Below are 140,293 nucleotides of genomic sequence, written 5' to 3' on the forward strand. Positions count from 1 at the left end.
TGTGAAAGTGGTTTGAAAACACATTATTTTGCATGTGCGGAAGGGGCCTTTGCTGCCAAGGAGGGTAGAGTAGATCAAACAGCTTCATGGAGGAGACGGACATCAAGGGCTGCTAGCCCTGATTTTTAAAGGGGAAATGCTTGTTCAGAAGGGGCAGCCTGGGTGGGCCACAGTGCCCCCCCCCCATGAATGAGGATGTCAAACTATGTGGTCTTCTGGTTTGAGCCAGCAGATGGTTCTCTCTGTCTCCCCTTTCTTTGAAAACAGTTTGGAGACCAGTGGCAACTTTAAGACCAAACCAAGTTTTATTCTTGGTTCATGTGCCTGCACCCTTGAATGCACACAAAAGCTTATGTCAAGAATACTTTGCAGGTCCAAAAGGTAGAAGAAGAAGAGTTTTGGATTTATACCCCACCTTTCTCTCCTGTCAGGGGATTCAAGGTGGCTTACAAACCCCTTTCCTCTCCCCACAACAGACATTTTGCGAGGTAGGTGGAGCTGAGAGAGTCCTGAGAGAACTGTGACTCGCCCAAAGTCACCCAGCAGGCTTCAAGTGGAGGAGGGTCTTCAAGTGGAGGAGGGGTCTTGATTTAGCCAAGGCCCAATCTGCCTGTGGATCCTAGTGGGATTCCAGGCTACGTGTGGGGTCTGGAGAGCTCCTGAAATTACGACAGATCTCCAGACTGCGGAGATCAAGTTCCCTGGAGAAAATGGCTATTTTAGAGTGTGGACTTTTGACATTATACCCCACAGAGATCCCTCCCCTTCCCAGGATCCACTCCCAAGTCTCCAGGAATTTCACAACCCAAAGTCAACCCCCCAAGTCCTGACTCACCCAGTAAACATCTCTAGAGATTATATTATTCCATAGCACTTCCACTCTGTAGTCCATCGTTTTGTTCCAGGTCCCAGTTGTGCAATCTGTTTACATCTGGTATTTCCCAATAATTTACCCAGGAAGGATACACTTTGTGAGCCAGAGCCACCATCTCCCAGCCTTCAAGGGGGGCATCTGGCTGACTTTTCTTGGAATCTCAACAAGGGGGTCTTTGCTGTGATCCAGCAAGCAGCATCAATCAGAACTGGGAAGACTCAAACTGACTGCTGTTATCCTCACACTTTTAAAAAATCATACACTCCCGGATCAGCTGCAAACCCTCACTGAGCCTCTGCATATCCCAGGCAAGTTGCCACAGCAAAATACATTTTAAATATTTACCCCGGCTGCAGCCAACTGACCTTCTCTCAAAACTGGGTCACGGGATAATCACATGGAGCTGGTGAGGTTATTTGACACGTTTCCCAGATCTTCTGTTTTGCTCTGTTTGCAATCAGGTTGTCCTACGGGAATTTGGGGTGGTGTGCGGGGGGGAGAGACTCCTGGCACCCCGGGGAAATGGCTTGAGCTTCGATAGAGACTGAAAAGCCACAATGCTTATAGTGAGAAGGAACGTTGAAGCAAGTTGCTGCAGTCTTAAGTGGTACGGTCTTAAGTGGTATAGTCCTGGGAACACCATACCCCATTCTTTCCCCTTGTGCATTTAAATCTGTTTGTACTGATAATACTAGAAACAATAACAGTGGTTAGGAAGCAGCCAGAGAGGGATCATTTCCATTGCTTCTCAGCTCCCTCCAACAACTGGCAATTGGAGAAAAGGCAGCAGCTGGATTCAAACTGGGTTTTTTGTTTTTTGAGGCTTTGTGTTTGTTTTTTATTTGATCGTTACTGGAGCAAAAAGAAAACTGTAAACAATAAAGCAGCGAGGCTCTAAACGCTCAGGAGAACAACATAGCCAGGAACCTAAAAAGAGAACCGATGAAGTGCTAGCTTTCTCTCTGAAAAAGGCACTTGGAATCAGGGGTGCCACCACAGAGAAGGCCTTGTTTCCCATTACTGCCCTCTTAGGCCTCTGAAGCTAGTCACAATCTGAAGCAAGGATTCGGGAGGTGATCTCAGGGAATGGCCAAAGTCTTATGTGAAAAGACATTCTTTCAGATAGCTGCTACTTGGAAATAGTTGTCTGTATTCACCTCAGGCAACTTGGAGCAGTAGGTATGAGGCCTCTACAGAATTTTGTCTGTCCCACTCCGAACCTAGAGCAAACTTGGAAGTAGGGTAGTGAGAGTTATCTTGGACTAATACATTTATATTTATTCCTTTTAAACCCCACTTTTCTCCACAATGGGGACCCAAAGTGGCTTACAGCATTTCCCCTTCTCCATTTTATCCCCACAACAATCCTGCAGGGTAGGATAGGCTAAGAGGTGATGGCCCGAGGTCACCCAATGGGGTTCCAAGGCAGAATAGGGGCTCAAACCCGGGTCTCCTAAACCCTAGTCTGACATGCTAACTACTGTGCCATGCCAAAACAAAGTTCAATAGCACTAAGGACTTTTTGGACCTTTGTGGAATTCCTTCCTAATAGATATAGGGATGGCGGCCACTTTTAGAAGAAGAGGAAGAAGAGTTTGGATTTATAACCCCCCTTTCTCTCCTGCAGGAGACTCAAAGGGGCTTACAATCTCCTTGCCCTTCCCCCCTCACAACAAACACCCTGTGAGGTAGGTGGGGCTGAGAGAGCTCCGAGAAGCTGTGACTAGCCCAAAGTCACCCAGCTGGCATGTGTGGGAGTGTACAGGCTAATCTGAATTCCCCAGATAAGCCTCCACAGCTCAGGCGGCAGAGCTGGGAATCAAACCCGGTTCCTCCAGATTAGATACACGAGCTCTTAACCTCCTACGCCACTGCTAGTCATATCGGAAGTGAAGGACTTTGCTCTGTCTCCTGCCTCAATGACAGAGGGGGACTGACCAGTGAGTCAGGTAGCTAGAGAGGGTCAAGGCACTGGACATTTTTTTCTCTACTGCCCAATCCCCTTGATATGTAGATTGCGGCTCGCAGGGAGCTTCCTTCCTTCCTGCTTCTCCTCCACACACACCCCTCCCATTCTTCCACAAACTCTTCCAATTTTGCGCCACTCGTGCTGAGAGATACAGACAGCATCCCTCACCATCCAGTTGGCTAGATTAGAACAGAGCCCCTGTCTTTCCCCTTTTCTATCCAGAGTGGAGTTCACTAATAAAGACTCCTCTTATTAGTTAGAAACCCTGAATTGGCTCTGAGCTTCTTTTGTTTCAGTGCACACGCATGCCTGGGTAAGATCCGCTGTGTTTTGCCTCTGTGCACTCTGCTGTGATGAAAAAATATCTCTTACCAGGGAGAGAATTACTAGCAAATCAGACAGCATGAAAGAGAGGTCCATCAAGGGCTCTAGCCATGGTGGCTAAAGGAAAGCTCCACATCCAGGGATTGCATACCAGTGTCAGAAGGCAACGTCAGAAGAAGTCTTGTCCTCTTATGTCTGCTTTCTAGAGAGCCAGTGTAGTGTAGTTGTTAAGAGTAGGTGGACTCTAATCTGGAGAAAAGGGTTTGATTCCAAACTCTTCCACACGTGTGGCGAACTGGATTTGTTTCCCATTCCTCTACATGAAGCCTGCTGTGTGACCTCTCTCTCAGCCCCACCTGCCTCTCAAAGTGTCTGTTGTGGGGAGGGGAAGGAAAAAAGGAGTTTGTAAGCAGCTTTGAGACTCCTTACAGGAGAGGAAGGGGGGTATAAATCCAAACTAAGAACATAAGAACTAGACTGCTGAATCAGACCAGAGTCCATCTAGTCCAGCACTCTGCTACTCGCAGTGGCCCACCAGGTGCCTGTGGGAGCTCACATGCAGGATGTGAAAGCAATGGCCTTCTGCGGCTGTTGCTCCCGAGCACCTGGACTGTTAAGGCATTTGCAATCTGAGATCAAGGAGGATCAAGATTGGTAGCCATAGATCGACTTCTCCATAAATCTATCCAAGCCCTTTTTAAAGCTATCCAGAGGTTAGTGGCCATCACCTCTACTTCTACTCTACTTCTACATCAACTCTTCTTCTATTCTTATTCTGAAGCCTTCTTGGTTGGCTAAGGAAATTCTGTAAACTGAGGCAGATCTTGAGAGGGAGGGCTCTGTTCTTGTGATTCTTTCTACATGCCCAGAATAATGTCCATTGCCTCTTGGGGGTCAGGAAAGAATTCTCCTCCAGGCCAGATCAGTAAGGGATCTTGGAGGGTTTTTTTGCCTTCCTCCGGGCATAGAGGTCACTGAGGGCAAGGCTAAGGGAGATAGTTATGAATTTCCTGCTTTGTGTAGGGGTTTAGATTGGATGACCCTCGAAGTCTTTTCTAGCTCTATGTTCCTATGCTGTGAAATGGGGTTGGGTCTGGCCAGCTTTTTCTCTTGTTCTCACGCGACTGTCCCCTAATTATACCTCCCAAGATCCCCAAGCATAGCCTTTCCTGGTGGTCAACAATGAGGCCTCTTTCTCTTTTCAACAGTAGAAAGTTCGTTGGATCCATTCTGGGGTATTGGATTGGCAGCACCCCCATTCTGATCCAGCAGGACCCCTGGCACGTTCTTCTATTCCACGAATGAAAAGGAAGGGTGTCGTGGCCCCATCTGGCAAGCTATCATTGTCCCAACTGATTTCATGAAATTCCACTGTCGGGGTGCATTTTCTTACAAAAGGACATTACGCACGAGGTCAAACAAACCATGGAATCCAATAGTTGTTTTTGGGGGTGGGGGGATGAGCCACACCAAGAATTTTATTGTAATTACAGAATTTGAGTCGTCTTGGCAGGGAGAAAGGGGTTTTTCTTGGCCTCCAGTGTCGGCAGCCTGGCCCCAAATCCGGGAGCCAAGACACATTTCCCTTCTTAATTCAAGCTATGCAAAGAGAATACATTCTCCAGTGTTCTGGTTCTACAAAGGGACGGAATGACTATATGAAAATACAATATAGGCTGGGCAGAGGTGCTGGGAGCGGGTAAGAGGCAAGTAGAAAGGTCAAGTGGGGACTGGAGGGAACTAGGCAGCAACATCTCCATTTGGGAAGGAGAAGAAGAGTTGCCTCCAGCACAGAGGAGCAACAGGCAGCCTCCAGAGGTCCCTTCCAGTCCTTAGGAGGACATGAAGTAACTTCAGGCAGCGGTAACATCATAGTTTCTGCAAAGCAATTGAACCGGGATTAGCCTGGCCTGCAAGAATATCTTGCGTGTTTATTATACTCTGTCTCAGAAAAAGATGCTACCCTGTTTCCCCGAATATAAGACATCCCCTGAAAACAAGACATAGTAGAGGTTTTCCTGAAGTGTGAAATATAAGGCATCCCCCGAAAGTAAGACGTAGCAAAGTTTTTGTTTGGAAGCATGCCTGACGAACAGAACACAGAAAAATAAGACACCCCCTGAAAATAAGACATAGCACATCTTTGGGAGCAAAAATTAATATAAGACACTGTCTTATTTTCGGGGAAACATGGTAGTACAGTCAGTTGATGTGCAGCAATTGATAAAATGGTATGCTTCCACATTGGAATATAGTCCCGAATGAATATGAGAATTATCGTTCATTTTTATGCGCTGCCTTTGTCAAAACCATTATGTTGTATAATTGAACTGAATGTCAAAACATATTTTAACTTTCAAAGTGGGGGAGCAGAGCTCGGTAGGCATTAAGACCCGGCTGGAGCATTCTACAACAAAGAAGGTCCAGCATGTTGAGTTCCGTGGCAGAGGAATATACAACCCTACTAACATCTTTCTTTGAAACAGACTAGGCACCTTTGTAGCCCTCCAGAAGAGCTGACGGTGGTTCTCCCCTCCTCCATTTTATCCTCACAACAACCCTTCAAAGAAGGTCAGGTTAGGCCCCAAGGTCCCCCTTTGATGATGGCTGAATCCAGGTATCCCTGGTCCCAGCCCAGCATGCTGACCACAACTTCACAGTAGTATAGGTTATCCCCTGTAGGTTGGCCTTTCTCGAGGAAGAAGGGTCTGGGGGAGAGGGGAACAGGATACCTGTGGTTTCATTCTCACCTGGTTCGCTTTTTCCTTCGGCATTGTAGGAGTTTCCCAGGTTTACCACCTGAAAGTGGAGTGAGAATGTAGAGGTTTACTGGCACATTCGCCCTCCTAGAATCAGAAACTTAACTAGGAGATCCCGGTCAGTGGTGGGATCCAAAAATTTTAATAACAGGTTCCCATGGTGGTGGGATTCAAACTGTGGCATAGTGCCAAAGGGGCTGGGCGTGGCACAACAGGGGCATGGCTGGGCATTCCTGGGCGGGGCTGTGGCAAGGACGCAGCCACTGCGCCGGTCCTTGGGCAGGAAACGGATGCACGCAGGCGCAGGCTGCCACGCATGCTGGTGCACCTCCTGCTAGACTGCTTCAAGTTCTGCACGCTACTGCTGAGAGGAGGGGCGTAACTAAGGCAAAAATCACGTGGCAAAATCACCAATTAGTAACCCCCTCTCGGCATACACAAATAATTAGTAACCTACTCTCGGGAACCTGTGAGAACCTGCTGGATCCCACCTCTGATCCCAGTTGTTGGCAATGTCAGATTTGAACTATTCTGCAGCCCCAGCCCACTTCTTGACGAGGTATATACAATCTACCAGTCCTCTGACACACCCTATCAGATCCACGTCTCTTAATTTACATTTTTGTGTTTCCCTTCTGTTTCCAGCCTCAAATGTAGTGATTGCAGTATGCAATACGTTTGGCTTCTTTACTTTGGAAGGCACTTAAAGAAAAGAAACTGTATTCCGCTTGAGATGCTCTTGGGGTGGAGTGGGGCATGAACTGATGAGCTGGGGCCCCAGACTTCCTTCCCAAAGTGTGGTCTTGAAAAGTCACGATGACCCTTTTTGCACAAACGTTTTAAAACGTTTTGAGGCAGGAAATAAAACGTTTCCTCCACGGAGTCCCACATTGTTTTTACCTCGAAATGTTTTATTTTCAGCCGCAAAGCGTTTTAAATGAATCCCCTTTTAAAAAGATTCTCTGGCTGAAACATTCTGAAAACGTCTTCAGTGGCTGTGTGATCAATTCACTACGTTTCCCATATTTCTCTGCTTTCCTGAGATTCCTCCTCTGCGCCATTTTCTGAGATCACTCCATTCCCCCGTGCCTGTTTTATTTCAGTCATTTCTGGGTGTTTTTTTTTAATTTTGGGGGACGGGGTAAAATCTTCGATGCTTCGAGTGTGCGAGGAATAGAGAATCACAGCGAGAAGATTTGAGGCACTGAAGCATCGATTCAACACAGAACGTTTTAAAAAAAGAGGGGAGGGGAAGAATCACGTAATGGTGGCCAGGAATTGTTTCTAGGGAATGAATGCGGAAATACATCATGGTGAAGGGGAGATTGAAAACATTTTCCAAACATTTTCAACGATTTATGCAGAAAGGGCCGATAATTCACAAAAACCTCTTTGCATATCCCAGCTGGGAGGCAGGGTTTAATTTGGCAAGCCCCATGATGCTCTCATTGACCATTTGGGAGTTTAACCACAAGGTATGCAACATACTGTGCTGATGGAGGAGGGAAGGATCAAGATTGGTAGCCATAGATCAACAGATTTATGGAGGAGAAGTCAATGTATGGCTACCAATCTTGATCCTCCTTGATCTGAGATTACAGATGCCTTAGCAGACCAGGTGCTCAGGAGCAGCAGCAGCAGAAGGCCATTGCTTTCACATCCTGCCTGTGAGCTCCCAAAGGCACCTGGTGGGCCACTACGAGTAGCAGAGGGCCGGACTAGATGGACTCTGGTCTGATCCAGCAGGCTTGTTCTTATGTTCTTAAAGGCCATCAAGTGACAGCTGATCTATAGCTACCCCATAGGGTTTTCAAGCTAAGGGAGGAACATACATGGTCTGCCATTGCCTGCCTCTGAATAGCAACCCTGGACTTCCTTGGTGGTCCCATCTCCAAACTCTAGCCAGGCCTAACCCTGCTTAGCTTCTGAGGCCTGATGAGATCGGACTAGCCATGTTAAACCATGTTTTAAGCATGACGTTTGCAGCAGGCTTGTAAGAAGGAAGGAGAGACCAAAAGGCTAGGATGGCCTGCCTCCCCTTTACAGTGTTCTCTACCTTTGAAACCTTTTCTTCATTAAAACAGCTCAAGCATTAAACCTATTGGTAGTTTTGTTGCCTTAGAGGACTGGCTCCCAACCTTTCTTCACTCACACACCCCTCGGCAACCCATTTCCCTAAAATTGTACCCCCATATTAGCAAACCCATTACATTTTTTTATGTATCCCCAGGGGTATGCATACCCCAGGTTGGGAACCACTGCCGTAGACTCTTTTTTAAAAGAGAGAGTGAGTGAGTTTTGGATTTATATCCCCCCTTTCTCTCCTGCAGGAGACTCAAAGGGGCTTACAATCTCCTTGCCCTTCCCCCCTCACAACAAACACCCTGTGAGGTGGGTGGGGCTGAGAGAGCTCCGAGAAGCTGTGACTAGCCCAAGGTCACCCAGCTGGCGTTTGTGGGAGTGTACAGGCTAATCTGAATTCCCCAGATAAGCCTCCACAGCTCAGGCGGCAGAGCTGGGAATCAAACCCGGTTCCTCCAGATTAGATACACGAGCTCTTAACCTCCTACGCCACTGCTGCTCCTTCTGCTAGCATCATTTCCCAGTTCTTCAATCCTGGCTCCCCGGCATTGTTTTTAAGGTCATAAACACAGCCACGCTGAATCAGACCAAAAGTCCATCAAGTCCAGCATCCTGTTTACATAGGGGCCAACCTGCTACTTTTAGGATGCCCACAAATAGGAAGACTATAACGGTATCTGCCCACCTGCACATCCCAGCTAGTGATATCGAGGTATACTAGAGGGAGTTGATATTTTGGTGTTTGCCTAAATTGGTTTTCATGTTTTGTAACCCACCCTGAGTCTAAGGCTCATTCCACACATGCAGAATAATGCACTTTCAAACTGCTTTCAGTGCTCTTTGAAGCTGTGTGGAATGGCAAAATCCACTTGCAAACAGTTGTGAAAGTGGTTTGAAAAGGCATTATTTTGCGTGTGCGGAAGGGGCCTCAGTGAGAAAGGCAGAATATTATTATTATTGTTGTTGTTGTTGTTGTTGTTGTTGTTGTTAATTGGGTTTATAAACCGCCTTCCCCCGAAGGGCTCAGGCTATGGTACTGATGAACTCTTTGGATGCTGCCCTGCCTTCTCACCCAGCTCTGTATAGGATGGAGCATGAGATCTCCAGTACCCAACCCACCCTGCCCGTGCCAGGAGCTCATGCTTACAGGTGAGAATCAGGATGCCCAGGATAAACAGGACGGCCGCCGCTATTAGACCCCATTTGCGCAAAGAGTAGTAATCTGGTAGAAGGGAAAGAGAAAAACATGTTGTAGGAACATCCAGTGACACGTAGGCGTGAGAGAACACTCGGGGCCAGTGGTGTACTGCCCATTGGGCAAATTGGGCAGCTGCCCAAGGTGCAGGAATTTAAAGTCACCATGGGGCGGCCTGATTTCTAGCCCCGCCCACTTTCTACGGTGGCCCACAAGCAAGGCAGGATGAGCAAGGAGTTTCCCTCCGTCGTGGATGACTCCCACAGTCGTGGAGGATGATCCCCCCCAGAGCAACCCAATCCCTGGAGGGCAGAGCAACCCCCAGCCAAGTGGGCAGGGCTACCTCCGCCCATTGCGGGGGGGGGGGGGGTGCATCAAACCAAGGTTTTTCTCAGGGCACCAGTTACCCTAGGTACACCACTGCTTGGGGCTGATAAACATCTGGGGCTGAAGAGAAACGTTGTGGAAGACGGAAAGAGGTTTGAAAAGGACATTGCTTCTCCTGGGATTCTATACATGCCCAAACATTTCTTCTGTTCTGCTGCTATCTCAGGTCACGCACATGCAGAGATTGGCTGAGGCCCAGTGGAAAAGTCCTTGCTTTGAATATAGATGGTCCCAGGCTCAGTGTCTCAAGCACTGGTGCTATCAGAAACTGCTCTCTGCCCCAAACTTGGAAGGGCTGCTGCCAGTCAGAGTAGACAATACTGAGCTATACTAGTCTCATAAAAAGACATTAGTATGGTCAGTTGAGGTGCAGCGGTCAAGAAAATGGTATGTTTCCGCATTAGAATATAGTCCCGAACGAATATGAGAATTACCATTTATTTTTATGCACTGCCTTTGTCAAAACTGTTACTTTGTGCATTATTGAACTTTGATATTTTTACTTTCAAACAGATTGGGGGGTGGGGGGAAGCAGGGCTAGTTTGGCACTTGGACCTAGATCAGTGATGGTGAGCCTTTTCGAGACCGATTGCCCAAATTACAACCCAAAACCCACATATTTATTGCAAAGTGCCAACATGGCAATTTAACCTGAATATCGAGATTGGCTCCAAGGCGTGTGTTATTCAGGAGTAAGCTTCGTGGTAGTCGGTGGCTCTGCTTTGAAGCAACTGCGCAACTCTTCCAACGGGTGAATCACAACCCTAGGAGGGTTTACTCAGAAGCAAGCCCCATTGCCAGCAACCGAGCTTACTCCCAGGTAAAGGATTGCGCTTTAGTTCTTTGCATGAAAATCAGTGGGGTTTAACAGTGCTTATCAGGGTTATCTACACTGCTTCCCCAAAACTAGGTCTTAGGTTTAATGCTAATAATCGAGCCCAGCGGCCCAGGCCAGCCTAAATATGGGGTGGGGGGACTCTGTTTGCGTGTGCCCACAGAGAGGGCTCTGAGTGCCACCTCTGGCACCCGTGCCATGGGTTCGCCACCACTGACCTAGATGGAGCAATCTACAACAGAAAAGTTCAGCATGTTGAGTTCTGTGATGGAGGAATATTTAATCCTACTGACATCTTTTTCTGAGAGAGCAGAACTCAGTATTGTCTACTCCGACTATGCAGACCAGTATGAAGCCTTTTTTGTAATGTTTGCCAGAGGCAAATAAAGGAAACCTGTTTGCCAGAGGCAAATAAAGGACACATCTCTTTCAAGGAACCCTTGACTCTCCCCCTCTCCAACCCCCCCCCCCCAAACCAAAACCTGTTTCCCATTTGGGACTCACCATATTTAAAAATTTCATCATGATATTCAGCAGCTGTGGAAAGAGAGAGGGGCCATTTTGTAGCATATATGCATTTTGAGGACACGACTTCATATCACTGTGAAGTGCTACCAGGAGGGGTATTGTTGCCCGTTGTTTTGGAGGCCATCCAAAGACTTGCAAAAGACTCCAAGCAAAATTAAACACCCCACCCCCACCCCACTTCAAAGCTTCTACTTACCTGCTTCTGTATCCTGGTTGGCAACTGAGGAACGTTCTGGGGATAAAAAAATAGAAGAGGCATCATACCCTTCATTTAGACCTGGGCCACAAAAGACTGTTTGCTTATTCAGCTTATTGATATGGGTGGCCCCAAGGCCAAAGGGCAGATTTGTATACTCACTTTTGGTATTTAAGAATCTCACGGTGCTTCGGGTACTACTAGTTGTTTCTTCCATTGTTTTCACTTCAACTGTAGATACCACTGCAGAGTTAAAGACAGATAATGTGATTGGTACGCACGGAAAGGCAGTGTAGTGGTGGAAAATGGCATCAAGTCACTGCTTGACTTGTGGCAACCCTGTAGGATTTTCAAGAAAAGAGATAAGTAGAGGTGGTTTGAGGTTATCTGCAAAGTTAGAGAATATGCTACAATGGCCAAATTAACAGATTTTGTAAACAGGTGATCAAAAAAAAAGTTTGATGAGAAATGGGAACTGTATTTATTATTTGAGGCTGAATCAATTATGTAGTAGTAGTAGTAGTAGCAGTAGCAGCAGTAGTAGTAAGATTATTAATTTGTTAATATCTTAATGATTAGTTTGTTACTATCTTAATGATTAAGATATAAGTAATTATTAGATGCTTAATAAGTGATTATTAAATGCTTATTGCTGTTTTGGAAGTAAAGGTTAGGTAACTATAAAACTATAGAATGTTCTCTCTAAATGATATTAGTGCCATAATTTTAAGATCCAAAGTATTAGAACATATTCAGCATATATTTCCTTTTTTGTGAATCATATTTGAGAAAATTAATAAAAATATTATTTTAAAAAGGAGCAAAAATTACCAAACCACAGCCACACAGCTGGAAAACCCGCAATAGCCAGACAAACAAACAAACAAAAAATGTCCAGTTGCCCTGTGGAAAGGGATGGTGTTATGAAATCTCCGCTGGCTGTCTGGAAACATTGTCATTGACTTGATTGCTCTGTAGAAAATGGTCTTGAACTAAGGATTCTGCTTGAGGTTGTTGTTGCAGAATCTGAAAAAGCCTACGCCAATAAACAGTCTGTGGCACACTTGCGAACGGACTGGTCAAATATCCTGACCCAGATGGCACAAACTAGCCCAATTTCATCAGATCTTGAGAAGCTAGAGGGGGAGGCCCCCATCAGTATATGGATGGCAAACCACCAAGTCCAGGGTGAGAGGCAGGAAAACCACCTCTGTTTGCATCTCACCCTGAAAACCCCACCAGGAGTCCCCACATATTGGTTGCGACAAGAAGAAGAAGAAGAAGAAGAAGAAGAAGAAGAAGAAGAAGAAGAAGAAGAAGAAGAAGAAGAAGAAGAAGAAGAAGAAGAAGAAGAAGAAGAAGAAGAAGAAGAAGAAGAAGAAGAAGAAGAAGAAGAAGAAGAAGAAGAAAGAGGAGGAGGAGGAGGAGGAGGAGGAGTTTGGATTTATATCCCCCCTTTCTCTTCTGTAGGAGACTCAAAGGGGCTTACAATCTCCTTGCCCTTCCCCCCTCACAACAAACACACTGTGAGGTAGGTGGGGCTGAGAGAGCTCCGAAGAACTGTGACTTGCCCAAGGTCACACAGCTGGCATGTGTGGGAGTGCATAGGCTAATCTGAATTCCCCAGATAAGCCTCCACAGCTCAGGCGGCAGAGCAGGGAATCAAACCCGGTTCCTCCAGATTAGATACACAAGCTCTTAACCTCCTATGCCACTGCTGCTCCTTTACAGCACTTTATAGACATGTATTGTTAAATATTTTTAAAAACCCAAGAATATCCATGCGTAGGTAGAAAAAATTGTTTCCATTTTATCAGGGTGTTATTCGCTAGCAACAGCTGTTTTTATTTTGATTTATTTCAAGTTTAATCTCATTTTCAAAATACGATGACTGGCTGGTGTAAACTTTTCAGTTACTCATTCACATTTATAAAAATCTAAATTGACATTAACACTCACATTTACTCATCTTAAAAAATAGTTTCACACTCATTGTTAACTAATTAGTCTTTTTAAAAAATTAGCTGAAGTCTCAAACCTGTTACTGATTTAAGTATCTTTTTACAGTTCTAATCGAGTAACTACTTTTTAAAAAATAGTATTTTCTTTTTGGCAATAACTGACAATATTTGACCTGTCAACAGACCAGATTTTTTTTTTTGGACTAACAGAAGTTGCAGCATGGAGTAGTGTTTAAGAGCAGTGGACCCTGATCTGGAGGATTGGGTTTGATTTCCCACTCCTGCACTTGAGTGGCAGAGGCTTATCTAGGGAACCAGATTTGTTTCCCCACTCCTACATTCCTGCTGGGTGACCTCGGGCTAGTCACAGTTCTTCAGAACTCTCTCAGCCCCACCTACCTCACAAGGTGTCTGTTGTGGGGAGAGAAAAGGAAAGGAGTTTGTAAGCCACCTTGAGTCCCTGTGGCAGCACGCCAGCCCCACCCAGCCTACACAATGAGTTACACTTTGTTCAGGTTTTCCAGTTCCTCCCCACCTTTCGCCAGAAAACAACAACTCTTCTGGCTGGGATCGAAAGCACTGGTTTACGAAATTTTCACGCTGCAGGTCTATCAATAACGCAATAGGCCCATGAAATTGACATGGTCTGCTGTACTATCAACAGACCCAATCCAGCACCAGAAAAAAAAAATGCGGAAGGAACCTCCCCAGAGAGAGGTGTCATAAAAACACAAAGGGAACAAAAAGCAAAATGGCCGATTGGATCAGCATGGCTGGGGATGCTTCGCAGCATGAGACTTCCCCTGCAAACAGAAAACAGCAAGAAAACCACACCGTGACACTAACAGCCACACTTCAACCAGTAAGCACACAAAAGGCATCTGTCATATACCTGTTGTTGTGCTGTCTTCTTCAGTTGGGAGGCTTCTGTCTCTTGGTGTTGTACTCATATCCTGTGAGTCTTCTGCTATATGAGGCCAGGAAACAAAGGAAAAAGATTAGGTTAGGATAGGCTGACCAGACGTCCCGCTTTAGGCGGGACAGTCCCGCCTTAAAACAATTTGTCCCGCGTCCCGTGGTTTTTTTCAAGTGCCCCGATTTTTGGAAGGCTGCCGCACTGCCTTCTGGGGCGCAAGGCAGTGTGCCAGCCTCCCACGCGCACGGCTACAGGAGCGCACGGCCTTCTGGTGCGCTCCTGTTTCTTGCCCTGTGACAGGGCGGGAAACGGGAGTGCCCCAGAAGGCCATGTGCTCCTGCAGCCACGTGCAGCCGCCCGCCTACCTGCCCGTCCCATTTCACGAAGGTGACCATCTGGTCACCTTAGGTTAGGAAGATGAGGTAGACTTCTCCATCCACAATCCAGGGATGCAGGGAGGGAAGGGAATATTCTAGAAATGTTAATAGTGGTGTAGCAGAGCGATTTTGGCCAAGGAAATTTGTCATTCAGAGTTAAAAGAAGTCATCCTTGCTGACATTCTCTCTTGTACACAGTGACTACATATGCCCGAGTGGAGCCTGCTTTTGTTTCCGGCTCCCCTACCGTGACTGTGCCACTGACTCGGATGGCCCATGGTGGCCTGATCTCTTCAGATCTCAGAAGCTAAGCAAGGTTAGCCCTGGTTAGTAATTGGATGGGAGACCACCAAGGATGTCTAGAGTTGTTATGCAGAGGCAGGAAAACCACTTCTGTTCATCCCTTGGCTTGAAAACCCTGTGGGGCCACTATAAGTTGTCCACGACTTGATGCCACTTCTTACCATCTTTCAAATGTTCCGAAGCAGACACAGTGGAATGAGGACAAGGAATAATGCATTCAAGGTGCAGGAAAAGAGAGTTCACCTAAACATTAGGAAGAACTTCCGGACGATAAGGGCTGTTTGACAGTGGAATACGCTGCCTCGGAATGTGGTGGAGTCTCCTCCTTTGGAAGTTTTGAAACAGAGGCTGGATGTCCATCAGTCAAGAGTGCTTTGATTGTGCATTCCTATATGGTAGGAGGTTTAACTTGATGGCCCTTGTGTGGTCTCCTCTAACTCTATGATTCCCACCCGGATGCAAATGGAGCAGTGAGGGAGGTAGGGGACAGCCCAGGTTTGGGAGGGATGCATATGGAGTGGTGAGAGGCGTAGGGGACACCCTGGCTTCAGGAGGCATGTACATGGAATGGTGAAGGAGGTAGGGGACACCCTCACCGCTCCATGTGCATTTCTCCCAAAGCTGTGTGCTCGGTGCAAGAGGACGACCATTCCAGGAGCATACTGTTCTTCTTCAACCTTAATTGATAGCCTGGTTACAGTTTTGTTGCTTGCAGTTTCCATCATATAGTGTATAATATACTGAATCAAACCGTTAGTCCATCAAGGTCAGTACTGTCTCCTCTGGCACCAACACTTCAAGGTCAGTACTGTCTCCTCTGGCACCAACACTTTAGGGTCTCAAGGAAAGGTCTACCCCATCACTTACTGCTGGGTCCTGGATACATTGGGGATTGAACCTGGAACCTTCCATATGCTGAACAGAGGCTCTTCCACTGAGCCACAGCCCCACCCCATGCTGGTTCTAGTTCCCATCTTATTTTAATTCTGATCCACTCTTGTGTTTGTAGTCAATACACTGCCTCCTCTGGGCAGTGCAGGAATTACAAGTCATATAACTTAACTGAGCTGATATCATTTGCCGAGTAGCGGAGTTTACCTGTTGAAACCAAGGACTCTGGTGCGGTAGTTGTCACATTCTCTTCCAGTTCAAGGTTCAAAGCTGTAGTTTCTGAATCTGTAGCAAGAATTCATTTGTCTATAACACCTTCATTGAATGACTAGCAAGTAGGAAAGGCTTTAGTGACTTTTGACTTTATTCTTTCCTTTTAAATACAAATAGTTTCTGACTGATTTATTTTGGAGAAAATCGGGAAGCCACTGTTAGGAAGACGGTTGGGGGGGCAATTGAAATGTCTTCCTTCCATGAGTATGTGTCTGGTATGAGTTTCAGATACCCATGTATCTGACTGAAATCTCTTTTATGTTCTTCCACTGAAATGGAAAGGTCCTCTTGACCTACTGAAGAAACTAGGAAGGCCAAAATCAGGGATGTGATCCAAGGGGGAACAAAATGTTCCCTTGGCCCAGCAGTGGCTCACCCCAACCAACCCAAGGGACAGATCCAGTGGTGGGATCCAAAAATTTTAGTAACAGGTTCCCATGGTGGTGGGATTCAAACAGTGGCGTAGCACCAATGGGGCTGGGCGGGGCACGGCGGGGGCATGGCTGGGCATTCCAGGGGCGGGGCATTAATAATTTCTCTGTTACTGTAAAAAACTCTTACTGTAAAAAAAGTTCCTAATTTCCTGCTGGTATCTTTCTGTCCACAATTTAAACTCATTATAGCAAGTCCTATCGTCTACTGCCAACAGAAACAACTACTTCTCCTCTAATTGACTGCCTGTCAAATACTTAATACTTTCAAATACTTAATTTTGTTTCTAGAAATCAAAAGAAGGATACTTTCCTTAAACAAGGAACTTTACCATATTACTAAAACATGTTTTTAAAACAGCCCAACAGGGAGAATGATCCCATTTTCTACCTTCGCTAACCAGCCACATAGGAAACAACAGGACTTTATGATTTTTGGACCTAATGGAATTTCTAATGGAAAAGCAGACCCAATTAGTAACCCCCTCTCGGCACACACAAATAATTAGTAACCCACTCTCGGGAACTGGTGAGAACCTGCTGGATCCCACCTCTGGACAGATCCCACTTTCTCCCAAATGCACTTTCTCCTACAGAGGGCAACGGTTTTAGATCCTCAATATCCATAATCAGAAGGAAGAAATACCTAGTTCCAGTTTATGTAGGAACTCCATTTAAGCTACTTTGGAAGAAAGAATAGCCATCAATAAACAAATAACTGTTCTGGCTCCTTCAACTGTTTTTGAGATACAGTTTCAGGTCAGGAATTGCAGATCAGCACGACAAAGAATTACTACAGCTGTATTGTCCAAATCAATTGTGGCGAAACGGGCTTGCTTTTGGCTGGCAGGCCCTATTTCACACTCTGCACACCCCCAGGAGTTACTGACTTTTCCTGGGGAGGGCTAATTTTCTCTTTGGGTATGCTGCCACCACCTGATCAGTTGAGGACTGCCTGCTGGGGAAGATCAGGATTTCCCAGCTTCCTTTCCCACTGCACGAGGCCCCTGCCTCAGTTTCCCCTTGGTTCCCCTCTCCTGGGTTCCACAGGGTAGACTGGAGATCCTGGAGGAAAAGCTGCTCAGCCTTCCTCTACCTCCTGGTTACATAGCGTGTCCAAGACAGTAGGGCATAAGTGGTACAGAGAACTTTCCTCCACAGCTAAGGTTTTAAAAGTATTTATTAAAAGGAAAATGATTACCATATGTTTTAGCACACACCAGGATGAAGTAAGGTTACAAAAATAAAAGGAGATAAACGAAACTCTCTTTTCCTATCACTAATACATACCCTACAAAGATGGTAGAAAGCAGGGTAGGTCCTTAGAGCTTAAAATGTTGCCATTGGCAAAGAGCTCACATTACCTGGTTGAGCACATGGTCCAGAAAATGGGTGCCGCCTTCCCAGTTCAGGCAAGAGCTCTGCTCCCTCCAGAGAGACCTGAGCCAAGAGATCCCTCGCCCTTTCCCTCAATTTATCAGATCCCAGACCCCACCCTCCTTTGACCAGGTCAGGCTGGGTCAAGATATCATTTCCCTAGGTCAGGTAGCATTTCCTGATGTATCTCTGGGATTTCTTAGTCCTCCAAATCTCTGGTACCTGGTTGGAGAAGGAGAGGATGAAAGAAAAAGGAAACAGAAGGAAAGGAGCCATTTCTCTCCACATCATCTCCCTCCTAAGATTCACACGGAGGAGCACCCTTTACAGAAGAGCTCTGCAGCAAATCCAAACAACGCCATTTTGCAGCCAGATACACATTAGGGAAACATACAGACATTCGCTTCATGAGTCCATGTCCTTCCTGGACAGGAAATCTGCCACCACATTATTACGTCCAGCAATGTGTTCAATCTTCATGTTGAATTCCTGAATCCTCCATGACCACCTCTGCAGCTTAGTGTTTGGAGTTCTTCATGGTCTGCAGCCATTGGAGGGATGAATGGTCTGTCAAGAGGGTAAATTCTTGCCCCACAAGTAAGGTCGCAGTTTGTCCACAGTGCCCATACAATTGCCAAACATTCTTTTGCACTGAAGACAAGTTTTTCTCCGAGGGATCAGTTTCCTGCTGAGATATGCAATTGGATGTCTGGTGCCCTCCCACTCTTGCATTAGAACAGCCCCGATCCCAGAGTCTGAGGCATCAGTTGCAACAAAGAACCGCCTGTCAAAATCAGGAGCTTTGAGCACAGGTAGGGACACTAACGCTTGTTTCAACTGCTCAAAAGCAGCCTGACAGGCTGGGGTCCAAACCACCTTGTCTGGGAGGGGATTTCTTGGTGAGGGAGGAGAGGGGTCTGCTATCGTCCGAAATCTGGGACAAACCGTGGTAATAATTTGCCATGCCCAGGAAAGCCTGACCTGCCTTTTGTCCTTGGGGCCTTCCACCTCGGATTACCTCTACCTTGTCCCACATTGGGGTGATATTCCCACTCCCCACTCTGTGGTCCCAAATAAACCACCTCCGACATCCCAAATTGGCATTTATTCAATTTGATGGTGAGACCTGCCTCTGAATGGCACCTAGGACCTTGGCTAAATGTTCCAGGTGTGTGAACCAAGTCCTTGCTAAAGATGGCTATGTCATCAATGTAAGCCACTGCAAACTCAGACATGCCATTCAGCAAGTTATTCACCAGTCTCTGGAACGATGCAGGCGCATTTCTGAGGCCAAAGGGGAGAACGGTGAACTCATACAGTCCATCTGGGGTAATAAAGGCAGACTTGAAGTCCTGGCTTCTGGCTCCTAATTCCATCTGCCAGTATCCCTTGCAAAGATCTACAGTGGATATCACCCTGGCAGATCCAAGCATATCCAGCAGAGTATCTATTCGAGGCATAGGGTGTTGCTCGTTTTTGTGATACTATTGAGCTTCCTGTAGTCCACACAAACCTAATCGAACCATCTGGCTTGGGCCACTAGGACAACAGGCTCAGCCCATGGGCTTAGTGAGGGCTGGATCACTCCCAGTCCCAACATTTCTTCTACCTCCTCCGGACATCTGCCAGCACTGCCCCATTCACCCGTAAGTAAGTACTGGATAGGTCCATGGGTCCCTGTATCTATTCCATGCTTAGCCAAAGGTTGTCCTCCCTGGTTCTTTCCTAAAACATCCTCAAACCTGTGCAACACTGACAGGATTCTTTCCTTGTCCAGTACGGTACACTTGCAGGCCACACCAGCTCCTCCCACTGAGCAGGTTCAGAGAAGTGGGCCAAAACATCCACTAAGGTGTCATCTGGTTCCTCGTCTCCCTCCTCTCTCCTAGTCACATTCAACACCATCCTCCTCTCAAGATATGGCTTCAGCATATTAACATGTACAACCTTGGTCTTTTTCCCAGACTTTTCCAATGCCACTGCATAAGTAAATATCATCCAGCCTATCCACAATCACATGCGGTCCTTCCCATGCCGCCTTCAGCTTGTCTGGCGAAGAGGCAGAAAAACCATCACTTTGTCCCCTAACCTGCAAGTAATGCAGACCTTGCTGTCTTATCATACCAACTGCTCTGTGTGGCTTGGGCCTTGGCTAGGTTCTCCTGAACAACACTCATATCTTTAAGCCGTTCTCTGAATGACAGAACATAATCAACCACTGACTTCTTTGCCTTAGGAATCTTCTCCTCCCACCTTTCCTTTTTTACCAGATCTTAGCGGCCCTCTGACCCTTCTCCCAAAACATGAGTTCAAGGGGAGAAACCAGTAGACTCTTGTGGAACCTCCTGTAGGCAAACAACAACTGTGGCAACTTCTCATCCCAGTCCTGGGGTGAGAATCAACATATGTCCTCAGCATCCCTTTCAGGGTCCCATTAAATCTCTCTGTGAGTCCATTCGATTGGGGGTGGTAAGCTGTAGTCTTAAGGTGTTTCACCCCACAACACTTCCACAGACATTCCATCAACTCTGACAGGAAATTCAGGCCCCTGTCTGTCAAGATCTCTGTAGGAAAACCTAACTGACAGAAGACCTTAACTAGAGCTTCCGCGCCACTGCTGGGGCATCCGTGGATGCCAGTGGTACTGCCTCAGGGTACCCTAGTTGCATGGTCCACCAAAGTTAGAATGAACCTCTTCCCTCTCTGGTGGTAGGTTTTGGGAAAGGCCCAACTGTGTCAATGCCTACCCACTGGAATGCCTGACCCATGATGGGGGGGGGGGCTGCAAAGGTGCCTTTGCCTTGCACCCACTCTTGCCCGCTCTCTGACAAATTGGACAGGAGTTACAATACGCCCTCACATCCTGTGCTTAGGCTAGTAGAAGTTCAACAAAAGTTTCTGCCTAATCTTGTCGATTCCTAGATGCCCTGCACATGGGATGACATGTGCCAACTCCATATGTCTCCTCCTATATTCCTATGCTTTCCTGCCGCTACCAGCTGCCTGACGGCATCCCTGGTTACCTGTCTGCCCTGTAGCAACCAAAGTCTGTACAACCGTCCCTGCTTCCAGACCACTTGCTCAGACAGGGTCTCAGAAAATTCCACCTCTTGATCCACAGCTGCTTGGCAAAGTGATTCCAGACTAAGGTCACACTGACCCTCATTCAGAAACCCCTCTAGTTCACCCAAGCATTCTGCTATCTGCTCCTCTGAGCCAAAGCCAGCCTCAGCGCCCTCTAGTTCTGCCTCCTAAAACCCTCCAGCTTCCTCTGCTGCACCTGGGGAGCTGCCCCTCTACCTGTTACCTCTGTCTGCTCACCACCAGAGCAAGACAGATGCTCTTCCCTTGCCAGAAAGATCCACAGCCTCCAGCTGTGTCGGGGAGAACTGCCCCCTCTCACTGCTTTTGTGACACCCCACCCTCAGTTTCTGAGATGGGTTTGCCCTCCCCTTCCTGGGTTATCTGGGCTCCCCTTCCCCTGTAGTACCTGGGGCCCCAACCTCCCCCCTAGCAGGTGGAGTCCTTGGTCTCCTCAGAGACCCTTCTCCCCACCCACTCAGGGTCTGGCTGCGGGGTTACCACATTTACTGAGTACTGGCCTCTCCCAGAAGGTCCCGGCCAATCAACACAGGGTAGGGCTGGTCCTTCATAACCCCATTCCTGCGGAGGCCCACCAACCCTCTCCATTCCACAGGCATCCGTTGCCACCCAGGAACAGTCAGGGGCTCCCACCAATCCCCTGGATTTGAAATGATGTGTTGGGCATAATATCAGACTCTGACACCAGATCAGCTCGCACTAGGGTAACAGAGGAACCTGTGTCAGCATATCCCAGAACCAGCTGGTCCCTCAGCCACACTGGCTCCACATAGTCACCCCAGGCTTCTGCAGGCTCCATTGTGGTAAAGAGACACTCATGGTTCACCACAGCCACCCGGCTCCTTTACCTTTGGGCTGGTTGGTGCTTTTGGAGGCGGTTTTGGAGGTCTTTACTTTGCAACTGTGGGCGCGCCCGCCTGTAAAATGAGTCGGTGCCCTCACAGATAAAGCATTTCCTAACCTGAGCCCGGGTTCAATTAGCCAAATCTGGGGCTTTCTTAACCTCTGCCGAGCAGCAGCCCCCTTCCAGCTTTGGTTGAGACTCTGCCTTCCCACCCCTCTGGAACCCTTTCCCTTCCCTTCCCAACTGGGAAGTCCTCCAGTCCAACCCTCCCTGTTCAGCACCAACTCATCCGCCCAATTTCTGAGGGCCTCAGTAGCAGTTTGGGGCCTCTTGTCCTTACCAGACATTTCAGCTCCTTGGGGAGTTTGGAATAGAGTTGGTCTAGCACCAGTAACTGGAATAATGATTCAAAGTCCCCTGCTTTGGCTTCTTCCACCCATCTCCTCCCCATCTCACTCATTTTTCACCACATATTCAGAATACGTTTTGCATTGCTGGGGGGATAAGACCGAAATTGCTTCTCGAAAGTGGTCAGCCCCCAGTTTGAACCTTTTTAAGCACAGTAGCTTGAAATCTTTAAAAGTTACTCCCCATCCGCCCTTGGCATGCTATGATAGATGGCAGCCAGCTCCCCAGTAAGAATGCTACAGAGGGTAGGACATGTACTGGGCCTCTGCTATTCCCCACTGCATAGCTGCCTTTTCAAAATTTGCAAGATATATGTGGAGGGTCCTCCCCTCCTGTATTGTGCAAAGTCTTTGGGGTAACATTTATTTTTCCTGCTGCTTTCTTCCTGCAGGCATAACATCTCAGGGTCATGCTTCCTCTGTTCCTGCTGCATCTTCTCCTTTCTCTCCAGCATCTTTTTCCTCCCTCGCTCTCTCCTCGCGGGCTTCTCTGTCTTCCTGTCTTTGCACCTCTTTGCGTTGCTCCTCCTGGGATTCTCAGCCTCTGGAGTTCTATCTCTTTCCTCTGCCTGCAGCCTCAACTTTTCCAGTTCTAACTCCTGGATCGGACTGCATCCCCTTTGGGCTGGGGCTTGTTTGGGTAGTGAGAGGCTGAAGCTGCCCCTGCTGCCATCAACTTACTTAGCAGGAGAGCCTTCGTCTCATCTACAGACTTGTTCTCACAGGATATATTCTGCTTCTGGCATTCCTCCTGAAGCTGTTGCTTGGTCATTTTAGAATTCTCACATGCTCCTCTAGCTCCATCCTAGCTAAACTGTTCTGACCCTACTCCAGTTGACCGGAGAAAACAAAACTTCCGTTGCTCTCTCTGTGTGTCGCGTTTGCCCCAATTCCAAGTTCCCTGTTTGTTTTAAATCATCAGTTCTCTGTTTGTTCTTATCCCACACGCTGCCACCAAATTGTGGCGTGAAACAGACTTGCTTTTGGCTGGCAGGCCCTATTTCACACTCTGCACAACCCCAGGAGTTACTGACTTTTCCTGGGGAGGGCTAATTTTCTCTTTGGGTATGCTGCCACCACCTGATCAGTTGAGGACTGCCTGCTGGGGAAGATCAGGATTTCCCAGCTTCCTTTCCCCACTGCCACGAGGCCCTGCCTCAGTTTCCCCTTGGTTCCCCTCTCCTGGGTTCCACAGGGTAGACTGGAGATCCTGGAGGAAAAGCTGCTCCAGCCTTCCTCTACCTCCTGGTTACATAGCGTGTCCAAGACAGTAGGGCATAAGTGGTACAGAGAACTTTCCTCCACAGCTAAGGTTTTAAAAGTATTTATTAAAAGGAAAATGATTACCATATGTTTTAGCACACACCAGATTTAGCAAGGGTTACAAAATAAAAGGAGATAAAACGCAAATCCTCTTTTCCTATCACTAATACATACCCTGGCTAAAGATGGTAGAAAGCAGGGTAGGTCCTTAGAGCTTAAAATGTTGCCATTGGCAAAGAGCTCACATTACCTGGCTGAGCACATGGTCCAGAAAATGGATGCCGCCTTCCCAGTTCAGGCAAGAGCTCTGCTCCCCTCCAGAGAGACCTGAGCCAAGAGACCTCGCCCCTCTCTTCCCCTCAATTTATCAGATCCCAGACCCCACCCTCCTTTGACCAGGTCAGGCTGGGTCAAGATATCATTTCCCCCTAGGTCAGGTAGCATTTCCTGATGTATCTCTGGGATTTCTTAGTCCTCCAAATCTCTGGTACCTGGTTGGAGAAGGAGAGGATGAAAGAAAAAGGAAACAGAAGGGGGGGGGAAGGAGCCATTTCTCCACATCTTTCATGGCCAGAATCAGCTGGCTGTGGTGGGGTTTTTTCGGGCAGTGGGCCTGTGGTCTGGTAGTTTTTACTCCTAACGTTTCACCCACATCGATGGCTGGCGTCTTCAGGGGCATGTCACAGTGAGATGTGTTCCTCTCCATGGCACAGTGTAGAGCAAAACACGTCTGCCACAGAGAGAAACGCACCTTATCATGACATGACTCTGAAAATGCCAGCCATAGATATAGGTGAGCTAAAACTACCAGACTACTCCCACACAGCCCAGAAAACCCACAACCACCAGTTACTGCAGCTCCTTGCCTCTTGCACTTCCAGAAGTTCCTCCGGCAGCTGGCCTTCATTGCCTCCACTGCTAAGCATTGAGATAAGGTTTGGGAGAGCTGGCTCCCTGCCTTCACAACATATGGTGAATCAGGCTGCAAAACGCTCATCAATGCGTTTCTGAATTCTTGAGAAAGGCAGCATATGTTGTGCCCTACTTGAGGAGGTTTTCTGTTCCTGGCTGATAAAATGTTTTACTATAATATTTCCTTTACTACATTTTCCAAAAATGTCCCTTTTTATATTAATAATCATAACATTTAGTTTCCTTCAAGGTGTTTTTTCCCCCCCGTCTCTTCGCTTCTCAACGTAATCTGCGTAGGGATCTAAAATACACACACAGCTCCACTGTGTCTTCATCCCACCCAACCTCATACCTACGGGACTGCATCACCCCTTATGTCCCACACAGGCTGCTACGATCAACGGCGGCAGAACTACTGGTGATCCCAGACCCTGCGAGGATGCGGCTGGCCTTGATCCGGGCCAGGGCCTTTACCGCTCTGGCCCCTGCCTGGTGGAATGCTCTACCTCCAGCTGTCCGGGCCCTGCGGGACCTTGGCGAGTTCCGCAGGGCCTGTAAGACAGAGCTATTCCACCAGGCTTTTGGAGGGGCCGGCCGCGGTTCCACCGCCCCCCACTGAAACTGAAACGGGAATCAAAGCTGCCTGTCTGGACCATCTTGGCTGGGCCCTAATTCCATCTCGGGCCCTGCCTATCTCCTCCCTTTCTTTCTTCTTTCTTCTTCTTTCCTTTCCTTTGGCCATTAGATCGGGCGCCTGTGTATATGTGTATATGTGTTACACAATCTTGCTGTTTTAATTAATTATTGATTATTAATTGCTGCTGAGTTTTAATGGGTTATTTTATGTTGTATTAATTTGCTGTTGAAACAGCCGTGTTGTGAGCCGCCTCAAGCCCTTCGGGGATCAGGAGGCCTATAAATGTAATAAATAAAATAAATAAATAAACCTGCAGAAATGACAACTGTTCAGATCCAGGGGCATCTGGAGGGCAATGGCGGGATCTCAGATTCAAATCTCATGAGCCGAGAATCTAAGGTTCCCCAAACATGGCACTGCTGGCATTTTGAGAAAGGTAGCGGACAGCTGGACATCACCAAAAACAGCAGCTGAGGTGGATATTCACAAAAGATTGTGAAGCTTCAAGCCCGGCATTGTTAAGTGATGGGGGCAGTTATTTTTAAATAGCCCCTCTCTGCAGACCCCGTGGCTATGTCTTCTGGAATCTTCTGCTTCAGCGAGATAGACATATTCCTTATGAATATAGACTATGTTCGTATAATGACATGATTGAATCAATTACACACATCCTACTAGATTGTCCTTGGTATTATTTACCTCGTAAGAAATTGTCATTCCCATGGTTAAATAATAGATTTTTCCGGTTCTGAATTGTCAAAGGTTAAAGACCTACTTGAGGACAGAGTTTTTAAAATAACTTTAGATGTTGCAAAGTTTTTTATCTCACCGGTGGGTGAAGGTCAGCAAGAGTGGACCCCACCAGGAGTCCTGGACCGTGACAATTGCCCCGCCTCAGGGGACCTGGACAAGTACATGAAGAGGTGGCATCTTACCTGTTGTGTTCACAGCAGCCATAAGGCTGAAGAGAGCAAGTAGCAGGATGGGAAAGGACTGAAAGAGAAACAAACAAAAATGATGACGCTGATACGTGCCAGGTTTGATTGGACAGTAAAATTTATTTAAAAAAACAATACAATATTGATATTCTGCCAGTCCCATGCACTGCAGTATCCCAAGGTGATAGACAGGAGCAACAAAATAGAACCAAAAATAATATTCAGCAGATGATATTGTCAGTCAATGAACCAGTCCATGTTGGCAGCCTATAACATCCCACAATCTATAGTCATCTATTAAAAAAAAAACCTGTCTGAATAATACAACCTTGCATTAGAATGTAGAATGTAGGCTCCTCCCCAAATATCCTCTGGGAAAGTGGTTAGCTGAACATCTTTAAGGAATTATATACTATGACAATTTTTGAGCCTGTGGGCATATTTGGAATTCTGACATGGCATGGTGGAGTCAGTTACAAAATGGCTGCTCCAAGAGGTGGAGTTACATTTGGAATTTCGACATCGCATGATGGGCTCAGCAACAAAATGGCTGCTCCGAGAGGCGGAGCCATCCACAAAATGGCTGTCGCATCTTAACTTCAGTAGGATAGTGTAGATCCTTGTAGCTGTCCCAGCTGCTGCCAAGGCAACAATTTCAAAAATCTAAACAACCGATCAAATTTCCAATAGTCAAAAAGCCCTTCTTGGCCCCAACTATTTCCTAGAAACACTTGTCTAGAAAAGGTGTTGGTAGGTGCTCTGGCACCCATGGGCACTCCTGGGGATTGCTGTACTAAGCGGAAAATGTCTCCCCCTTAATCCCACTGAATTTTTTTTAATACACGTGATTCAGCAGTGGCCCACCATCCTTGATTTGGTTGCAAATGCATAACTTAACTTCCTGAGAGTTTTCATCTGAAAAAGTCAAAGTCTTGAGGAGTGACAAAAAGTGTTGTGGGTAATATCTGCCAAACTCTCAGAAGTTGCAGAAGTGGGTGAACACGATGTTTGATGGTGGATGGTAAAACTTCAGTATCCTTTCCCCTGCAATGACTCATGAAGCTTGCATAAAGTATGCAAATATACAAACATTGCAAGTCAATCACACCCCCACACACATATCCATATCTATGAACCAATCAATCACTTGGGTGCAGAGTTTTACAAAGCCGTGCTTACAAAGCCGTGGTCATAAACTGCTGTCATCTTTTCCCCACACATGCTTATTTCTTCTCCCAAGAGAGTCATGAGTCATATTTCAAGAATTTTTAAAAGATGACTTTTGAAGATTTCCCCCCCCCCCACCTTGCCCAGTTGTCAAACGGCAATTAACAGACCCTCTAGAACTGGAAGATTTTTCTGCTACATAGAAAAGGTTACAGGTGGAACATGAAAAGAAAGTTCAACCAACAACGACAGCAACCCTGAACACGTGTCATGTGGTTTTCTTCATTAACAATATGCACTGAACCCAAATTTTCAGTGCATGTTTCTAATAGCCATGTCTCCCACATTTCAAATGACAGCGTAATTCTACGCAGAGTTGTCATTCATTCGTTTGGCTCATATACCGCTCCCCCCACAAACAGGTTCAGAGCAGTGAACAACCATAAATATACAATTGAAAATGATGTATAAAACAATTTGAAAAATGGCTGCCTTCTAAATACATTTCGGCAAGAGTTGGGGCGACAGCGTTGCTCCCGAAAACATCAATAATCAACAACCCATCGAAACCGGAGCAAAACAAAAATGCACCAAACAAGAGGCAACCCAAGCTGGCAAAACTTAAAAGCTAAAAAAAGGGGGAAAGGGGTGAAAAAGGAGAGCTTAGGATAGAAATACCACTGCGGTCCTCAGCTATAAGATACTCCAGTACCAATGGGTTTGGACTGGATCAGACTGCACTTGAGATGGCAGGCAGCCCAAACCTGGGCAAGATGACTCAGAAGTAGCCCCCAATGGGACTTACCTGCCAGGTGTTGTGAATAGGATTACAATCTAAGGAATGGATACACAGAACTCCACAGTAAGCCCGGCTATCTGTAATCTGATAGGTTGTCCACATCTGTGGTAGATATTCCATCAGCCTGTCATTTCTGACTTCCAAACTCTTCTAAGATCTCAGGCTCCCTACAGATGCAGACATCCCATTGACTGCGGGACTGTGCTTTTCTTTTCACCCTTTAGAGCCAAGATACTGGCCTGTTCCTTGCAACGGAGAGGGCATCTCTTTGACCTCAACCGCTGAAGATGTTGCTGCCGTCAGGGCAGCTCAAAAGAGGTGGAACTCAGGAATCAGTTGTGTGAGAAGAAGCCTTTTTTTTTGCTTTTAGATCCCGTCACTTCCTCCAAAGGAGCCTGCTGGAGTTACCGACACCAAGCAGGGCCTCTCCCCCCCCTTCCCCGTTACCATGATTTTTCTATTGCTTTTTCTCAGCCTCTCCTGCTGGATTCATTCCAACCCACTGAAGGCCCGGCCTCACTGCCACTAACAAATCTCCTCCTACCTTTAGCGCTGTAACTGAGAACCGTTCTTTTGTTTCCTTGCCCTCAGCGTCTCTCTCTTTCTCTCACATATTCACAAACACACAAGGGCCAAAGAATGCTCTCCTCTTAAATTTGCAGTATTTGGTAATAATCACCCCACATGATCCTGCCCAAGCGTTTCACCCTAATGACAACACACAGCAGCCAATTCCTGTAGCAAAAGAACCAATTTGTTTAAACTACTCTGGACGTTAAACAAAGATGGAGTGGAGGAGACGGGCCAAAGATACCTGAGAGGGCAGCGCTTGGGTCGACTTTACTCTCCAAACTGTGAGCCTGAGCCCTGCCTCATCCCGAGACACCTCTCCTACTATCTCAATCTCAGTTTGGACACCTGGTTTCAATTTCCCTCGAGCCAACGGCTCTGGCGGTTCTGTCACCCTGCCCGAAGGGTTAATCCCTGGCAGAAAATATTCCCAGTTGACAAATTAGACCAGAAACAGGAAACAGGAGGCAAATGGAGCTGTTCTCTGATGAGAGAGCTGGGTGGTCTCGTGCTGGAGAGAGGAGGGTGACTTACCTTCATGGCGGGGCCTGCACAGCGCCGGGTCTGCAGCGTGCCGGGTAGTTGCAAGGGAATGAAAGGGCCTCACCAGTCATTTCCTCCTCTTGCCACTTCCTGGCACTAGGAACTGGGTGTGAGTCACCAGGGCACGTGTTTCTCCTCTTGTATGTGTGTATATATATCAAGTCCGGTGGTATGCGTGTGTTGCACAGTGCCGGCCTGCGTCCGGAAGCAACAGGCTCCTCCGACAGCGAGGACATTAAACAGAGCTCCGAAGAGGAGAGGAACCAAAGCGACACTTGAAATGGGCAAAATGGTTCGTGCTACAGATCCTTGGCGTACGTAGATTTGTGTAACGTTTATTATTTCTACAGTTCTCCCAAGAGCTGGATGCCGTACAATGATGCAGTTGTGGGAGGTGAGGAGTCACACTTGTGTTTCCAGTCTTAAAAGACGAGACCTTAAGGATGGGAAAAGACACACAAAACAGAGAGGAAAGAAGAAGAAGAAGCTGAACCAGATGCAACTTTACCCTTGTTCCTGCTCAGAGGTACCCACTGTATGTGATGTCTTTCTTTCCATGCAATCATGCCTTCACGTGCTTCCTTTTATTTGTTCCTGTTGCCGCTCTCTTCTCACATTAGCACGATTGCACATCCATGTTTACATGAACCTTATATATCAATAGCCACCTCACACAGCAGCGAAGAACACTGGACTAGATTTCCACTGGGTGTTCCACCATATTTGCATTGCACTGGCTGCACCACAAGAAATCATTGTGTGATGATATTTTCTTGTTTCGGCTTCTGTGTTGGGGTCAAGGTTGGTGGGAATCTGAAGGGGGGGCACTGTGTAATGCTTTGTGTCCTGTGGCAAGTCTGATCCCTGAATCACACACCCTCAACATGGAGGAAGTTCTCCAAGATGGTATAGAGCAGCGGTTCTCAACCTGTGGGTCACGACCCCTTTGGGGGGTCGAATGACCCTTTCACAGGGGTCACCTAAGACCATCGGAAAACACATATAAATTACAGTTATGAAGTAGCAACGAAAATAATTTTATGGTTGGGGGTCACCACAACATGAGAAACTGTATTAAAGGGTTGCGGCATTAGGAAGGTTGAGAACCACTGGTATAGAGAATTTTTAGGATTAACACTGGGAGTAGAAAGGGAAGATGTTGGCTGACAGAAAGAACAGTTGAAATGACATTCTCCATGCTGGCAAAGTAATTTAACACAGCCATAGTGCACAACCCGATTAAAACGTAGGTACAGCTTTATTTAGGAATGAATGTACTTGATAGTGAAAAGGAGAGACAGAGATAGTGTCCTAACTAGAAGTGGTGATTTGGTGAACCCAATAAGGGTTGGGCGGGAAGGGAAGTTATTTACTAAAAAAAACCCCTGCAGAGCCAAATTCCCTGGGAGCCGATAAAGCCAAATATAATTCGGCTTTATCGTTTTTTGGAGTGGTGTGTATGTTTGGGGGTGGAAAGAACTGAATGCTGTGCTTCGGGCAGCCAAATCCAGCATTCAGCTGCAGTTCTTCCTGCCATGTGAACTTGAGAAGCCACGGCAGGGAGAACTGATTTTTTTTTGTTTCGTTTTTTTAAAAACCCAAAACAATTCGGTAAAAAGCAAAATAAAGCCAACAGGCATCGGCTTCATTTAGCTTTACCCAAAATTTTGAGGTTTTTTAAAACCTGAGCCCCAATTTTATCTATAAAAATTATCAGCGCTCACCCCTAGTCCTAACTACATCTCTGGCTGAGAAAGACAGAGAGGCCCTTTCCGCACACGCAAAATAATGCATTTTCAAACCACTTTCACAACTGTTTGCAAATGGATTTTGCTATTCCGCACAGCTTCAAAGAGCACTGAAAGCAGTTTGAAAGTGCATTATTCTGCATGTGCAGAAGGAGCCAGAGAATGAGAGAGACCAAAACCATTTGTGCACAGGGCTTTTCCTGACACAAGCCCACCTTCCCTTTGGAACAGTGCTTCAATTATGCAGTGGATTTGCATCATGCACCTGGGTGGATTTGCATTTACACAACTGGCCGAACTTCCAAGGAGAAGGATACGTAGCAGTCTGACAGGCAAGGAATGACACTTAACAGGAGAGAAGTTGCTAACCTCACTGATCTAACAGGAGAGAAGGTGATGATCTAACAGCCCTCTTGATGTCCCCTGCAGGATCTTTTTCTCTTCTTTGTACATCACACATTGCCAATACTCCAGGGGCTGCTGATAGTCAGCTACCAGCACAAGTGTTGACTGGTGGGTTCGTTTGCTCACTGCTCCAAAAAATCAGAAGTGAATATCCTCCGATCAGTCTTAATATTCAAGGGCAATTTTTGGAAGGGCAGTTCTTAACTGGTGGACTTTTGCAGCAACCAAGTTTGAGGATATTTCATATGCTGCTTAAACTTTATTCATATATACAAAGCTGATGGGCAACAGAGCCAGAACAAATAAAAGTAGTTCTTTACTCAGGCTCATTCCGCACATGCAGAATAACGCACTTTCAAACTGCTTTCAGTGCTCTTTGAAGCTGTGCGGAATAGCAAAATCCACTTGCAAACAGTTGTGAAAGTGGTTTGAAAACGCACTATTTTGCGTGTGCGGAAGGGGCCTCGGTGTATAATTCAATTGTGAAATATTCATTAACAGCTATTGCCAGAATTGTAGTCATAACTTTCTGGTTGAGTATTTGTCAAGTACCTATATAGGAGTATGCACTTAATTTGGGTTTTAATGTGACCGGTTTTTAATTTTAGTTATCTGACACTGTGTAATAAAACATGAACTACTTTTTTTTAAAAAAAAATATCTTTTTCTCGATCTTTTGGTCCCTAGCTTGTTTTACAGATTGGGTTTTGTTTCCCTTCATTTGTCATAGACACCTATCATCTAGGTTTGCTTCTTTAATATTGAAAGAGGCATGTCTGAGCAAATGGAAGAAAGCTACAATCCAACAAATAGACAGGGCTGGATTTTCTACCCTGGTTTTAATGGTTCAAAATCTGTAGAAGGCCCAGGTGTTAATCAAGCAAAGGATTTGCCATATGGATTATCTGAACACGCATGTTGTGGCACGTAGACCTCGTTTATCCCATCCAAGAGCCAGGTGCTTGAGGGCCTTTTCTACACAACATACTTACAACATTTTCAGACTGGAAATAAATTGGTTGTTGTGGGTTTTCTGGGCTGTGTGGCAGTGGTCTGGTAGATCTTGTTCCTAACGTTTCGTCTGCATCTGTGGCTGGCATCTTCAGAGGTGTATCACAGAGAGAAGTCTGTTACACACTGTGTCTGGACTTCTCTCTGTCTGGAAGATCTACCAGACCGCATAGCCCGGAAAACCCACCACAACCAGTTGAATTCAGCCGTGAAAGCCTTCGACAAAACATTGGCAATAAATTGTTTCCTCTGTGGAGTTTTTCCCCCTTTGATTCTGAAAATATTTCCAAGCAGCTTTGTTTTTGAAAACTATTTTACAACGTTTCTTTCTTCTGAAACGTTTCGGAGCTAGATTCCCCCCAAAGTGCAGTCATTTTCCATGCCCCGGTGCCGCTGCCCAGCTTTCCTCCCAATGCCATTTTCTCGCATCTCTACCCTCAAGCCTTTCCCCCTCGCTGCTCTATTCTCCGTCATTTCGTGTGTGGGTTTTTTCCGATATTTGGTTGAATCAACGAAGCATCAATTGATCGCAGCTATAGAGCAGCAAAGCAATGTATCAGTGAAGCATTGTTTCAATGAGTAAGCAAAAATGTTTTTTAAAACCCCTCACCACAGCCATGAAACGTATGAAGGAGGCGAGTGCAGGTAAACATTGTGGTAAAGGGGCAGAGGAGGGAATCAAAAACTTTCTGGAAATATTCTAGGTGAATTGTGTGGAAAAGACCTAAACCTCCTAAATGCTAATGACAATTCCACTGCTAGTTATATAATATGGCTTGACTCCAAGTCAAAGACTCAAGAAAGAAAGAAAGAAAGAAAGAAAGAAAGAAAGAAAGAAAGAAAGAAAGAAAGAAAGAAAGAAAGAAAGAAAGAAAGAAAGAAAGAAAGAAAAAGTCTCTCCAAGTGGGTTTGTATGGAAAAGTGATACATTTATTTTCTTACTCATAAAAGTAATCAATTGCTTTTCCTGACTTATTTTCAGACATACAAAGGTAGTTTAAAGAGAAATCTCCCCATTAAAAGAAATCTATTAAAATGCAATTAAAATAAAATACTTTTTTTTAAAAATACATAAAATTAGTATTGACAAAATATCAGAAGACAAATCTGGCTGGTTAGCAAGGATTGAAACGTGAGGTTTTACTCACAAACATTTAACAACAGTGGTGGGATTCAGCAGGCTCGCACCACTTCGACAGAACCGGTTGTTAAAATTGTGCTTGAAAACAACTGGTTGTTAAATTATTTCAATCCCACCAATGTTTAACAATCCTTAGAATGAGAAGATATAGGATTTCCTGTGGCAACCAGTGGTCTACCTACACTTCTGGAATGAAGACTGTACATAGGGCTTTTCCACATTGAAAGATGCATCTAATTAAAAAGTCGAACCCCTGCAAAAATCCAGGGGGACAAGCCCCTAACCATAATATAATAATTTTAACAGCCAAAGCTAAGATGTCTCCATGAAAGCTCAGACCGTAAACAGAAGCTTTATATCTGACCTTCCCCCCCCCCACCCCCACATTCAAGTGCAAAGAATTATATTTACTCAAAAGGAAGACTACAATTTTGCCCTGGGTGTGCCATCAAGAAAAAGGGGCCCATCTTATATATAAGTTTCAAGTTTGTTTGTTTTTGCTGTCTAGTTGCACCTGAGACCCTGTTGCACCTGAGACCCCGTTAGCCATTGGGGTATATACGGTAGCCATGTGAATCAAGTCCAGCCGATGGAAAACGCTGCAAGAGACAGTCATCCGGGTGGGTGGAGTTAGAGAAGGCTTTCAAGGAGCTTGCTGAGGAGGAACGCTGTCCTCCGCAGTGTTCTGAAAAATTATTATGGTCTGAAAAACAAGACCCCCCCCCCCAAAGAAGGCACATGAGACAGAGGGTAGGGATACACAGATCTGGCTTCTGCCCCACCTGGAAAGGCAATGTGGTCACTGCCTCCTTGGTTAGCAAGGAATCCAGACAGGAGGCAGGAAATTATTTATTTATAGCACTTATTATATACTATCCTCACTGAGATGCAAAACTGATTGCAAAGTTAGAAAGACACAGGAATAAAGAAAACCTGTGGGATACACCCCAAGCAATTCAGCACCCAGACTGCAAAAAACAGAGGGCAATGCATCACAGAAGAGAACGGTAAAACAAAAATTGTAGCAAAATGCAACCCTCTTCCCTTGACAATGCCACTTCTGAGTAAAATTTCTGGAAAATCACATTAAAAAGGAAACACTTTTGAGAAGGGCAATAGGGCCTCATCAAAATTTGGGTAAATAAGTGATGCCGGAGTACTGAAAAATGCTTGACAAAAGTACCTCAGCAAAGACTTCTGTAAATGGGGTGCTGTGTGGTTTCTGGACTGTGTGGCCGTGCCTGGCATCTGTGGCTGAAATCTCAGATCCTCTGAAGATGCCAGCCACAGATGCAGGCAAAACGTCAGGAGAGAATGCTGCTAGAACACGGCCATACAGCCCGGAAACCACACAGCACCCCAGTGATTCCGGCCGTGAAAGCCTTCGACAATACTCCTGAATAAACTTTACAGCCAAGGGAGAAGAGGACAGCTCCTGTCATCGATTGCTAACAATGATATTGGTTAAATCATGGGGAGTGGGGGATAAGCACAGATGCTCATACAATCGAGCAGGGATCTACACCACACCGAGAGTCAGCGTGGTGTAGTGGTCAAGAGCAGTGGACTCTAATCTGGAGAATGAAGTATGATTCCCCACACCGCCCCATGAATGGTGGACTCATATCTCGTGAACTGGATTTGTTTCCCCTACACATGTAGCCCTCTGGGTGACCTTGGGCCAGTCACAGTTCTCTCAGGACTCTCTCAGCCCCATCTACCTCACAAAATGTCTGTTGTGGGGAAAGGAAAGGAGCTTGTAAGCCACTTTGAATCCCCTGTCAGGAGAGAAAGGCAGGGTATAAATCCAAAACTCTTCTCACTCTTCTCCCAAACTTTTCAGTACGAGGGCCACACTGGATATTTTATAAATATTTGTTGGCCAAAATAAAATCAGTTTTAAATTATTGAATAAAATTCAATTGTGACAATTACGAATGAACAACGCCACCCTTAATCTGAAACATGATATATAATGAATAAAAACACCTTTTTTAAAAAAAGAAGAAGAAGGAAACCCTCCCTTTTACTGACATGCTGACAGGCCAGGTGCAGCATTCAACTCTGTGTGCTGTCTCTGGGCTTCAAATGAACCCTGGAATTGGCCACTCAGTTTGTGCCTGCTGCTCCCGTACTCCACATGGAGCAATGAGGCAGCAGCTTCACAAAGGCTGATTCCGCACGGGCCAAAAACAGCAGTGTGAAAACGGTGTGAAAATGGTGCAAAGGGGTTTAAAACGGTGTAAAAGGGTTTATACTGTTTTCACACTGTTTTCACACCACTGTTTTTGGCCCATGCGGAATCAGCCAAAGCTGTTTTTGCCAGGCTCTAATGTAATCTGGAGAAAATCTTGTAGAGGGCTGAATGTGGCCCATGGGCTGTAGTTTGGAAACCCCTGCAATATGGAGACGTATAAATGAAACCTCCCCACACCAGCAAAGATTTGTTTCAGGGCCTTGAGGACGCTAATCTCCCATTTCTTCTCTGAAATATGTCTTCCCCAAACCAAAGAGCCTCTTCTGGCTTTCTTCTGCCTTACTGGAGCTGAATGTATTTCAGAAGAACCCAGGAGGCATAACTTCAGTATTTGTAAGGACCGTTCATTCAGAAATGGCTGCCTCCATCACAGGAAGATGTTTGGTTTGGAACCCCCATGCAGGCTGTAATTAGCTCCTGCCATGGAGCTAATTACAGCCTGTTTGGGGGTTGGCCATCCTGGGGTGATGCCGACCATACCATCTCACTGAAAGGTGACAGCAAACTTATATATTAATCTGCCATTTCCTGGATCTGCTTTGTAGTAGAATGCTCCTCACGGGTTCTAGTACCTACTTAGAAGAACTAGGTAGGCACTAGGGCCCCCGCAGAGCATTCCACTACACCGAAGGTCCAGGAAACAGTGGATTAATATACAAATCCACTGTCATCTTTTGGTGAGACAAAGTATACACATTCTCATCATTCTAGAAGAGCCCACAATGTGCTCAGCAAGGTTGGCGACCTATGACTGAAGTTGTCCATAAACAACCCAGAGTCTGGTTTGAGCTGGAAGGCAGCCGAGTCTGCAGATGGCCTTGGGCTGTCCGAAAATCCAAACGGACTGCAGTGAGCCCCAAAGGAAAACAAACACTGCTGACTGAACGAGAAACAAAATGGTAAATGAGGTTTAAAATATTAAGTTTTCAGTGGCGTGCATTAGCACAAAACCCCGAACTTTACAGAAACACCAAGCTGGTGGTGAATATTCAGGAAAGAAAACTCTGGCTCCTGTTGTCAATGAAAACAACAGCAATAGGTGGTGAAAAAGGCCCTTTCCATCCTAAGGGATAAAGCCACCTGTATCATAAAAAATGTGATGTTCAGTTCTGATAGTCTCATTTAAGGCTCATTCCGCACATGCAGAATAATGCACTTTCAAACTGCTTTCAGTGCTCTTTGAAGCTGTGTGGAATAGCAAAATCCACTTGCAAACAGTTGTGAAAGTGGTTTGAAAATGCATTATTTTGCGTGTGCGGAAGGGGCCTAAGAAAGGAAAGGGAAGGAAAAGGAAAGATTGTACTTTGGGTAAAGTTGCAGAAAAGGGAAACCAAAATGGCCAAAGGCTCGGATTAATTCTCCTGTGTGAAAACGGTGTAAAAGCGTTTAAAACAGTGTAAAAGGGTTACAATTTTCACACTGCTTTCACACTGCTGTTTTTGGCCCATGCGAAATCCGCCTAAAAGTGCTTGGAGTTTTGTTTCTTTTTAATTTTGGGGAAGAAAATCTCTAAAGCTAGGAGAAGGGAAGCAAAAAGAAAGTGTATTGTTATGTATGGTAAATGAGGTTTAAAGGATGAGGTTTAAAGGTGAGGAAAAGGATCTACCCAATTAGGCCAATGAGTAATTATATCATGGGATTTGTTCCTTCAAGAACAAGCTTGTATAGGTTTAGATGGGGATTAGTTGGCTTTAAAATTCACAAAGGTGTATCAAGGCCTATTAGCCATGATGGATAAACAGTGTGTCCACTGTTGGAATGGCTGAAAAATCTCATTTGTGGGTTGGTGGGGAGAAGAGCAGGGGAAGGTTTGTGCTTTCTTGTTTTACTCCCAGGAAGCCCAAAAGCATCTGTAGGAAATAACATTCTGGACCATCTGGACCTTCAGCACACCAATATTATGTTTATGATTGCTGTCCTGTCTTCTACCCCTCCCCAGGCTCCGGGAAAATAATGATATGAATGCCAAGGGTGGCCACTGGCACAACACCTAACCACGCAATCTGTTCTGGTCATGATGGTGGAAGGTCCACACCAAGGATGGCCAATTGGTGGCCTCAGAGCCACAAAGGAGTTCTAGGAGGTTCACAGCAGTGGTGGGATCCAAAAATTTTAGTAACTGGTTCCCATGGTGGTGGGATTCAAACTGTGGCGTAGCGCCAATGGGGCTGGGCAGAGCACGACAGGGGTGTGGCCGGGCATTCCGGGGGCGGGGCATTCCTGGGCAGGGCTGCGGCAAGGACGCAGCCGCTGCGCCGGTCCTTGGGTGGGAAATGAATGCACGCAGGCGCAGGCTGCCACGCACGCCGGTGCACCTCCTGCTAGACTGCTTCAAGTTCTGCGTGCTACTGCTGAGAGGAGGGGCATAACTAAGGCAAAAATCACGTGGCAAAATCACCAATTAGTAACCCCCTCTCGGCATACACAAATAATTAGTAACCTACTCTTGGGAACCTGTGAGAACCTGCTGGATCCCACCTCTGGTTCACAGTCACTCTACTTTTTCTTTCACGCTGAAGTCTGTATTTTCTGTTCAGTTTCACGCATCAGAAAAAGAAGCAGTACGTTTCCCTATGGACGTTTTCTGGTTTCCCTGAGGATTTTGGAGGAGGAGAAAAGGAGGAGGAGGAGGAGTTATACCACGCTTTTCTCAACAGTCATGAGTCTCAAAGTGGCTTACAAATTCCTTCCCTGCCTCTCCCCGCAGCAGACACCTTGTGAGGTAGGTGGAGCTGACAGAGTTCCGTGACCAGCCCCAAATCATCCAGCAATCTGCCACTCATGTGGAGGAGTGGAAAATCAAACTCACTTCTCCAGATTAGAGTCCACCGCTCCTAACCAATAGCTCACAATTTATTTCCAGAGGTTACCAACCTCCAGGTAGGGCCTAGTCGTCACCTGGAAATACAACTCATTTAAAGATGACAGAGATATTTTCCAAGGTTGTCCTGGATAAAATGGCTACTTTGAAGGGTGGAGTCAATAAAATTATAGTCTGCTGAGGCCCGTCGCCTCCCCAAATCTTCCCCTCTCCAGGCTCCACCCCCAAATCTCCAGGAACTTCTTAGACCCAGAGTTGGCAACTCTGTGAATTTCCCCAGAAACACACTGGCTCTTCAGCTCCAAATATAGCTGTGCCTATTTGGAACAGATTCCCTACTTTGATTTCAAACAAGCACAAGCCTATCACAGACTGGAAATAAATTGCCTATTCTGGAGTTATGGGATGGGCTAAGGAAGTCTCCATCTGAAACCAAGGTGAAGGCTGCTGGCTATGTACCTGCTTCATTCTACAGTGGTGCAAAGCAAAGAATGAATGTTGAAGGCAACCTGGACCAAGATCCCATCTTTGTTACAGAATACGGTTTCGAGCACCATGTCCCTTTCAACAGATAGCAAAATCATCTCCTCTGCCCAGGTCTCCACCCCTGTTTTCATTCTGCAATCATGATTCCCTTATTACCGTTTCGCTGTAGTTATTCCGGCACACGGTGGCACACCCGAAGGCAGCGCTGACGATGGTGATGCCAAACTCTAATATGGTCAACGCGAGAAGCATGGCTATCACATTGTATACAGTAGCCTGCGGGTGAAACAATGCATACATCATCCATATGGAATTGTCTTTCCATTTATTGCAAATAAAAACATCCCAAATACCATTTAAAGAAGCATGGGTGGCTGCAATGAAAATCATAGGAGGGAGGCCCCACTCTTCTAAGGTGATCGGGAAGCATGGAAGGCCTATCTGGCAGCATTGCATCCCAGCCAATCTTCATTACTTTTGTCCCTTATGGACAAAAGTAATTCCCTTATTACCCAAAGGCAGAGGCTGAGAGAGGGGGAACTGTGCCCGGGGCGCGTGTGTGCCCTGCGCCCCTGCCACGGCCACACCCTGGAATGCCCCCAAACACCCCCCCACACACCCCTCCTGCCCACGCGTGCGCCCAGGGCAAGTTGCCCCACCCTTTCCCCTGGCCACTACGCCACAGCCAAACACTGCAAGGAAAACTCATTAGTGGGAATTATATAAGATCAGATATAGCATTTATCATTCAGAAGATGAGGCTCACTAAGGGGGTGTGACCCTGACCAAGGGGGTGGGATCCTCCCATCACCTCTTCTTAGCTTAAAGTGAAAAATCTGGCCCACCACCCTGTTCTGTATGAGGAACACTTACGTAAGGGACGATGCTGTTTTCCTGGCAAACTTGAATCAGTTTGGTGTCGTTTATGTTGCTTGCACACCAAGAATCACTTCTTCTGGGTCGGCTTTGAAAGTTCATGAAAAGGGAGGAGCCCACCAGCCCAATGCCAGCTGCCACGGCACTCACAATATTCATTCCCAACATACCTTTCACCTATAGGATGTAAACAAAGTGGTATTTCTTTGGGAAAACTTGGTTCCTTCCGTCCATCTAAGAAGTTCTGCTGTCTTCTCTACAGGTCTAAATACTCCTCTCTCTCTCTCTCTCTCTCTCTCTCCCCCCCTCGCTCTCTCTCCTCTTGGTGGCCCTCAGACCTTGGAGTGCCCAGTGGTAATCTCTGGGCATCAACAAGGTTCTTCTGAATGCAAAAGCAAGCCTCTGAACCTTATCTGATCGTAAGAGAAAGGAGAGTGGCAGAATGCTCATCTTGTATTCAAGAGCTTAGAGACTCAGCATCCACTATATCCATTCATTCCCTGGCTAACATAGCCTGTTTTTTAAAAAAAAATATTCTCTGTGTAAACAAAGAGTTACTTCCTCCAATGCAGGGTTGCCAACCTCCAGGTGGGACCAGGAGATATTCCAGAATTAGAACTCATCTCCAACTTGATTTGAGTCCAGTAGTAGCAGCAACTGATCTCTAGATGAAAAGAACAGGATCCCTAGAGTAAATGGGTGGTTTGGGGAGTGGATTCTCACAGTTTGATTCCACTCCACTGGGTTATCCCTCAACTCTGCCCCCCAGACTCCACCTACAAATCTGCTGTAATTTCCTGACCCAGAGTTCACAACCCTGCCTAAATATTTCCAGTTGCATTTCATAGATTTTCTTCTTAAAGATACTCCAGAATTTATTTGATATGCCATAACCTCCAAAGAGCCGTGTGGCATAGTGGTTAAGTGCTTGCACTGCCACTCACACCGTCAGGAGTTCGAATCCCCTGTGGGTCAGATATCCTGGCAGCTGGCTCATGGTCAACTCAGCCATCCATCCGTTCCTTGGTCAGTAAATAAGTACCTAGCACATACCTAGGGGGTAAAGAATAGCCGGGGAAAGCAATGGTAGACTACCCCACAAAAACGGCTTGCCTATGAAATCACTGCTTGCAGTGGTACCCCAGGGTCAAACACGACTGAAGGGGAAACTTTACCTTTAACCTCCAAAGAATAGGGTTTGCTAGATAGTGGAAACTCAAAACAGGAGTAGTTGGAGGAACTAAAGGAATGTGTGCAGTTGAGTTAACTAACCTGTATGCTGTGTGCAGGGGCGTACCGCCAAGGAGGACATATGGGGTCAAATGTCACCGGGCTGCGGCCATCTAGTCATGTTGGGGGCGGAAAATCACCCCCCACATCCCTCCTCCTGGTGCAAAAAAATTGTTTGGTCGTGGTGGGGGAGGTAGGTGTGTGCATGTGTGCGCGTGTGTATATATACAGAGAGAGAGACTGCTATCCTGATTAAGACACAGAACATAATTTAACATCTACGTGATTGTTTATGAAACTGAAGATGAATTTGTCAAGATTTGTATCCAGCTTTCTTTTACTGAACAAAATTTTATCTTTTTACATTTCCGTGCACATATAATTAAGTCATTCATAAGAACTAGCCTGCTGGATCAGACCAGAGTCCATCCAGTCCAGCACTCTGCTACTCGCAGTGGCCCACCAGGTGCCTTTGGGAGCTCACGTGCAGGATGTGAAAGCAATGGCCTTCTGCTGCTGCTGCTGCTCCTGAGCACCTGGTCTGCTCAGGCATTTGCAATCTTAGATCAAGGAGGATCAAGATTGGTAGCCATAGATCGACTTCTCCTCCTTCATAAGGATCCTGTGCAAAAGGATCTTTGAAAGGCAAGGTGTGCATTGTCTGTATTGACCCAGCTTGGTCAGTTTAATGCAGTGTAGTGGTTACTACATTCAGGTAAGGTCTGGATGACCTGGATTCAAATCCTCACTCTGCACTGAACCTTGCTGAGTTGTAAAAGGGTACTGATTATATCCTCATCTTTCTTGCTGATCGTGCATGTTTTCTGAAGTCTGTGAGATCAGGCTCGTTTCAACTATTGGTGAACTCTGGTTACATAAGGTTTACTTTAGTTTGACAGTTAATTGAAACAGTTCCAGAAAAATTGGATTGCCTGCTTTTTAACAGAGATGAACAGCCACATCCAAGAGGTCGGGCAACAGGCTGCAGGACTTTTCCCTTCGAGGTTTCCTGGCCGTGTGGGAAAGCTTGCAAAGCAAAAAAGCCTCCCTGCTGCGGAAAAGCCCCCATTGGCTTAACAGACTTTTTAGGTGCCATAAATCTGAAGTCCTGGCTGCAGGCATAAGGCAGCATATGGCCGGAAGGAAGTCAACTGATGTCAGCTCCTTCCGTGGCAATGCCAGCCTGCTCTCACCACGCCGGCAGCAGGGACTCTGTGGATTATATCATACATACCGTGTTTCCCCGAAAATAAGACAGTGTCTTATATTAATTTTTGCTCCCAAAGATGTGCTATGTCTTATTTTCAGGGGGTGTCTTATTTTTCCATGTTCTGTTCGGCGGGCATGCTTCCAAACAAACACTTTGCTACGTCTTACTTTCGGGGGATGCCTTATATTTCGCACTCCAGCAAAACCTCTACGACGTCTTATTTTCAGGGGATGTCTTATATTCGGGGAAACAGGGTAGTTAAGAACCAATCATTTTTCTAGATTGGAATCACATGATTAAGACAGAAGAGATTTAGAGTAAGATAAAGACGCTGTTTTTCTATAAAAATCAACTGCCGTTAACAGGCCAATTTGATTTTTCTGCAAGGAAGTCTTGGAAGAAGATCAGGTGAGATTTCTGGGTGGGTATAACTTGGGTTTATACTAAAATCCCCACAAGTAGTGAGACAATAACCTAAAACATGGTTTGCTTTATAACGTTACCTATACTATGATTAATAAATGCTAGGAATGTATTGCTGAAGGCTTTCACGGCAGGAATCAACTGGCTAATGTGTGTTCATATAGGTGCCTGTGTATTTTAATGACATTAAGATGATTTGTGAGGTCTGAGGATAACGTTTGTCGTATTGTTGGTCTAAGACTGCACAAATAAATTGATTGATTGAACTGGATGAGGGAGTAAAACATCCCTTTACAGGGCGACTTTTGGCCTCACCTACCCCACATGGTTGTGGTGATGATAAAATGGGGAAGGGGAAAACATGTACACTGTCCTGAACCCCTTGAAAGGTGGGTGGGATCAAAATGCAGTAGAGCAAGGTAGCTACTAGTGAGGCCCAGAGGCGTATGGCCTAGGCCCTATAGGAACATAGGGTCACCCATGTCCCTGGGCATACATCTTTTGGTCATGTGAGGGGTGCCAGATGCCCCAGCCACACACCACCAAGTCCTGCACGGAGTCCAGGGGGCGGGGCTCGGCAGTGTGGCCCCGCCCCTGAGCCCTGCCCCCAAGCATGGGGGGCTGGGGTGCAGGTGGGCTTGGAGAAGGAGTTGTTTCTGGATGCCATTTCTCCCCAATATGCCTCTGGTGAGGCCTCATGAACCAATCGGCAGGGAGGCCCCAGAACTTTGAATGCCATTATAGAACGGAGGCTGAAGTCACAAACAGTAAAGTGCCTTAAAAAACCCTCCAAAATCCAGAATATTATATTTCTTCTGCCAGTTTGTTTTGTCCAATTGTTCTCAAATATGTCCATTACCAGTGATATCCTGGGGTTCCTGGCAGCTGCCACAGACAAGGATCCAGAAATAATATACTGTGAAAGACACAAAAAGGAAATCAGAAGCAAGCTCTGAAACAGTACGTCTCCGTATCTGAAACAGTATCTCCGTAAGCTTTTATTCTCAGCCCCTAAACTGGAGACCTCCAGGAGATGAAACTGTCTGGTCATATAGTCAAGAGCCGGTAACTGTGAAGTAAGCCCATGTTCTACCCAGCTCAGGATATCTATACAGGAAGCTGTGCCAAGTCGCCAAATTATCGAATATACAAGATTTTCCCATGGGCCTCTTGGTTCCTATTGGTTTAAAACAAGTTTCTAGTCCCTTGTGAATGGGGCAATGGGCCAAATGTGTGGGGCAACATCCCACAAGCTTCCGCTACATTTTCTTCCCTCAGGCTGTGTTCTGTGAAATTTGCTTTCTTGAAGAAATGAAAATGGAAACTCTTGTGGTGCTGTGATCAAGAACCCACTTCTGAATGCCATGCTTGTGCAAATACACGCACCCCTGACAAACTTTCCTTAAACAGTGGCTTTTCGTGACCCTTTTGATCAATTACATTCCATAGTATTTGAAATGGCTGGTGAATCTGGGGAAATCTTCCCAGTTTCTTGGTGAGGGGGAGAGGCTTAGTGATAGAGTAACTGCTTTGAATGCAAAGGTCTCTGGTTCGATCCCAGGCACTTCCAGTATAAAGGATCAGGTAGGCAGGTAGGTTGGTTTTGTCCTTTCAAGCCCTACATGATTTGGGATCAGAGTGCCTAAAGGCAGAGGTGGGATCCAGCAGGTTCTCACCAGTTCCCGAGAGTGGGTTACTAATTATTTGCATGTGCCGAGAGGGGGTTACTAATTGGGTCTGCTTTTCCATTAGAAATTCCATTAGGTCCAAAAATCATAAAGTCCTGTTGTTTCCTATGTGACTGGTTAGTGAAGGTAGAAAACGGGATAATTCTCCCTGTTGTTGGGATGTTTTAAAAACATGCTTTAGAAATATGGTAAAGTTCCATATTTGAGGAAAGTATCCTTCTTTTGATTTCTAGAAACAAAATTAAGTATTTGAAAGTATTAAGTATTTGACAGGCAGTCAATTAGAGGAGAAGTTGTTGTTTCTGTTGGCAGTAGACGATAGGACTTGCTATAATGAGTTTAAATTATGGACAGAAAGATACCAGCTGGAAATTAGGAACTTTTTTTTACAGGAAGAGTTTTTTACAGTAACAGAGAAATTATTAATGCCCCCGGAATGCCCGCCCACGCCCCGGTCGTGCCCCGCCCAGCCCCATTGGCGCTACGCCACTGTTTGAATCCCACCACCATGGGAACCTGCTACTAAAATTTTTGGATCCCACCATTGCCTAAAGGACTCACTTCTCCCACATATTCCTACCCAGGAATTTAGATCACTGTCAGTCAGTAGCAGGCTGTTGAAAATAATTTTATTTAGGACAGCATCTGATCAGTTCAGTTTCTCTGTCTTAAATGATTGTTCTAAACTGTTCGTTTTTAAAATGAATTTTGCTTTGCATTGGTCCCTAATGCAGAAAGGTGGTTAATAAATGTTTTAGATTAGATTAGATTAAGATTAGATAGAAGACAGATGATAGATGACAGATAGAAAAGAGAAAGGTAGAAAAAAGGTTGACAGAAACAAGACAGAAAGAAGGTAGATAGATAGATGACAGGCAGAGAGACAGAAGACAGAGAAGAGACAGACAGATACACAATAGACAGATAGAAGACAGACTGATAGACAGACATTGGCCCTTTCCGCAAAAGTTGACTAAAATATTTCAAGAATGTTTTCCAATCTCCCCTTACCAAATTGTTTTTCTGCACCCATCTTCAAGGGAGGGAGGGAGGGAGGGAGGGAGGGGTCCACAATGCCATTTGGTACAGACATGGCCAAAGTATGCCTGAAGAATATGTGGCCCTGTTGGAAGAGTTGCCGACAACTTCCATATATTGTTTTACTACTGAGCAACAGAACATTGACATGAAAGAAAGCTGGATGTAAAGGAGAAAAAGCACGTGGGTATTAATACATCAGGAACGCCAGTTAATCTCTGGTGTATTCTCCCCATCAGTCTAACAGGCTTCAGATGCAGGAGCTGGCCAAGAGACTTGCTCCAAATAGCTTGAAATGTCTAAGGCTGTTTCCGCACGGCCACACTGGGGGGTGCGTTGGTGTATACAACGCCGACACACACACACACCCAGGACCGTTCGCATGAACGGTCCTGGTAACGGCAGGGAAGACGGCACAGCGCAGCACTGCGCCGTCGCCCGAACGACGTACCTTCCCTGTGACCTTCCAGCACGTTGCCCAGGCCAGGGGACACGCCTCCCTGCCCTGCGCGACAGCAGTGGCTGGAAGCTGCTGTTTCCAGAAAACATTCGCACAGCAGTGGCTGGAAGCTGCTGTTTCCAGAAAACCTCGCTCAAGGAGCAAGGTTTGGAAACAGTGGCTTCGTGCCGCTGGGGGGGAGCGAGGGCAGCGCAGCAATGCAGCTGCAATGCAGCTGCGCCCCCATGCGAACAGCTCCCTAGGGACGGCATTTTTGCTGTCCCTAGGGCGCTGTTATTGGCCCATGCAGAAAGGGCCTAAGATTCCACCTTAAATAATTTATCAATGTTAGCTGCACATACTCTGTCAAGCTTTTGCCAACTCATGGACTACCCTAGATTGGAAGGCACAGGATGCTAAACATGGTCTGTTCTGAGGCAAAGGCATTTCAGTGGGCCTTTCCACGCCCACACGCGTATAATTACCAGGATTCCAGGGCAATATGTTATCTTGAATGCGATGTCATACAAAGATGGCCGATCCACCATTTCTACTATAAGCCCACAAGTAATTTCCAGGATGCCAATGAATATTTGAGTGATCTACCAAAAGAGGATCAAGCAGTGCATTAGCGTAGCGCATGTCAGTGGATCACCAATGTACTCTCACCAAAATGAGTCAAATAGGCGGAACATTTAGGATGGAGTGTCAGCAACGTAAAAAATCTGGGGCCTACGATAAGCCTATTGGTGGATACATGAAAATGTTTGGGATTGTCATTATAAGGAGAATAAAAACATGAATGGTTAGAAGTGGGCATTTGACTCATTTACACCACTTTGAATCCTGACCTGGGTGGTCCAGGCTAGCCCAATCTTGTTAGGAGCAGCAGTGGCGAAGGAGGTTAAGAGCTCGTGTATCTAATCTGGAGGAACCGGGTTTGATTCCCCGCTCTGCCGCCTGAGCTGTGGAGGCTTATCTGGGGAATTCAGATTAGCCTGTACACCCCCACACATGCCAGCTGGGTGACCTTGGGCTAGTCACAGCTTCTCGGAGCTCTCTCAGCCTCACTCACCTCACAGGGTGTTTGTTGTGGGGGGGGAGGGCAAGGAGATTGTCAGCCCCTTTGAGTCTCCTACAGGAGAGAAAGGGGGATATAAATCCAAACTCTTCTTCTCTTCTTAGACCACAGAAGCAAAGCAAGGTCAGCCCTGGTAAATATTTGGCTGGGAGCCCACCAAGGGAATCCAAGCTTGCTGCACCACAGAGTCAGACAGTGGAAAAACCATCTCTGTTCTTCTTCTGCCTTGAAAACCAGATCGGGTCGCTATAACGGTGATAACTTGACAGTATTTTCCTCCTCCTCCGGCACCACACTGCTTTAAGGACATATTAACCCAGCAGAGCCGTTTTCTGTGTTGGCCCCTTTTTAAGACACCCCCAGAACAAATGAAGCAACATTTGCAGAAACTGAGAAATAAATCAGTGCTCTTTCAACACCCACTTCTGCTTTTCCTCAGCGAAATCTGCACTTTTGTTGTCTTCAGTAACTAACTTTTCAACGTCAGTAATATTTTGGGTCTGGGCAGAGCTAACTTCTCGCTGAAAGTACTATTCACTTTTGTCCGAGCCAACAGCATATTCAAATGTCTCCAGTCCAAGAATTAACCGGACCTAGACCTGTTCAGCTGTGAACATCAGAAGCATTCAGGAGTGTATATCCTTGGATCCCATCCCTGTGAGTCTGCATGACTCGCTGTTCTCTCCATGCCGATTGGCCATGCTGGCAGGGACTGATGGGAATTGTAGTCTATGAACACCTGGGGCGCCAGAGTTGGACACCCCTCCCCTAAATGAATTCCTTCCTTCCTTCCTTCCTTCCTTCCTTCCTTCCTTCCTTCCTTCCTTCCTTCCTTCCTTCCTTCCTTCCTTCCTTCCTTCCTTCCTTCCTTCCTTCCTTCCTTCCTTCCTTCCTTCCTTCCTTCCTTCCTTTCTTTCTTTGGCCTTAGATCGGGCACCTGTGTATATATGTGTTTACATAATCTGGTTGTTTTAATTTATTTATTAATTGCTGCTGAGTTTTAATGGCTTAATTTTATGTTGTATTATTTGCTGTTGGGAACAGCCATGTTGGGAGCTGCCTCGAGCCCTTCGGGGATGAGGCGGCCTACAAATTTAATTAATTAATTCCCACACCCACACTTTGTACTCACCCCCAGGGCCAACAGCTCTCCCTTGTAGAACTGTTTCAACGGCTCAGAAGGTGCTCCTTTGCTGCTTGAGAAGGACTTGACCGTTTCAGGGTCTCTCGCGTCCATGCTGGCTACTGAGAAGATGTCTGTCTAAACAGCAGTCAGTATTCGGGCCAGGTATTTTGAAGGTAGAAATGGTGAAGGAGATGAAGAGACAAAAATCAGAGCAAAACGTCAGAGCCTGAATGGGAGTTCCTCCAAAAAGAGACAGACCAGAAGAATCTCCGCTTCTCACGCAGAAGGTCCCAGGTTTCATTCTCAGTATCTCTAGTTAAGGATCAGGTAGGAGGGGATGTGAAAGACATCCCTGCTGATATACTGCAGAGCTGCTGCCAGTTGGAATGGAAAATACTGATCTTGACAGATAGCCGGTCCGATTCTGTAAAAGAAGAAGAGTTTGGATTTATACCCTACCTTTCTGTCCTGTAAGGAGACTCAAGGTGGCCTACAAGCTCCTTTCCCTTCCTCTCCCCACAACAGACACCTTGTGAGGGAGGTGGGGCTGAGAGAGTTCTGAAGAACTGGGACTAGCCCAAGGTCACACAGCAGGAATGTAGGAGTGAGGAAACACATCTGGTTCACCAGATAAGCCTCTGCCACTCAGGTGGAGGAGTGGAAAATCAAAGCTGGTTCTCCAGATTAGAATCTACCTGCTCTGAACCACTACACCACGCCGGATCTCATAGAAGATAGCTTTATATGAGTTTTAGGTCCCAGCTTTAGGAGAAAGGGTGAGATAATATTGTAGATAATATTGTACAGAGGAGGAGGAGGAGGAGGAGGAGGAAGAAGAAGAAGAAGAAGAGTTTGGATTTATATCCCCCCTTTCTCTCCTGTAACAGAACTCAAAGGGGCTTACAAACTCCTTTCTCTTCCCCCCTTACAACAAACACCCTGTGAGGTGGGTGGGGCTGAGAGAGCTCCAAAGAACTGTGACTAGCCCAAGGTCACACAGCTGGCATGTGTTGGAATGCAAAGGCTTATTTGAATCCCCCAGATAAACCTCCACAGCTCAAGCGGCAGAACGGGGAACCAAACTCAGTTCCTCCAGATTAGAGTACACCTGCTCTTAACCACTATGCCACTGCTGCTCCTTTAATGATATAACCTTTAATGGCATAATAAATCACAGATAAAATAACAAATTGAGAAGGAAATAATACAGTTATAAATAAGAGCGCAGGTAAAATGGTGATTACCAACATTTGGAACGAATTGAAACAACATAGCAAAGAAACTTGGCTGTTGCCTCCAGGATATGCCAATCTTCATTGTTCAGTAAAGAAACAGTCTTTTGCTGCTCAGTTAGACAATCAGTCGACTCGACTATGGGTGAGATAATATTTAGGGTCACTGGGTTGTAAGATGGACAAGTAAAGATGTGATGACCATGCGAGAATGACGTTTCTTCTCATACTATGGAACAGATCCCCCTTGCTCCATACAAACAGTAATAGAACTCAGAATCTACACTCCAACCATCAGCAAGCTTCCCTTCAGTTCTTGGCTGGGAGCAGAGAGCTATTCATGAGCAGGTGCCCATTCACAAGATCACAAGACTTTGTTGTTCTGTGTTAATTAACGAAGAACAACACACAGATCCCACGCGATTAGTATTCTGCTAAATGTGAATGACAGAATTGTTCAGCAGGACGTATTTATTGATATCCCACTTTTCAATGGCTTACAACATTTTTGCCTTCTCCGCTGTATATTCAATAACCCTGTGAAGTAAGATAGGATGAGACTATAGGACTGGCTCTGCTTTTCCGTTAGAAATTCCATTAGGGCCAAAAATCATGAAGTCCTGTTGTTTCCTATGTGGCTGGTTAGCGAAGGTAGAAAACGGGATAATTCTCCCTGTTGGGCTGTTTTAAAAAACATGTTTTAGAAATATGGTCAAGTTCCTTGTTTAAGGAAAGTATCCTTCTTTTGATTTCTAGAAACAAAATTAAGTATTTGAAAGTATTAAGTATTTGACAGGCAGTCAATTTAGAGGGAGAAATGTTGTTGTTTCTGTTGGCAGTAGACGATAGGACTTGCTATAATGAGTTTAAATTATGGACAGAAAGATACCAGCTGGAAATTAGGAACTTTTTTTTACAGTAAGAGTTTTTTACAGTAACAGAGAAATTATTAATGCCCCGTCCCCGGAATGCCCAGCCACGCCCCCGTCGTGCCCAGCCCAGCCCCATTGGTGCTACGCCACTGTTTGAATCCCACCACCATGGGAACCTGTTACTAAAATTTTTGGATCCCACCACTGAAAGCAACCCTGCCAGATTAACAGCACGGACGCTTTGGTGCCTGAAGCCATGGAGAATCGAGACAGAAGCAGAACTGGCAGTACCTTGAGGGTGAAGAGGGCGTGGGGAAGGAAAGGGGAGCGGATTTGCAAACCCAGATTTGATTCGTATTGCCTTTTTAAAAATTGGCAGTTGCTTTTCCAAGATCTCCAGAGGTTGCACAAGAGATCTTCCATGATCTTCCATGGCAGAGAGGGGCCCAAAACAGAATTGGCTCCAGGGGTAAGTTCAGTGCAACTGGTACTGTTAAGTGAGTCAGAGACTGGTTTGTCTGGGTTTTGGTGTAAACTGCCCTGCACTGGAAAGCCTGAGTTAGCCCTGTCTCGTCGGATCCCAGAAACTTTATCTTTATCTTTATTAACCTTTAATAGGCATAAATAGATCAAGATTTACACAGACACATTCTTCAGTCTCAAGTATAGTTCAGTAGCAAGGAAATAGACCACATAACTTGGCCGGTTGTGATCTCTCAAGGGTTCAAAATCACTTCTAGATTTAAAAAAAAAAGAGAGAAAAAAAAATAGCCAGAGCAAAATGACAATAAATACCCTACACATCAATGTAGCAAAGAAATACAATCTTAATATAAAATTGCAATAAAAATAGATCTGTTTAGCAAGTTAAAAGCAAAATGATACAGCAATAGGTATCCTACCATGCAGATTAGACAGATTGGAGAAGATACCTATCTTTTATAAGAAGTTCTACGTTTGTTTTATGTATCATATTTTATATTTAAAAATTTGATTCTGTGCCAAATAATAAAAAACCAATTTGGTTTAGTGTACTGGTATAATATATATATATATATTTAAAAAATCCCAGAAACTAAACAGGGCCAAGCTGCAATTCAATACTCCCCACCCTACAACATTGTAACCTCCATATTGGAAGAAAAGAAGATTTCTAGCAGTAGCCAGTAGTACTTAGAGATGGTGTGTACTAATGTAACATAAACACAAGGGACTGGAAACAGGAAACCAAAATAAAGAGCATCTCCCCATACTCCCCACAAGTAACCTCTTGGTGGCCCCTGGCCCCAAAGACATTCAGTTAGCCTCAGCCAGGACCAGGGCCTTTTCAGACCTTGGGTACATTTTTCTCATTCCTGGCAACCTACTACATATTTTTTTCTTACTACAGCCCAAGAGCGGAAATGAAGCCGTGAGTCTCCACGCACCTTTCACATTTAGATCACTAATTGTTCCTGTTATTGCATGCCTTTAGAAACCAGAACTTCTTTTAACACGATTTGTCAGGGAATTTTGCCAGAAATACTCTTTAGCGCTTTCTATGAATGCTTCTGAGGCTTACATTTGAAGGTCAAGCTCTTTGGCTACAAGCCCTCTGAACAGAACACCTTTTTCATCACCTTGGGCATAGTGGGTGCAGCAGTGGCGTAGGAGGTTAAGAGCTCGTGTATCTAATCTGGAGGAACCGGGTTTGATTCCCCGCTCTGCCGCCTGAGCTGTGGAGGCTTATCTGGGGAATTCAGATTAGCCTGTACACTCCCACACACGCCAGCTGGATGACCTTGGGCTAGTCACAGCTTCTCGGAGCTCTCTCAGCCCCACCTACCTCTCACAGGGATTGTTTGTTGTTGAGAGGGGAAGGTGCAAGAGGAGAAGTTGTGAAAGCCTTTAGCGGAGTCTCCTGCAGGAGAGAAAGGGGGGATATAAATCCAAACTCTTCTTCTCTTCTTCTCTCCACTCCCAGACATCCATTCCTCCACTCTGGTTTTCATTTCTTACACCTGACTTCCTCATCTGTTTCGCTGCAGGCATTCTGGCACACACCGGCACACCCAAAGGTGGAAATAGTGACACAATGAGGAACTCCAAGATGGTGAACATCAGGAGTATTGCAGATTAGTCACAGGAGTCTTGCAAGAAGACAGTACATATCCACTGCTGGTGCTCCAATACAAAAATCAGTTCATCAGTGGAAACCCAAGAGTGTCACTGTGGAGTGCATATTCTGCACACTGCATTTCCTACGCAGGAAATGCATTCCCCGGTGACACTCTTGGGTTTGCACTGATGAACTGAACTGATTTAATGTTGAAGCACCAGTAGAATGTATATTATCTTCTTGCAAGCTCTGTCTAATTATTATGAATTATCACGTGCTTGTATGGCTTTTAATATGCCTGTCATTTTGCAGTACCAGTTTGTGATTCCTGTAGTGAAGGCAAGGTATAGATTTCTTCTTTTTAGATGCTGGCTTACTGTCTCTTATCTATACATGGTTGGATCTTTTCTGTTTACCTTTTTATACAGAATCAGCCCATCAGCCCACCAAGATCAGTCCTGTCTGCTCAGACTGGCTCTCGGGCAGTGGTGGGATCCAAAAATTTTAGTAACAGGTTCCCATGGTGGTGGGATTCAAACTGTAAATGCTTAGTAATGCAGAACAGACCCGGGGGGGGGCTTAGTGATGGCTGGGCATTCTGAGAGGCCCGGGGACAGTCCTGGGGCGGGGCTGTAGTAAAGGAAGCAGCAGCTCGCGAGGTCCTTAAGAGGAAGTACGAATGCATGCAGAGCATGAGCTGCCACTGCGCATAGTCTCGCCTCCTGCTAGACTGCTTCAAGAGTTCTGCGTGCCACTGCTGAGGAAGGGAGAGGCGTAGCTACTAAGGCCAAAGTCCAGCGTAGCAAAATCCGCCAGTGAAAGTAGCCCCTCTAGAAGCACACACAAATAATTAGTAACCTACTCTCGGGAACCTGTGAGAACCTGCTGGATCCCACCTCTGCTCTCGGGGTCTCGAGGACTTTGATGTCACCTACAGCTTAGTCGTTTGCAACTGGAGATACTCTGTCTGATGAGACAGAGGACTTGATGCAGTTTTGTCGGACCTGTAAGGTGGGGCTGTTCTGCCCACCTCACAGCTGAGAGAGCACCCATTTAATCAAGGATTTCCATCAATTTGGCCTCCAATTAATCTGCAACACAGAGTTGTTTGGCATAAGTATGTCTTCCGTTTGGAATGCTCATCATATCCCTAAGCATGCATTCCCCTCACCTTCTCTGCTCTGTAAGACCAAGGGGCTGAGAGCCAATGTAACCCAATAGATGCCATGCCACACCCTTGCGTTCTGTGTTTATCAGGAGGTAGTGGTGGCAGGCATTTTGGCTCCCCATGGACAGCAGAACCCTTCCCTTTGACACAGGGTAAATGCAGGAAGATAGGAATTGGTAGGTTAAAGTTGGGTTGCCACCTCCAGGTTCTTGGGGAATTGTGGGTGGAGCCCGGAAGGTATGGGGTTTGAGAAGGGACCTCAGTGGAGTATAATGTCATGGGAGTCTGCCCTCTAAAGCAGCAATTTTCTCCAGGGAAAGTGATCTCTGAATCTGTTATAATTCTGGTTGATCTCCGGGTCCCTGCTGGAAGCTGGCAAGCACAGGATGGCACCTTTCTTTTTGTTCCCAATTTTTCTTCCTGGTTTTGGCCACCCCCTCTAAGGAGTGCGTTTTTTCATTGCCTTTACACCACCTGGCTCCATCCACCCCCAACTGCTGCATACTGCTCAGTGAAGCTGGTCTGCTGTGGGTGAAGGGGAGGGAAGAGTCTTTCCCCAACCTATGAACAGAGTGAATGGGCTGCAGTTCCGGTTGCACATCTAATGCTGCCTGAAGGGCGTAAAGGGGAAGTGGTCCACGGTCAAGTTGGGTGTTCTCACTTCAGGAAGCGCCCAACCGCCTAGTTCTGCTTTTGGAGAGATTGGGATGGCACCAGTTTCCTCAAAGGGCTGCTCTGTTCTTGCTCCATCAATGTGCTTTCCAGTACAAGCCAGCTTGCCCAGAGCGGGATGGCCCAGCCTGGGCCGATCTGATCAGATCTCAGAAGCTACACTGGCTAGTATTTGGATGGGAGACCGCCAAGGAACACCAGGACCGCGATGTGGAGGCAGGCTAAGGCAAACCACCTCTGAAGGTCTCTTGCCTTCAGAACCCAGTGGGGTCTCCACAAGGCAGCTGGGAAGGGAGGAACTTCCCACCACCACTTGAACCAGCTTTCAGCAGCCGGCAGAAACTGGTCAGGTGAAGCAGAGAGGGGCCTTGCCCGCTGCATGCTGATCTTTCCCGCTGTGGTTGGGTTGCCAACCTCTGGGGAAAGCATGGATTTTCCCCAGAATCTCAACGGATCTCCAGACTACTAAAACGAATCCCCCTTGGATGGAATGCCAAGTTGGGCGCCTGGACTCTATGGCATCGCATCCCTGCAGTGCTCCCTCCTCCGTCCAAAGAATGCTCCCCTCCCCCAAGCCAGGCTCCGCCCCCGAATTTCCGGGGCCACCAGCCCGAGTGAGGCTGGTGAAAAACGGGCGCGATCCCCGAGGAGGGTCTTCCGGCGGTCCCGTTCACGGCCCCCTGCAAATCGGCTCCTCTGGCTGGCAGAGGCGGACCTTCCGCGGGCGCCCCCGGCCCCGACTCACTCGACTGAGCCAGCCCCGCAGGCGGCGTCTTCGCGCGGGATCCGAGCCGGGCGCGCCTCTTCCTCCTCCTGGCCGGGCGAGCGCGACCCTCCGCGGGCACCGGCTGCGCCCCTCCTCTCTCCCCGGGCGCCCCGCCAGGCCCGACGTTCCGGACGAAGGAGGGAGAAGAGGCGGCGCCACCGGGATCTTAGGCAACCGAGGGCGGCGGCGCCGCAGACGGAGCCGCCCAGGGAAGGAGGGGGATCCCCTCGGAGGCCCCCAGACGGGCCTGTGGCTTTGCCCGTCCAGGGAGGGGGTGCGGAGGGCGGACGACCCCCAAATGCACCGCGGGGCAGACCCCGGGCCAGGCGCGCCAGAGGAGACAGCACCCCCGGCACCGGAGTTGACCAAGCAGGGCCTGAGCACGTGGGAAAGCAGCGCCGATTGGCCCAAGTCGGTGCCGTCTTTTCCCGGGCCAGGGTCTCGGTCGTTCCATGCGGGGGTGGCACCACCACCACCACCCCCGACCGCTTAGTGAGGAACTGCTGCTGTGCAATCGGGCCTCAGTTCAGTGGCCTCGGAACACGCAGAACTCCCTGCACCCATCTGGGTGGGCCCCTCTGCTGTCATGCAGACATTCCAAGGGACACGTGAAAAGAACTGTCCTGAGCAGCTCATCTGTTGCACAACCATTCAGCAGCAGCCCGGTGGCTGGCAGTTGGTGGGACATAAATCTCCCCCCCCCCCCTTAGATTTGAAACTTGTGAAAAGTTTTTGATTGCAAGAAATGTGTCCAGCCCTTAAGGAGCAGCTGGGCTTTTGTGCACGCTTGTCAACATCTAGGTGGGACCTAGAGAGCTCCTGGAATTACAACAGAGGTCCAGCGACACATCAGTTCCTATGGAGAAAATGGATGCTTTAGAAGGTGGACTGTACAGGATTAAACTTGGCTGAGGCCGAGGCCTTCCCTGAATTTTACCCTCCCATGGCTCCACCCCAGATATCCAGAATTTCCTGACCCCGGAGGTGGCCGCATGTTCTGCGTGATTTAAATCTGAGGGACTCCGATCTCCATAAGGCCCACTTTGTCTACTTCTCAGGTCCTTTGGGGGTGATGGGATGCCCCTCCCACACCCGCTCCTTAAGGATCACCCTCTTCCTTTCGACCAGCTCCAAGGGGCCCAGTTCTTCTGCGCAGCCCTTCTTCCTTGGGTCCCTGCTGGGCAGGAGCAGCCACCAAGCTGCAGCCATGCAAGTGCTGTTGGCATTGTAATGAACGCAGCAAGTTGCACACCCGACTAACGTGTAGATAAATGTTTATTCGAGAACAGCCACACTAGGTGGTAAACGGAGTCAGAGACAGTCTCCTAACTGCAACACTAGCTGCAAGCCGGAGAAAGAGAGTCAGAGTGACTTCCCAGAAGCAGAATATTGTCCCAAGAGTAGCAATCTGAAGACAGACCAGGAATTGCACTTAAAAGGATTGAAAGTCCTATCTTCACTATCCTAACTGCCCTCTTGCTCCCCCCCCAACAAAGATCTTATTCTTATCTTTCTATCCCAGATGTTGCCTTTCCCAACAGCTGCACACTCCAATCTGAGCTGCTGCAAAGATAACTGGAGGTGCCAGAAGCAGGAAGAAGGAACCTCCCATGGCAGCCCTCCTCCAGCAGCCCTGGGGTGGCGGGCGGAGCTCAGCTCCCGGAGTGACAGCTTCTTACTCAAAGGTTTGCAAAGCAACCTTTTTCAGCAAACCGAACAGACTACTGGAGTATTTGGCTAACATAGCAGAGCTTGCCCTGATCTAGAAGCTGGGTATGGAGTGCAGTAAATAAACCTCCCCAGAATTAGATTGCAAAAAAATCAAAACATTTATTTAAGTAGATTCTGTTCACATTCAGGCTGCAATGGAAGAGAAGAAAGGAACCTCAACAGAAGAGTCCTTTTCCCTGACCAGTGATCTGGGATCCTGTGTCTGGGAGTCTGGGGCGTTATTTGTACAGCAGAGGCTGGTAGATAATGTCACAGTCCATGAATATCCTTGTGGAGAGTGGGAGATCAAAGAACACGGAAGGAGAATAGGTCAGAGGGCGGCTCCCAGGCTGAGACAAAGAGAGACACATCCTTATAGACCAGTGGTTCTCAACCTGGGGGTCAGGACCCCTTTGGGGGTTGAATGACCCTTTCACGGGGGTCGCCTAAGACTCTCTGCATCAGTGTTCTCCATCTGTAAAATGGATAAATGACTCTCTCTGACTCTGCATCAGTGTTCTCCATCTGTAAAATGGATAAATGAACTATAGAGCAGTTGGAACAAACAAGATACTTGTGGGCACTATGGTGCCCCCTTGCTTCTTTCCCAAAGCAAGAAATCAATCCTGACTCCTCCACAGCACTGGATTAGGAACAGCTCCAGAAGACCCCAGGGGCATGCTTTTTTGAGAGCACAAGTAGTACCCAGTCATAACTGGGCACTTGGATTGCAACCTTCCAACATGTTGTGATTCTACCCCATGGCAGCCATTTGGTGACTGATTCTGCTTCCCATGGCAGCCATTTCATGAAGGTGCTCAGCACTGTCTTCCGAGCTTCCATGAGTGTCCAGTGGCCAAAAAAAGTTGGGGACTCTGCTAGGAACTTCACAGTGAAAAAATGCAAGTAAAGTGAAAGCAAGAACCACAAGCATATACGCTGCTGTGTATTTGTAAAGTGAAGTCGACTGGCAGCCAAATTGTGCTCACCCCAGCGAGGGTCTTTCAAAGCAAGTGAGAAGTGGAGGTGGTTTGGCATTGCCTTTATCTGGAGAACCTTCCTTGGTGGTCTCTCGTTCAAGTACCGATCCTGCTTAATTTCTGAGAGCTGAGACGATCCCTCTTTATATAATGTTAAGTCATTCCAAAGTTGCGCTGGATCCAGATGTTCTCCTTCCCCATCATAAATTTTCCTTTTCTCAGCTTGGACGGGAGAATGCGAGCACCAACGGCAGCCAGGAACGTACCTCCGTTTTCAGAAGGGCAGCTTGGTGTAATATACTGGCAAAACACAAATGCAAAAAAGTGGGAACGGAAAACAAACATGAAATCGAGGAAGAAAATGTGCTTTGTGTTTAATCATGTGATGGTTTATAAAAAATATTTTGCAAATGAAAAAACAACACAGTCCGGCTGCTTACAGAAGACCCTGTCGATCTTAATATAATTAAGAAGAAGAAGAGAAGAAGAGTTTGGATTTATATCCCCCCTTTCTCTCCTGCAGGAGACTCAAAGGGGCTCACAATCTCCTTGCCCTTCCCCCCTCACAACAAACACCCTGTGAGGTAGGTGGGGCTGAGAGAGCTCCGAGAAGCTGTGACTAGCCCAAGGTCACCCAGCTGGCGTGTGTGGGAGTGTACAGGCTAATCTGAATTCCCCAGATAAGTCTCCACAGCTCAGGCGGCAGAGCTGGGAATCAAACCCGGTTCCTCCAGATTAGATACACGAGCTCTTAACCCCCTACGCCACTGCTGCTCCTTTTGGCATTGCCTTTCTCTTAAACTCTTGTATCTTGTATTCCTTACAGAAGATTATAAAAAACAAAATACCTTCATGCCTCCACATCCTCATTCATTTGCCTCGGGAATGCTGAAGCAGGAACGATCCCCTCATCTGTCTTCTGAAAAATCACTACAGTCTGAAAGAAGGAAGAGAAGATCCCATTCAGGATAAGAGACAGGGTCAAGTCCTCAGAAGATGCTATTTTTATTCCAGGAGTGGCTTGATTCCTTCAGAGGCTCAAGGAGTCACATGGTGCAAAGATTCTGCCATGTTCTCGAATATAGAAACCAAAACAGTGCAGCAGTGATAAACAACACCAATCTAAATATCTGTTGCACCCCAGCTGTCGTATCTAATAAAGTAATAATTCATGTACATTTGTGATTGTATTATTTCTCATTATAATCCCCATATACATAAATGAAAACCTTTGTTCGATCCATACGAAACGCATTGCGCATAATCCACGTTTTTCGTTCGCTTCATCAGCAACACTCTCCAATGTGGAACCAAATTCAAACAGGTTTCCTATGGGTAATAAACTCTCCTTCACGGAGCTGAAACTTCCCATAACACAACAAAGGTTTTCATTTATGTATATGGTGATTGCAATGAGAAATAATACAAACACAAATGTATATGAATTATAGCTTTATTAGATACGACAGCTGGGGTGCGACAGATATTTAGATGGGTATTGCAAAGATTCTGCCTCCTGCTCAGGCCTGGGGACATCACGATCCAAATAAAAGTGGACATTAGTGTCCTGGGCAAGCCCATGATCTGCCTGGATGATTTTGACCAGGGAAGGCAGCCTGCAGGCTCGATCCAGACCTTGCGGGCATTTCGTATAGTTTCCGGTAGCCTGTTGCATGCTTTCTTTCCTCACTGTTGGGCTCCAAATTGAACCATTGGAGGTGGGAAGGCAACAATGAAACACTACAATTCACACCCACCACCACCCTCGTCTAGGCTATTACCGTTTCACTGTAGGCATTCCTGCACACGCTGGCACACCCAAAGGCAGCAGTGGTGATGGCGATGAGGAACTCCAGGATAGTGACTGCCAGCAGGAGAGCAGATATTTCGTATGTGAGATTCTGCCAACAAAGCACAAGAGCTGTGAATACGAACACCTTCACAATAGGTAGGAATGAACAACTGCGTGAGGAGAAGGCCGCATCCAGTTCCCAGTTGGGAGGAGCTCCATTCTTAAAGGCTCCAGAGAAGCACGGTACTCCCACAGACAGGCTTAGTCACTCGGCCCCTAGCCCACTTTTGCTCCACACAAACACCCCAAAGCTCCATGAGACGTCGGCCATATGAAGCTGCCATATACTGAATCAACACATCACGGTTAATAATGTCTACTCAGACTGGCAGCGGTATCCAGGGTCTCATGTGGAAGTTTTTACATCACCTACATCAGTGATGGCGAACCTTTGGCACTCCAGATGTCATGGACTACAATTCCCATCAGCCCCTACAATTGACCATGCTGGCAGGGGATGATGGGAATTGTAGTCCATAACATCTGGAGTGCCAAAGGTTCGCCACCATGGACCTACATCCTGGACGTTTGTAACTGGAGAGCCCAGGGCTTGAACTGGGACCTTCTGCATGGTAAGTAGATGCACTACCACTGAGCTGTTTCTGTAGCTCATGGGAATGACAAGATCACAGACAGTTTTCTTCCTTCAGAGGCAACATTCACCAAGAAAGGTGATGCTCCCGCTCCTCCTCCGCCTTTCTTCTGACTGCATAAGCTGGCCACAGTTTTGTTTTATTACAAGGCATACTCACAGAAGGGATGGTGACATATTCACGGCAAATGTCAGGTGGCATGGTGCTGAGATAGTATGAATTGCAGTTATCATAGTAGTATCTTGGATGAGCTATTGAAATAGAGAGTATCACAATCGCAATGCCTGCTGCCACGGAACTCACAACATTCATTGCCAGCACTCCTTTCACCTACGGGAAGAAAGCAAACCGTGAATTCAAGAAGGTCTCGCCTACTTCTATAAGATCTCTGATATTTTCAGCCTCCACAGATAGCAGACAAACTTCATCTTCTCTTTGCTTGAGGGTCCCTGCCCTTTATGACAACCTCCTGACATGAAGAAGCACAAGGAAGACCCGAGCTCTGCAAAAAGGGAAATACTTGAAAGAGGGTGGAGGAAATTCCAACCGCTGAATCAGAAGGGAATAGGATCAAAGCAAGAAGCTCCCCATGAATTCAGGGGCTTCAGACATCTAAGGCTGGACCTCTCTCAGCTTATAGCAACATGGTGGGTTTGTCTTTAATTTCTGTGTTCCAGAAGTCAGAGATTTGGATGGAGAAAATGTAAAGGTCAGAGCCCAGCCATAGTAGACTGATGAACCAAGCAGAATTTCAATATACCAGCCATGCACTTTAGTATCTAAGCCTTCCCTTGCTGTGTTAGGGAATGCATGTTTTTTAACTCATGCCCAACTTATTTAACAAGATAACCTCGTCACCCGTATTTATGCTTTGCTAGCAAAGATTTACACAAGAAAAACTATTTTTTTAATTAATTTTTTTCAAAAGGTAAGTACATATTTTTGAGAATAAAGTAAAAAGTGCTAATGTCGTACTGTCTTCCTTATAAAATTTTTAGGAACATTATTACAATCAAAATATCAAAATATAACAGTTTGAGGACTTCAAAATTATATAGTTGTGTTGACATTTGGATTGAAAAGGAGAAAAGATAAGACTTAAGAATTTGGAAAAGTATAGGAAATATGAAAGTGGGTTGAAGGGGAAGGGCAAAGAAAGAGGAGAAGGACAAAAGGAGAAGGGGGGGAAAGAGAAGGTAGTTAGGGGAGGGAATAGAGGAGAGGAGAGAAAGAAAAGAATAAAAGATAATTAACTTCCTCTTAGCTTTGAAACTAAGAAAAACTGTTTAGTGTGAGACGAACACCTAGAATTCTCAAGAAGTTTTAAGACATGTCCGCAGGGGCCTGAAAGAGGACGCGGATGGTGCTGTCTGATTGGTTCTCATTTGGTGCATTATTGAGTAATATATTCATAATATAGATAAGATTTACTTTTCTGTAGTGATTCAATTTTGCTATATAAGATGCAAATTTTGCTCTGTCCAATGTCCATGCTCTGTCCATGCTGGATCTTCCTCTTTTCCTGCTGCCTTCAGCTTTTCCTGCTATTATTGTCTTTTCCAGTGAGTCCAGTATTTTCATAATGTGACCAAAGTATCATAGGCTGTTTCCGCACAGGCAGAAAACAGCGCCTTAGGGACAGTAAAAACACTGCCCCTGGGGTGCTGTTTGTACAACTGGCGCTGCTGCATCGTAACAGCGCCGTGCTTGCCCCACTTAAGTGGCGCGAAAACACCGCTTTTGAACCTCGCTTGGGGAATGAGGTTTTTCAAAAGCAGCATCTTCCACCCGCTGCAGTGCGAACGGCAGTGGGTGTAAGGTGGTGTTTTGCCTGCCCCAGCCCCAAATGCCTCCTTACCTCCTCCTGGCTTCTGTCGCTCTATGGAGGCCAGGGGACACAACTCCTGGACTCCATCCCTGCAATCATCGCTCTGCCATAAGGGCATGTCCCCTGGCCTCCTGGAAGGCGTGACGGAAGCCAGGAGGGAGTAAGGAGGGCATTGAGAAACAGACTATCTTGACCATGCGGAGCCTGCTCCGCCAGCTGCACAGCCAGTGGGGCCATTCATGCGAACAGCCCAGGGGCTTGCATCGGCATGAACCATGCCAATGCAGCCCCACTGCTCTGGCCATGCAGAAACGGCCATAGCCTCAATGTAAACATTTTAGCTTGTGTGGAGAGTTCAAACTTGATTTGATCTAGAATTTACTTTGGTGTTTTTGGCAGTCGATGGTATCTACAAAACTCTCCTCCAACACCATATTTCAAAAGAATCAACTTTTTTTTCAGTCAGCCTTCTTCATTGTCCAGTTTTCATCCCCATACATATTAATGGGGAATACTATGGCATGAATTAACTTGATCTTGGTCACCAGTGACCCAGCTTTACACTTTAGAATCCTCTTTGTAGCTCCTTCAGGGCTGCCCTTCCCAGTCTCAATCTCCCTCTGATTTCTTGATATTACTCTCTTTTTTGGTTGATGGTGGAGTCGAGGAATAAATTTTTTGAACAATTTCAATTCTTTCACAGTCAACCTTAAGACTGCAGAATTTCCCGGTAGTCAATACTTTTTTTTTTGGCTTGATGTTCCACTGTATTCCTGCTTTGGTGCTTTCTGCATTACCTTTCAGTAGTCGTCGTTTCAAGTCTTCGCTATATTCTACCAGCAATGTAATGTCATCTGCATATCTCAGCTGCTTAATGTTCCTTCTGCCACTTTTCACACCATCTTCATCTAAATCATCCAACTTTCCTTATGATCTGCATATAGATCAGGCGATAAAATACATCCTTTCCTAATGCTTTGGTCAGTTGAAAACCATTCCTTTCCCCCATATTCTGTCCTAACAGTGACCTTTTCCACACATGCCAGTTTCAGCCTGGACATAAAACGTTTCCTCCGTGGAGTTACGCATTGTTTTCCCTTTTCTTTGGTTTTGGAAACGTTTCCAACGTACTTTTTCCTCAGTTGTTCTTGAAAACACTTTTGCAGCATTTCTTCTTGCTGAAACATTTCCAAGATGGCTTCCCTCATAGTGTGGTCCTATTCAGAGGCATAGCAAGGGGGCAAAGCACCTGGTGCACTGGTGTGTCCTCCATCCCGCCCCGGAATACTTCTGGAACGCCCCTACCACACCCCCACAGGGGCACATGCCTGGTGTGTTGCGCGCCCCCATTCTCCCTTGGAGCTACGCCTCTGGTCCTATTTGAAATTTTTTCTTTCCCATCAAAAAGTCTGGCCGTTTTCTATGCCTCTGTGCCGTCACCCAACTTTTGCCTTGGCACCTGGGCTGCCATTGTTTTTGTGTCCTTCACCTCACTTCTTACCTTCTCACCATTTTATTTTCATCATTTTGTGGTGTGTGTGTTTTGCTGTTTTGGTTGAATCAACAAAGTATTGATTAAATGGATCTACAGAGCATCGAAACAATCAACACAATAATGTTTCAAGAAATGAATAAAAAAAGCTTCCCTCTCCACGACTGCCATGAAGCATTTGGGGGAGGTGAGTGAAAGAAAACATACTAGAAACATGCGAAGTGACTTGTGCAAAACAACAGCAACACAATAGCCTCTTCTCCAGAGTGTATGTTGTGCATAAAACCAGTCAGAAGTTGTGGCACACCCATTCCTTTTAAAAGCAACCATAGCTTTTCATGATCCACACAGTCAAAGTCTGGTGAACTTATAAAGCACTAGCTGATTTTCTTCTCAAATTATCTTCTTTGCTCCATTTGTACATTTGTAATATGATCTTTAGTACGCCATATCTAAATCCAGCAGGAATATCTGCCGTTTCTCATTCCATGAACGGTAACAGTCTTTGTTGTAAAATTCTGCGCATCACATTACTCACATGAGAAATTAATGTGACGGTCCAAAAGTTGCTGCAGTTTTTGATGCTTCCTGTTCGAACTGGAATGGTAAGTGAGAGTTTCTAGCCTGTAGGGCCCTTGTTTTGTTTTCCACATTAGTGGGCATGTTCTTGTTAAGATTTTGATGGAGTCTGTTTCCGTGACTTACACAAGTGCTATTGCTATCCCACTTCACTTTCTAAAATTGCAGGTTCTTCTTTAAAAAATGCTTCTTTGAAGGAATATGCCTGTCATCCCTTTGTCTCTTTTATACAATTCTATAGTGTACTATTCCCATCTTTTCTCTATTTTATCCTGTTCAATTAATGTATTTCCATATTGATTTTTCAGCATGCCTAACCGGGCTTTAAATTTCCCTTTGATTTCTTGGATCTTGTGAAACAGATCTTTTGTTCTTCCTTTTTTATTGCTCTCCTTTATTTCTTAGTAGTATAGTTCTTTTTGTCTATTTATGCATATTGCAGGAACGCATTTAGACTACTGATTCTATGCCTGTCACCTTTTACTTATGCCTTTCTACTCATCCTAGAAATAAAACATTTTTTATTTTTATTATGAATAGACTGCTTCCTGTTTCCTTTTGTCAACTGGTTGCTTTATCTGAGAATACCTGAAAGTATAAATGTTTCTCCACATGTTAATGTCCCTTTTCTTTTATAACACTGGAATATTGTTAAAAGTTATGCCTAAAGACTTGCCACCTCCACTGGATGGAATCTACAGGCCTTTAAATTTTTGTCTCGAAGGAAAGCAAAGACATTGCGACTGCCAATGTATATCCCACTGAAACCCATGAAAACAAAGATGAATTAGACGTATTCCTTTTGTTGGGTTGAAAACATTTGGATTCTGCCTCAGAGAGCCTCAGATCAGAAATAGTGAAATGTGTCTTAAAACACAATATCCCAGAACTGGTTTCTTGTATCTGTCTGCCAGTTCATGGTGTCTGACGCCATCACCAAAGTATTAAATTGGTTAATTACCAGTGGCACCCTGGGGTCCTTGGCAGCTGCCACAGAAAGGGATCCAGAAATGATGTACTGTGGAAGAAAGAAAAGGAAGTCAGAAAGAATGGAGGAGTCTGAATCTGAGCATCTTGTATCCCTTGATCTGTTCCTCCAACTCATTAGATGAGAGATCTCTGAGACTGGAAATAATGTGATCATCTGGTGGAGGCCCCAAAAGTGTCAAGAGGACCCAGGATCCAAAAGTGGATCTATGTCTTGTCCTTGAATTCCAAAGATTCGTCAAACAATGGTAGGTAAGGCAAGTTATAGACTTACCAGGTCTCATGAAGTGGGCTGAAAGGACATCATGCATTTCTGCAAGCCCTACCTTGAGGATAGGTTCTGATTACCTCTTGAGTCACAAAAATTCACCCAACTCACAAAATTCACCCAACTCACAAAAATTCACCCAACTCCAATGCCTCTGTTAATTACACTCATATAATTACACTCTTGGATCTGTCAGCTATCTGAAGAAAGGATTCAGAAATGATGTACTGTGGAAGAAAGAAATGTACAGCTGTGGTAAATCAGTTGCATTGACCAGATTTGACTGGGCATCATCACACATAGAGGAACTAGAAGCTGGCATGAAAAGATAGGAAAGCTTAATTTCCTGTAGAATGGAATTCTGGAGTGGGCAACCAGGATCATTTCTGGATCCCTTTCTGTGGCGGCTGCCAGGGGCCCAAGGTGCCACTCGTAACAAACCAATGTAGGACTTTGGTGATGGGATCAGACACCATGAACTGTCAGACAGATACAAGAGTTACACTCAAAAGACTGTCCTGCTAGGCATGAAATCTCAGAATATCCATGCTCTACCCTTCGCCAAGGCTCCCCTCACCTGCCCAAGGGTAGAGCACGGGCATCCTGAAATTTTATGCAAGCAAGGTGAATCCACCCAATGCTGTTGCCCATTCCAGAATTCCATCCTATAGGACAGTGATGGCGAACCTTTTCGAGACCGAGTGCCCAAATTGCAACCCAAAACCCATTTATGTATCGCAAAGTGCCAACACGGCAATTTAACCTGAATACTGAGGTTTCAGTTTAGAAAAACGGTTGGCTCCAAAGCATGCCTTACTCAGGAGTAAGCTTGGTGGTAGTCGGTGGCTTTGCTTTGAAGCAACCGTGCAACTCTTCCAACAGGTACATCATGATCCTTGGAGGGTTTACTCAGAAGCAAGCCCCATTGCCAGCAACCAAGCTTACTCCCAGGTAAAGGATTAGCTTTGGTTCTTACTTGTAAAAAAAGAAAATCAGTGAGGGTTTAACAGCACTTAACAGAGAGTTTACCCACCACTGCTTCCCCAAAAGTGGAGTGCTATGTTTGTGCTAGCAATAGGAGCCCAGTGGCCCAGGCCAGCCTAGATGTGTGTGTGTGGGGGGGGCAACTCTGTTTGCTGTGATGCCCACAGAGGAGGGGCTCTGAAGACACCCTCTGGCACCCACGTGCCATAGGTTAGCCATCACTGTTCTGAGAGATAACAAGATCAGGGAATACCGTGCTGCCTTTATATAATATCAGCCATTGCAAATATGACTAAAACTAAATCAAAGTTGAGTGTGGTCCAGATGTTCGACTTCCCCATCATGAATTTTCCTTTTCTCGGATTGGGAGGGAGAATAGGAGAACCAGCGGCAGCCAGGAATGCATCTCCATTTTCAGAAGCTCAGCTTGATGCAATATAACATAAATGCAAAAGAGTGGGAACGGAGAACACAAGTGACATCAAAGAAGAGGATGTGCTTTTTATTTAACAAAAACAGTCCATGTGATGGTTTATTAAAAAAATATATGTTCCAAAAGGAAAAAAAATCAAACTGCTTACGGAAGACTCCGCTGGAGAAATTATAAAAGGGGGAAACACCCTCACACCTCCACAGCCTTGTTCGATTGCCCCGGAAGAGCTGAAGCAGGAGTGATCCCCTCATCTGTCTTCTGAAAAATGACTACAGTCTGAAAGAAGGAAGAGAAGAACTCATTCAGGACAGGAGACAGGGCCAAGTCCTCAGAGGAGGCTATTCTGATTCCAGGAGTGGCTTCATTCCTTCCGAGGCCCAAGGAGTCACATGATGCAAAAATTCTGCCTCCTGCTCAGGTCTGGGAAAGTCGTGATCCAAATACGAGTGGGCGTTAGTGCCCTGGACATGCTCATGATCTGCCTGGATAATTTTGGCCAGGGAAGGCAGCCTGTAGGCTCGATCCAGGCCTTTCTTTGGGGCATTGTCATATAGTCCCTGGCAGCCTGTTGTATGTTTTCTTTCCTCACTCTTGCCCATGAGCAGAAACAAAGCCATGCGTCTCCACGCGTCTTGCATCTTTAACATCACTGATTGTTCCTAATTGCAGGTTTCTGGAGAAATCCAAAGGCCCCCCCCCCCCCCCGCCTGCCTTTCTCAAGAGCATCTTTCAGGAAATGCTCTTCAGCACTTCCTGGGAATGGCTCCAGAGTGACGGCTCTTGTTTGTCTCTTAAAGTCTACTGGACTTCCATCAAACAGGTATTACGCTATTCATGTTGCAGATACACAGCCTCAGTGTTCTAATCTGTGCAGGTTCAATCACAAATTAGAACTGCTCGTGTAGAGAGGAAACTAATGGGGATCGCAGGAATGTGCGCTGGGCAGGCCGAGGTCAGAGTCTCTGACTGTTGGACTCCCCGCTGAGCCACTGGAGGTGGGAAGGGAACAATGAACACTGAAGGCATCCTGGATTCAGACGGCACCTCTGAGAGGAACACCAGCTTTATCAGTATGAATCCTTCAAGGGATGACAGAACAACCCCACACCAGATTCCTATTCCTTTCATGAGGTAAATTTCACCCCCACCCCCACCCCTGTCTAGGCCATTACCGTTTCACTGTAGGCATCCCTGCACACAGTGGCACACCCAAAGGCAGCAGAGGTGATGCTGATGAGGAACTCCAGGACAGTGACTGCCAGCAGGAAAACAGTTGTTGCGTACATGAGATTCTACCAAAGAAGCAAAATAGCTGTGAATACGAACACCTTCACAATAGGAAGGTCTGGGCAACTGCGTGAGGAGGAGGCCGCATCCAGTCCCAGCTGGGAGGAGCTCCGTTCTTAAAGGCTCCAGAGAAGCACGGTACTCCCACAGACAGGCCCACTTTAATTACTCTTGCTCCACACAAACACCCCATATGCTGAATCAGCCCATCACCGTTAATAAGCCCATCACAGCCCATCAGACTGGCAGCAGCTCTCCAGGGTCTCAGGTGGAAGTCTTCTACATCACCTACATCCTGGTCATTTGTAACTGGAGAGCCCGGGGATTAAGCCTGGGACCTTCTGCATGCTAAGCAGATGCACTACCCCTGAGCTGTGTTTCTGTAGCTCATGGTGGGAATGACATGATCACCACCAGTGAGCAGCAGTGGCGTAGTCGTTAGGAGCAGGTGCATTCTAATCTGGAGGAACCGGGTTTGATTCCCCGCTCTGCCGCTTAATTTATTTATTTATTTATTTATTTATTTTTTATTTCTTCGATTTATATACCGCCCGATCCCCAAAGGGCTCCGGGCGGTAAACAACATTATCTAAACATCAGACAGGAGCGGTCATACAAAATATAAATATATAGGCTCCATCCCATAAATAACTTAAAACTCATAAAACAGCGAATAACAATAATGCATAAATAAACAAGCAAGGGCATCCGACCCCAATTTAAAACCTACCCCCAAGGGGGGGAGGGCAGTGGGGCCCCTCAATATGAAGGGGCCCTGATATAACTGCACCAAGGCACGGAGCAGTGAAGAGCAGTAAGGGGGCACCGTATCAGCGGCTGGACACTCCAAAGGCCCGGTGGGCTTATGGAGGCTTATCTGGGTAATTCAGATTAGCCTGGGCACTCCCACACACGCCAGCTGGGTGACCTTGGGCTAGTCACAGCTTCTCGGAGCTCTCTCAGCCCCACCCACCTCACAGGGTGTTTGTTGTGAGGGGGAAAGGGCAAGGAGATTGTCAGTCCCTTTGAGTCTCCTACACAAGAGAAAGGGGGGGATATAAATCCAAACTCTTCTTCTTACTCTTCTTCTTCCTTCAGAGGCAACATTCACCAAGAAGGGAAAAGCTCTAATTCCTGCACCTTTCTTCTGACTCCATAAGGTGGTCACAGTCTTGTTTTGTTACAAGGCATACTCACATAAGGAATGGCGACCAATTCATGGCAACTGTCAGGTGGCATGTCTCTGTGACGGTATGATTGGCAGCCAATGTAGTATATTGGATGAAATATTGTAATGAAGTGTATCACAATTGCAGTGCCCGCTGCCACAGAACTCACAACATTCATTGCCAGCATTCCTTTCACCTATGGGAAGAAAGCAAACCATGAATTCGAGAAGACCCCACCTACATCTATAAAATCTCTGATATTTTCAGCTCCCACAGATTGCAGACAAACTTCATCTTCTCTTTGCTTGAGGGTCCCTGCCCTTTATGACAACCGCCTGACATGAAGGAGCACAAGGAAGACCCAGGAACTGCAAAAAGGGAAATACTTGAAACGGAGAAAGTGGAGGAAATTCCAAGCTCTGAATCAAAAGGGAACAGGATCAAAGCAAGAAGCTCCCCATTAATTCAAGGGCTTCAGACATCTAAGGCTGGACCTCTCTCAGGTTACAACCACATGGTGGGTCTGTTTTTAATCGCTGTTCTCCATAAGCCAGAGATTTGGATGGAGAAAATGTAAAGGTCAGAGCCCAGCCATAGTAGACTGATGAAGCAAGCAGAATTTAAATATATTAGCCATGCACTTTAGTAGCTATAAACACTAAACCTTCCCTTGCTGTGTTAGGGAATGCATGTTTCTTAACTCATGCCCAACGTAGCTAACAAGCTAAGATAACCTCGTCATCAGTATTTATGCTTTGCTGGCAAAGATTTACACAAGAAAACTGTTTAGTGTGAGACAAACACCTAGAATTCTCAAGCAGTTTTAAGACATGTCTGCAGGGTCCTGAAAGAAGGATAGAGCGGTCTGATTGGTTCTCATTTCGTGCATTATAGGGTTGTAATAATGCAATCATATAGCTTAGGTTTACTTTTCTGTAGTGATTCAATTTTGCTATGTAAGATGCAAGTTTTGCTGTGTCTAATGACCATCTCATGCTGGATCTTCCTCTCTTCCTGCTGCCTTCAACTTTTCCTGCCATTATTGTCTTTTCCAGTGAGTCCTGTCTTCTCATAATGTGACCAAAGTATCATAGCCTCATTTCATCATTTTAGCTGTGTGTGTAGGAGTTCAAACTTGATTTGATTCCTAGAATTTACTTTGGGTGTTTTTGGCAGTCGTATGGTATCTACAAAGCCTCTCCTCCAACACCATATTTCAAAAGAATCGAAGCTTTTTTTCCGGGTAGCCTTCTTCATTGTCCAAGTTTTTCATCCCCATACATATTCATGGGGAATACTATGGCATGAATTAACTTAGATCCTTTGGTCACCCACAGTGTGACCCAGCTTACACTTTAGAATCCCTCTTTGCTTAGCTGGCGCTGCTTCAGGGGCTGCCCTTCCCAGTCTCCAATCTCCTTCTGATTTCTTGATATTACTCTCCTTTTTTTTTGTGGTTGATGGTGGAGTGGGGAAATAGAATTCTTTTAGGAACGAGATTTCAACCTCTTTTTTCTACCGAAGTCAACCTTAAGACTGCAGAATTTCCCGGTAGTCAATACTTTTTTTTTGGCTTGATGTTCCACTGTATTCCTGCTTTGGTGCTTTCTGCGTTATCTTTCAGCAGTCGTCGTTTCAAGTCTTCGCTATATTCTACCAGCAATGTAATGTCATCTGCATATCTCAGCTGCTTAATGTTCCTTCTGCCACTTTTCACACCATCTTCATCTAAATCATCCAGCACTCCTTAACCTATGATCTGCATATAGATCAGGTCTGCAAAATACATCCTTTCCTAATGCTTTGATAAAATAGAAATCCTTTCTATTCCTTTTCCCCAGCTGAAACCATTCCTTTCCCATATTCTGTCCTAACAGTGACCTTTGACCAGCTATGTACCAGTTTCAGCCTGACATAAAACGTCTGCAAAAGGAGTTTCCCTCCATTAGTTTCGCATTGTTTTCCCTTTTCTTTTGGTTTTGGAAACAAGCCTAAGCGTGACTTTTTTCCTCAGTTGTTCTTGAAAACACTTTAACACTTTGCAGCATTTCTTCTTTGCTGGAAACATGTTTCCAAGATGGCTTCCCTCATAGTGTGGTCCTATTCAGAGGCATAGCAAGGGGGCAAAGCACCTGGTGCACTGGTGTGTCCTCCATCCCGCCCCGGAATACTTCTGGAACGCCCCTTTACCACACTTCCACACAGGGGCACATTGCCTGGTGTGTTACGCGCCCCCATTCCCTCCTCTTGGAGCTACTCCTCTGGTCCTATTTGAAATTTTTTCTTTCCTCATCAAAAAAAGTCTGGCCAGTTTTCCTACATGCCTCCTGTACCGTCACAATTCAACTTTGCCAGCTTATGGCACCTGGCAATGCCATTGTTTTTTTTTGTAAGGGTCCCTTCACCTCACTTCTTTACCTTCTCACCATTTTATTTTCATCATTTTGTGGTGAATTGTGTTGTTTTTGCTGTTTTGGTTGAATCAACAAAGTATTGATTAAAATGGATCTACCTGAGAGCATCCGAGAACAATCCAACACAATAGTATGTTTCAAGAAATGAATAAAAAAAAAGCTTCCCTCTCCACGCACTCGCCATGAAGCATTTGGGGAGGTGAGTGAAAGAAAACATACACTAGAAAACATGGCGAAGTGATTCTGTGCAAAAGGCTACAGCAACACAATAGCCTCTTTCTCCAGAGTGTATGTTTGTGTGCATAAAACCAGTCAGAAGATTGTGGCACACCCATTTCCTTTTAAGAAGCTGAAAACCATAGCTTTTCATGATCCACACAGTCAAAGTCTGGTGAACTTATAAAGCACTAGCTGATTTTCTTCTCAAATTATCTTCTTTGCTCCATTTGTACATTTGTAATATGATCTTTAGTACGCCATATCTAAATCCAGCAGGAATATCTGCCGTTTCTCATTCCATGAACGGTAACAGTCTTTGTTGTAAAATTCTGCGCATCACATTACTCACATGAGAAATTAATGTGACGGTCCAAAAGTTGCTGCAGTTTTTGATGTTTCCTGTTCGAACTGGAATGGTAAGTGAGAGTTTCTAGCCTGTAGGGCCCTTGTTTTGTTTTCCACATTAGTGGGCATGTTCTTGTTAAGATTTTGATGGAGTCTGTTTCCGTGACTTACACAAGTGCTATTGCTATCCCACTTCACTTTCTAAAATTGCAGGTTCTTCTTTAAAAAATGCTTCTTTGAAGGAATATGCCTGTCATCCCTTCGTCTCTTTTATACAATTCTATAGTGTACTATTCCCATCTTTTCTCTATTTTATCCTGTTCAATTAATGTACTTCCATATTGATTTTTCAGCATGCCTAACCGGGCTTTAAATTTCCCTTTGATTTCTTGGATCTTGTGAAACAGATCTTTTGTTCTTCCTTTTTTATTGCTCTCCTTTATTTCTTAGTAGTATAGTTCTTTTTGTCTATTTATGCATATTGCAGGAACGCATTGAGACTACTGATTCTATGCCTGTCACCTTTTACTTATGCCTTTCTACTCATCCTAGAAATAAAACATTTTTTATTTTTATTATGAATAGACTGCTTCCTGTTTCCTTTTGTCAACTGGTTGCTTTATCTGAGAATACCTGAAAGTATAAATGTTTCTCCACATGTTAATGTCCCTTTTCTTTTATAACACTGGAATATTGTTAAAAGTTATGCCTAAAGACTTGCCACCTCCACTGGATGGAATCTACAGGCCTTTAAATTTTTTTGTCCTCGGCGAAGAGCAAAGAGAGACATTGCGACTGCCAATGTATATCCCACTGAAACCCATGAAAACAAAGATGAATTAGACGTATTCCTTTTGTTGGGTTGAAAACATTTGGATTCTGCCTCAGAGAGCCTCAGATCAGAAATAGTGAAATGTGTCTTAAAACACAATATCCCAGAACTGGTTTCTTGTATCTGTCTGCCAGTTCATGGTGTCTGACGCCATCACCAAAGTATTAAATTGGTTAATTACCAGTGGCACCCTGGGGTCCTTGGCAGCTGCCACAGAAAGGGATCCAGAAATGATGTACTGTGGAAGAAAGAAAAGGAAGTCAGAAAGAATGGAGGAGTCTGAATCTGAGCATCTTGTATCCCTTGATCTGTTCCTCCAACTCATTAGATGAGAGATCTCTGAGACTGGAAATAATGTGATCATCTGGTGGAGGCCCCAAAAGTGTCAAGAGGACCCAGGATCCAAAAGTGGATCTATGTCTTGTCCTTGAATTCCAAAGATTCGTCAAACAATGGTAGGTAAGGCAAATTATGGAGCACGGTGGGTCTCATGAAGTGGGCTGAAAGGACATCATGCATTTCTGCAAGCCCTACCTTGAGGATAGGTTCTGATTACCTCTTGAGTCACAAAAATTCACCCAACTCACAAAATTCACCCAACTCACAAAAATTCACCCAACTCCAATGCCTCTGTTAATTACACTCATATAATTACACTCTTGGATCTGTCTGCTATCTGAAGAAAGGATTCAGAAATGATGTACTGTGGAAGAAAGAAATGTACAGCTGTGGTAAATCAGTTGCATTGACCAGATTTGACTGGAGCATCACTGGGCCACACATAGACAGAGAACTAGAAGCTGGCATGAAAAAAGGATGAGGGAAAGAGACTTTCTAATTCTCCTCGGTAGAATGGGAATTACTGGAGTGGGCAACCAGTGATCATTTCTGGATCCCCTTTCTGTGGCGGCTAGGCCAGGGGAGACCAAGGTGCACCACTCGGTGAACAAAACCCTAAATGTAGGACTTCTTGGTGAGTGTGGATCAGACACCATGAACTGACAGACAGATACAAGAGTTACATTCTCAAAAAGACTGCTGTCCTGCTAGGCATGAAATCTCAGAATATCCATGCTCTACCCTTCGCCAAGGCTCCCCTCACCTGCCCAAGGGTAGAGCACGGGCATCCTGAAATTTTATGCAAGCAAGGTGAATCCACCCAATGCTGTTGCCCATTCCAGAATTCCATCCTATAGGACAGTGATGGCGAACCTTTTCGAGACCGAGTGCCCAAATTGCAACCCAAAACCCATTTATGTATCGCAAAGTGCCAACACGGCAATTTAACCTGAATACTGAGGTTTCAGTTTAGAAAAACGGTTGGCTCCAAAGCATGCCTTACTCAGGAGTAAGCTTGGTGGTAGTCGGTGGCTTTGCTTTGAAGCAACCGTGCAACTCTTCCAACAGGTACATCATGATCCTTGGAGGGTTTACTCAGAAGCAAGCCCCATTGCCAGCAACCAAGCTTACTCCCAGGTAAAGGATTGCGCTTTAGTTCTTCGCATGAAAATCAGTGAGGTTTAACAGCACTTAACAGGGTTACCTACACTGCTTCCCCAAAACTAGGTCTTATGTTTAATGCTAATAATAGAGCCCAGTGGCCCAGGCCAGCCTAGATGTGTGTGTGTGTGGGGGTAACTCTGTTTGCGCGTGCCCACAGAGAGGGCTCTGAGTGCCACCTCTGGCACCCGTGCCATAGGTTCGCCATCACTGCTATAGGAAATTAAGCCTTCCTGTCTTTTAATTCATGCTTCTAGTTCCCCTATGTGTGACAATGCCCAGTCAAAGGTTGTCAATGGAACTGATTGACTACATTGCTAAGCTTTAAGCAGCCTCCTGGCTAAACTCAGGACTGCTGGACTCTCCAAAGCATGGTCCTTTGTGGGATGAGAACTATTATGACTGCTTCTTTCAAAACTGTAAGTAGATAATTACCAGGATCCCCATCCAATATGGAGTAATGATATGTTCTCCACGGTCATGGGATGAACGAGTACTTTCCGCTAGGGCAATCACAAGCCCAAAAGATATTTCCAGGATGCCGATCAGGATCTGCGTGATCTGCCGAGACAGAGTGAAATGGCATGTTAGCATTTATCTTGGGTTCCAAAGCCTAATTAAGACAAGGCTGCTGTTTTTTTTTCTAACATGGTGGTCATTTCCATGTATGGTGGAGGTCAGGAATGCCATACCCTCATAGGTGAGGTGTGGACTGAGCTGATCACTAATACACAGAGTTGTAGTAGAAGAACAAGAATTTGTGTTTTGGGGTCACTTTTTTTCACTCTTTAAGGAGTGGCTCCCAAACTCCTTTCCCTTCCTCTGCCCACAACAAATACCTTGGGAGGTAGGTGGGGCTGGGAGAGTTCTGAAAGAACTGCAAGTAGCCCAAGGTTGCCCAGCAATAATGTAAGAGTGGGGAAACAGAAAAGAGACTGCCAATTTTGTTTCCCCACTCCTGCATTCCTGGTTGGTGACCTTGGGGTAGTCACAGTTCTCTCAGAACTCTCTCAGCCCCACCTCTCTCAAAATGGGGAGGAGATGGAAAAGGAGTTTAAGTTGCCTCGAGACGCCTCACAGGAGAGAAAGGGGGGGTATACATTCTTCTCCTACATCTGTTGGTAAAGGTAATGTCTGAAGGAAATCAATGAAAATTCTGTCCATCACATATTAATCTCATATTGGTCATATTTGTCTACTGCCAAATGGAATCCATATTAATCCTTGATGTATAGGTTAGGGAGAAAACATCTGTCAAATGTCACCATATTAACTAAGAATGAAACTTCCATGTAACAAGGCAGAGTACCTTTGACTGTCAGATAGCAGATATTATTTATTTTATGAAGTGGGTCTCTTCCTGTTGTGTCCAACATGTGAGATTCCCAAAATCACTCATTGTTCATGGGAATAGGTGGAGGTCAGATCCCATAAGAGCAGGAGAACAGTCCTGATGGATCAGACCAGTGGCCCACCTAGGCCAGCATCACATCTCCGATTGTGGCCAACCAGTTGGAGGCCCCAACAAACAGGGCTTGGAGGCATGGCAAACGGCCAGGATCATGGTGTAGAGCACAGGAGTCAAACTCGTGGCCCTCCAGATGTTATGGACTACAGTTCCCATCATCCCCTGCCAGCATGATGATGGGAACTGTAGTCCTTAACATCTGGAGGGCCGCGAATTTGACACCTATGGTGTAGAGGACTCAGCAGGCAGCCTGGAGCCCTCACCTTCCACTCTCATGAGTTGAGCTCCCAGCCAGAGGGAAGGGGTGGGAAGAGGCGCCAAGGATGGCAGAGGAGGGAGGTGCCGAGGCCAGTGGGGAGCGGCGCAATACAGTGGTGGAGGCTGCGCTGGCTCTAGTGGTGGTGGGCGCTGGTGTGCAGCAGCCAGGAGCAACCAGCAGTGCCCCCTCCTCCTCTTCCTCTCCGGGCGGCTTCCTCTACTGGCACGTCAAGTCACTGGGCTTGCCGCCCTGGCTCAGCTGGTGCCCCCAGCCCAGAAGCAGGATCCGCAGCCCACGCTGGACAGGCTCAACTCGGTGCCGCTCTTCATGCTAGATCTGTACAACACACTGCCCAGGAAGGAGGAGGAAGACCAGGTGGGGGTACGTCCGAGCATCCAGCCTTTCCCCCGCAAGACGCTCCTGGGTGTGAGCCTAGGTCCATGGTGGCGAACCTTTGGCACTCCAGATGTTATGGACTACAATTCCCATCAGCCCCTGCCAGCTAGGCCAATTGGCCATGCTGGCAGGGGCTGATGGGAATTGTAGTCCATAACATCTGGAGTGCCAAAGGTTCGCCACCACTGGGCGTGTGTGATTGTGGGGGACCCTGTTGTCCAGTCTAATACTACTTGTACCTCGTTTTTAAAGGATGGCCAATGGACATTTGCATTTCATCGCATCCCTTCCTTCCGCCTCGGACAACTTGGAGGAATCGGTCCGCACTCTGCACAGTGGGCCAGCTTCACCCAGGCAGGACGCAGACCCATTCCCCGGTCCCCCTTCTGCATGGTCTCTCTCCCGGCCCCAACACAGGGCACATTCTCCTTGCAACAGGGTGTAGTCATCGACTGGGCACAAAAAATTAAAAGTGCTGAGGGGGCTTATCGGCTTCCTGATCTGCATTTTCCCTAGATAGGCCTCTGCAAAGAAGAAGTGAGACTAAAATGAGAAACAGGATCTGTTTCTCCAACACAAACGGTACCTTCGGAAAAAAAATTCTGCCAAAACCAAAGAAAAAACGGAGCTCAAATAGTGTGTCAACTAAAAATAATCTATTTTGTCAATCAGTTCCTAGCCAGCAAGAAATTCAGATATTGATATACTTGCCATACCCCTGACCTGACTTTTCCTGCAAGAACCTTTATCGTTAACAACAGCCCTGCAAGAAAGGTTTGACTAAGAGACAGTGACTGGCTCTAGGTCTTTCAATAGTTTAATAGGCAGACTGGAATTTGAACGTGGGTCTCCCCAGTCCTTTAAAAGTCTAAACTCAACTTCAGAAAATCACTGGATGGGCAGTCTTTATTTTGACATATTTCAAAAACTTTTCACACTCGAGGCGTGGAGTTTATGAGCTAAGACTGGAGGTTTTGCTCATGAACAGATCTTTTGAACTTATTTAAAAAAACAAACAAACTACCTGTCCCCATATGTGTCTGCTTGTGTTTTTTTTTGTGTGTCATTCTAGGTGCAGTTCTGATTGGAAGATATGAAGTCCAGAACAGGGACTCACACAGTGATGCACCATGGAGCTTTCTCAGACAGCAAATAATTCTGCTGTGCGGCTCCATCAGCAGTGATTAAATGAACCCCTTACTCCCGAAGTAGGGACCTTTGCAACTGAAGCTGACTGGAAAGAGGCAATACGTTAATCATACAGAGACATAACAGACACTCTTCCAGAGAGAGAGGGAAGGGAGCTATTATGTCACCTCTTGTGGCATGCTGGGGCTTCCAGGTGCTCCTTACTTACCCCCAGGGCCATCGGTTCACCCCGATACAACTTCGTCACTGGGCGTGGCACAGAAGGCCTTACTATGCTGTTTGAGAGGGACGCAAGAGTTGCTGGGTCACTTAGGTCCATATCGGCTAGCAAAAAGGACACCACGCGACTTATGATCTGGAAGAGATGCTTGGATTCCGAAGAGGCTGACGAGATGGAGAAACAGAGGGGGAGAGAGAAATTAAGAGCAGATCTTTTCAAGTAGGATCCATTTCAGAAGGGGGAAATTGGACCCCTCTTGTATTGGGGTTGCCTTTGGCTACTGACCTATCGGGCAGGCTAAAAGGGAGTCTGGAAGCTGTTGTGAGGTCCTGCCTTTGTCTTTTAAATTTATTTTCAGAGTAAGCAAACGGCAACAAAGTTTGACAAACAACCAATATCCGGAAACAACAAACAACGCAACCTCACTATGAAACAAGTACATCGTAAAATGCCCAAGCTAAAGATCAAAACAGCTGGCTAAGGCTATAGTGGAAAAACACTCAATCAGTCAATTCAATGACATATAACTCTAAACATATTCCGACTTCCCATATATTAGGAATGATGCGTAACCAATTAAATATAGCTAAGAACTGTGGGCTCTGGATAAAGGGTGGAGAGGAAAGGCTCACTCTTTTACCCCTGTTGAAGAATAGAGTCGAAAGTTGCCACGGAGAGAAGCCGACCTCACCGTGACACGCCTCTGAAGTGGATGCGGGTGAGAGGAGCAAAAACTACCAGACCACAGCCACCCGGCCCGGAAAACCCACAACTGCCAGCTGCCGGTCTAATGTTGATCCAAGAATATTAGGGGGAAGTGGTCTGTGGCCGGCTTGCCTTCTCCCACTCGAGGAAAGGTCCAGCCGGCACCTGGAGCTATCGGAGACATGAAGATGGCACCAGCTCCTTCAAAAAGTTTCTCCTTTCTCGTGCCATCCCAATGCCTTCCAGCACAAAGCAGCTTTCAGCGGCAGGCAGAAATCGGGCAGGTGCAGCAGAGAGCAGCTGTGTGCCCTGCGTGCGGACTGATCTCAAAATGATGGAGACCGATTCCCTCTGGAGAGGAGGACAGTTTGGCAGCCGGGACTCTGGGGCCTCGAATCCCTGCTAGCTCCCTCCTCAATCCAAAATCTGACCCCCCTCCCCCGCCCACCCAAGGTCCGCCCTCAACAGTCCATGAATTTCGCAACCCGCAGCTGGGACCCTTTCTGAGCCAAGGTGCAGTGACCCCGCTGGGAAAGGCGCTCGATCCCCGGGGCTGTCCTGGCGCTCTTATTCGTGGGCACATCAGCCCAGGCTTGGAAATCGCCTTCTCGTGTCGGCAGAGGCCCCACCCGTCAGGTCCCTCCGACTCACTCACCCCAGCGGGCGGCTTTGGACCCGGTCCCGAGCCAATCCGGGGCGCAACTCCTGCTCCTGCCAAGGCTGCCCGGTTCTGCAACCGACCGCTGGGCGGGCACCAGTGACCAGAGGCGGGCTTCTCTCCTCTCCTCCGCGATCCTGGCTCCCCTGCCCGGGGTCAGTCACTTCCTGCGTGGACTCTGCGGGCGCCGCTCCAGCACAGACGCCCCGGACGGGGAAGGGGGGGGGGGAGAAGGGGAGGGGCCACGGGGAATGGGAGGCAAGAGGGGGCGGGGCAGATATCCCCACAGATATCCTCTGCCCATCCCCAGCGTTTTTCTCCGTTGTTCTTTCTATTGTTATTATCATTTATTACAGTCAAAGACCAGAACAAAAACGTATACAGTAAGAAGAAGAAGAGTTTGGATTTATATCCCCCCTTTCTCTCCTGCAGGAGACTCAAAGGGGCTTAGAGCTCCGAGAAGCTGTGACTAACCCAGGGGTAGGGAACCTTTAACACTCAAAGAGCCATTTGGACCCGTTTTCCACAAGAAAAGAAAACACTTGGAGCCGCAAATAATTTTTGACATTTAAAATAAAGATAACACTATATATCTAGGGCTTTTTTAAACCTTTTACTCCGCTCATTCTGAGAAGCACATGGATGCGCCCGCCCTGCTGCCTGCAGGGTGGGCAAGGATGAAGCCGGCTGCTCGGCCTCGCCAGCCGCCAGGAAAGCCCCCGCCCCACTCCAACGGGGCGGGTGAGAGGGGAAGCCCACGGCGCGGCCCAGGGCAGTTGGTGTGCCCGCCCTGCTGCCTGCAGGGCGGGCAAGGATGGGGCTGGCAGCTCAGCTCGTGGAGCCACAGTGCAAGGGCAGAAGAGCCGCATGCGGCTCTTGAGCCGCAGGTTCCCTACCCCTGGACTAGCCCAAGGTTACCCAGCTGGCGTGTGTGGGAGTGTACAGGCTAATCTGAATTCCCCAGATAAGCCTCCACAGCTCAGGCGGAAGAGCGGGGAATCAAACCCGGTTCCTCCAGGTTAGATACACGAGCTCTTAACCTCCTACGCCACTGCTGCTCCCTTCTACTGTAATTAAAATGTTCACATTTTAAAAGTTGCATGGGTATTGAAAAGGCAAATGTAGTTAATTGAATTAATAAAGAGGGACAAAAGACCTATAAAACCTGGGGACCCTATGGGCTCATGATCTAACAGTAGAAGGGAAATATACGATCCCTTGGATCTACCAGGGCGTTTAGGCAGAGGTGGGATCCAACCAGTTCTCACCACTTCTCTAGAAGTGGTTACTAATTTTTTCTGAGTGCCAAGAAGGGGTTACTAAAGCAACCTGGTGGGTCACTGCGAGTAGCAGAGTGCTGGACTAGATGGACTCTGGTCTGATCCAGCAGGCTAGTTCTTATGTTCTTATGTTCTTAACCTCCTTGCTCAATAGGGACTAGAGGTGCGTGTGTGCGGCGGCGCCACTGTTTGAATCCCACCACCATTGGAACCTGTTATTAAAAATTTTGGATCCCACCACTGCGTTTAGGGAGTTCTTTCTATTGCGTTTTTAATGTTTTGTAAGATGAAGCCTTACAATCTACCTCTGCTCGCACGACTAAGCTGCCAGTCACGGAAGAGTGACAGTCTGGGGTCCTTCCCAAGCCCATATGAGTTCAAGAAACTAAGGAATTGTATATCCATGGCCTTATTGTGTGAGGTATTTGGTGATGGGGAAGAGTAGGTATGTCTTTGCTCAAAGGGTATCAGTCACTTTAAATGAACTATAGAATGGTTGGAACCGACAAGATACCTGTGGGTGCTATGGTGCCCCCTTGCTTCTTTCCCAAAGCAAGAAACCAATCCCAGCTGCCCTCCACAGCACTAGATTAGGAACTGCTTCAGAAGACCTCAGGAGTATGACTTTCTGAGAGCACAAGGAGTGCCCAGTCATAACTTGGCACTTGGATTGCAACCTTCCAGCTTGTGATTCCACCCCTTAGCAGCCATTCTGTGATTGATTCTGCTTCCCATGGTCCAGCTTGTGATTCCACCCCTTAGCAGCCATTCTGTGATTGATTCTGCTTCCCATGGTCTCTCAGCACCGTTTCTCAAGCTTCCATGAGTGTCCAGTGGCCCAAAAAGTTGGGGACTCTGCTAGAAACATCACAATGACAAATGCAAGTAAAGTGAAAGCAAGAACCAGAAACAATTATTCAGTTGTGTATGTGTAAAGTGTAGTCGATTGGCAGCCAATTTATGCTCACCCCTGCAAGGTGAGCATAAGTGGAGGTGGTTTGGCATTGCCCGGAGGTGGTTTGCTATGGCCTCTGTCTGCAGAATCTTCCTTGGTCTCTCGTTCAAGTTTCAATCCTGTTTAGTTTCTGAGAGCTGAGAAGATCAGGCTGCCTTCCCTCTTGATATAACGTTTGTCCTTTCAGATCTGATTAAAACCAAGCCAAAGTTGCACTGGAGCCAAATGTTGGACTTCCCCATCAACACAAATTTTCTTTGTCTCAGCTTGGGAGGGAGAATAGGAGCACCAGCGGCAGCCAGGAACGTACCTCCATTTTCACAAGGCCAGCTTGATGTAATATACTGGCAAAACATACATGCAAAAAAAGCGGGAACGGAAAACACAAATGGCATCAAGTAAGAAAATGTGCTTTTTATTTAACAAAAATAGCCCAAGTGAGGGTTTATGAAAAAATATTTTGCAAATGAAAGAAAGCAAAACAAAGTCCAGTTGCTTATAGAAGACTCCGCTGGGGAAATGATCAGGGACAAAAAAAAAAACCCCTCATGCCTCCAGCCCACATTCTCGTACATTTGCCTTGGGAGTGCTTACGCAGGAGCAGTCCCCTCAACCGTTTTCTGAAAAATCACCACAGTCTGAAAGAAAGAAGAGACAAGAGTCAGGGTCAAGTCCTCAGAGGATGCTATTCTGATACCAGGCATGCCTTGATTCCTTCACAGGCTCAAGGAGTCACATGGTGACAAAGTTCGGCCTCCCGCTCAGGCCTGGGAATGTCATGATTCAAATAAGAGTGGGCGTTAGTGTCCTGGAAATGCCCATGATCTGCCTGGGTTATTTTGGCCAGGTAAGGCAGCCTGTAGGCTCAATCCAGGCATTGCGGGCATTGTCATACAGTTCCTGGCAGCCTGTTGTATGTTTTCTTTCCTCACTCTTGCCCATGAGCAGAAACAAAGCCATGAGTCTCCACGCGTCTTGCATCTTTAACATCACTGGTTGTTCCTAATTGCAGACCTCTGGAGAAATCCAAAGGACCTCCCAGCCGGCCTTTCTCAAGAGCATCTTTCAGGAAATGCTCTTCAGCACTTCCTGGGAATGGCTCTAGAATCCCCTGTGGCTCTTGTTGGTCTTACTCACAACCAACAAGTATTACTCTATTCATGATGCAGATACACAGCCTGATTGCTCTCAGCTGTGCAGGTTCATTCACAGATTGGGACGGCTCATGTAGAGAGGAAACTAATGGGGTGAACTGGCTCTCCTTTGTAAACAGGAGTGTGGGCTGGCAGGCCGAGATCAAAGTCTGTGACTGTTGGGCTCCACACTGAACCACTGGAGGTGGGAAGGCAACATTGAACACTGCAGGCATCCTGGATTCAGACTGCACCTCTGACAGGAACATCAGCTTCATCACTATGAATCCTTCAAGGGATGACACAAGAACCCCATACAAGATTCCTACTCCTGGGTTCATGAGGTAAATTTCACCAACGCCTCCACCATCCCATCTAGGCCATTACCGTTTCGCTGTAGTCATTCCTGCACACAGTGGCACACCCAAAGGCAGCAGTGGTGATGCTGATGAGGAACTCCAGGACTGTGACTGTCAGCAGGATAGCAGTTATTGACTGCCTGAGATTCTGCAAGAGAAGCACAAGAGCTGTGAATAAGAACACCTTCACAATAGGTAGGAATGAACAACTGCATGAGGAGAAGGCCACATCCAGTCCCAGCTGGGAGGAACTCCATTCTTAAAGGCTCCAGAGAAGCACAGTACTCCCACAGAGTCACTCGGCCCTTAGCCCACTTTAATTACTTTTGCTCCACATAAACACCAGGAGACGCTGAATACATGAAGCTGTCAGATACTGAATCAGCCCATCATGGTCAATAAAGTCTACTCAGTCTGGCAGCAGCTCTCTTGGGTCTCAGGTGGAAGTCTTTTACATCACCTACATCCTAGTCTTTTTTCAACTGACGAGCCCGGGGATTGAACCTGGGACCTTCTGCATGTTAAGCAGATGCACTACTACTGAGCTGTGTTTCTGTAGCTCATGGTGGGAATGACAAGATCACAGATAGCTTCCTTCTTTCAGAAGCAATGTTCACCAAGAGGGGAAATGCTCCCACTCCCCCTCAGCCTTCCTTCAGAGTGGGTAAGTTGGCCACAGTCTTGTTTTATTATAAGGCATACTCACATGAGGGATGGTGACATGTTCCTTGCAAATGTCAGGCGTCATGGTGGTGAAAGAGTGGAACTCACAGCCATAGTAGTGTCTTGGATCAGATATTGAAACAGAGAACATCACAATCGCAATGCCCGCTGCCACGGAACTGACAACGTTCATTCCCAGCATTCCTTTCACCTACGGGACAAAGCAGACAGTGAATTCGAGAAGGTCCCACCTACTTCTATAAAATCTCTGACATTTTCAGCCTCCACAGATAGCAGACAAACTTCATCTTCTCTTTGCTTGAGGGTCCCTGCCCTTCATCACAACCTCCTGACATGAAGAAGCACAAGGAAGATGCAGGCACTGCAAAAAAGGGGATACTTGAAACAGAGAAAGTGGAGGAAATTCCAAGCTCTCAATCAGAAGGGAACAGGATCAAAGCAAGAAGCTCCCCATTAATTCAAGGGCTTCAGACATCTAAGGCTGGACCTCTCTCATCTTACAACAACATGATGGGTTTGTTTTTAATGTCTGTGTTCCATAAGACAGAGATTTGGATGGAGAAAATGTAAAGGTCAGAGCACAGCCATAGTAGACTGATAAACCAAGCAGAATTTAAATATACTAGCCATGCACTTTAGTATCTAAGGCTCATTCCGCACATGCAGAATAGTGCACTTTCAAACTGCTTTCAGTGCTCTTTGAAGCTGTGCAGAATGGCAAAATCCACTTGCAAACAGTTGTGAAAGTGGTTTGAAAACACATTATTTTACATGTGCGGAAGGGGCCTACCCTTGCTGTGTTAGGGAATGCATGTTTTTTAACTCATGCTCAACTTAGTTAACAAGCTGAGATAACCTCATCACCAGTATTTATGCTTTGTGGCAACGATTTGCACAAGAAAAACTGTTTAGAGCGATACAAACACCTAGAATTCCTAGAGTTCTCAAGACATGTTTTAAGACATGTCCACAGGGTTCTGGAAAAGCAAGTGCTGTCTGATTGGTTCTCATTTGGTGCATCATTGAGTGGTCCATCAATAATATAGATACGGTTTACTTTTCTGTAGGGATTCAGTTTTGCTATATAAGATACAAATTTTGTTCTGTCCAATTGTCCAAATGAATCAAGAAACTATTGTTTCAAACAAAAAAAGTTCCGTCCCGCATGACAGCCATGAAGCGTTTGGGAGAGGTGAGTACAGACAAACATCACGGTGAAAGAAAACATATTGGAAACATGCTAAGTGACTTGTGCGAAAACAACAATCCAGTAGCCTCTTCTTCAGAGTGTATGTTGTGCATCAAACCAGTCAGATGTTGTGGCACACCCATTTCTTTTAAAACCAACCATAGCTTTCCATGATCCACACAGTTAAAAGCTTTGGTGAGCTTCTAAAACACTATCTGATTTTCTTCTGAAATTCTCTTCTTTGCTCCAGTGACCAATGAGCATTTGTAATATGATCTCTAATATACCTTCATGTCTGAATCCAGCTGGAATATCTGCCATTTCCCGTTCCATATATGGTAAAAGATTTTGTTATAAAATTTTGCACATCACATTACTCACATGAGAAATTAATGTGATGGTCCAAAAGTTGCTACAGTCTTTGATGTCTCCTGTTGGGACTGGAATGTTAACTGAGAGTTTCCAGCCTGTAGGGCCATTGTTTTGTTTACACGTTTGTGGGCATGTTCTTGTTAAGATTTTGATGGAGTCTGTTTCCCTGACTTGAACAAGCTTTATTGTATCATTTCACTTTCTAAAATTGCAGGTTCTTCTTTGAAGGAATACGTCTGCCATACTTTCATCTGTTTTGTGTATTCTTCAGTGTACTGTCCCCATCTTGTCTTTATTTTATCCAATTCAGTTAATGTATTTCTGTATTGATTTTTCAGCATACCTACCCGTGCTTTAAATTTCCCTTTGATTTTTTGGATCTTGTGGGACAGATCTCTTGTTCTTCCTTTTTTCATTGATCTCCTTTATTTCGTAGTATAATACTTCTCTTTGTCTATATGTACACACTGCAGGAACACTGCATTTAGACTTCTGATTCTATGCCTGTCACCTTTTACTTATGTCTTTCTACACATCCTAAAAATAAAACAAGTTTTATTTTTATTATTAATAGAATGCTTCCTGTTTACTTTTGTCAACTGATTGCTTTATCTGAGAATACCCGAGAGTATAAATGTTTCTTCATATGTTAATGTCACTTGGAAAAGCTGTGCTCCAGATGTTATGGCATCCAACATTTCAAAAAAAATTCAAAACCTTTTATTTTGTAGCAGTGGAATATTATTAAGAGTTATGCCTAAAGTCTTGCCACCTCCACTGGATGGAATCTACAGTCATTTAAATTTTTGTCTCAAACGAAAGCAAAGACATTACAATGGTCAATGTAATTCCCACTGAAACCCATGAAAACAAAGATGAATTAGACGTATTCCTTTTGTTGGGTTGAAAACATTTGGATTCTGCCTTTGAGAGAGCCTCAGATCAGAAATAGTGAAATGTGTCTTAAAACACAATATCCCAGAACTGGTTTCTTGTATCTGTCTGCCAGTTCATGGTGTCTAATCCCATCACCAAGGTCCTAAATTGGTTACTTACCAGTGGCACCTTAAGGGTTTTGGCAGCCGCCACAGAAAGAGATCCAGAAATGATGTACTGTGGAAGAAAGAAAAGGAGATCAGAAGGGACGGAAGGGTTTGAATCTGAGCATCTTGTATCCCTTGATCTGTTCCTCCCAACCAGTAGATGAGAAATGTCTGAGACTGGAATTAATTTGGTCATCTGGTGGAGGCCTCAAAAGTGTCAAGAGGACCCAGAATCCAAAAGTGGATTTATGTCTTGTCCTTGAATTCCAAAGATTCATCAAACAGTGGTAGGTTATACAAATTATGGAGCACAGTGGGTCTCATGAAGTGGACTGAGAGGACATCCCATATTTCTGAAAGGCCTACGTTGAGGATAGGTTCTGAGAAGGGATTACATCTTGAGTCACAAAAATTCACCCAACTTCAATGCCTCTGTTAATTACACTCTTGAATCTGTCTGCCAGTTCATGGTGTCTGGTCCCATCACCAAAGTCCTAAATTCGTTAGTTCTCAGTGGCACCGTGGGGTCTTTGGCATCCGCCACAGAAAGGGATCCAGAAATTATGTACCGTGAAGAAAGAAATGTACAGCTGTAGTTGATCAGTTGTATTAACAAGATTTAAAAGGGCATTGTCTCACATAGAGGAACTAGAAGCTGGCATTAAAAGATAGTAAAGCTTAATTTCCTATAGAATGAAATTCTGGAGTGGGAAAAGGATAATTTCTGGATCCCTTTCTGTGGCAGCTGCCAAGAACCCCAAGGTGCCACTGGGAACTAATCCATTGAGCACTTGGTGATGGGATGAGACACCATGAACTGTCAGACAGATACAAGAATTACACTCAAAAGACGGTCCTGTTAGGCATGAAATCTCAGAATATCCATGCTCTACCCTTCGCCAAGGCTCCCCTCACCTGCCCAAGGGTACAGCATGGGCATCCTGAAATGTCGTGCAAGCAAAGTAAATCCACCCAATACTGTTGCCTACTCTAGAATTCCATTCCATAGGAAATTAAGCTTTCCTATCTTTTAATGCCAGCTGCTCGTTCCTCTATACGTGACAATGCCCAGTCAAATCTCGTTGATGCAGCTGATCAACTACAGCTGTACATTCAACACTAAGCTTTAAGCAGCTTCATAACTAAAGATAGGATGGCTGGACTCTCCAAAGCACAGTCCTTTGTGCAGGGGCGGAGCGAGGGGGAACTGAACTGGAGCGCATGTGCACCCTGTGCCCTTGCTGCAGCACCACCCACCCCTCCACACCACCTCCACACACTGACCACGCCCCCCGCACTGGGGCATGCCTGGGGCAATGCACCCCCACTCCCCAGCCCTGTTGGCGCTATGCCACTGCCTTTGTGGGGTGAAAGCCGCAATGCCTGCTTCTTCCAAGCCTGTAAGTGGATAATTACCAGGATTCCCAGCCAATATGGAGTATGCATATGTCCTTCTTGGTCATAGAATGTAGGAGGACTTTCTACTATGGCTAGCACAAGCCCAAAAGATATTTCCAGGATGCCAATCAAGATCTGCGTGATCTGCCGAGACAGAGTGAAATGGTATGTTACCATTTATCTTGGGTTCCAAAGCCGAATTAAGACAAGGGCTGCTGTTTTTTTCTAACATGGTGCTCATTTCTTGTAAGGTGGAGGACAGGAATGCCGTATCCTCATAGGTGAGGTGTGGACTGAGCTGAACACTAATACACAGACTGGAAATAGAAGAAGACAAGTTTGTGTTTTTATGTCACTTTTCTCAATCTTTAAGGAGTGGCTCACAAACTCCTTTCCCTTCCTCTGTCCACAACAGATACCTTGTGGGGTAGGTTGGGCTGGGAGAGTTCTGAAAGAACTGCAACTAGCCCAAGGTTGCCCAGCAATAATGTAGGAGTGGGGAAACTGAGAAGTCTTCTAGATTTGTTTTCCCACTCCTACATTCCTGCTTGGTGACCTGGGGCTAGTCACAGTTCTGGAACCACAACTCTCAATCAACCACAAAAACGTACATATTATAAACAACAACAACAATAAAATAATGAACAATATGTATGCAGAGGATCCCTAAATAATAACAATAACAATAATAACAACAACAATAAAAAAACCCACTAGGGCAGCACTTGAAACATCTTCGAATTAACAAAATTAACATCTGTCAAATTCAGAAGGCAGCCCTGCTGGGATCCGCACGAATACTACGCCGATACTTTACAACTTCCTAGGCCTCTGGGTGAGGCTCGAATTGTGATGAAGGCCAACAATTAGCTAAAGATCTGGCAGCTGTGAAATCTACCATCATCATCATCATCTACTGGAATTTATGGAAGAATTACAACATAAGAACAGCTAAGAACTGGTGGGAACATTGTCCAGAGAAAGTAATGGACAATGAGAAGGCCAAGATCCTGTGGGACTTTCAAATCCAAACGGACAAAGTGTTGAAACACAATACACCAGACATCACCGTGATCGAGGACAAGAAAGTAACCATCATCGACATAGCAGTCCCCGGTGACAGCAGGGTCATTGATAAAGAACACGAGAAGGTCACTAGATACCGCGATTTGAAAATCGAGCTTCAGCGTCTATGGCACAAACCAGCCGAGGTCGTCCCAGTGGTAATCGGCACGCTGGGCGCCATCCCAAAAACACTAGGGATACCTTGTGAGGTAGGTGGGGCTGGGAGACAGTTACTGGCTCTAGGTCTTTCAATACTTTAATAGGCAGACTGGAATTTGAACGTGGGTCTCCCCAGTCCTTTAAAAGTCTAAACTCAACTTCAGAAGGTCACTAGATGGGCAGTCTTTATTTTGACATATTTCAAAACCTTTTCATACTTGAGGCATGGTGTTTATGAGCTAAGACTGGAGGTTGTGCTCATGAACAGGTCTTCTGAACTTCTTTTTTGAAAAACAAACTACTTGCGCCTATGTGTGTCACCTCGTGTTTTTGTATGTCTCATTCTAGGTGTAGTTCTGAGTGGAAGATAGACAGTCCAGAACAGAGACTCACACTGGGATGCAGCAAGCAGCTTTCTCAGACAGCAGGTAATTCCGCTGTGCGGCTCCATCAGCAATTATTAAATGAACCCCTTATTCCTGAAGTAGCAACATCTGCAACTGAAGCTAACTGGAAAGAGGTAATACTTTAATCATACAGAGACATAACAGGCACTCCTCCAGATAGTGGGAAGGGACCTTTCAGTCATCTCTTGTGGCATGCTAGGGCTTCCACGTGCTCCTTACTTACCCCCAGGGCCATCGGTTCACCCCGATACAATGTCTTCACTGGGAATTGCACAGGAGGCCGTATTATGCTGTTTGAAATGGATGCAAGAGTCTCTGGGTCCTTTAGGTCCATATTGGCTAGCAAAGAGGATACCAGGCGAATTAATCTGGAAGAGATGCTTGGATTCAGAAGAGGCTGGAAAAACAGAGATGGAAAAACGAGATGGAAAAACAGAGGAGGGAGAGAGAAATTAGGACAGATCTTTTCAAATAGGATCCATTTCAAAAGGGGGGGATTTGGACCCATCTTGTATTGGGGTCACAGCTCTGGCCTATCAGGCAGGTTAGGAGGGAGTCTGGAAGCTGCTGTGAGGTCCTGTCTTTGTCTTTTGTGGCAACAAAGACCGACAAATGACCAATATCCATCAACAACAATCAATGCAACTCCACTATGAAACAAGTGCATAGTGAAAGGTCCAAGCTGAAAATCAAAATTGCCTATCAAAACTGTCGGTTCAAGGCCATAATGCAAAAACACTCAATCAGTCAATTCAGTGTCACAAGATCTAAATATTTTCCTAATTCCCTTATACAGTGGAACCTCTGTTTTCGTTGGTAATCCGCCCGAAAAGAATCGATGAAAACCGAAACGGATGAAAACCGAGGCAAACTTTTCCATAGGGATCAATGTAAATCCAATTAATCCGTTCTAGGCACTCCAAAAAACATACCAAAAACACATTTTTGGTGAATAAACATAGTGTTTAATGCTGGAAACAGTAACAAACAATAACACTAGGACCAGCTTCAGAGCCAGTGGACCAATGTCACACCAGAAAGCTGTCCAAAGAGGTCTGTTTCTGACGCCTCTTTAAGATTTGTCTGAAATGGGGCAAGACATTGCCATTAAACAAGTTGCAGACACGGCCTGCAACAGCTTTGTCCAGGTGATTTTTCTCCACAAACCCCTGCACCTTACTGCAAATCGATGAAAACCGAGACAAATCGATGAAAACCGAGACAAATCTTTCACTGAAAAAATCGATGAAAACCGAAACCAATGGAAACCGAAGGCAATGAAAACCGAGGTTCCACTACATTAGGAATGGTCAGTAAACTAGTAGATATAGCTAAGAACTGTAAGCTTAGGGATTTCCTCCAATTTATTTCAATAGTTTATTAACATAGAGCATCTTTGTACAAACAGAATCTGTGCTCCCTCTCCCTCCATTATAAAAGCTTGCAGACCAATATTTTATTTGTATCAATATTTTATTTTATTTGTATCAATCAACACCTTCTCAATCAAACCTCAAATGCTAGCATATTGGTTTGTTTCCTGCAATTTGCAACTACCGTTATCACAGTTCTCAGAATGGAACCACATTTCTTTTCCAGTGGTTCTTCCAGATGGCGAAATAGAATCTGTATCAGACTGCACTTCACTTCACGGGTGACAGTTTCTCTCATGACTTTACATACTTTGTACCAAAATAGTTTCGCCTACCAAATGTGATACCGAGAACCTTTCACTTGATGACATCTTTAACATTGATTAGTATCGTTCAACATCTACTACCAACTGAACAGTAGCTTCGGGCTGTTTCACCTAAGATTGATTTTAACTAACGTACTCAAAATATCGCTAATTTTTTCCCAATTATCGTTTTTTAATTTCCAGAATCAAAACTCAGCAATTTTTGCAAGCTGGTTCTGTAAGACCTGATTCTAACAATTACTCTTAAAATGTTTGCTCATCCTCCTTTCAAAGATACTGAGTAGAGCAATAAATTCTCCAGTTTGTTCAGTGGTCAGAACGTATGTATTCTTCTCGCTACTTGGCCAATACATGTTTTTATCTGCTGATACTGATATTCCATCAAAGGTTCATTCTCTAGCTTTTCTCTTAAATGCTCCCATTGGACAGATTTATTCGCTCCTTCAGGAAATCAACAGTGTAACTTAGAGCCGCCTTTTCCTGTCATAAGAAAGATCCTGTGCATTTGGTAGAAAGTGTTTGTTATTGGTGTATGGCACTAGTCTCCTAACAGGACTATTTCATATTGTTTTCCAAGTGGTATTTAATGGGCACCTGGTACAATTGGATTTGAAGTCTGTATATTATGTGTTCCTTCTGGCAGGATCCATGTTGTCAATGGAATTGTTAACCCTGCTTTTTTGACAGGTCCTGTCTTCCTTAATTGTCCTCTAAACCAATACCCTATTGCTAGCAGCCTGGCGCCGTAATGTTTCCACACAATCTTCTAGGGGCCTGTATTATTATTTTATGTAGCTTAGTCTTTGCTGTATCCCAAGATAAAAGGGGTAGATTTGGATTTGGGATAGAGGTTTCTTAGGCCCCTTCCGCACACGCAAAATAATGCGTTTTCAAACCACTTTCACAACTGTTTGCAAGTGGATTTTGCTATTCCGCACAGCTTCAAAGAGCACTGAAAGCAGTTTGAAAGTGCATTATTCTGCATGTGCGGAATGAGCCTTAGCAAAAAAACAATGTAGCAGCCAGGAAGGGAAACCAAAAATTGTGGCATACCTTTGTTATTTAATTATTTATTTAGTTGTTTGTTTTACTAAATTCTTTACTGCGCTTTCCCTTTAATCTGGAATAAACAGTAGCACAATTATGATTTCAGTTTTGAGTTCTTGTTGCATCCCTAAGTGCGCACGGGCACACCCCATTATTTTTTTGCTCTGCGAGTAAGACTAGAAGTCCAAGAGCTGATATACAGCAATAGACATCATGCCACGTTCTTGCACTCTGTGTGAATCAGTGCACGGGCCATGTGGTCCCACAGGCCACACCCTTCCTTTGACAATGATGGACTGGAAAGGTAGATGAAACAAGTTGCCAACTCCAGGTCGGCAAATATCTGGAAAATTGAGGGCACAGCCTGGAGGAAGCCAGTGTTGGGGAGGGGAATAACCTGAGTGGAGAATAAGGCCATAGAGTCCCCCCTCCAGAGCAGTAATCTTATCCTGGGAAACTGATCTCTGTAGCTTGGAGATCTGGTGTGATTCTAGGTGGCCTCCCCACTTCCTCATTTTCTGGTTGTTGTCGCTGTCTCCTCGGTGTCCCCCCACCCAGAGGTGGGATCCAGCAGGTTCTCACAGGTTCCCGAGAGTAGGTTACTAATTATTTGTGTGTGCCGAGAGGGGGTTACTAATTGGTGATTTTGCTCAGCAGTAGCGCGCAGAACTTGAAGCAGTCTAGCAGGAGGTGCACCGGCATGCGTGGCATCCTGCGCCTGCGTGCATTCGTTTCCCACCCAAGGACCGGCGCAGTGGCTGCATCCTTGCCACAGCCCCGCCCCTGGAATGCCCGGCCCCACCCCCGTCGTGCCCCGCCCAGCCCCATTGGCGCTACGCCACAGTTTGAATCCCACCACCATGGGAACCTGTTACTAAAATTTTTGGATCCCACCAGTGCCCCCACCCCACCCCGGCCCTCTCACTGGCTGCATCCACCCCCAGCTACTGCAAGCTGGTCAATGAGGCTGGACCGTTCTGGACAAAAGGTAAAGAGGAAAGGCTCACTCCTTTACCCCTGTTGAAGAATACAGAGTTGAAAGTCGCCACGGAGGAAAGGTAACTCACCTTGATACGTCTCTGAAGTGGCCAGCCATGGATGCGGGCGAGAAGAGCAAAAACTACCCCACCACGGCCACCCAGCCCGGTCTAACGGTGGTCCAAGGGCATAAGGGGGAAGCGGTCTGTGACCACCTTGCCTTCTCCCACTCGAGGAAGGGCCCAGCTGGCACCTGGGGCTATCGGAGACATGCAGATGGCACCAGCTCCCTGGAAAAGTTTGTCCTTTCGGGTGCCATCCCAATGCCTCCAAGCACCCAGCAGCTTTCAGCAGCAGGCAGAAATTGGGCAGGTGCAGCAGAGAGCACCTGTGTGTCCTGCATGCAGATCCTTCACCTGTGATTTGTCCGGGTTGCCGGCCTCCCGGGGCAGCATGGATTTCTCCCAGAATTTCAACTGATCTCAAGATTATGGAGAGAGACCGTTTCCCCCTGGAGAGAAGGACAGTTGGGGAGCCTCGACTTTGGGCGGGGGGGGGGGGCATACCTGCAAGCTCCCTTCTCTCTCCAAAGTCTGATTCCGCCCCCTCCCCATGGTCCGCCCTCAAACGTCCAGGAATTTCCCAACCCGTAGGTGGGACCCTTTCTGAGCCAAGGCGCAGGGGCCCCGCCGCGAAAGGCGCTCGATCCCCGAGGCTGTCCTGGCACTCTTATTCGTGGGCACATTCGCCCAGGCTTGGAAATCGCCTTCTCGTGCCGGCAGAGGCCCCACCCATACAGCCACCGCCCCCCCCCCCTCCAAACACACTCACCCCAGCGGGCGGCTTTGGACCCGAGCCAATCCGGGGCGCACCTCCTGCCAAGGCTGCCCGGTTCTGCAACGACCCCTTGGCGGGCACCAGGGGCCGGCTTCTCTCCTCCCCGCCCCGATCCTGGCTCCCCTGCCCGGGGCCAGACCCTGCGTGGACGCTGTGGGCGCCGCTCCAGCACAGACGCCCTGGAAGGGAAGGGGAGGCGCCACCGGGAATAGGAGGCAGCAGAGCACGGGGACGCCCCATAGGGGGCGGGGGGGGGGGGGACTGTTTGTAAACATTCAGACCGACCTTTTCCTGTCCTGCCCCTTTCCCTACTGCTCCCTACAACAGACACCTTATGGTAGGTGGGGATGAGAGGGTTCAGAAGGAACTGTGGCTGCCCAAGGTCACCCAGCAGGAATGTAGGAGTGGGGAAACAAATCCGTATCGCTTAATAAGCGTCTGCCGATCATGGGGAGGCGCAGGGAGTCAATCCTGGTTTTCCAGATTAGAGTCCCCTTGCTGCAGACACCTGAACTATGCTGGGTCTCCACTCCTGAAGAAAGTAGGTAAAGGGGGGGGGGTTTCGGGTTCACCCCCCATTACATGTCTGAAGCTCCGCCCCCCGCCCAATTTGTGCGTTTTCTGTATTTTTAAGTGTTTTAAGCTAGCAGCACCAAAATGTCAGGGATTTGCTGGGAGACTCTCCTAATGATACCACCCAGGTTTGGTTAGGTTTGGTTCAGGGGGTCCAAAGTTATGGACTCCCAAAGAAGGTGCCCCCATCCCCCATTGTTTCCAATGGAAGCTAACAGGAGATGGGGGCTACACATTTGAGAGTCCATAACTTTGGCCCCCATGAACCAAACTTCTCCAAACCTGGGTGGTATTATCAGGAGAGTCTCCTACTGATGCCACCCAGGTTTTGTGAAGTTTGGCCTCGGGGGTCCAAAGCTATGGACTCCCAAAGGGGATACCCCCATCCCCCATTGTTTCCAATGGGAGCTAACAGGAGATGGGGGCTACACATTTGAGGGTCCATAACTTTGGCCCCCATGAACCAAACTTCACCAAACCTGGGTGGTATCATCAGGAGAGTATCCTAAAGATACCCAGAAAGTTTGGCACTGCTAGCTTTACAATTGCACCCCTGACAGCAGGCACACCCCAAATTCCCCCAGATTCTCTTTTTAAATCTACCCCCTTCGGCATGGATTTAAAGGGAGAATCTGAGGTCCCCAGTTTAAACATTGAAAGTGATGCTGTTTAAGGATGGGGGATAATCCACCCCAAAACAGCATCACTTTAAATTTTGTTTTAACTGGGGACCCCAGATTCTCCCTTTAAAGTGAATTTAAAAGGAGAATCTGGACTCCCTAGTTGAAACACCATTGAAAGTGATGCTGTTTGGGGGTGGATTCCAGCATCACAGCAGCCGCCCATGGGGGGGAGGGGCGCAAAACTCAGATTTTGCGCCAGGCTCCATTTTCCTTAGCTGCACCTCTGCCCGGAGGAGAGGGCAGAAGGGACTGCCGGCTGGGAGCCCAGCCGGTGGGGGGGTGCGGGGGGGCAGGGGAGTCTGCCATTCTTGGTTTCAGAGAGCTGCTTTTATAAGTACTGAGGCTGGGGTGGGGCTTGGGGAGGCGTGGCCACGCCCCCCAGGGCCGGGTGGGGGCGTGGCCATGCCCCCGAACCCCCCCATAAAAATCTATACCTACGTCCCTGCTCCGGAGCATTAGTAAATTCATCCTTCCTGCCTACCCAGACTAGCAGCAGGGTCTCAAAGATAGGGAAGCCTATACCAGAGTCTCTCATTGGAGATCCCAGGGCTCAAGCCAGATGTTAGCCAGAGCTGACCCCTAGATGGGCTGCGTAGCTGCTTGCGGAGGACTCCATAGGGCCGAGCTGACAATGGGGCATTAGTGTGGAGCTGATTTATTTGTAAGATGCTTTTCTCCCCAGTTGGGACTCACAGCAACTTGGGACATCATCCTCCACTTCACCATTCTCTCACACCAACCTAGCAAGGTAGGCTGCTTTGGCCCTTTGTGATGGGTCCTAGACCACTTAGGGACCTTCCACTCAGGTGCTATTGATGTTTGTTTGGGGGGGGGTAGGGGTGTATCTATGGGGGGGGGGGCAAGCCAGGGCATTTTTAGTATTGATTTAAAACAGGAAAAACTGAAATAGAATAAAACCTTAACTTTGGCAGGATTGTGCTAATATGTACTATAAAATACAGGGAAATATGGGGATTGCGGAATTCATTCCCAGGTGTTACGGTGACCATAACGATAATGTTCAATGATCATTTGCATTGAATTGTATTATTCGATTTGTATCCCACCCTCCCCCGAAGGGCTCAGGGCGGTGAACAATAACAGCATAACAGCAAACATCAATAATCATAACATTAAGCAACAAAGCATCAATAAACATAGGAACAATACACATAACGTTATAAACATAGCATTATAAACAAGAACATCAATAATCATGACATCCTCAGCTATAAGGCAACAGTAATCATAGCAGCTTACATAATCAACATAGATAGGCATAATAAGCATAGATGGCAACTTTCCCCTTCTGTAGCCTAAGAGTACAGAAAACACAATGACCCCAACCAAACTTCAGCCATGTTACTACAACAAGCCTAGTCCAGTGACTGATCTAAAAAATACGGCAGTGATGGCGAACCTTTTTGAGACCGAGTGCCCAAATTGCAACCCAAAACCCACTTATTTATTGCAAAGTGCCAACATGGCAATTTAACCTGAATACTGAGGTTTTAGTTTAGAAAAAACGGTTGGCTCCGAGGCTTGCGTTACTCAGGAGTAAGCTTGGTGAAGCAACTGTGCAACACTCCAAATGGGTGAATCACGATCCTAGGAGGGTTTACTCAGAAGCAAGCCCCATTGCCAGCAATTGAGCTTACTCCCAGGTAAAGGATCATGCCCAGGCCAGCCTAGATGTGTGTGTGTGTGGGGGGGGTGATTTTCCACCCTCCTCCCACATGATGAACTCTGTGCACGAGTGCCCACAGAGAGGGCTCTGAGTGCCATCTCTGGCACCCGTGCCATAGGTTCGCCACCACTGAAATACAGCATCATATCACTAAACTAAACCTAAAACAAACCTAACTATGCTCTATAGAATTTACAAAGCAATAAACACATTACTTAAGAATAGTACACTTTTTTTAAACTACCAAATAACAGATCCCACATCTACAAAAACTAAAATACAATGAACTAAAATAGAACTGTTTCCCTCGTCTTAGCTCCACCTACAGCATTTGGTTGTGTCGGCGCTCCTTCTTCAATGAGATTGCTGGGCCATGAGTCATGACGCTGTCCGGTCTTCACTAGCATCACCTCGAGGCAAATTTTTGTTTTCCTTTCTCCACTCGCCTTCCCTTCCCCTTTTGCTCGTGGGCAACGTCACCTCCTCGAAAGCAACCGCTTGTGGCAAGGACTTGGGCAGCATCACCGCACCCAGAGATGCCTCACCATCGCCTCTGCGATCCAAATTAGGAGACATCCGGCTGCTGCTCACAGATGAGAACGCAGCACCACCTGGACAAACCCTGGCACCGTTCTGATATTCCCTGCCCTGTTTTCTTGACCCTTTTCTACCTTTTTAAAGAACATGCAAAACCTGCAAAACCACAGAGCTGTTACAGTAGAGGCCAGCCAGGTGTTGCCAGGAGATTCATAAGGCAATGCGCTGTGCACAGTGAACCACAAAGAACCCTGAACTTTAATCGGAAGACTATGTTTCTTGGATGGCCTCCCACCAGATGGCCAGGTAGCATTGTGTATGGCCACAGGGTGCACTGACTCAGGGCTTTCTCTCCTTCCTGATTACTGCTGCGATGCTTCCTGGTAGATTACTGTGCTACGTCCAAAACAATATAAGATTCACAAACTCGCGTGGCACATAGGCGCTGGCTCAAGCAATTTATATTACCTGTTAGTTACTTGTAAAGTATGCCAAATACAGGATTATGGACTTGAGAGAAGGTTGTCTTGTAATAAATTGTTGCATGAATTGGATTTAAAGTGGAGATATATGTGTGTTACTCAGCAGGAGGATAGAAGTAGTTTTGATGAAGCCTTAATAGCCAACAAATTTGGGTATACTTTTAAGCAAGTGAAACTAACAGGTAATATAAATTGCTTGAGCCAGCGCCTGTGTTCCACGCGAGTTTGTGGATCCTGGTAGATTACACCATGGGAAAAGCACCCAAAGCCACTGGGAGGGGGGCTGCGCTTGGCTTGCTGGTAACAACCAGTGTATCCTGCAGACTATGAGATTTGATTGATTGCTCCTTGTACATTCCTCTTTTTATTTCTGGATGCCTTCTCTCTAGAAGAGAAACACTGTGACGTGGAGGCCAAAGGTTTGGGGTGCTTTTCGGAACTCCGTGGGGTTTTCAAGGCAAAAGACATTCAGAGGTGGTTTGCCATTGCCTGCCTCCATGTCACTACGCTGGTATTCCTTGGAGGTCTCCCATCCAGATACTAGCCAGGGCCAAGGCTGAGAGTGTGTTTCCCAACAAGTTTCCAAAACAGAGGCTCATTCCGCACATGCAGAATAATGCACTTTCAAACTTCTTTCAGTGCTCTTTGAAGCTGTGCGGAATAGCAAAATCCACTTGCAAACAGTTGTGAAAGTGGTTTGAAAATGCATTATTTTGCATGTGCAGAAGGGGCCAGAGTGAAGGATTCACCTGGATTCCAAGATCCAAGCTTGAGGTTTTAACCACTACACAATGCTGGCTTTTAGTTGGGCAATGTCCTTCTCAAGACACATCGGCTGAGCCACTCTGCCCTCTATCTTTCATTGTCTCATCAAACAACCTCAGCAAACTCTCAGAGAAAATACATTCACTGATTGGGTAGGATCGTTTTGATCTGTTCCACCAACAGCAGACTTTTCCTCTAGTTTAAAGACACTTCTGGCAAAAAGAGGCCTGCTCCCAGAGGAAGAGGCACGTTCCACCAGAGTAGGGTACTTGCACTGTTGGAGGACACCACCATTAATAAAATGGAGTTGTGGGAACATTTATCCCCATTGCTTCCGTTAGAAGTCATTAGGGGGATTAGAAGCCACCAGGGATAAATGAGGGCAAATCATGAAAAGGAGTCGAGGAAAAAAATCTGCGAACAGGAAAACAGAAATTAAGAGAAGAAGAAAGGCTGTTTTATGTTCTCCAACAGTAGCAGGGCTCCCTCTTTGCATGATCTGTCTGAGCAGAAAAAACTATGGAGCTGTGTAGAAAGAAAGGAAGAGGGGAACAAACTGATGGAAACAACAACCTCATTAGCAAGCAAGCAAAGCCTTCGTTGGCATAAAAGTCCCAAGAATGTTCACAGCTTATTAAGCCATTTAACCACAGTTTGTTGTGGTTAACTGCCAATTGTAGTCATTTCTCCCTGGTTGCATTAATACAGGGGTCCTTTGAATTATGGAGAAAAGGTAATAGAAGAGAGGCGAAGTAATCATCCTCAAGTCCCTCATGTTCAAGGAAAGATACTAAATCAGCACCAACTCTTGCATTAAAATCCCCCCAATAATAACATTTCACTTGAAGGGTAGTTGAATTCAAGTTCCCCCCAGAAGATGGCCAACCTATCCCATACTTAAATCTAGAGGGTTCTTTAGTAAACCTGGGGGGATATAAACATTAACAACAATGAGTGAATTATTCTCCCATTGAATCAAAACGGCTTGAGCAACCTGAGAAAGGGATGAAAGTACTCTGAGATTGAGAGAAGTAGAGACCAGAGTACAAAGGCCACCAGAAGAGTGACCTGCCCTACATACTTTAGTCGCTGACAGACAGAAGGATTCAGTCCTTCATTCGTATCATGTGGAAGGTCCCAGTCTCCTGTAGGAGGATTATATCTGCATTCAAAAAGAAATCACAAAAGTAAGAGTTTTGAGATTTGTTCCCCCAGCCAGAGATATTCCAGGAGAGAATGGAAAGTTTTGCCAGATCTTGGTGTCACTTGGTAAAGTCCAAAGTCAAAATTTAGGAGGAGTCCTATTGGAGACAACCATTGCCATGTATCCTAGCCAGCACAGTAACAACCTCATTAGGACACTGCAGCTTGGCAGTGACTGTAGCTGCCAGGAGCTGTTCTCATTGGTCTTGATTTGATTTAACGGGATATGCAAATGTTTGCTTCCTTGTACTAAACTTTGCAGAAAGGCACTCAGGGCAGAGTCAGAGCTAATGCTTTTTATTCTGCTCTGCCTTTCTTCATGCCCCTAGTGGTCGCAATGTGGAATTGCATTAGAAGTCAAATAAGTTGAGATGGATTTTGAAAGCAGCATGACACTGGCTTCAGGGACCGTCGAGCTGACTTGGAGCCCAGGAATGTTGTTCCTCCGTCCTTTCCTTGCTGGGAGGAGGCGGGGAATAACCTGCAGGTTGATCCTTCATGGGAATTCTTCTTTGTTCTCATCAGATCAACTCCTGGCCTTTGTTTTATCAAGGCAAAGGTGGATTTTGGAAATAATTGACATGGAGCTCCCCATAAGTTCAAGAAACTAAGGGATTGACTACCCAGTAGTCTTTTTGTGTGAGGTATTTGGTGGTGGGGAAAATAATGTTTGTATTTGCTCAAAGTATATCAGTAATTTTCAATGACTTATAGAATGGTTGGAACCAAGAAAATACCTGGGGACACTATGGTGCCTCCTTGCTTCTTTCCCAAAGCAAGAAACCAATCCTGGCTCTCCTCCACAGCCCTGGATTAGGAACTGCTTCAGAAGACCTCAGGAGTATGACTTTCTGAGAGCACAAGGAGTTCCCACTCATAACTGGGCACTTGGATTGCAACCTTCCAACATGTTGTGATTCCACCCTATAGCAGCCATTTGGTGATTGATTCTGCTTCCCAAGGCAGCCATTTCATGAAGGTGCTCAGCACTGCTCCTCAAGCTTCCATGAGTGTCCAGAGGCCAAAAAAGTTGGGGACTCTGCTAGAAACATCACAGTGACAAATGCAAGTAAAGTGAAAGCAAGAAGCACAGACATATATGCTGTTGTGTATGTGTAAAGTGTACTAGATTGGCAGCCAATTTATGCTCACCCCTGCAAGGGTCTTTCAAAGCAAGTGAGAAGTGGAGGTGGTTTGCTATTGCTTTTGTCTGCAGAACCTTTCTCGGTGGTCTCTCGTTCAAGTACCAATCCTGCTTAGCTTCTGAGATCTGAGAAGATCCCTCTTTATATAACGTTTGTCGTTGCAGATCTGATTAACACCAAGCCAAAGTTGCGCTGGATCCAGATGTTTGATCTCAGCATGGGATGGAGAATAGGAGCACCAGCAGCAGCCAGGAACACACCTCCATTTTCACAAGGCCAGCTTGATGTAATATACTGGCAAAACATAAATGCAAAAAAGTGGGAACGGAAAACACAAATGACATCAAGTAAGAAAACGTGCTTTTTATTTAACAAAAACAGCCCATATGATGGTTCATGAAAAATATTTTGCAAATGAAAAAAACAAAAACAAACTTCTGCTGCTGCTTACAGAAGACTCGGCTGGGAAAACAATAGGAGGGAAACACTTTCAGGCCTCCACATTCTCGTACATTTGCCTTGGGAGAGCTGAAGCAGGAGTGATACCCTCATCTGTCTTCTGAAAAATCACCACAGTCTGAAAGAAGGAAGAGAAGATCCCATTCAGGGCAAGAAACAGGGTCAAGCCCTCAGACTCCCAAAGGCACCTGGTGGGCCACTGCGAGTAGCAGAGTAGCTGGACTAGATGGACTCTGGTCTGATCCAGCAGACTCTTTCTTATGTTCTTATGACTCTGGAATCAGAGGCACAGAGAATACCAGGAGTGGCTTGATTCCTTCAGAGGCTCAAGAAGTCACATGATGCAAAAATTCTGCCTCCTGCTCAGGCCTGGGAACGTCATGAACCAAATAAGAGTGGGGGTTAGTGTCCTGGGCATGCCCATGATCTGCCTGAACAATTTTGGCCAGGGAAGGCAGCCTGTAGGCTCGATCCAGGCCTTTCATGGGGGCATTTCATAGTTCCTGTCAGCCTGTTGCATGTTTTCTTTCCCCACTCTTGCCCATGAGCAGAAAGAAAGCCATGAGTCTGCATGTGTCTTTTATCTTTAACATCACTGACTGTTCCTAATTGCAGATCTGTGGAGAAATCCAAAGGACCTCCCAGCCTGCCTTTCTCAAGAGCATCTTTCAGGAAATGCTCTTCAGCACTTCCTGGGAATGGCTCTAGAATCCCCTGTGGCTCTTGTTGGTCTATTAAGGTCTACTGGACACACAACCAACAAGTATTACTCTATTCATGGTGCAGATACACAGCCTGATTGCTCTCAGCTGTGCAGGTTCATTCACAGATTGGGACGGCTCATGTAGAGAGGAAACTAATGGGTTGAACTGGCCCTCCTTTGTATGCAGGAACATGCGCTGGGTAAGCCGATACCAGAGTCTCTGACTGTTGGGCTCCACACTGAACTATTGGAGAGGGAAGGCACCAATGAACACTGAAGGCATCTTGGATTCAGACTGCCCCTCTGAGAGGAACATCAGCTTTACCACTATGACTCCATCAAGGGACGACCCCACGCCAGATTCCTACTCCTGCTTTCATGAGGTAAATTTTAACCACCATCACCCCCATCACGGCCATTACCGTTTCACTGTAGGCATTCCTGCACATAGTGGCACACCCAAAGGCAGCAGTGGTGATGCTGATGAGGAACTCCAGGACTGTGACTGTCAGCAGGACAGCAGATATTGCGTGCATCAAATTCTGCCAGAGAAGAACAATAGCTATGAATACAAACAATAGGCAGGTGTGGGCAACTGAATGAGAGCAAGGTTGCATCCAGTCCCAGTTGGGAGGAGCTCCATTCTTAAAGGTTCCAGAGAAGCATGGTACTCCCACAGACAGCCTTAGTCACTCGGCCCTAGCCCACTTTAGTTACTTTTGCTGCACACAAACACCCCAAAGCTCCATGAGATGTTGAACACATGAAGCTGCCATATACTGAATCAGCCCATCATGGTCAATAATGTCTACACAGACCGGCAGCGGCTCTCCAGGGTCTCGGGTGGAAGTCTTTTACATCACCTACATCCTGGACATTTGTAACTGGAGAGCCCGGGGATTGAGCCTGGGACCTTCTGCCTGCTAAGCAGATGCACTACCACTGAGCTGTGTTTCTGTAGCTCATGGTGGGAATGACAAAATCATACATAGCTTTCTCCATTCAGAGGCAACATTCACCAAGAAGGGAAATGCTCTCCTTCCTCCGCCTTTCTTCAGTGTGAGTAAGTTGGCCACAGTCTTGTTTTATTGCAAGGCATACTCACTTGAGGGATGGTGATATATTCATGGCAAATGTCAGGTGGCATGGTGCTGAGATAGTATGAGGTGCACCTGTAGTAGAAGTAGTAGATATGCTCTAGTGAAATAGAGAATATCACAATCGCAATGCCCGCTGCCACGGAACTCACAACATTCATTGCCAGCATTCCTTTCACCTATGGGAAGAAAGCAAACCGTGAAATCGAGAAGGTCTCACCTACTTCTATAAAATCGCTGATATTTTCAGCCTCCACAGATAGCAGACAAACTTCATCTTCTCTTTGCTTGAGGGTCCCTGCCCTTTATGACAACCTCCTGACATGAAGGAGCACAAGGAAGACCCGGGAACTGCAAACAGGGAAATACTTGAAACATAGAAAGTGGAGGAAATTCCAAGCTCTGAATCAAAAGGAAACAGGATCAAAGCAAGAAGCTCTCCATGAATTCAGGGGTTTCAGACACCTAAGGCTTGATCTCTCTTAGCTTCTAACAATACAGTGGGTTTGTTTTTAATTTCTGTGTTTCAGAAGCCAGATATTTGGATGCAGAAAATGTACTATGGCCCAGCCATAGTAGACTGATGAAGCAAGCAGAATTTCAATATACTAGCCATGCACTTTAGTATCTATACACACTAAGCCTTTCCTTGCTGTATTAGGGAATGTATGTTTCTAAACTCATCCCCAACTCAGCTAACAAGCTAAGATAACCTCGTCCCCAGTATATATGCTTTGCTGGCAAAGATTTACACAAGAAAAACTGTTTAGTGTGAGACAAACACCTAGAATTCTCAAGAAGTTCTAAGACATGTCCACAGGGTCCTGAAAGAGGATGCGGATGGTGCTGTCTGATTGGTTCTCATTTAGTGCATTATTGAGTGGTCCATCAATAATATGGATAAGGTTTACTTTTCTGTAATGATTCAGTTTTGCTGTATAATATTCACATTTTGATCTCTCCACTGCCCATCTCAGCCTGGATCTTCCTCTTTTCCTGCTGCCTTCAACTTTTCCTGCCATTATTGTCTTTTCCTGTGAGTCCTGTCTTCTCATAAGGTGACCAAAGTGTCATAGCCTCAGTTTAGTCATTTCAGCTTGTATGGGGAGTTCATATTTGATGTGTTCCAGAGCTTACTTCTTTGTCTTCTTGGCAGTCCATGGTATCTACAAAACTCTCCTCCAACACCACATTTCAAAAGAATCAACTTTCTTCCAGTCATCTTTCTTCATTGTCCAACTTTCATCCCCATACATATTCATGGGGAATACTATGGCAAGAATTAACTTGATCTTGGTCACCGGCAACACACCTTTACACTTCAGAATCCTATTTGTAGCCCCTTCAGGACTGCCCTTCCCAGTCTCAATCTCCTTCTGATTTATTGATTGTACTCTCTTTGTTGCTGATGGTGGAGTCGAGGAATAAAAAATCTTGAACAATTTCATTCTCTTCACAGTCAACCTGAAGGCTGCAGAATTTCCCAGTATTCAATACTGCTTCATGCTTCACTGTATCCCTGCTTGGGCACTTTCTGCGTTAACTTTCAGCACTTCTTGTTTCAAATCTTCACTATATTCTGCCAGCAATGTAATGTCATCTGCATATCTCAGCTGGCTAATGTTCCTTCTGCCACTTTTCACACCATCTTCATCTAAATCTTATCCAGTTTTCCTTATGATCTGCACATAGTTTGAAGAGATCAGGAGATAAAATACATCTTTGCCTGATGTCTTGGTTAGTTGGGAACCATTCCTTTTCTCCATATTCTGTCCTTTATAATCCTCTTTTTGCCAGCTTTCGCTTCAGGGCTGCCCCTTCCCAGTTATCTCAACTCTCCTCTCTGATTCAGCTTGATATTACTCTCTTTTTGGGTTGACCGGGTGGAGCTCTAGAGAATCCAGAAATTTTGTTCGAACCGCATTTCAATTCTTTTCTTACAGTCAACGCTTATAAGACTGCAGAAAATTTTCCCGGTAAGTCAATACTTTTTTTTGGCTTCTGATGTTCCACTGTACCATTCCTGCTTTGGTGCTTTTCAGCCATTACACTCTTTCCAAAGTGTCAGTCGTTTCAAGTCTTCGCTATATTCTACCAGCAATGTAATGTCATCTGCATATCTCAGCTGCTTAATGTTCCTTCTGCCACTTTTCACACCATCTTCATCTAAATCATCCAACTTTCCTTATGATCTGCATATAGATCGAAGAGATCAGGAGATAAAATACATCTTTGCCTGATGTCTTGGTTAGTTGGGAACCATTCCTTTTCTCCCTATCCTGTCCTAACAGTGGCCTTTTCCACATATGCCACTTACGATGTTTTCAGCCTGGAAAACAAATGTTTCCTCCGTGGAGTTCTGCATTGTTTTCCCCTTTTCTTTGGTTTCTTTGGGTTGAAAATATTCGGATTCTGCCTTTGAGAGCCTCAGGTCAGAAACAGTGAAATGTGTCTTAAAACACAATATCCCAGAATTGGTTTCTTGGATCTGTCTGCTAATTCATGGTGTGTGATCCCATCACCAAAGTCTTAAATAGTTTAGTTACCAGTGGCACCTTGGGGTCCTTGGCAGCTGCCACAGAAAGGGATCCAGAAATGATGAACTGTGGAAGAAAGAAAAGGAGGTCAGAAGGAATGTAAGCATCTGAATCTGAGCATTTTGTATTCCTGGATCTGTTCCTCCCACCCACTAGATGAGAGATCTCTGAGACTGGAAATAATGTGGTCATCTGGTGGAGGTCCCAAAAGTGTCAAGAGGACCCAGGATCCAAAAGTGGACTTACGTCATTTGGTGCAGACCCCAAAAGTGTCAAGAGGACACAGAATCCAAAAGTGGAGCTATGTCTTGTCCTTGAATTCCAAAGATTCATCAAACGATGGTTGGTTATGCAAACTATGGAGCACAGTGGGCCTCATGAAGTGGGCTGAAAGGACATCATGCATTTCTGTAAGCCCTACCTTGAGGATAGGTTTTGAGAAGGGATTATCTCTTGAGTCACAAAAATTCACCCAACTCCAATGCCTCTGTTAATTACAATCATATAATTACATTCTTGGATCTGCCTACCAGTTCATGATGTCTGATGCCATCACTAAAGTCCTAAATTGGTTAGTTACCAGTGGCACCTTGGGGTGCTCGGCAGCAGCCACAGAGAGAGATCCAAAAAATTATGTACTGAGGAAGAAATGTACAGCTGTGGTCGATCAATTGCTTTGACGAGATTTGACTGATCATCGTCTCGCAGAAAGGAACTAGAAGCTCACATTAAAAGATAGGAAAGCTTAATTTCCTATAGAATGAAATTCTGGAGTGGGCAACAGGGATCATTTCTGGATCCCTTTCTGGGGTGGCTGCAAATGACCTCGAGGTGCCACTGATAAATTACCAATTTAGGACTTTGGTGATGGGATGAGACACCATAAACTGGCAGACAGATACAAGAATTACACTCAAAAGGCTGTCCTGGAAGGTATGAAATCTCAGAATATCCATGCTCTACCCTTGGGCAACGCTCCCCTCACCTGTCGAAGGGTAGATGCATGGGCATCCTGAGATTTCATGCAAGCAAAAAAAATCCACCCAATACTTTTGCCCACTGCAGAATTCCATTCTATTAAACGTTCCTGCCTTTTAATGCACGCTTCTAGTTCCTCTATGTGTGACAATTCCCAGTCAAATCTCATGAATGATCAACTACAGCTGTACATTCATTGCTAAACTTTAAGCAGCCTTATGGCTAAACTTAGGATGGATGGACTCTCCAAAGCACGGTCCTTTGTGGGGTGAAAGCCATTGTGACTGCTTTTTCCAAACCGGTAAGTGAATAATTACCAGGATTCCCAGCCAATATGGATTAGTGAGATGGTGTCCACCGGCATAGTATGGAGAACTTTTTGCTATGGCTACCACAAGCCCAAAAGATATTTCCAGGATGCCAATCAGGATCTGCGTGATCTGCCGAGACAGAGTGAAATGCCATGTTAGCATTTATCTTGGGTTCCAAAGCCTAATTAAGACAAGGGCCCCTGTTTTTTTCTAACATGGTGGTCATTTCCATGTATGGTGGAGGACAGGAATGTCATACCTTCATAGGGGAGGTGTGGACTGAGCTGAACACTAATACACAGAAGAAGCAGACGGAGGAGGAGGAGGAAGAGTTTGTGTTTTTATGTCACTTTTCTCAGTCTTTAAGGAGTGGCTCCCATGCTTCTTTCCCTTCCTCTGCGAACAGCCGAGGGGTCGAGAGAGTTCTGTGGGGCCGAGAGAGTTCTGAGAGAACTGAAACTACCCAAGGTTCCACAGCAGTAACGTAGGAGTGGGGAAACTGTTAAGAGTCTGCCAAATTTGTTTCCCCACTCCTACATTCTTGCTTGGTGTACCTTGGACAAGTCACAGTACTCTGAGAACTCTCTCAGCCCTGCCCATCTCACAATTGGGAGGAGAAGGAAAAGGAGTTTAAGTTGCCTTCAGATGTCTTACAGGAGAGAAAAGTGGGACATACATTCTTCTTCTACATCTTTACCTGGTGAAGGTAATGTCTGAAGGAAATAAATGCAAATTCTGTCCATCACATCTTATATTAATCTAATGCTGGTCATATCTGTCTACTGCCAAATGGAATCCAGATTAAACCTTGATGTATAGGTTAGGCTGAAAAGGTTTATCAAATGTCACCATATTAACTAAGAATGGAACCTCCATGTCCCAAGGCAGAGTACCTTTGACTACCAGACAGCAGATGTCGAGTGGCTCTCTTCCTGTTGTGTCCAACATATGAGATTCTTACAGCCCAGTCACTCGTCGTTCCTGGGAATAGGCGGAGGCAGAAGAAGAGCCCTGCTGGATCAGACCAGTGGCCCACCTAGACCAGCATCACACCTCTGATTTTGGCCAAGCAGTTGGAGGCCCCAGCAAACAGGGCTTAGAGGACAAGGCCTGACCCTGAAGCCGACTCTCAGAACTTATATTCAGAGGTTCGCTGCCTCTGGTTCATCCCAAAAGGATTGTTTGGTTTGTTTTGATTCATCATCCCCAGAAGGGATTAAAGAACGTTTGCCAAGAAGAAGTGAAACTAAAATGAGAAGCAAGAAGATCTGTTTCTCCAACACAACCAGTGCCTTCGAAAGCATTTTTCGCCAAAAACAAAAAAAACGGAGCTCAACTAGTGTAGGCTAAAAATAATCCATTTTGTCAGTCACTTCCTATCCAGTAAGAAATTCAGATATTGATATACTTACCATATTCCTAACCTGTCCTGCAAGAACCTGTGCATGGACCCCTAACCCTTTAATGTTAACAACAGCCCTGCAAGAAATATTACACTAAGAGACAGTGACTGGCTCCAGGTCTATCACTAGTTTAATAGGCAGACTGGAATTTGAACCTGGGCCTACCCAGTCCTTTTAAAGTCTAAACTCAACTTCAGAAAGTCACTAGACTGGCAGTCTTTATTTTGACATCTTTTGAAAAAATTTCATGCTTGAGGCATGGTGTTTCTGAGCTACTTGCCCTGATGTGTGTCTCCTCGTGTTTTTGCATGTGTCATTCTAGGTGTCGTTCTGACTGGAAGATATAAAGTCCAGAACAGAGACTCACACAGGGATGCAGTATTCAGCTTTCTCAGACAGCTGGTAATTTCGCTGTGCGGCTCCATCAGCAATGATTAAATGAACCGCTGACTCCTGAAGTAGCGACATCTGCAACAGAAGCTGACTGGAAAGAGGCAATACCTTAATCATACAGGCACTCTTCAAGGCATATAACAGGCACTCTTTAAGAGAGAGGGAAGGGACCTTTCAGTCATCTCTTGAGGCTTGCTAGGGGTTCCACATTCTCCTTACTTACCCCCAGGGCCATCGGTTCACCCCGATACAATGTCTTCAGTGGGCGTGGCACAGGAGACCGTATCATGCTGTTTGAGATGGACGCAAGAGTCGCAGGGTCCTTTAGGTCCATATCAGGTAGCAAAAAGGACACCACGTAAATTATGATCTGGAAGAGATGCTTGGCTTCAGAAGAGGCTGACGAGATGAAGAAACAGAGGGGGAGAGAGAAATTAGAGCAGATCTTTTCAAGTAGGATCCATTTCAGAAGGAGGAAGTTAGACCCCTCTTGTATTGGGGTCACAGCTCTAGGAGAGGGACTGGATGATCTTTGGCTACTGGCCTATCAGGCAGGTTCAAAGGGAGTCTGGAAGCTGCTATGAGGTTATATCTCTGTCTTTTACATTTCTTTTTAAAGTAAACAAATGGCAACCAAGACTGACAAATGACCAACATCCATAAACAACAAACAATGCAACCTCCCTATGAAAATAGTGCATACCCTGTTTCCCCGAATATAAGACATCCCCTGATAATAAGACGTAGTAGAGGTTTTGCTGAAGTGCGAAATATAAGGCATCCCCTGAAAGTAAGATGTAGCAAAGTTTTTATTCAGAAGCATGCCCAACGAACAGAACACAGAAAAATAAGACATAGCGCATCTTTGGGAGCAAACATTAATATAAGACACTGTCTTATTTTCGGGGAAACACGGTAGTAAAAGGCCCAAGCTGAAGATCAAAATTGCCCATCAAAACAGTTGGCTCAAGGTCATAATGGAAAAACACTCAATCAGTCAATTCAACGGCATATGAATAAATATTTTTCTATTTCCCATAAATTATGAATGATGAGTAAATGATTAGATATAGCTAAGAACTGTGAGGGACTTCCTCCAATTTGACTTTATTTTAATAGTTTATAAACATACAGCATCTTTGTACAAACAGAATCTGTGCTCCACCCCCACCCCCCATCATAAAAGCTTGCAGACCAATATTTTGTCCATAACCATGGTTAATCAAACCTCAAATGCTAGCACATTGGTTTCTTTCCCACAATTTGCAACTACCATTATCAGAGTACACACAAGCACACACCATTCTTTTTCTGATCTGTGAGTAAGACCAGAAGTCCAAGAGCAATACACATCCTGCCACATTCTTGCATTCTGTGTGAATCAGTGCATGGACCATGTGGTCTCACAGGCCAAATCCTTCCTTTGACAATGATGCACTGGAAAGGTAGATGAAGAAAGGTTGCCAACTCCAGGTCGGCAAATATCTGGAGAATTAGGGCAACCGTCTTGAGGGAGCGGGTTGTGGGGAGGGGAGAGACCTCAGTGGAGCATAAGGCCATAGAGTCCTCCCTCCAGAGCAGCCCTTTTGCCCTGGGGGACTGATCTCTGTAGCCTGGAGATATGGTGTGATTCTAGGGGGTCTCCCTACTTTTCCCTTTTCTGGTTGTGGCCGCCTCCTCTAAGGAGTGTATTTATTCACGGCCCTTTCACCAACTGGCTACATCCACCCCCAGCTACTGCATGCTGGTCAGTGAAGCTGGTCCACTCTGGAGGGTAACGAGGAAAGGCTCACTCAGAGCAGAAAGTTGCCACTGAGAGATGGCAGACCTCACCATGACACACCTCAGAAGTGGCCAGTGGGCGAGAGGAGCAAAAACTACCAGACCACAGCCACCTGCCCCGGAAAACCCACCACTGCCAGCTGCAGGTCCAAGGGTCCAAGGGCACTCGAGGAAGGGCCCAGCTGGCACCTGGAGCTATTGGAGACATCAAGATGGCACCAGTTCTCTCAAGAAGTTTGTCCTTTTGGTGCCATCCCAATGCCTCCAAGCACAAAGCAGCTTTCAGCAGCAGGCAGAAATCGGGCAGGTGCAGCAGAGAGGAGCTGTGTGCCCTGCGTGCAGAGCCTTCAATGCAGCTTTCTCCCGGTTGCCAACCTCCCGGGGCAGCCTGGATTTCTCACACAATCCCAACTTATCTCAACACCACGGAGACCCATTCCCCCTGGAGAGAAGAACAGTTGGGGAGCCTGGACCATGCCAGCTCCCTCTTCCCTCCAAAGTCTGATCCCCTCGCCCCACCCAGGGTCCGCCCTCAATAATTTCCCACCCCGCAGCTGGGACCCTTTCTGAGCCAAGGCGCAGTGGTCCCGCCGCGAAAGGCGCTCGATCCCCGAGGCTGTTCTGGCGGTCTTATTCGTGGGCACCTTCGCCCAGGCTTGCAAATCGCCTTCTCGTGCCGGCGGAGGCCCCACCCGTACAGCCACTCCCCCGCCCCACTCACTCACTCACCCACCGCGGCGGGGGGCTTTGCAACAGACCCCTCGGCAGGCACCCCAGACGGGCTACACTCCTCCTCCCCACCGCGGTCCAGGCTTCCCTGCCCAAGGGCGGGGGGGGTGGGTCAGTCCCTGCGGGCGCCGCTCCGGGACAGACGCCCCGGACGGGGGTGGGAGAAGGGGAGGCACCACTGGGAATAGGAGGCAACGGAGGGCGGGGACAGAAGAGAGGGGGTGATCTGGTTGCAGATTCGCAGAGTGACCTTTGGCTGTAATGACGGCGGGGGGGGGGGGGGGGGGATCGGGAATCCAGGTCCGGATCTACCCTTTCCCCCCTTTTATGCAAACTGAGAAGCAAAAGTCTACAATGAGCTCAAATGGTACAAAGTATAAAATGGTATGAAAAGTAGACAGTGATATAGAGAAGAGTTTGGATTGATACCCCGGTTTTCTCAACAGTCATGAGTTTCAAAGCGGCTTACAAATCCCTTTCCCTTCGGCTTCCCACAACAGGGAGGGCGGGGGTGTATCCATGGTGGGACAAGTCCGGGCATTGCTAGCATTGATTTAAAATAGGAAACACTTCTTCTGCTGCTGAAATAGAATCAAACCTTAACTTTGGCTGGACTGTGCCTAATATGTTCTATAAAACACAGGGAAACATGGGGATTGTGGAGTTCATTCCCAGGTGTTACTGTTACCGCGCTGCTCAGGATAACACTTTCCGTTCCAGAGGTATCCCGCTCTCGGCAGCGCCCAGGAACCCAAGCAAGACCCGACAAGGCTTGGATAAATAAAAGTGATTTATTGAGATGCTGACCTAAGTGTCAGCACCTCCCTTCCGCACAAACACTGCGCTGCCTAGCAGCCTCGCAACCCCTTAAGTACACTTTCTCCCGTCGGGGGCCGGGAGAACCAAAGACAGCCCACCACCATTCATTAACAAAATTCAAAACAACCAATCATTCATTTGCAACATGCAGGAACCAATCAGTGTCCGATAGGCATCCCCTTCTCAAGTTTCGCGCCAGAGCCGGGCGAGAGTGGCATTGACGTGTCCACTGACGAGGGACACACAAAGGTTTTACTCCAGGTGTCTCTGGGGTCAGGAAGCAAAGAGCGATGACAGTAGAGTCCCCTATATCTGCCTGCCCTTTAGACGGGATTAGGCGAGGGCAAGAGCTAAAGCTTCAACCCAGGTTTTTTTCCCTTTGTCCGCGTGCATCAAGGGAGAACTTTTACACGTGAATGGGAAGGGTCTGGGTGGGGCAGAGATGGCTCTCTGCCTTGGGCCAAGGAGGTTCCATACAATCACAAATACAGGGAAACTTACAAATCCTATTTCTACCTAATACAAACCAGTTTCTACCTAAATAAATACAAAACGGAATAAATCCTCCAATCGTTTTAATTCAGACATAGTCCAGGAGCGGGATTCTCTCCTGGCTCCGCTATCATTACGGTGACCATCATGATGTTCATTGCTCCTTTGTACTGTTGGGTGTTTTGTATTGGAAGCTTAATTTAATCTCGTAATCCTGCCATATTTTGCAGTGGATTTCCCTCTGTATGCACTTTGTGTGATGTTACATTCAACATGGGCATAGCCAAATGTGGAATTTCAGCTCCACATTTATCCAACTGCTGATCCGGGGATTTAATTTTCCAAGCAAACAAGCTCAGGTCTTTGTTTACATGCACAATTTATCACGGTTTTTCCCAGTGGTCAAACCTTGTGCCTTGGAAATGTTGTCTGGGTTAGGGTTAGGGAAATCATTCTGCCCACAGTTCCAGGGGGTGCAATTTCAGTGCTTGCCCTGAGCACTGCTGCAAAGGGAGCTGCTGCAAAGGGAGCAGCAGTGGCGTAGGAGGTTAAGAGCTCGTGTATCTAATCTGGAGGAACCGGGTTCGATTCCCAGCTCTGCCACCTGAGCTGTGGAGGCTTGTCTGGGGAATTCAGATTAGCCTGGGCACTCCCACGCACGCCAGCTGGGTGACCTTGGGCTAGTCACAGCTTCTCGGAGCTCTCTCAGCCCCCCCCCACCTCACAGGGTGTTTGTTGTGAGGGGGGAAGGGCAAGGAGATTGTCAGCCCCTTTGAGTCTCCTGCAGAAGAGAAAGGGGGGATATAAATCCAAACTCCTCCTCCTGCTCCTCCTGCTCCTCCTCCTGCTCCTCCTCCTTCTTCTTTGGATGGAGAAGGAACTTCCTGCAGTTCACCTTGTGGTGGTTCCCTACCACACCTGCTTTTGCCAAAATTGACTTCCATGAAATTGACGGCAATTGCCAGCCAAGGACAACGTCCATTGAAGGATATCACATCATTGCCTTTCCAGACTAGTGACTGACCAACCAACTTCACCCAGGAACAGCCTGCCAATCTTCAAGAGCTGCCTTCTGTTCTTTCCTTTATGCTTTCATGTTGGCCTGGGGATCCAGAGAATATAGGAAGCCCTGCCTAATAAATATTCCATTCCACAGCTCTGTCTGGTGCAATGCAAGTTAAGCAGGAAAGGAGAAGCTTGTGTTGTGAGTTTCCCTGTCTTTATATTGGAACCCTTTCTATTATCTGCCTGAAAATTTCATATGGATGATCCTCAGGACAAGAGATACATTGATGGAAAATCTCATCTGAACTGGAAAAAGACGGCGGGGGGGGGGGCACTTTAAAAGATGCATCTCATCAGAACCAATGGATAGGTGAAATAACAAACATGATCGAGATTCTTTGGGAAATGTATGCACCTGTATAGGAATGGTGGCGGCAGTCCTAATTCTCAAGACTAGTCCAGTCTTCATCAGACCTTGGAAGCTAAGCAGGGTAGGGGCTTGGACGGGGGACCACCAAGGAAGGCTCTGCAGAGGAAGGCAATGGCCAGTCTCTTGCCTTGAGGGAACTTCATGGGATTGTCGTGAGTTGGTTGTGACTCAACAGTATTTAGAGGAACTGACAGGGAAATTACAGATTTCGGCTGGGTTCAGAAAAGGGTCCAAATCACTACTAACAATGGGAGTGGAAACTTGGTTCTTTAGTGATGAGTCATGATCAAGGAAAACATCTGTCCCTCCATGAGTTCGAGATGCGGACATTGAACAAAGCAAAACTTACATCTTATACAGACAAAATCAGATCATTCCAGAAAAGTAAACCGTACCCATATTATTGAGTAACAACTCAATACTGCACCAAATGAGAACAAATCAGAAAGCACCATTCACTTCCTCTTTCAGGATCCTGAGCAAGGTCATTTCTTAAAACTTTTTGAGAACTTCAAGAAATTGTTTTTCTCATACTAAACAGTTTTCCTTGTGCAAATCTTTGCTAGCGAAGCATTAATACTGGTGGCGAGGTTATCTTAGCTTGTTATCTGAGCTGGGTATGAGTTAAGAAACATGCATAAAATGTTGAAGTTCAGCTCCATTCATAAGAAAATGAATGATTTGCCACTTTGGAAACAGTATACTATTATTCCAAAATGAGTGTATGGCTTTGGAGAACATTCTACCAAGAACAAAAGGTTCCGAAGGTAATACTGAAGTATAAGAGTTTGGGTTTATGACCACCTCTCTCCCTTGTAAGGAGACTGACTTACAAGTTCCTTCCTTCCCTCTCCCCAAAATACTTTTTCACATTGAATGCTAGTAGCAGTTCTCCGTGCCACATAGACCTCCACCATCTTGGGCACGCTATTTTACAAAGGGGGTGCCAAGGGGGGGGGAGGCTTGCAGTTGGCAAGCAGCTATTCCTCCAGGGGCACAACAGGGCCACACATTGTCCCTGAGATGTTCAGGAGTGGGGAACTGGGACACATAGAGGCCAGGCCTCAGAGTTGGAAAGGAAGCTGCGGGGTCCTGACCCTTCCTGTTGAGAAATTCCTATGAAGGTCGGGTGGCGGCAGCAGTTACGAGAGAGAGAGAGAGAGAGAGAGAGAGAGAGAGAGAGAGAGAGAGGCCCCTCCAGGTGGAGTTGGGAACCCCTGGGAGAGGGCTGGGTGGAATACAGTCTGCATGTCAAAGCAGACCTTTTCTGCCACAGAGCTCCTGAGCCTCCAAAAGAATCAAGCCACTCCTGACATATTACCAAACCTGAATGGGGTTTTCTCAGAGGTGGGATCCAGCAGGTTCTCACAGGTTCCCGAGAGTAGGTTACTAATTATTTGTGTGTGCCGAGCTGGGGTTACTAATTGGTGATTTTGCCACGTGATTTTTGCCTTAGTTACGCCCCTCCTCTCAGCAGTAGTGTGCAGAACTTGAAGCAGTCTAGCAGGAGGAGCACCGGCGTGCGTGGCAGCCTGCCCCTGGGTGCATTTGTTTCCCGCCCAAGGACCGGCGCAGCGGCTGCATCCTTGCCACAGCCCCGCCCAGGAATGCCCTGTGCCCGGAATGCCCGGCCACGCCCCTGTCGTGCCCCGCCCAGCCACATTGGTGCTACGCCACAGTTTGAATCCCACCACCATGGGAACCTGTTACTAAAATTTTTGGATCCCACCACTGGGTTTTCTCTTCCTTCTTCCAGACTATAGTGACTGTTCAGAAAAGCTGTGAAGAGATCACTCTTGCTACAGATCCGAAAAGCCTAGTGAATGAGGATGTGTACCACGAGTGGTGGTTTCACTCTTTCGACACTTCCCCGGCAGAGTGTTTTGGAAGCAGCAAGTCTTTGATATTTTTTTTCAGTTGTGAAATTTTCCCACAAACCAGCACGTTGACTCCTTTTCCTTAGATATATATATATATAAATGTTCTCTACTTTGATATCATTTGTGTTTCCTGTTTCCCTTTTTTTACATTTAAGGTATTAAGCCAGTATATCAGGTCAAGCTGACCTTCTGAAAATGGAGATATCTTCCCGGCTGCCACTGGGTCTCTGATTCTCCCTCCCAATCTCAGAAAAGAAAAATTTATGATGGGGAAGTCGAACGTCTGGATCCCGCTCAATTCTGGGTCAGTTTTAATCATGTCTGCAGGGACAGATAGAACATAAAGGGGGAAGGAGAATAGTACAGCCGGATCTTGTCAGCTTGCAGAAGAAGGCAATCGCACATCACCTCTGCTTTTCCCTTGCCTTGAAAGACCCTTGCTGGAGTCACAGTTTGATAATGCTTTACAAACACACACAGCAGAGTATGTTTCTAATTCTTGCTTTCATTTCACTTGCATTTTTCATCTGCCTAGCTGAGTTCCCAAGGAGTTTTTTTGGTCTCTGGGCACTCTCGGAAGCTTGAGAAATAGTGTTGAGCACCTTCATGAAATGGCTGCCATGGGAGGGAGAATCAGTCACAAAATGGCTGCCACGGGGTAGAGAAAAAGAAGAAGAGTTTGGATTTATACCCCACCTTTCTCTCCTGTAAGGAGACTCAAGGTGGCTTACAAACTCTTTTTTCCTTCCTCTCCCCACCACAACAGACACCTTGTGAGAAAGATGGGGCTGAGAGAGTTCCGAAGAACTGTGACTAGCCCAAGTCACCCAGCAGGAATGTAGTAGTGGGGAAACCAGTCAGATTCACCAGATAAGCCTCCACCACTCATGTGGAAGAGTGGGGAATCAAACCCGGTTCTCCAGATTAGAATCCACCTGCTCTTAAGCACTACATCCTGCTGGCTCATTAGAGTCACATGATGTTGGAAGGTTGCAATCCAAGTGCCCAGCTATGACTGGGTACTCTTTGTGGTCTCATAAAGGGCACACCTCCTAGGGTTTTCTCAAGGACACCCTAATCCAGTGATGTGGAGAAAGCCAGGATTGGTCCTTGTTTTGGGGAAATAACAAGTGGGCACCACAGAACCCTCAAGTACCTTGTAGGTTACCATCATTCCACAGTTGGTTGAAATAACTGATATACTTTGAGCAAATATATCCAATCTCTTCTGCACTACCAAATAGCTCACACAATAAGATCGCTGGATATTAATTTCCTTAGTCTCGTATGGTGAGCGCTCCGTGTTAAATATTTCCTACATCTACATTTGCTGTGGTATCACAGGAAGCAGGGGTTTCTCCGCTGATAACACACAAGAAAGAATTCACATGACGAATGCACCTGCAGGTTATTCCCTGCGTCATCCCACCATTCAAATGCATTTTATTTCACTTATTTACTTATTTTACTCCAGGTGCAGTTCTGCACTGCAACCACTAGGGGCACAGGGAAGGCAGAGAACAATAAACAGCTGCAGCTTGACTCTGTCCTGGATGCCTATTGCAAAGTTTATTGGAAAATTCAACACCAGTCAGAATAGCTCATGGCTGCTACAGTCACTGCCTGGCTGCAGCCTCCTAACAAGGTTGTTGTATCTAGCAGTCTGCTTCTTTCCTCCTTTCCTACCAAACAACTACATAGTTATGACTGCTCAGTCAGGTTTTGCAAAGGGAAAGCCCATTTTGAGTAGCAAAAAAATAAAATAAAACCTTCCATCCTCTCTTGAGTTCTCTCTTCCCCTTTCTAATCAAATTTGCAGGTGACTGACACCAAATTAGGAGGGGTAGCTAATACCCCAGAGGACAGGGAGAGCTGGGCCAATATGAATTTCAATAGAGAGAAATGCAAGATATTACACTAAGGCAGAAGAAAATAAACACAATGATAAAGGATGGGTGACACCTGGCTTGACAACAGTGCACGTGAAAGGGACCTGGGAGTCTGAGCAGACCACAAAACTGAATGCAAGTCAGCAGTGTGATGCGGCAGACAAGAAAACCGATGCGATTGATTCTGGGCTGCATCAACAGGAGTCTAGAGTCCAGATTGAAGGGCATAATAGTACCACTCTAGTCAGCATTGGTCAGACCTCACCTGGAATACTGTGATCAGTTCTATGCACCACAATTCAAGAAGGATATTGACAAGGTGAAACTGGTCCAGAGGACAACTGAAATGGTAAAAGGTCTGGAATCCATGCCCCATGAGGAGTGTTTTAGGAAGTCAGGTATGTTTAGTCTGAATAAGGGGTAACATGATAGCCATGTTTAAATATTTGAAGGGATGTCATGCTGAAGAGGCGGCCAGCTTGCTTTCTGCTGATCCAGAGAATAGGACAAGTAATGGATTCAAGGCAAAATGGGGGCTTGGCTGGGGACAGTTTGCATGGGAATCTGATTAAAACAAACCAATCCACTGTGAAGCTGAGAGCCACAGGGTAAGCACTGCGTGCATACAGGACCTCTCTTCCTCTCAGCTAGTTAGTGTAGTTAGCAGATTAACTCTGAGTCCACGCTTTACTTTCCTGCATGGTAAGCTATAGCGGGTTTCAAACAGCCAGCGAAAGGTTGACTCAGGCCCCTTCCGCACATGCAAAATAATGCGTTTTCAAACCACTTTCACAACTGTTTGCAAGTGGATTTTGCTATTCTGCACAGCTTTAAAGAGCACTGAAAGCAGTTTGAAAGTGCATTATTCTGCATGTGCGGAATGAGCCTCAGAGGCATGGAGGGGAAGGCACCTGTGACAAAATGGCGCCCAGCCCCGCCGCCCATGCCCCCCGCTCCCCCTCACTTACCTTAGTTTAAAAGCAGCCTTTAAAAGCAGCCCAGTAGGAACTACACTTCCCAGGAGACCTTGCGAGCCCCAACTCCTGCAGGCTGCTTTTAAACTAAGGTAGGTCCCACCAGGCTGCTTTTAAACTAACGTAAGTGGGGGAAGCGGTGTGGGGGCACGGGTGTGGGGGGAAGGGGGCGACTTTCTGCCCCCACCGGCATGCAGCTGATGCAGAACGCAACTCCCCCCCCTTATAGCTACGCCTCTGGGTTGACTCAACCTTCCATCCTTCTGAGGTTTGCAAAATGAATACCCAGCGTGGACTGGGGATCACAATGCCAAAACACCCAGGAAATATAGCCCACTTGGTGAACACTGAGACACAATATAACCTCATGGGTCAGTTACGACCCGGCAGATATGCATGGGATTCCTTTACCTTTTTATGCTAAAAGCAGGTGTGCAACTCTCCTGGGTTAATTACTTTGCCAACAGCACCTGCATCGCTGCAGCCTGGGGGTTGCTCCAGGACAGCGGGGACCCACGGAAGAAGGGCTGCTCAAGAGAACTGGACCACGTGGGAATGGATGAAAGAAAGAGGAAGAGTCTTAAGGAAGGAGAGCAGGAGGGGCGTCCCATTTGGCCCAAATGACTTGAAAAGCAGGCAAAGTGGGCCCACACAGGGACCTGCATCCCTACTGAAATCACTCTGAATGTAATGCTGCCAACTCTGGGTCAGGAAATTCCTGGAGATTTGAAGACGACAAAGTTGGGGGCAGAGGTGGGATCCAACCAGTTCTCACCACTTCTCTAGAAGTGGTTACTAATTTTTTCTGAGTGTCGAGAAGGGGTTACTAAAGCAACCTCCCTGCCCAATAGGGACTGGAGGTGCGGCGGCACCACTGTTTGAATCCCACCACCATCAGAACCTGTTATTAAAATTTTTGGATCCCACCACTGGTTGGGGGGGCAGCAGCCTCAGAAAAGTACACGGCTGTAGGGTCCACCTTTTAACGGCCCACCAAGATGGGTGCAGGGTGTTCCGAGTGTAGACCGAGCCCACTGCCAGTGAAGGCCGGTTGCACAACAAAAGTCCCTCACTAAGAGTTGGGGGGGGATTGGGGGTCCTTTCCCCCCTCCCCTCCACGCATGGAACGACTGAGATCCTCGCCCAGGAAAAGACGACACCGACACTGGGCAATCGGCCCTGCTTGGCCGCCTCTAAAACCGGAGATGCTGCTGCTTCCTCTGGCGCGCTTTGCCCGGGGTCTGCCCTGCGGTGCATCTGGGGGGTGCTCCGCCCCGACACCCCTTTCCCGAGCTGGGAAAGCCTCCGAGGGGATCCCTGAGGTGATCCCTTCTCCGTCCCTCCCGGGACGGCTCCGTCTGAGCCTGAGGCGCCACCGCCCTCCGTTGCCCAAGATCCCGGTGCCGCCTCCTTTTCTTCTTCCTCCGTCGGGCCTTGGGCTGCGTCCGGATCCCGGCGAGGAGGAGCGCAGCCGGTGCCCGAGGAGGGTCGCGCTCGCCCGGATAGGCTGTGCCGGAGGGGCCAGACGGTCTGGCCAGGAAGAGTTGCACCCCGGCTCGGATCCCGCGCGACCCTCAGGGCTGGGCTGAGTGAGTCGGGGGCGTCTTCGGAGGGGGGGGGGTGCGTTTCCAAGCGGCCGTAAAAGGGACCCCCAGAAAAGGCTCGGAAATCGCGCCTAGTTTTCACCCGCTCCACTCAGGAGGGTCCCAGCTGTGGGTTGGGAAATACCCGGAAATTGGGGGGGCGGAGCCTGGCTGGGGGGCGCACCCTTTGGAGGGCGGAGAGAGCTGGCAGAAGGAGGTGGTGCCGTCGATCCCAGGCGGGCGCCCGACCTGCCCCTCGGGGGGATTAGTTGCAGCAGTGAGCAGTCTGGAGATCAGTTGGAATTCGATAACCAACTCTGTCTGCTTCACCTGCCCAATTTCTACCTGCAGAAAGGTGGTCGATGTAGTGGTGGAATGTGCCCTCAGGGCACAGCTGACATATGGCGACCCCTTAGGTACATAGGTGTCAAACTCGCGGCCTTCCAGATGTTATGGACTACAGTTCCCATCATCCCCTGCCAGCATCGTGCTGGCAGGGGATGATGGGAACTGTAGTCCATAACATCTGGAGGGCCGCGTGTTTGACACCTGTGCCTTAGGATTTCAGAAGAAGAAGAGTTTGGATGTATACCCCCTTTTCTCTCCTGTAAGGAGACTCAATGTGGCCTACAAGCTCCTTTCCCTCCCTCTCCCCACAACAGACACCTTGTGAGGTAGGTGGGGCTGAGAGAACTGTGACTAGCCCAAGATCACCCAGCAGGAATGCAGGAGTGAGGAAACAAGTCCAGTTCACCAGACAAGCCTCCACCACTCAGGTGGAGGAGTGGGGGATCAAACCTGGTTCTCCAGATTAGAACCCACCTACTCTTAACCACCACACCACGCTGGCTCTCAAAGACTGGAGATGTTCAGGGGTTGTTTGCCTTTGCCTGCCGCCACGTCACGATCCTGGTATTCCTTGGTGGTCTCCCATCCAAATACTATCCAGTGTAGCTTCTGAGTTCTGACCCAGCCTAGACTGGGCCATCCTGCTCAGGGCAAGCTGGCTTGTACTGGATAACAGGTCGATGGAGCAAGAACAGATCAACCCTTTCAGGAAACTGGTGCCATCCCAATATCTCCAAAAGCAGAACTAGACGGTTGGGCCCTTCCTGAAGTGAGAACATCCAACTTGACCATGGACGACTTCCCCTTTATGCTCTTCAGGCAGCATTAGATGTGCAACCGGAACTGCAGCCCATTCACTCTGTTCATAGGTTAGGAAAAGCGTGAGCCCCTCTTCTCTCCCCTTCACCCACGGCAGACCAGCTTCACTGAGCAGCAGAGGCGTTCCACCCATTGGGCAAAGTGGGCAGTTGCCCTGGGCGCCGCCTTGTGGGGGGCGCAAAAACTGCAGGTTCGTTTGTGGGATTTTTAAATATAATGTGATGGTGACTTTGAAATGACCTGGTGGAAAAAAATCTTTGTTTGGTCACGGTGGGGGAGGGTGGCTGCCCATGGGGGGGCATCAAACTCAGATTTTGACCAAGGCTCCAGTTTGCCTAGATACGCCACTGCTGAGCAGCCTGCAGTGGCAGGAAGGAGGAACTGAGCCAGCTGGTTTAAAGGGAATGAATAAACACACCTCTTAGATGAGGCGGTCACAACCAGGAAAGGAAGGGGGAGGGGGAAAGACATCAGAGATCATTCCCTGGAAAACATGGCTGCTTTGGACATTGTCCTTCAAACTGTGCTGTGCTGAGGTCCCACCCCTTCCCAAACCCCATTCCTTCCAGACTCCCCCCCCCCAATTCTCCAGGAACTTCCCAAACTGGAGTTGGCAACCTGAGGTTTTTCTGTCCTTGTCAAAGGCAGGATTTTGTCTATGGGGCCAATTGTGCCACCTGTTGATAAACACAGAATGCAAGGTTTCTATCGTGCTACTTTCTGCCTCCTGATCTTGCAGAGTAGAAAAGGCGGGGTGGGGTTGGGGGAGTGAATCCGTGCTCAGTGATCCGATGAGAATTCCAGACTAAAGCCGTAATTGTGCAAAACAACTCGATTGCAGATTAATTAACAAAGACAAGACCTCACAGCAGCTTCCAGACTCCTTTCTAACCTGCCTGATAGGCCAGTAGCCAAAGGTCATTCAGTCCCTCCCCTAGAGCTGCGATCCCAATACAAGACGGGTCTAACTTCTTCCTTCTGAAATGGATTCTACTTAAAAAGATCTGCTCTAATTTCTCTCTCCCCCTTTGTTTCTCCATCTCGTCAGCCTTTTCTGAATCCAGCCTTTTCCACTATGACCTTGAGCCAACTGTTTTGATCTTTAGCTTGGGCATTTTACTATGTTTCATAGTGAGGTTTCGTTGTTTGTTGTTGATGGATATTGGTCATTTATCAGTCTTTGTTGCCGTTTGTTTACTCTAAAAATAAACATAAAAGACAAAGACATGATCTCCCAGCAGCTTCCAGACTCCCTTCTAGCCTGCCTGATAGGCCAGTAGCCAAAGGTTATCCAGTCCTTCTCCTAGAACAGGGGTAGGGAACCTGCGGCTCTCCAGATGTTCAGGAACTACAATTCCCATCAGCCCCTGTCAGCATGGCCAATTGGCCATGCTGGCAGGGGCTGATGGGAATTGTAGTTCCTGAACATCTGGAGAGCCGCAGGTTCCCTACCCCTGTCCTAGAACTGTGACCCCAATACAAGAGGGGTCCAATTTCCTCCTTCTGAAATGGTTCCTACTTGAAAAGATTTGCACTAATTTCTCTCCCGCCCCCCTGTTTCTCCATCTCGTCAGCCTTTTCTGAATCCAAGCATCTCTTCCGGATTGTAATTTGTGTGGTATTCTTTTTGATAGCCGATATGGACCTAAAGGACCCTGCAACTCTTGCGTCCATCTCAAACAGCATAATACGGTCTCCTGTGCCACTCCCAGTGAAGAAGTTGTATCGGGGTGAACCGATGGCCCTGGGGGTAAGTAAGGAGAATGGGGAAGCCAAGCCCTAACATGCCACAAGAGATGACTGAAAGGTCCCTTCCTGCTCTCTGGAAGAGTGTCTGTTATGTCTCTGTATGATTAAGGTATTGCCTCTTTCCAGTCAGCTTCAGTTGCAGAGGTCCCTACTTCAGGAGGAATCTCATTTGGAGAACCGGGTTTGATTCCCCACTCCTCCACATGAAACCATCTGGGTGACCTTGGGCCAGTCACGGTTCTCTCTGAACTCTCTTGGCCCCCACCTAACTCACAAGGGTGTCTGTTGTGAGAGTAGAAGGGAGTCACTTTCAAACTCCTTAAAAATTGAGAAAAGTGATGTATAAATACAAACTCTTCTTCCTCTTTCTAGTCAGTGTATTAGCATTTCCAGTATGTGTATAAAGCCACGCCTCGCCTATGAGGGTACGGCATTCCTGTCCTCCCCGATACATGGAGATGACCACCATATTAGAAAGAAATGGTGGCCCTTGTTTTAATTTGGCTTTGGAACGCAAGATAAATGCTAACATACCATTTCACTTTGTCTCGGCAGATCACGCAGATTTTGATCGGCACCCTGGAAATATCTTTTGGGCTTGTGGTAGCCATAGCAGAAAATGCGACTAGATTCTATAGCAGTGCGACACATGTTGGTACTCCATATTGGCTGGGAATCCTGGTAATTATCCAGTTGCAGGTTTGGAAGAAGCAGTCATAGCGGCTTTCACCCCACACAGAACTGTGCTTTGGAGAGTCCAGCCATCCTAAGTTTAGCCATGGGGCTGCTTAAAGCTTAGCAATGAATGTACAGCTGTAGTCGATCAGTTGCATTGATGAGATTTCACTGGGCATTGTCACACATAGTGGAACTGGAAGCTGGCATTAAAAGATGGGAAAGCTTAATTCCCTATAGAATGAAATTCTGGAGTGGGCAACAGTATTGGGTGGATTTTCTTTGCTTGCATGAAACCTCAGGGTACCCATGCTCTACCCTTGGACAGGTGAGGGGAGCCTTCCCCAAGGGTAAAGTGTGGCTATTCTGAGATTTCATGCCTAGCTGCATAGTCTTTCCCAATGACATATGATTCTTATTAATCTATGAAATTAATGTGCTACGTCCAAAACAATATAAGATTCACAAACACGCATGGCACATAGGCGCTGGCTCAAGCAAAACGCGATAATCAGCGCGAAGCATTTGGGAAGTACAACGGAGTGGATTGAAATATATACAACCGAAAATGATGAGAAATTTGACTTCCCTTGAATTGGGACAGTATTTATAAGTAATTCAAGCCACCAATTCAAGATTTTCATTAATTGTCATGAACTTGTATTACAGTCACAACGGGTGACATTGACGCAATAATATTTACAAGATTATGGACATTGTTGGTTTAACAAATAGAGAGAAGGTTGTCTTGCATAAATTGTTGCATGAATTGGATTTAAAGTGGAGATATATTTGTGTTATGGAGATATAATAGTTTGATAAGTCTAATAGCCAACAATTTGGCATACTTTACAAGAAACTAACAGGTAATATAAATTGCTTGAGCCAGCGCCTATGTGCCACACGTGTTTGTGAATCTTATACGATTATTATTAACAGAGGCATTGGAGTTGGGGGAACTTTTGTGACGCAAGAGGTAATTCCGTCTCAGAACTTATTCTCCAGGTAGAGCTGGTAGAAATGTGTGATGTCCTTTCAGCCACGTGCTGGGCTTCAAGAGACCTACTGTGCCCAATAATTGGCATAACCTACCATGGGTTGACGAGTACAATAGTGTGATTATATGAGTGTAATTAACAGAGGCATTGGAGTCGGGTGAATTTTTGTGACTCAAGAGGTGATCTCTTCTCAGAACCTATCCTCAAGGGCTTGCAGAAATTCATGATGTCCTTTCAGACCCCGTGCTCCATAATTTGCATAACTTGCCATCGTGTGATGAATCTTTGAAATTCAAGGAGAAAACATAGCTCCACTTCTGGGTCCTGGGTGATCTTGACACTTTTGGGGCCTCCACCAGATGACCAAATCATCTCCAGTCTCTCGTCTAGTGGGTGGGAGGAACAGAGGCAGGGATACAAGTTGCTCTGATTCAGATCCTTCCATTCCTTCTGATCTCCTTTTCTTTCTTCCACAGTACATCATTTCTGGATCCCTTTCTGTGGCGGCTGCCAAAAACCCCAAAGTGCCACTGGTAACTAACCAATGTAGGATTTTGGTGATGGGATCAGACAACATGAACTGGCAGACAGATACAAGAAACCAGTTCTGGGATATGGTGTTTTAAGACACATTTTACTATTTCTGACCTGAGGCTCCCTCAAAGGCAGGATCCAAATGTTTTCAACCCAACCAAAGGAATAAATCTAATTCATCTTTGTTTTCATGGGTTTCAGTGGGAAACACACTGACAATCGCTTTGCTTTCCATTGAGACAAAAATTTAAAGGACTGTAGCTTCCACCCAGTGGAGATGGCAAGACTTTAGGCATAACTCTTAATAATATTCAACTTCTATAAAAGAAAAGGTTGTGAATTTTAAAAAAATGTTGGATGCCATAGCATCTGGAACACAGCTTTTCCAACTGACATTAACATGTGGAGAAACATTTGTACTCTCATCTCTTCTCAGAGAAAGGCAGTGGTGGGATTCAACAGGTTCGCACCACTTCAGCAGAACCAGTTGTTAAAATGGTGCTTGTAAACCACCAGTTGTTAAATTATTTGAATCCCACCACCGGAAGCGGATGTTAAATTGTTTGAATCCCACCACTAAAGCACTCAGTTGACAAAAGTAAACAGGAAGCATTCTATACCTAATAAAATAAAACGTGTTTTCTTTCTAAGATGGGTAGAAAGGCATACGTAGAAGGTGACAGGCATAGAATCAGAAGTCTAAATGCAGTGTTCCTGCAATGTGTATAGGCCAACAAAGAGAACTATTATACTCAGAGGCGCACCATGGGTAAATGGTGCCCGGAGACAAATTGTCTCCAGGATGCCCCCCCCCCCAGGCTGTGCCCCACCGCCACCCCGGCTCCATCCCCTGATGCCCCCAGGCTCCACCCGCCACTGACTTTGACCCCGCCCATGTCACCATGGACATGGGCAAGGTCTAGGGTGCCCACCTCCCCTCCTCCTGCCGGCTAAGCTTCCAGCAGTCTCTTCTGACTGGGGAGGGGAGGAAGGAAGGGAGGGGGGAGTCCGGGGGGGTTGAGGACAACAACTGGAGGCAGCAGGAAGTCCTGCTGCCTCATCATTTTTGCATGCCTCGACTGACACGGATAGGTTGAGGCACGCGAAAATGACGAGGCAGCAGGACTTCCTGGTCACATAGGGGGCCAATTTTGCACCCCCGCACGTGACCAGAAGAGTGGCGCCCTAGGTAGATACACCACTGATTATACTAAGAAATAAAGGAGATAAATTATGCAGCTTTAAGGCTGTGAAGAAATTGAAACTGTTTTTAATTCCTCGACTCCACCATCAACCACAAAGGAGAGTACAATCAAGAAATCAGAAGCAGACTGGAACTGGGAAGGGCATCTCTGAAAGAGCTACAAGAAGGATTCTTAAGTGCAAAGCTGTGTTGCTCATGACCAAGATCAAGTTAATTCATGTCATAATATTCCCCAATAATACGTATGGGGATGAAAACAATGAAATCAATGTATGGGGTTGAAATAATGAAGAAAGCTGACTGGAAAGTTGATTCCTTTGAAATGTGATGCTGGAGGAGAGGCGTGTAGATACCATGGACTGCCAAAAAGACAAAGAAGCAAGTATGAACTGTCCCTACAAGCTAAAATGACTAAATTGGGGCTGATACTTTGGTCACATTAGGAGAAGAAAAGGCTCATTGGAAAAGTCAATAATGGCAGGAAAAGTTGAAGGCAGCAGGAAAATGGGAAGATCCAGCATGAGACGGACATTGGACACAGCAAAACTTGCATCTTACATAGCAAAATTGAATCACTACAGAAAAGTAAACCTTATCTATATTATTGATGGGCCACTCAGTAATGCACCAAACGAGAACCAGTCAGACGCTTCCTCTATCAGGACCCAAAGGACATTTCTTAAAACTTTTTGAGAATTCTAGGAAGTTGTTCCTTTCATACTAAACAGTTTTTCTTATATAAATCTTTGCCAGGAAAGCATAAATACTGGTGGTGAGGTTAGCTTGTTAGCTTAGTTGGGCATGAGTTAAGAAACATTGGCCCCTTCCGCACATGCAAAATAATGCGTTTTCAAACCACTTTCACAACTGTTTGCTAGTGGATTTTGCCATTCCGCACAGCTTCAAAGAGCACTGAAAGCCGTTTGAAAGTGCATTATTCTGCATGTGCGGAATGAGCCATTCATTTTGTAACGCAGGAAGGGAAGGAGTAGCATATGTAGATACTAAAGTGCATGGCTAGTATATTGAAATTCTGCTTGCTTCATCAATCTAGTATGGCTGGGCTCTGGTCTTTACATTTTCTCCATCCAAATCTCTGGCTTATGGACAATGGCGATTAAAAACAGACCCACCATGTTGTTGTAAGCTGAGAAAGAGAAGGCAAACCTTAAGATGTCTGAAGCCCCTGAATTAACGGAGAGCTTCTTTCTTTCTGTCCCTCTTTGACTCAAAGCTTGGAATTTCCTCCACCGTCTATGTTTCACGTGTTTCTCTTTTTGCAGTGCCTGGGTCTTCCTTGTGCATGTCAGGAGGTTGTCATAGAGGGCAGGGACCACCAAGCAAAGTGAAGATGCAATTTGTCTGCGATCTGTGAATTTTATAGAATTCAGAGATTTTTATAGAAGTAGGTAGGTCCTTCTCGAATTCATGGTTTGCTTTCTCCCCATAGGTGAAAGGAATGCTAGCAATGAATGTTTTGAGTTCCGTGGCATCTGGTGCTGCAGTTGTGATGCGCAGCCTTGTAATATCGCACTCACGTTACTCCAGTAGATGCACATATGTCACCGAGATACCACCTGATATTTGCTATGAATATGTCACCATCCCTTATGTGAGTATGCCCTGTAATAAAACAAGACTGTGGCCAACTTATCCACCCTGAAGAAAGGCGGAGGAAGGAGAGCATTTCCCTTCTTGGTGAATTTTGCCTCTGAAGGAAGAAAGCTCTCTGTGATCTTGTCATTCCCACCATGAGCTACAGAAACACAGCTCAGTGGTAGTGAATCTGCTTAACACACAGAAGGTCCCTGGTTCAATCCCCGGGCTCTCCAGTTACAAATGACGAGGAAGTAAGTCCTATGGAGCTTTCAGGAACAGCAACGGCGTAGTGGTTAAGAGCAGGTGCACTCTAATCTGGACAACTGGGTTTGACTCCCTGCTCTTCCACTTGAGCTGTGGAGGCTTATCTGGGGAACTAAATTAGTCTGTGTACTCCAACACACACCAGGTGGGTGACCTTGGGCTAGCCACAGCTCTTCAGAGTTCTCTCAGCCCCACCCACCTCACAGGGTGTTGGTTGAGGGGCAGGTAGGAAGGGAAAGGAGATTGTAAGCCCCTTGGAGTCTCTTCACAGGAGAGAAAGGGGATGGATTTAAATCCAAACTCTTCTTCTTCAGGTGTTTGTGTGGAACAAAATTAATGAAAGTAATGACTAAGACTGTCTGAGTAAGGTGCTTCTCTTGAGCCTTTGAGAATGGAGCTCCTCCCAACTGGGATTGGATGTACCCCCCCTTCCCATGCAGTTTCCCATGCCTACCTATTGTGAAGGTGTTTGTATTCATAGCAATGAAAAGGCTGTTGTGCTTCTCTGGCAGACTGTCACGTATGCAATATCTGCTTTCCTGATGATTGGCACTGTCCTGGAGTTCCTCATCACCATCACCACTGCTGCCTTTGGGTGTGCCAGCGTGTGCAGGGATGCCTACAGTGAAACGGTAATGGCCTAGACGGGGGTGGTGGTTGGGGTGAAATGTACCTTATGAAAGCAGGAGCAGGAATCTGGTGTGGGGTCGTTCTGTCATCCCTTGAAGGATTCATAGTGATGAAGCTGATGTTCCTCTCAGAGGTGCCGTCTGAATCCAGGATGCCTTCTGTGCTCATTGTTGCCTTCCCACCTCCAGTGGCTCAGTGGGGAGTCCAACAGTTGGGAGACTCTGATCTCGGCCTGCCCAGCCCACACTCCTGCATAGAATGGAGATGCCAGTTCACCCAGAGGTGGGATCCAGCAGGTTCTCACAGGTTCCCGAGAGTAGGTTACTAATTATTTGTGTGTGCCGAGAGGGGGTTACTAATTGGTGATTTTGGCCACGTGATTTTATGCCCCTCCTCTCAGCAGTAGCGCGCAGAACTTGAAGCAGTCTAGCAGGAGGTGCACCGGCGTGCGTGGCAGCCTGCGCCTGCCTGCATTCATTTCCCGCCCAAGGACCGGCGCAGCGGCTGCGTCCTTGCCACAGCCCCGCCCAGGAATGCCCCGCCCTCGGAATGCCTGGCCACGCCCCCATCGTGCCCCACCCATCCCCATTGGCGCTACACCACAGTTTGAATCCCACCATCATGGGAACCTGTTACTAAAATTTTTGGATCCCACCACTGAGTTCACCCCTGTATGAAATGCCCCCATTGCCTGGATAGATCCTACAGGCTGTCTTCCCCGGGCCAAAAACATCCAGGCAGATCATGGGCATGCCCCGGTCACTAACGCCCACTCTTATTTGGATCACAGCACTCCCAGGCCTGAGGAGGAGGCAGAATTTTTGCACCATGTGACTCTTTGAGCCTCGGAAGGAATGAAGCCACTCCTGGTATCAGAATAGCCTCCTCTGAGGACTTGGCCCTGTCTCCTGTCCTGAATGAGATCTTCTCTTCCTTCTTTCAGACTATAGTGATTTTCCGGCAGACTGATGAGGGGATCATTCCTGCTTCAGCTCTTCCGAGGCAATCGAACGAGGAGGTGCCGGCCTGAGGGGGTTTCCCTCTTTTATCATTTCCTCAGCAGAGTCTTCTGCAAGCGGCTTGATTGTGATTTTTTTTCCCTTTTGGGACATATTTTTTTATAAACCATCACTTGGACTGTTTTTGTTAAATAAAAAGCACATTCTCTTCTTTGATGTCATTTGTGTTCTCCGTTCCCACCCTTTTGCATTTATGTTATATTGCATCAAGATGAGCTTCGGAAAATGGAAGCATTTTCAGCAATGTCGCATTTGCTTGACTGCAAAAAGTCCTGAGTTCGATCCCTGTTATCTCCCATTAAGGAATCTGACATAGGCCTCCCTATCCTAGAGACCCTGCTGCTAGTCTGGGTAGACAGGATGAATATAATAATGCGCAGGAGTGGAGAGCCAGCATGGTCCAGTGGTTAGCAGCAGGGGCGCTCTAATCTGGAAAACCAGGACTGATTCCCCACGCTTCCCCATGATCGCAGACTCTTTTTAAGCAAGCCTGATTGGTTTCCCCAGTCCTACATTCCTGCTGGGTGACCTTGGGCCACATACAGTTCTCTCTGAACTCTCTCAGCCCCACCTACTTTTTCCCATTTGAGATCATCCCTTTTGCAAAAAGAAAAAAAAAAAGAGGATGCATTCCCAAATCCCTCCCTCCCTGGCCGGGACGGGACAGCCAAAGGCCAGTCGGGGAGGGGGGGGGGGTTGCAACCAGATACCCCCTCCACTCTGCCTGGTGGGGCTTCCCCGCCCTCCTATTCCCGGTGGCGCCTCCCCTTCTCCCTCCTCCGTCCAGGGCGTCTATATTGGAGCAGCGCCCGCAGCGTCCACGCAGGGGCTGACCCTCTTGGGCAAGGGAAGCCAGGATCGCGGCGGGGAGGAGAGGAGGGGAGCCGGCCTCTGGTGCCGGCCGAGGGGTCGTTGCAGAACCGGGCAGCCTGGGCAGGAGCAGGAGTTGCGCCCCGGATTGGCTCGGGTCCAAAGCCGCCCGCTGGGGTGAGTGAGTCGGGGGGACCCGACGGATGGGGCCTCCGCCGGCACGAGAAGACGATTTCCAAGCCTGGGCTGATGTGCCCACGAATAAGAGCGCCAGGACAGCCTCGGGGATCGAGCGCCTTTCACAGCGGGGCCCCTGCACCTTGGCTTAGAAGGGTCCCAGCTGTTGGTTGGGAAATTGTTGAGGGCGGACCCTGGGTGGGGCGAGGGATCAGACTTTGGAGGGAGGAGGGAGCTGGCAGGGATGCGAGTCAACAGAGTCCAGGCTCCCCAGCTGTCCTTCTCTCCAGGGGGAATCGGTCTCTCTCCATAATCTTGAGATTAATTGGGATTCTGGGAGAAATCCATGCTGCCCCGGGAGGTTGGCAACCCGGAGAAAGCACAAGTGAAGGATCTGCATGCAGGACACACAGGTGCTCTCTGCTGCACCTGTCCAATTTCTGCCTGCTGCTGAAAGCTGCTTTGTGCTTGGAGGCATTTGGGTGGCACCAGAAAGGAACAACTCTTCCAGGCAGCTGGTGCCATCTTGATGTCTTTGACAGCTCCAGGTGCCAGCTGGGCCCTTCATCGTGTGAAAGAAGGTAAGCCAGCCACGGACCACTTCCCCTTTATGCCCTTGGACAACATTGGACCTGCTGCTGGCAGTTGTGGGTTTTCCGGGCTGGGTGGCCATGGTCTGGTACTTTTTTGCTCCTCTACAGCCGGCTACTTCAGAGGTGTGTCACGGTGAGGTCTGCTTCTCTCCATGGCAACTTTCGACTCTGTGTTCTTCAACAGGGGCAAAAGAGTGAGGCTTTCCTCGCTACCCTCCAGAGTGGACCAGCTTCACTGGCCCAGCATGCAGTAGCTAGGGGTGGATGCAGCCGGTCTGTGAAAGGGCCATGAATAAACACACTCCTGAGAGGAGGCGGCCACAACCAGAAAAGGAAAAAGTGGGGAGACCCCCCCTAGAATCACACCAGATCTCCAGGCTACAGAGAACAGTCCCCCAGGGCAAAAGGGCTGCTCTGGAGGGGGGACTCTATGGCCTTATGCTCCACTGAGGTCTCTCCCCTCCCCACTCCCTCCTCCCTCCAGACTGTACCTCCAGTTCTCCAGATATTTGCCAACCTGGAGTTGGCAACCTTGCTTCATCTACCTTTCCAGTGCATCATTGTCAAAGGAAGGGTGTGGCCTGTGGGACCACATGGTCCATGCACTGATTCACACAGAGTGCAAGAATGTGGCAGGATGTCTATTGTGGTGTGTCAGCTCTTGGACTTCTGGTCTTACTGGCAGTCAGAGCAGAAAAAGAATGGTGTGTGTGTGTGTGTGTGCGCGCGTGCGCGCGCGCATTCACTTAGGGATGCAATAAGAATTCCAACCCGAAGTCATTATTGTGCTACTATTTATTCCGGATTAAAGGGGAGGGGCAGTAAAGAAATTTAGTACAATAAATAAATAACAAAGATATGCCACAGTTTTTTGGTATCCATCATGGCTACTACTCTGGTTTTTGCCAAGGAACTTCTACCCAAATCCAAATCTACCCCTTTTATCTCAGCATACAGCAAAAGACTAAGTTGCATAAAATAAATATGCAGGCCTCTAGAAGATCACATGGGTACATATTATGCTGCTACTAACAATAGGGTGTTTGTTTAGTGGACAGTTAAGGAAGACAGGACCTGTCAAAAAGCAGGGTTACCAATACCATTGACAACATGGATCCTGCCTGAAGAAACACAAAAATGTACAGACTTCAGATCCAATTGTACCAGGTGCCCATTTATACCCATTATATACCACTTGGAAAACAATATGAAATAGCCCTCTTAGGAGATTAGCCACCTCTAATGCCACACACCAACAACAAACACTTTCTACAAGCCAAACGCACAGGATCTTTCTTGTAACAGGAAAAGGTGCGTTTAAGTTATGGTATTGATTTCTGAAGGAGGGGATAAATCTGGCCATGGGAGCATTCAAGGGAAACGGTAGAAAATAAACCTTTGATGGAATATCAGTATCAGCAGATAAAAACATTCATTGGCTAAGTAGCGAGAAGAATAGATGTTTCTGAGTCTGACTGCTAAATAAACTGGAGAATTTATTGCTGTACACAGAATCCTTGAAAGGAGGACGAGCAAACATTTTATGGGTTATTGTTAGAATCAGACCACAGAGAACCAGCTTGCAGGCAAAAATGGCAGGCTCATTCCGCACACGCAGAATAATGCACTTTCAAGCTGCTTTCAGGGCTCTTTGAAGCTGTGCAGAATGGCAAAAACAGTTGTGAAAGCAGCTTGAAAGTGCATTATTTTGCGTGTGCGGAATGAGCCGCAGAGAGGTTTGATTCTGGAAATTAAAAAAATGTGTTCTGACCGCTGAACAAACTGGAGAATGTATTGCTCTGTGCAGAATCTTTGAAACATTTTAAGAGTTGTATTGTTGAAGGCTTTCACAGCTGGATTCAACTGGTTGTTGGTTTTCCTAGCTGTGTGGCTGTGGTCTCGTAGATCTTGTTCCTAATGTTTTGCCTGCATCTGGGGCTGGCATCTCCAGAGATGTATAACAGTGTTTTACTGGACACAGCATGTAACACACTTCTCTGTTATATACCTGTGAAGACGCCAGCCACAGATGCAGGCAAAACATTAGGAACAAGATCTACCAGACCACGGCTACACAGCCCGGAAAACCCCTAACAACCCTTTTAAGAGTTATTCTTAGACCTCAGAGACCCAGCTTGAAGGCAAAAATGGCATAGAGGTTTCATTCTGGAAATTAAAAATGTGATAAATGGGGAAAAAATAGCAAAATTTTGAGTACACTAGTTCAAATCAGTCTTAGATGAAACAGCCTGAAATGACTGTTCAGTTGGTATTAGATGCTGAACAATACTAGTCAATGTTAAAGATGCCATCAAGTGAAAGGTTCTCTGTATCACATTTGGTGGGCGAAACAATTTTGGTACAAAGTATGTAGAGTCATGAGTGAAACTGTCACCAGTGAAGTGAAGTGCAGTCTGACACAGATTCTATTCTGCCATCTGAAAGAACCACTAGAAAAGAAATGTGGTCCCATTCTGAGTAATTTGATTATGGTAGATGACAATTGCTGGATACAAAACAACGTGCTAGAATTTGAGGTTTGATTGAGAAGGTGTTAGTCGACCATGGTTATGGACAAAATATTGGTCTGCAAGCTATTATGATTGGGTGGGGGGAGGGGAGCACAGATTCTGTTTGTACAAAGATGCTCCATGTTTATAAACTACTAGCAGGGCCCGGCCACGCGTTGCTGTGGCTTATTGTGGTGAAATGGGAAAGGAACAGTAGCAGCAAATCAATTGCAGAGGCCAGCAGTACGTGCTCATGCAAACATGCAGCCTGATACTGTGCAATGTCATTGATGTGTGTGCCCGCATTCCTTGGGGGGTGGGGGAATGGAAAGGCACCCCTCCCACACATCTAGGCTGGCTGGTCATGATCCTTTACCTGGGAGTAAGTTTGGTTGGTGGCAATGGGTGTCGCTTCTGAGGAAACATTCTGAGGGGCGTGATGCAGCCATTCAAAGTATGTCACGGTTGCTGTACCGAGCTTACTCCTGAGTAATGTGTGCCTGGTTTTCTTAACTGTAACTGCAGTATTCAGGGAATCACGGGTGCCTGGCCCCTCCCTCCCGTCCCTTGCATGTCGCCCCTCACTCTCTTCCCTCCCTCACTTCTCTTACCTTGCATGCCACCCCTCCCCCTCCTTCCCTTCCCTTTCCCTCTGCTAGGGTGGGTGGGTCATATCAAGATGCTGGGGCCCCTGCCTCCCCTCCCTTGCATGCCACCCCTCCCTCCCTTCCCTCTCCCTCGTGTGTATGTGTTTCACTTCCACTCGAGTTACTGCCTATGTACTATTTCCACCGCTCATATCTGGCCATCTGAGTGAACATTCTAAGCAGCATGAACATTCTAAAAGTGACAGTTACACACAGACAGCTGCATGTCCTTCACCATGGAGCACCAGGAAAAAGGTGTTTTACCTGGGCCAGGTGTGAAATTTCAGGTATGTGAACATCTAAAAACACTCTCGCCAGGCTGACTATAGTGGCTGGGAATTTTCAGAGGAATTGGCCCAGCAGCTACTGAGGTATACTGTCATCAACAAAAACACTGTTAGCTTTTTATATATATAGACTAGCGTGGCCCGGCCACGCATTGCTGTGGCTTATTGTGATGAAATGGGAAAGGAACAGTAGCAGCAAATCAATTGTGGAGACCAGCAGTATGTGCTCATGCAAACACGCAGCCTGATACTTGGGGGGGGGGCAATAGAAAGGCACCCTTCCCACACATCTAGGCTAAATGGTCATGATCCTTTACCTGGGAGTAAGTTTGGTTGGTGGCAATGGGTGTCACTTCTGAGGAACGGTACTGCCTATGTACTGTTTTCACTGCTCATATTTGGCCATCTGAGTGAACATTCTAAGCAGCATGAACATTCTAAGGGTGACAGTTACACACAGGCAGCTGCATGTCCTTCACCATGGAGCACCAGGAAAAAGGTGTTTTACCTGGGCCAGGTGTGAAATTTCAGGAATGTGAACATCTAAAAACACTCTCGCCTGGCTGACTATAGTGGCTGGGAATTTTCAGAGGAATTGGCCCAGCAGCTACTGAGGTATACTGTCATCAACAAAAACACTGTTAGCTTTTTATATATATAGACTAGCGTGGCCCGGCCACGCGTTGCTGTGGCTTATTGTGATGAAATGGGAAAGGAACAGTAGCAGCAAATCAATTGTGGAGACCAGCAGTATGTGCTCATGCAAACACGCAGCCTGATACTTTGGGGGGGGGGGGCAATAGAAAGGCACCCTTCCCACACATCTAGGCTAAATGGTCATGATCCTTTACCTGGGAGTAAGTTTAGTTGGTGGCAATGGGTGTCACTTCTGAGGAACGGTACTGCCTATGTACTGTTTTCACTGCTCATATTTGGCCATCTGAGTGAACATTCTAAGCAGCACGAACATTCTAAGGGTGACAGTTACACACAGGCAGCTGCATGTCCTTCACCATGGAGCACCAGGAAAAAGGTGTTTTACCTGGGCCAGGTGTGAAATTTCAGGAATGTGAACATCTAAAAACACTCTCGCCTGGCTGACTATAGTGGCTGGGAATTTTCAGAGGAATTGGCCCAGCAGCTACTGAGGTATACTGTCATCAACAAAAACACTGTTAGCTTTTTATATATATAGATTGAAATAAAGTCAAGTTTAGCCACGAGGCTGCTTGAAGTCAAGCTCACAGTTCTTAGCTATGTCTAATTGTTTACTGATCATTCACAATATATGGGAAGTAGGAATATATTTAGAGTGATATGTCATTAAATTGACTGAATGAGTGTTTGTCCACTATGACCTTGAGCCAACTGTTTTGATCTTTAGCTTGGGCATTTTACTATGTATTTGTTTCACAGTGAGGTTTCGTTGTTTGTTGTTAATGGATATTGGTCATTTGTCAGTCTTTGTTGCCGTTTGTTTACTCTAAAGATAAATGTAAAAGACAAAGACATGATCTCCCAGCAGCTTCCAGACTCCCTTCTAGCCTGCCTGATAGGCCAGTAGCAAAGGTTATCCAGTCCCTCTCCTAGAACTGTGACCCCAATACAAGAGGGGTCCAATTTCCTCCTTCTAAAATGGATCCTACTTGAAAAGATTTGCTCTAATTTCTCTCCCCCCCTGTTTCTCCATCTTGTCAGCCTTTTCTGAATCCAAGCATCTCTTCCAGATCGTAAATCGCGTGGTGTCCTTTTAGCTATCCGATATGGACCTAAAGGATCCAGCGACTCTTGCGTCCACCTCAAACAGCTTAATACAGCCTTCTTTGCCACGCCCACTGAAGAAGCTGTATAGGAGTGAACCGATGGCCCTGGGGGTAAGTAAGGAGCACGTGGAAGCCCTAGCATGCCACAAGAGATGACTGAAAGGTCCCTCTGGAGAAGTGCCTGTTCTGTCTCTGTATGATTAAGGTATTGCCTCTTTCCAGTCAGCTTCAACTGTACAGGTCCCTACTTCAGGAGTAAGGGGTTAATTTAATGGAGCTGCACAGCGGAATTACCTGCTGTCTGAGAAAGCTACATGTTGCATCCCTGTGTGTGTCTCTGTACTGGACTTTATATCTTTCACTCAGAACTACCCCTAGAATTACACACACAGAAACACAAGCAGATACATTGGGGGAGGTGGTTTGTTTCTTTAAAAAGAAGTTCAAAAGATCTGTTCATGGGCAAAACCTTCAGTCTTAGCTCATAATAAACACTATGCCTCATGTATGAAAAGTTTTCAAAATGTATTGAAAGAAAGACTGCCCATCCGGTGCCTTTTTGACAGTTGAGTTTAGACTTTTAAAGGCCTGGGGAGACCCAGTTTCAATTTCCAATCTGCCTATTAAACTATTGATAGACCTGGAGCCAGTCACTATGGCAGATTCCGCATGGGCCAAAAACAGTGGTGTGAAAACGATGTGAAAACATTTGACAAACCTTTTCTCCCTAACCTATACATCAAGGATTAATCTGGATTCCATTTGGCAGCAGACAAATATGGTCAGCAGGATATTAATTTAAAATGTGATGGACAGAATTTACATTGATTTCCTTCAGACATTACCTTTACCAACAGATGTAGAAGAAGAATGTATGCCCCACCTTTCTCTCCTGTGAGGCATCTCAAGGCAACTTAAACTCCTTTTCCACCTCCTCCTCATTTTGAGCTAGGTGGGGCTGAGAGAGTTCTGAGAGAAGTGTGACTAGCACAAGTTACACCAAGCTGGAATGTAGGAGTGGGGAAATAAATTTGGCAGACTCCTATCAGTTTCCCCACTACTACTTTATTGCTGGGCCATCTTAGGCTACTTGCAGTTCTTTCAGAACTCTCTCAACCCCACCTACCTCACAGGGTGTCTGTTGTGGGGAGAGGAAGGGAACGGAGTTTGGGAGCCACTCCTGAAAGATTGAGAAAAGCGACATGAAAGCACAAACTCTTTTTCTTCTCCTTCCAGTCTGTGTATTAATGTTCAGCTCAGTTCCCCCCTCACCTATGATCTCTGTCCTCTCCTCACCTCACCTGTGTTCAGCACCTGTCCTCACCTCACCTCACCTCCTCCACCATACATAGAAATGATCACCATGTTAGAAAAAAAACAACAGGGGCCCTTGTCTTAATTAGGCTTTGGAAGACAAGATAAATGCTAACAGGCCATTTCACTCTGTCTCGGCAGATCACGCAGATCCTGATCGGCATCCTGGAAATATCTTTTGGACTTGTGGTAACCATGGCAGAAAGTGCTGATTCGTACTTTAACAGTGGAGCACATTATGCTACTCCATATTGGCTGGGAATCCTGGTAATTATCCACTTACAGGAAGAAGCAGCCATAACGGCTTTCACCTTACAAAAGACCGTGCTTTGGAGAGTCCAGGAGTCTTGAGTTTAGCCACGAGGTTTCTTAAAGCTTATCGATGAATGTACAGCTGTAGTCAATCAGTTGCATGGACGAGATTTGACTGGGAATCGTTATGCAACTAGAAGCTTGCATTAAAGGATAGGAAAGCTTGATTTCCTATAGGATGGAATTCTCGAGTGGGCAAAAGTATTTTGTGGATTTACCTTGCTTGCATGAAATTTCAGGATATCCATGCTCAACCCCTGGACAAGTGAGGGGAGCCTTGACCAAGGGTAGAGCATAGATATTCTAAGATTTTATGCCTCACTGGACAGTCTTTTGAGTGTAATTCTTGTATCTGTCTGACAGTTCATGGTGTCTGATCTACCACCAAGTCCTAAATTGGTTTTGGGGTCTTTCAGTGGCACCTTGGGTCTTTCGCAGCTACCACAGAAGGGATCCAGAAATGATCCCTCTTGCCCATTCCAGAATTCCATTCTATAAGAAATTCAGCTATCCTGTCTTTTAATGCAAGCTTCTAGTTCTTCTATGCGTCACGATGCTCAGTCAAATCTCGACAACTACAGCTGTACATTTATTTCTTCCACATTTATTTCTTCCATAGTACATCATTTCTGGATCTCCTTCTGTGGTGGCTGCCAAGCGCCCCAAGGTGCCACTGGTAACTAACCAATTTAGGATTTTGGTGATGGGATCAGACACCATGAACTGGCAGACAGATACAAGAGTGTAATTATATGAGTGTAATTAACAGAGGCATTGGAGTTGGGTGAATGTTTGTGACTCAAGAGGTAATCCCTTCTCAGAACCTATCCTCAAGGTAGGGCTTGCAGAAATGCGGGATGTCCTCTCAGCCCACTTCATGAGACCCACTGTGCTCCATAATTTGCATAACCTACCACTGTTTAATGAATCTTTGGAATTCAAGGATAAGACATAGCTCCACTTTTGGATCCTGGGTCCTCTTGACAATTTTGGGGCCTGCACCAGATGACATAGCTCCACTTTTGGATCCTGGATCCTCTTGACACCTTTGGGGCCTCCACCAGATGACCAAATTATTTCCAGTCTCAGAGATCTCTCGTCTAGTGGGTGGGAGGAACTGATCAGGGGACACAAGATGCTCAGATTCAGACCATTCCATTCCTTCTGACCTTCTTTTCTTTCTTTCACAGTACATCATTTCTGGATCCCTTTCTGTGGCGGCTGCCAAGGACCCCAAAATGCCACTGGTAACTAACCAATTTAGGACGTTGGTGATGGGATCAGACACCATGAATAGGCAGACTGGCATAAGTGAAAAAGGCCACAGTTAGGACAGAATATGGAGAAAAGGAATGGTTTCCAACTGACCAAGGCATCAGGCAAGGATGCATTTCATCTCCCGATCTCTTCAATCTATACGCAAATCTTGAAGAAAGCTGAATAAGGTTCAGATGAAGATGGTGTGAAAAATGGCAGAAGGAACATTAACCAGCTGACCCCTATATCAAAACAGGATGGCTCCCTATTTGTATTTTTTGACTAATCCAATGCAGAGAAGAGCCCTCACACTTGCTCGCTTCAATGTTTTCCCCTCCGCTTTATTGCGTGGTAGATTTAACAACTTGGAAATGAGCGAAAGGGTATGCTCTTGTGGTGAACAACAAATTGAAACGTTGGCACATCAACTGCTTTGCTGCCCTAAATCTGCTAATATCAGATCAAAATATTCCAATATTCTTTCTAGGATACCTAGTGAAATGGGAGAATCAGGTAGACTTCCTTTCCTTCTGGACAATTCTGACAATGAAACTTGTGAATTGGTAGCACAATTTTTACTGGAGGTGATGCACAATCAATAATTTATATTTTATCTTAAACCTTTGTATTTGTATACCTTTTATCTCAGGTTTTTTATTGTGTTA

At 46.4% G+C, this 140,293-nt stretch overlaps 7 protein-coding genes across 19 annotated transcripts in view; 2 read left to right on the forward strand and 5 right to left on the reverse strand.

Annotated features, from left to right (window-relative positions):
• Positions 1 to 4,606: 4,606 nt before the first annotated feature.
• LOC125434372 (FXYD domain-containing ion transport regulator 5-like) lies at positions 4,607 to 28,986 on the reverse strand. Of its 3 annotated transcripts, none has more exons than XM_048499662.1 (10): positions 28,852 to 28,986; positions 25,779 to 25,836; positions 15,805 to 15,882; positions 14,003 to 14,077; positions 11,312 to 11,392; positions 11,150 to 11,185; positions 10,930 to 10,962; positions 9,156 to 9,230; positions 5,918 to 5,966; positions 4,607 to 5,045 (listed from the first exon to the last, which is right to left on the reverse strand). In XM_048499662.1, exons 1-10 carry the CDS (start codon positions 28,855 to 28,857, stop codon positions 5,021 to 5,023), a joined length of 516 nt encoding a protein of 171 aa, XP_048355619.1. In that variant the 5' UTR covers positions 28,858 to 28,986; the 3' UTR covers positions 4,607 to 5,020. The 3 variants fall into 3 exon arrangements, with proteins under 3 accessions (XP_048355619.1, XP_048355618.1, XP_048355617.1); XM_048499661.1 differs by lacking the exon at positions 28,852 to 28,986 and adding an exon at positions 27,754 to 28,514 and having other exon boundaries at positions 14,003 to 14,074; XM_048499660.1 differs by lacking the exon at positions 28,852 to 28,986 and adding an exon at positions 27,754 to 28,503.
• Positions 28,987 to 29,074: 88 nt separating this feature from the next.
• On the reverse strand, positions 29,075 to 54,796 carry LOC125434371 (membrane-spanning 4-domains subfamily A member 15-like). 4 transcript variants are annotated; one of them, XM_048499657.1, is made up of 7 exons: positions 54,633 to 54,796; positions 47,847 to 48,264; positions 46,119 to 46,235; positions 43,328 to 43,384; positions 39,603 to 39,782; positions 38,886 to 39,005; positions 29,075 to 29,296 (listed from the first exon to the last, which is right to left on the reverse strand). In XM_048499657.1, exons 2-7 carry the CDS (start codon positions 47,949 to 47,951, stop codon positions 29,096 to 29,098), a joined length of 780 nt encoding a protein of 259 aa, XP_048355614.1. In that variant the 5' UTR covers positions 47,952 to 48,264; positions 54,633 to 54,796; the 3' UTR covers positions 29,075 to 29,095. The 4 variants fall into 4 exon arrangements, with proteins under 4 accessions (XP_048355614.1, XP_048355613.1, XP_048355615.1 ...); XM_048499656.1 differs by having other exon boundaries at positions 54,628 to 54,796; XM_048499659.1 differs by lacking the exon at positions 29,075 to 29,296 and adding an exon at positions 32,276 to 33,868 and having other exon boundaries at positions 54,628 to 54,796.
• A 1,657-nt stretch (positions 54,797 to 56,453) lies between these two features.
• LOC125434370 (membrane-spanning 4-domains subfamily A member 4A-like) lies at positions 56,454 to 79,177 on the reverse strand. Of its 4 annotated transcripts, XM_048499655.1 has the most exons (9): positions 78,973 to 79,177; positions 77,601 to 77,776; positions 74,556 to 74,681; positions 72,802 to 72,858; positions 68,839 to 69,006; positions 67,527 to 67,646; positions 66,144 to 66,630; positions 63,101 to 63,104; positions 56,454 to 57,450 (listed from the first exon to the last, which is right to left on the reverse strand). In XM_048499655.1, the coding sequence occupies exons 2-7, from the start codon at positions 77,709 to 77,711 to the stop codon at positions 66,544 to 66,546; spliced, it is 669 nt and encodes a 222-aa protein (XP_048355612.1). In that variant the 5' UTR covers positions 77,712 to 77,776; positions 78,973 to 79,177; the 3' UTR covers positions 56,454 to 57,450; positions 63,101 to 63,104; positions 66,144 to 66,543. The 4 variants fall into 4 exon arrangements, with proteins under 4 accessions (XP_048355612.1, XP_048355609.1, XP_048355608.1 ...); XM_048499652.1 differs by lacking the exons at positions 63,101 to 63,104; positions 66,144 to 66,630; positions 67,527 to 67,646; positions 68,839 to 69,006; positions 72,802 to 72,858 and adding exons at positions 58,195 to 58,275; positions 59,120 to 59,239; positions 59,943 to 60,113; positions 64,644 to 64,700 and having other exon boundaries at positions 56,454 to 57,638; XM_048499651.1 differs by lacking the exons at positions 63,101 to 63,104; positions 66,144 to 66,630; positions 67,527 to 67,646; positions 68,839 to 69,006 and adding exons at positions 58,195 to 58,275; positions 59,120 to 59,239; positions 59,943 to 60,113 and having other exon boundaries at positions 56,454 to 57,638.
• Positions 79,178 to 81,609: 2,432 nt separating this feature from the next.
• Positions 81,610 to 93,891, reverse strand: LOC125434367 (membrane-spanning 4-domains subfamily A member 15-like). 4 transcript variants are annotated; one of them, XM_048499647.1, is made up of 7 exons: positions 93,575 to 93,891; positions 89,243 to 89,387; positions 87,407 to 87,532; positions 86,004 to 86,060; positions 83,409 to 83,576; positions 82,731 to 82,850; positions 81,610 to 81,848 (listed from the first exon to the last, which is right to left on the reverse strand). In XM_048499647.1, the coding sequence occupies exons 1-7, from the start codon at positions 93,853 to 93,855 to the stop codon at positions 81,801 to 81,803; spliced, it is 945 nt and encodes a 314-aa protein (XP_048355604.1). In that variant the 5' UTR covers positions 93,856 to 93,891; the 3' UTR covers positions 81,610 to 81,800. The 4 variants fall into 4 exon arrangements, with proteins under 4 accessions (XP_048355604.1, XP_048355605.1, XP_048355606.1 ...); XM_048499648.1 differs by having other exon boundaries at positions 89,243 to 89,416; positions 93,575 to 93,835; XM_048499649.1 differs by lacking the exon at positions 87,407 to 87,532.
• Positions 93,892 to 101,012: 7,121 nt separating this feature from the next.
• On the reverse strand, positions 101,013 to 110,305 carry LOC125434366 (membrane-spanning 4-domains subfamily A member 15-like). Of its 2 annotated transcripts, XM_048499645.1 has the most exons (7): positions 109,838 to 110,303; positions 108,760 to 108,935; positions 106,747 to 106,869; positions 105,461 to 105,517; positions 102,923 to 103,093; positions 102,240 to 102,359; positions 101,013 to 101,232 (listed from the first exon to the last, which is right to left on the reverse strand). In XM_048499645.1, exons 1-7 carry the CDS (start codon positions 110,094 to 110,096, stop codon positions 101,146 to 101,148), a joined length of 993 nt encoding a protein of 330 aa, XP_048355602.1. In that variant the 5' UTR covers positions 110,097 to 110,303; the 3' UTR covers positions 101,013 to 101,145. The 2 variants fall into 2 exon arrangements, with proteins under 2 accessions (XP_048355602.1, XP_048355603.1); XM_048499646.1 differs by lacking the exon at positions 106,747 to 106,869 and having other exon boundaries at positions 109,838 to 110,305.
• A 9,640-nt stretch (positions 110,306 to 119,945) lies between these two features.
• On the forward strand, positions 119,946 to 130,119 carry LOC125435068 (membrane-spanning 4-domains subfamily A member 4A-like). The gene is made up of 7 exons (XM_048501086.1): positions 119,946 to 120,125; positions 122,861 to 123,036; positions 123,591 to 123,716; positions 125,185 to 125,241; positions 127,897 to 128,058; positions 128,822 to 128,941; positions 129,883 to 130,119. The coding sequence occupies exons 2-7, from the start codon at positions 122,926 to 122,928 to the stop codon at positions 129,967 to 129,969; spliced, it is 663 nt and encodes a 220-aa protein (XP_048357043.1). The 5' UTR covers positions 119,946 to 120,125; positions 122,861 to 122,925; the 3' UTR covers positions 129,970 to 130,119.
• A 587-nt stretch (positions 130,120 to 130,706) lies between these two features.
• Positions 130,707 to 140,293, forward strand: part of LOC125435067 (membrane-spanning 4-domains subfamily A member 4A-like) — a 13,906-nt gene continuing 4,319 nt past the window's right edge. The window contains exons 1-4 of the mRNA XM_048501085.1: positions 130,707 to 130,945; positions 136,710 to 136,856; positions 138,201 to 138,326; positions 138,991 to 139,047. Coding sequence (XP_048357042.1) covers positions 136,746 to 136,856; positions 138,201 to 138,326; positions 138,991 to 139,047 — 294 coding nt within the window. The 5' untranslated portion in view covers positions 130,707 to 130,945; positions 136,710 to 136,745. The remainder of the gene's footprint in view (positions 130,946 to 136,709; positions 136,857 to 138,200; positions 138,327 to 138,990; positions 139,048 to 140,293) is intronic.

The sequence above is a fragment of the Sphaerodactylus townsendi genome, linkage group LG06 (genome assembly GCF_021028975.2).
Source record: "Sphaerodactylus townsendi isolate TG3544 linkage group LG06, MPM_Stown_v2.3, whole genome shotgun sequence".
NCBI classification, from domain to species: Eukaryota; Metazoa; Chordata; class Lepidosauria; order Squamata; family Sphaerodactylidae; genus Sphaerodactylus; species Sphaerodactylus townsendi.

Coding starts and splice junctions, on each gene's coding strand:
- LOC125435068 (XM_048501086.1), top strand. CDS start 122,926: ATGGACCTAAAGGACCCTGCAACTCTTGCGTCCATCTCAAACAGCATA. Junction 123,717..125,184: donor CATATTGGCTGGGAATCCTG/GTAATTATCCAG, acceptor TTTCTTCCACAG/TACATCATTTCTGGATCCCT. Junction 128,942..129,882: donor GGGATGCCTACAGTGAAACG/GTAATGGCCTAG, acceptor TCCTTCTTTCAG/ACTATAGTGATTTTCCGGCA.
- LOC125434370 (XM_048499652.1), bottom strand. CDS start 77,711: ATGGACCTAAGTGACCCAGCAACTCTTGCGTCCCTCTCAAACAGCATA. Junction 74,682..77,600: donor GTGAACCGATGGCCCTGGGG/GTAAGTAAGGAG, acceptor CTGTCTCGGCAG/ATCACGCAGATCCTGATCGG. Junction 57,639..58,194: donor AAATGAATGAGGATGTGGAG/GCATGAAGGTAT, acceptor GTGTTTTGCCAG/TATATTACACCAAGCTGCCC.
- LOC125434372 (XM_048499660.1), bottom strand. CDS start 27,867: ATGGAATATCTACCACAGATGTGGACAACCTATCAGATTACAGATAGC. Junction 25,837..27,753: donor CTATTCACAACACCTGGCAG/GTAAGTCCCATT, acceptor TTTCTCTTTCAG/TCCTTTCCCATCCTGCTACT. Junction 10,963..11,149: donor CAACCAGGATACAGAAGCAG/GTAAGTAGAAGC, acceptor CTCTTTCCACAG/CTGCTGAATATCATGATGAA.
- LOC125434367 (XM_048499647.1), bottom strand. CDS start 93,855: ATGTTTACAAACAGTCCCCCCCCCCCCCGCCCCCTATGGGGCGTCCCC. Junction 82,851..83,408: donor AACATGTCACCATCCCTCAT/GTGAGTATGCCT, acceptor CTTCTCTTGCAG/AATCTCAGGCAGTCAATAAC. Junction 81,849..82,730: donor GGAATGACTACAGCGAAACG/GTAATGGCCTAG, acceptor TCTTTCTTTCAG/ACTGTGGTGATTTTTCAGAA.
- LOC125434366 (XM_048499645.1), bottom strand. CDS start 110,096: ATGGCCTTATGCTCCACTGAGGTCTCTCCCCTCCCCACAACCCGCTCC. Junction 108,936..109,837: donor CACAGATCAGAAAAAGAATG/GTGTGTGCTTGT, acceptor TCATCTCGTCAG/CCTCTTCTGAAGCCAAGCAT. Junction 102,360..102,922: donor AATATATCACCATCCCTCAA/GTGAGTATGCCT, acceptor CTTCTCTGGCAG/AATTTGATGCACGCAATATC.
- LOC125434371 (XM_048499657.1), bottom strand. CDS start 47,951: ATGGACGCGAGAGACCCTGAAACGGTCAAGTCCTTCTCAAGCAGCAAA. Junction 39,783..43,327: donor GGAACCCCAGGATATCACTG/GTAATGGACATA, acceptor TACATCCTATAG/GTGAAAGGTATGTTGGGAAT. Junction 29,297..38,885: donor GGAATAACTACAGCGAAACG/GTAATAAGGGAA, acceptor CCCATCCTTAAG/GTCTCGTCTTTTAAGACTGG.